At 37.2% G+C, this 128,549-nt stretch overlaps 11 protein-coding genes and 1 long non-coding RNA gene across 18 annotated transcripts; 7 read left to right on the top strand and 5 right to left on the bottom strand.

The window, feature by feature from the left end:
* The first annotated feature begins 12,750 nt into the window (after positions 1-12,750).
* LOC141351059 (E3 ubiquitin/ISG15 ligase TRIM25-like) lies at positions 12,751-13,757 on the top strand. The gene has a single exon (XM_073857226.1). It carries the CDS (start codon positions 13,044-13,046, stop codon positions 13,713-13,715), a length of 672 nt encoding a protein of 223 aa, XP_073713327.1. The 5' UTR covers positions 12,751-13,043; the 3' UTR covers positions 13,716-13,757.
* Positions 13,758-18,589: 4,832 nt separating this feature from the next.
* LOC141351056 (E3 ubiquitin/ISG15 ligase TRIM25-like) lies at positions 18,590-21,785 on the top strand. Its single transcript, XM_073857221.1, has 5 exons — positions 18,590-19,284; positions 19,487-19,582; positions 19,792-20,025; positions 20,131-20,329; positions 20,879-21,785. The coding sequence occupies exons 1-5, from the start codon at positions 18,694-18,696 to the stop codon at positions 21,403-21,405; spliced, it is 1,647 nt and encodes a 548-aa protein (XP_073713322.1). The 5' UTR covers positions 18,590-18,693; the 3' UTR covers positions 21,406-21,785.
* Positions 21,786-24,625: 2,840 nt separating this feature from the next.
* On the top strand, positions 24,626-27,833 carry LOC141351051 (E3 ubiquitin-protein ligase TRIM16-like). The gene is made up of 5 exons (XM_073857217.1): positions 24,626-25,293; positions 25,522-25,617; positions 25,827-26,060; positions 26,166-26,367; positions 26,892-27,833. The coding sequence occupies exons 1-5, from the start codon at positions 24,703-24,705 to the stop codon at positions 27,416-27,418; spliced, it is 1,650 nt and encodes a 549-aa protein (XP_073713318.1). The 5' UTR covers positions 24,626-24,702; the 3' UTR covers positions 27,419-27,833.
* Positions 27,834-28,736: 903 nt separating this feature from the next.
* On the top strand, positions 28,737-30,837 carry LOC141351052 (uncharacterized). Its single transcript, XM_073857218.1, has 2 exons — positions 28,737-29,225; positions 29,734-30,837. Exons 1-2 carry the CDS (start codon positions 28,778-28,780, stop codon positions 30,783-30,785), a joined length of 1,500 nt encoding a protein of 499 aa, XP_073713319.1. The 5' UTR covers positions 28,737-28,777; the 3' UTR covers positions 30,786-30,837.
* A 328-nt stretch (positions 30,838-31,165) lies between these two features.
* Positions 31,166-34,174, bottom strand: LOC141351054 (uncharacterized). Its single transcript, XM_073857219.1, has 4 exons — positions 33,926-34,174; positions 33,148-33,345; positions 32,968-33,064; positions 31,166-32,328 (listed from the first exon to the last, which is right to left on the bottom strand). The coding sequence occupies exons 1-4, from the start codon at positions 34,022-34,024 to the stop codon at positions 31,385-31,387; spliced, it is 1,338 nt and encodes a 445-aa protein (XP_073713320.1). The 5' UTR covers positions 34,025-34,174; the 3' UTR covers positions 31,166-31,384.
* An 11,802-nt stretch (positions 34,175-45,976) lies between these two features.
* Positions 45,977-71,468, top strand: LOC129443180 (tropomyosin alpha-4 chain). Of its 2 annotated transcripts, XM_073857177.1 has the most exons (9): positions 45,977-46,107; positions 49,144-49,266; positions 62,726-62,859; positions 64,534-64,651; positions 64,761-64,831; positions 66,758-66,833; positions 66,943-67,005; positions 69,584-69,653; positions 70,851-71,468. In XM_073857177.1, exons 1-9 carry the CDS (start codon positions 45,991-45,993, stop codon positions 70,931-70,933), a joined length of 855 nt encoding a protein of 284 aa, XP_073713278.1. In that variant the 5' UTR covers positions 45,977-45,990; the 3' UTR covers positions 70,934-71,468. The 2 variants fall into 2 exon arrangements, with proteins under 2 accessions (XP_073713278.1, XP_055059602.1); XM_055203627.2 differs by lacking the exons at positions 45,977-46,107; positions 49,144-49,266 and adding an exon at positions 54,272-54,608.
* A 2,072-nt stretch (positions 71,469-73,540) lies between these two features.
* On the top strand, positions 73,541-83,397 carry LOC141351044 (ras-related protein Rab-8A-like). Its single transcript, XM_073857162.1, has 8 exons — positions 73,541-73,728; positions 76,703-76,763; positions 77,167-77,248; positions 77,399-77,476; positions 80,632-80,721; positions 80,903-80,968; positions 81,064-81,114; positions 81,202-83,397. The coding sequence occupies exons 1-8, from the start codon at positions 73,605-73,607 to the stop codon at positions 81,292-81,294; spliced, it is 645 nt and encodes a 214-aa protein (XP_073713263.1). The 5' UTR covers positions 73,541-73,604; the 3' UTR covers positions 81,295-83,397.
* A 1,494-nt stretch (positions 83,398-84,891) lies between these two features.
* Positions 84,892-91,388, bottom strand: LOC141351046 (calcium and integrin-binding family member 3-like). The gene is made up of 4 exons (XM_073857165.1): positions 91,320-91,388; positions 90,916-91,063; positions 88,270-88,465; positions 84,892-85,466 (listed from the first exon to the last, which is right to left on the bottom strand). The coding sequence occupies exons 1-4, from the start codon at positions 91,386-91,388 to the stop codon at positions 85,445-85,447; spliced, it is 435 nt and encodes a 144-aa protein (XP_073713266.1). The 3' UTR covers positions 84,892-85,444.
* Positions 91,389-95,045: 3,657 nt separating this feature from the next.
* LOC129441411 (bone morphogenetic protein 2) lies at positions 95,046-97,616 on the bottom strand. Its single transcript, XM_055201067.2, has 5 exons — positions 96,950-97,616; positions 96,487-96,623; positions 96,272-96,394; positions 95,799-95,994; positions 95,046-95,715 (listed from the first exon to the last, which is right to left on the bottom strand). The coding sequence occupies exons 1-5, from the start codon at positions 97,245-97,247 to the stop codon at positions 95,288-95,290; spliced, it is 1,182 nt and encodes a 393-aa protein (XP_055057042.2). The 5' UTR covers positions 97,248-97,616; the 3' UTR covers positions 95,046-95,287.
* Positions 97,617-99,327: 1,711 nt separating this feature from the next.
* Positions 99,328-107,738, bottom strand: LOC129443179 (uncharacterized). Its single transcript, XM_055203625.2, has 7 exons — positions 107,651-107,738; positions 105,777-105,872; positions 105,407-105,540; positions 104,609-104,888; positions 103,950-104,131; positions 102,549-102,607; positions 99,328-99,789 (listed from the first exon to the last, which is right to left on the bottom strand). The coding sequence occupies exons 1-7, from the start codon at positions 107,703-107,705 to the stop codon at positions 99,639-99,641; spliced, it is 957 nt and encodes a 318-aa protein (XP_055059600.2). The 5' UTR covers positions 107,706-107,738; the 3' UTR covers positions 99,328-99,638.
* LOC141351043 (serine/threonine-protein kinase NIM1-like) lies at positions 105,790-124,507 on the top strand. Of its 6 annotated transcripts, none has more exons than XM_073857133.1 (6): positions 105,790-105,868; positions 118,188-118,296; positions 118,384-118,564; positions 118,711-119,007; positions 120,576-120,844; positions 123,654-124,507. In XM_073857133.1, exons 3-6 carry the CDS (start codon positions 118,519-118,521, stop codon positions 124,413-124,415), a joined length of 1,374 nt encoding a protein of 457 aa, XP_073713234.1. In that variant the 5' UTR covers positions 105,790-105,868; positions 118,188-118,296; positions 118,384-118,518; the 3' UTR covers positions 124,416-124,507. The 6 variants fall into 6 exon arrangements, with proteins under 6 accessions (XP_073713234.1, XP_073713237.1, XP_073713230.1 ...); XM_073857136.1 differs by having other exon boundaries at positions 118,367-118,564; XM_073857129.1 differs by having other exon boundaries at positions 118,126-118,296.
* Positions 114,530-117,255, bottom strand: LOC129453821 (uncharacterized). Its single transcript, XR_012359185.1, has 2 exons — positions 116,129-117,255; positions 114,530-115,986 (listed from the first exon to the last, which is right to left on the bottom strand). It is a non-coding gene; the product is annotated as an uncharacterized lncRNA (long non-coding RNA).
* Positions 124,508-128,549: the final 4,042 nt, after the last annotated feature.

The raw sequence follows: 128,549 nt of genomic DNA, 5'->3' as shown, positions 1-128,549 counted from the left end.
AAAATAAAATGTGATTTAACTGATAAATAATCAACAAGTAAATAAATTGAAAACAATATGCCTGCTGGCCTCCATTCATTTCCAACATCAAGTTCAAACTCCTTCGGCCCTGTCCCAAATGGCGCACTTCATGTGGACTTTCGGTCTCGTGGCCTTAAATTGTGCATGCTCGCATAGTCCACGAGTCTGTAGGGTGTCCCATCTGTCATTTTTACGCTTTGAAGTGTGCTCATCAGCGCCTTCTTTGCCCCCTTGATGCGGTCTTCAGCGAAGCCCGCACTGCAGCAGGCTTCGAGCACTTTACCAACCCAGAAGTCCTTGAGAAAGAGCAATCAGACCAATCAGACCAATCAGACGACGGAAGGGAGGAGCTCACACTGACGGGTAACTTCTCTACCTATTTCCGGTGTGACGCTCGAGTCTGTCCCAAAATACGACTCCGTTGCACCCACGTGGACTCGTATTAAGGGTCCCTAAAGTCTGGACTACGTGATGTCATCAAAGTGTGGACTCTGAGGAGGACCACAAGTCCGGAGTGTGCCATTTGGGACAGGACCTTAGTCTTCCTATATTCCACTAATTGGCACAGGTGTGCAATTTAACTCATTCTGTTCCAAGGCATTTCAAGGCCACAATATCACAATTCACCAGCAGGGGTCACTAAATTAACTTAAACATAAATATCATATGGCTGGCTCCTACACATCGGCCCTCTTATTGCTACCGGCTATATAGGTACAATAACAACTAAACAGAAAACATGGAGCCATACATTATAATATACACAGAAAAGATATAAACTTGTCAAATCATCAGTAATCAGGATCATTCACACGTTTACAAAATATAAATGTTTGTGTCAAATTAAATATCACATTTTTCAGTTCATTCAATAATATCAGTTCAAATTAAAGTTCATCAATAGCTCTTTTTTAGAGTCCTTCCTGCTTTTCAATATAATGTAAACAACAAAAACCAAGTCCATTATGCCACAAGAGGCATTGTGCATTCAAAGGTCAATTTCAGTGTGTATTTATGTGTATACGCGCATGTGTGCACGTTGCAAGAAATGTATTGCTCGAATAGTCCTTAGTCCATTGTGCGCTTGTAAAGATCAGTACATATAAGTTCTTACAAGGTAAAGTAATCATCACCTATACATTGGACGTTCATATCTACATGTCATTTTCCATCAATAAACAAACCTTTGTAATTGGTCTGTCTATAACACTTGTCTTTGTTTTTAAAGTCAAACTACGAACAATTCCCTTTGAATCTTTCTTTGTGTCAATAACCTTCCCCAACATCCAAGATCCCCTAGGGGCCGTAGGGTCTGCAATTAACACAATGTCACCATTTGCATAGTTTCTTTTTAAACCATTTATGTCTCTCTTGTAGGTTTGAAAGATATTCTCTAACCCATCTTTTCCAAAATATATCAGCTAAGTATTGTATTTGCTTCCATCTACGTCTACTATACGTGTCTGATTTCTGAAATAAACCAGGCGGTAATGTGGGTTGCCCTTTGAGAAGTAGAAGGTGGTTGGGCGTTAAAGGTTCAAGGTCATTTGGACTATCTGGATTTGTGGTAAGTGGGCGACTATTCATTATGGCTTCTACCTCACAGATGAAAGTGTGAAGAGATTCATCATCTAGTATTTGATCCTTTGTTAGTGATAGAAGTGTTTGTTTGACCTGTTTTATTAACCTCTCCCATACTCCTCCAAAGTGTGAAGCGGCAGGTGGGTTAAATCCATCTATGCCCTTTTGTTGCAGAGCAACTTGGCGTTTGTGGTTTTGGTTCCACTCTTTTATGGCATTCTTTAGTTCAGAGTCAGCTGATGTCAGGTTAGTTCCATTGTCAGATCTTATTTGACGCACTTGCCCTCGTCTGCATATGAATCTGCGGATTGCATTGATGCATGAATCAGTGTCAAGTGAATTGGCTATTTCCAAATGTATTGCTCGAGTTGTGAAACACGTAAACATGACACCATATCTTTTCACTTCACTGCGTCCTCTTTTTACTACAATTGGACCAAAGAAGTCTGCTCCAACAAAGGTAAATGGTGGTAAATCTGGTGTTATTCTTTCTTTTGGCAAGTCTGCCATTTTTTGTTCTCCTAAGTTTGAATGTAAGCGTTTGCAGAACACACACTCAGACCGTATTTTTCTAGCAAGGGAATTTGCTGCTGGAATCCAGTATTGCTGTCACAGCTTGGCTAACATATGATTCCTTCCACAGTGGCCTAGTTGTTCATGAATGTGTTTCAACACCAGTTTGGACACATCATGGTGTTTTGGAAGAATCATAGGATGTTTTTGGTCCTCTGGCATAGCCATTCTGCTTAATCTCCCTCCTGTACGAAGTAATCCATCTTGCAGAATAGGATCAAGCTTACGAACGTGGCTCTGACGACTGACGTGAGTGTTTTCTTTTTGCAAGTTTCGATTTCTTCTGGAAATGCCTCCATTTGTGTAAAACGTACGATTGCATTTTCTGCTCTTTTGACATCTTCTAAAGTAATCTGTGGTACATTCATACATTTGGGGTGGCAGTGGCCTAGTGGTTCATGTGGATTGTCTACAAACTGGAAGGTTGGTGGTTCAATCCCCGGCTCCACCGGACCAAGTGTCGAGGTGTCCTTGAGCAAGACACCTAACCCCAACTGCTCCCGACGAGCTGGCTGGCACCTTGCATGGCTGACACCGCCATCGGTGAGAGAATGGGTGAATGTGAGGCTAATTGTAAAGCACTTTGGATGGCCATAGGTCTGTTAAAAGCGCTATATAAATGCAGTCCATTTACCATTTTTTGACGATTTGCATTTTTCTTTCCATCAGACATTGTTTCTCTGCATTTGAGTTCTTAATACTCATGTTGGTAAGTATTTCCTTTCGTTTGTGACTTAGTTGCAAGAGAACGTCCTTTAGCTTAAGTAACCAAGCTACTGCTCTGGTTAGATTGTTCCAATTTGAGTGATAGTGTATGAATATGTGAGTAGGATTTTGTTCTTCCTTTACAATTAAGTTCATGATGAGAACATCCTTCTTCACTTCCACATCATCATCCTCATCACCTTCATGCATTTGTGTGAAAATGTCGGAATTTGTCCATTCAGATTCATGACATTTGAGGATTTCTGGACCATTTAACCAAGCCTTTTAATTCAGAAGAGCACTGGCCTTGAGACCACGAGATGCACAATCTGCTGGATTTTGTTTAGTGTTTATGTATCTCCATTGTTTTACCTTGGTAAATTTTCTGATTGTGTTCACTCTATTGGCCACGAATGTTTTAAATCTTTTGTTCTCATTCTGAATGTACTTCAATGTTGATGTACTATCTGTCCAGAAAATGGAGTTCTCAAGAGCAAGTTGTAACTCTGCTTTGATCATTCTATCCATTCTTACCGCAAGTACTGCTGCAGTGAGTTCCATTCTTGGCATTGTAGTATGTTTTAGTGGTGCAACTCGTGATTTCCCCATTATAAATGAGGCGTGCACTTCAAGTTTTGAATTTGTGAGACGAAGGTATGTGACACAGCCATAACCACTTTCAGACGCGTCACTAAAGTGGTGTAGTTGTGCAGATGTTATTGGACCTGTAAGGTACCACCCACTAGCCCAACGACGGATAGAAGTGGAGTGGTTGAAGGGGACTCGTGTTCGTTCCTTCCTCAGTGCTTCTAGAAGAATAATTCCATATCATGATTAAATTAATTTCTTTGATCTCTGTGTTTAAATTATAATCTGACTCCAATTTAAAATACTAAGAATTTAGTGCATTATTCCAATTATCTGTTGATCATAATTTAGATGTTTGATTATTTATTAATTCCCATAGTCTTAGTTATTTGTTCATTAGGGACCCGGTATCGCACAGAGCATACGCCGGCCGTTTGTGTACATCTCACGGACACAAAATTGTCAGTCTGATCTTAGTCAGAGGTTACCGGGTAAACTAATATTTTTATGTCTGGCCGCTCCATGCTTGCTCCGATCATAAAAATAGTTACTTTAGTCTAACGCTCATGCAACTTGCTAAGGCAGGTGATAGACATAAATCTGAGAGTTTTAATGAATGTGCCCCATGCTTCATTCGACCATCAAAACATCAGTGTGATAATATCCTGACAGAATAATCTTGCGGTAATACCAGACTCCTTCTAATCTACTGGTCATAACAATTTCTGAAAGAATTTAAATAAATCAATACAATTTCTGAAGAACTCAGATGAATCAAATGTAACAATTTATTATACCAGGCAGGTCTCAGCTTCAAACATAAATTAAACAATATCATACAGAATTTGATTCAATTCCAATTAATTAAAATGATCAACAGTTGCAAAAGTTACAAAGTCATACCTGGCAATAGACACTCTGGCTACAGAGTACTTCCATTATGAATATAATATACCCAAAATGGTTCAGAAAGATTCTTGTTAAAGATTTATTACATGATGTTTGAATACACACACACAAAGTGTGGGGAAGATTCTTGCTAAAGAATACTTCCCCGAGTCTCTTGCCAAGCCACCTTATATACACAGAATGAGACAAAGAATAATAACATCTTAAAACAGGATTTGGTTGGTTGGTTCTCATGACCTGTAGGGGCCCCAAATGGGACTGTTAACCATCTGTAATATCAATCTCCTCAGGATGTGACACCCCTCGCAGGAGTACAGATTATGTCTTAAGTTCTAAACTTTGATATACTTTCTCATAGAATTTTAGAAATTAGGGCATTTTAACCATCGCACCATGACCTTTAAAATGACACCAAGCATGAAGCTGAAAACTTTGTAGCATCACAACATATGATATACCCAATGTTACATGTGTTTAGTATATTTCCAGTAACCAAAACCTTAAAGGAGAAGAGAGAGGGGGTGAAATACAGATCAGTTCCTGTGTATCCGTGACCCCTGTGGAGAGAGACAACACGTCTCTCAAAAATAGACACAGAATGTGTTTTTTATTGTTTTATGGTCCAGCTCCAAAAACAAAACTTGTCCACCTGTCCTACAACTCTTACTGTCAAAATCACTTTAAACTTCATGAAGAACTTCAGTCAGGAAAGAGACACAAAGTGTTAGACGCCACTGGACGACTTCAGCAGATGATTTGCCCTCAACATGAGAAACTTTTAGAGATTTACTGTAAAACTGATCAGCTCTGTATATGTTATCTGTGTATGGTGGATGAACACAATGAACATAAAACTGTATCAGCTGCAGCAGAGAGGACTGAGAAACAGGTAAGAGATGTGATCTGTGATAAATGTTTCATTATAATGACACCAAAGCTACATTACTAAACATCTTTATATCTTAATGTAACACATACATCACATTCCTTTGATTTATAAAGTTAAGGACATTGTGAAGATGCCATTTTAGACCTACAGTATCGCCCAGGGCTGGAGTTTAACTTGTAAAAAAAATCACTGTAATGTACAGTTTATCTGTTTAATTAATATTTCCACATCCAACAGAAAGAACTGAAGGAGACGCAGAGAAAATATCATCAGAGAATCCAGGAGAGTCAGAAGAAGCTTCAGGAGCTGAGAGATGTTGTGGAGACTCATAAGGTGAGTTTTGATCAGATGAACAACTGCTGTCTGCTGTTTCAGATCTGTTTCAGACTCAGTTAAGACTCTCATCCAATCAGTCAGTGAGGAGTTCAGTGCTGGATGACTTTCACTGAAGTTGACTGTGTGTAACAGACTGTGTGATGTACCAGTAAGAGCTGAATGAATGCTGCTGATTCTAATGCTCCTCTCTCTGTGTGTCCTAACAGCGCTCTGCACAGACAGCAGTGGACGACACTGAGAGGATCTTTACTCAACTGATCACATCCATTGAGAGAAGACGATCTGAGGTGACACAGCTGATCAGAGATCAGGAAAAGACTGCAGTGAGTGAAGCTGAAGGACTCTTGAAGCGACTGGAGCAGGAGATTGATGATCTGAGGAAGAGAGACGCTGAGCTGGAGCAGCTTTCACACACAGATGATCACATCCATTTCCTCCAGTTAACAGAGATCAGTGATCTTTAGGAAGTGAAGAGCATGTTTTACTCAGATGATATTTTCTATGAAATGTTTCAGTGTCTGAGTTTATGTTTGTGTTTGTGTAGAGTTTCCAGTCTCTCTCTGTTCCTCCTGGATCTACAGACTCACTCAGCATCACTGTCAGCTCTCTCATCTCTTTTGATGATGTAGGAAAATCTGTGTCTCATCTGAAAGAGAAACTGGAGGATTTCTGTAGAAAAGAGATAGAGAAGATATATGATAAATATAAAGCACCTGTTCTCTGTTCACTTCTTACCATATTGACAGTCATCACAAACTAAAATAAATAAGACTTGAAGTTTTATTTTAATTATTGAAATATAGAATTTTACATTTAAAGGATGTTTTTGATTTGTCTTCATCAGATTATCATCACTTCACTGCAGATACAAACACAGCACATCCTTATGTCCATCTGTCTGAGGGGAACACAGTGGCTACTGACACTCATACAGACCAGCCGTATCCTGATCATCCAGACAGATTTGATGGTTATTGTTTTCAGGTGTTGTGTAGTGATAGTGTGAGTGGACGCTGTTACTGGGAGATGGAGTGGAGTGGTTGGGTGTTTATATCAGTGTCATATAAGAGCATCAGCAGGAAGGGAGGTGATGAGTGTAAGTTTGGATTTAATGATCAGTCCTGGAGTTTGTGCTGCTATGACTCCAGTTGTTCATTCAGGCACAATAAGATTGAGACTAAACTCCCTGTAGTGTCCAGATCTTCTAGAATAGGAGTTTATGTGGATCACAGTTCAGGATCTCTGTCCTTCTACAGCGTCTCTGACACAATGACCCTCATCCACAGAGTCAACACCACATTCACTAAACCTCTCTATCCTGGGTTTTATGTTTTTGGATCAGTGAAACTGTGTGATCTAACAATATAGATGATACAGAGAGTCTAGAAATAATTTTGTCATATTAGAAATCTGAACATGATGAATCAACAACAAAGAAATAATTAATAACTTTCATTTAAATTTTAAATAACTGATTGTAATGTTATATTTTAATAATTGTATTTTGTCTTGTCAAACAGAGGTAGCTGTACAGTAAACTGTAAAAAATTAGCTGTAATTATGCAGCTGGTTGCCAGTAACTTACTGCAGAAAATAAAGACTGAAAATGTTTCATGTTCATTTAACTTTGAACAAACTGTTGCCAGTAAATAACAAATGTAAAATCTAGCTAGTAAAATCAGCTAGTTGCCAGTAATACCCAGTAATACTGTAATTCCTACAGAATTTTTTGACAGTGTATTTATTCACAGTTAATATTATTCATCTACAGCCGTGTTTTCTTTTATGTCTACAAACCACTATAGATAAAATGTTATACAAGCCACTAAAATGTATGTGTCTAAATTTAAAATTAATCTCAATTCACTTATTTTTAAGACAAATGTCACGGCCGGGGCGGATCCAAGTTGACTAAAAGGCCACGCCCCTCTCTACTTTCCACCTCGAGGAGGTTCCCAAGACCACTCCAATGACCAGACAGACAAGTATACTACGTTTTAAAAATATAGCTTTATTTAAATAATTAAAAATATGGAAAGGGAAGGGGAAAAGGGGAAAGGGCACTTTAAAAACACTTCTTCTCCCCCCCCGGGGTGGCTTAGACCATGGAGGGGGGGCCCGGACTCCTGTCCACTTGGTCCTTGAACCCGTGGCGCCCTCCGCTTCCTCCTGGAGGCAAAACAGGTAAAACACTGTTAGTGACTTGTTTCCAAACACGGGATTGCAATTAATCTGACTTTTCCTCCGTATCTCCTACACCCTTAGGTTTTCCTTGTTGGGGCCCCTCACTCTCTTCGGGATGGTGTACTAGGACACAGGCAAGTAATTTACTTCCACACAGTTCGTTCCTTCCGCAGGACGTTGCTGTGGGCACAGATGGATCAACACGTAACACAGGTAAGTTACTCACGGGGCTTGGACCTCTCGTCTGCTTCGAGACGGTATACTAGGGCAAAGGCAGGTATTTCACTCTCTCTTCACAGTTCGTTTCCTCCGCAGGACTTGCTATAAGCACAGACAGATTAACACATCACACAGGTAAGTTACTCACGAGGCTTGGACTTCACGTTTGCTTCGAGGCAGTACACTAGGGCAAAGGTAGGTATTTCGCAGTTCGTTTCCTTCTCAGGCCTTTGCTATAAGCACAGACAGATTAACACATCACACAGGTAAGTTACTCACGGGGCTTGGACTTCTTGTTTGCTTCGAGGCAGTGCACTAGGGCAAAGGTAGGTATTTCACTCTCTCTTCACAGTTCGTTCCTTCCTCGGGGTGCTGCTGTAAGTATAGGTAGGTTAATACATCACACAGATAGGTTACTCACAAGGTTTAAACTTCCTGGTTACTTCGGACAGTGGGCTTTCGCAACAACGTTCATGCACCGTATACCTCCACCCGTCTGCTTACGCCTCAGGGGTGTCGTAGGGGCTGATGGGTCGAGTGCTACGGAGCCGAACGCTTCCCTAGCTCTCCCTCCTTGCTTGGACGGCCGGGGGCCGCGAGCTGGGGCGAACTCTCGATGAGGCTCCGCGCACACCAATGACTTCTGGGGGATAGATTCAAATATTGCCACGACCCAAAATCCGTACAGTACACTTAGTTGCTACTCACTTGGACGTAACGCTGGACTTCACCACTGTCTACTTTCAAAGTGATGCGGTTATTACTGACACACACAGGGGGCCGAAAGATTTGGTCTCTTCTTCGCACGGGGCACGAGCCACAACGTGTTCTTCTTCCCTCACGAGTCGTCCGAGGCTGGGGCAGTTCTAGACACTATAAGCACAGCACACACAGCAAGCTTTGTGTAGCACCAATGATAATTGCACTCACCCACAGCACTCGACACACTCTCACGTGAATTTCGGGACTGGACCACCTGGCCTCGACCGATCAGTGAGGCTGGTTGGGCGTCGCTCTTGTCGCAGGAGAGATAGTATAGTATGCAATGGAAAAATCAGCACAACCCCTGTATGTTATTTTACTACCTGTTGGCTCACCCACACTTCTTGTGTTCACAGGGCCAAACGACCTACAGCAGACGGTTTCCCCAAACGAGTGGTTCCTGTTCGTGCTTCCGGTAGTTCCACGGCTCACCCACGCTTCCCTTCACAGTGGGGCCAGGTACCTTTAACACACTCAGAATGCACAATAGCAGCCGTTTGTCAATACTGCATACACACACAACAGCGGTTACTCACTTACAGATCGTCACCTGGTGACACAAACATTTAATTTTGGCATTTAGTTTAATTAATTAATAATTAGTTTAATCCCAAATATACAATGCTGAATATACAACTATGGATTTATACTAAACATTTCTTACAATATGTTTAAAGACACAAAAATGTCCCAGTACCTTAAAACCATTAAAGGAGACAAAAATCTTACTTTTTCCATGTTTAAGTGCTATAATTGGGTCCCCAGTAAGGATGCACCGAATTTTCACCAATTAAAATTATTTTGCTGAATATAGCAAAAAGCTAATGTTCAGTGTTCGACTGAATAAGTAAAAAGGCCAAATAAATTTTACAGAAATTTTACCATTGCTCGGGGCACCAGCTAAAGAATTTCACCAAATTTCAACAAATACAAAAATCTGTAAATTAGAGGGAGTTTGTCATCTAATATATCTGAAGGATTTTGTGAGATTCAGACGAGCTTGTAGAACCTTTAACTGTATTATTAACACAAGGAAGACACAGTGGTAATAAAATGTTATTTATTAACAAAATAAAATAGAAAACTAAAAACACTACTAAATGATACTAAAATACTAAAGCATAGAAAAAGATAGAAACTAAAATGCAAAGAATAGAAAATTGAAGTTGAATTTATGGCAGAATTTTTCTGTTTCTGATAAGATGAAAAACGTATTTCTCATAACACAAATAATGAAATAATTATCTGCTAAACATTAAAGAAATAATTTATGCAATATTGAAAAACATCTTTAGTAAAAAGTTACTGACAGAATACGCTAATGCCAAGGTTTCAGGAAATGTGGTTATGTGATATTTACGTTCTGTGCGGTCAAATGAGCCAAGTATCAGTCTTTTCTGTTCTGCAATAGGGAAAGAGTTAGGTTCAGTTCAACAGCTAAACACAAAGTGCTGTGAAAATGCTGATTTTCGGGAGCACCGAGAGGATCCTCGCGATCTAGAACACCAGACCTTACTGGAGCTGGTGCAGAAGGTCCTTAACAATCTGGAACACGCAGATGAAGGTCCCTTGAAGTGAAGATTTGCTCCTCTGAGCTTCACCTTGTTGCAGACGTCTGTGATTGCCTTTCTGGACGAGAAGTTCAGAACGTGGTGTGATCCGCTCTATCTCCGGACGCACAGGTCAGAAACTCAGAACGTGTGGTCGATCTGCTTCAGTCTATGTTGTCAAACTCAGAACGAAACTCGTTGAGCGGGAGACTCAGAAGTTGGATTTTTTGTTTCAGTCTCTTAGCACATGGCCGAAGACTCAGAACGATGGGGTTTGCCTTGTTTCAGTCTCTAGCATGCAGGCGGGAGACTCAGAACTTAGGACCTCTGTTAATGTCTCTCTTTTCAGGAGGACTCAGAGTGAAGAATGTCTGGAAAAAAGGAACCTTTATAACTTTTAGATAAGGAGGAGTTTGCATCTTGGCACTTTCCTGATGCAGAACCATGATTGTTTGTTGATGTCAAAGGAAGCCCACAGAATGTGGTCCACCTCTCTTCACTATGAGGAACTCATTTGCATATAGCATAAAGTACAGAGTTTAACTTAGTCTTTAGAATTTCATCTACAGTATGCATTTCCCACTTACCAAACGCTTTCCAAAATACCGTTGGCATACCCTGAACGTAAAAAGTGTAAACACGACAGCAAAATGTCGTGTAACACACTGTTCCTACAGTGTGTTATGTGAACATTGATTTAAGTTCACATAAATTAAAAGTTGTTATTTCCCATAGCCTAATAAATGTTGAAATTGATATATAATTGATATATTTCAAGTATACTGTAATGTTGAATTTCTATCATTAATGTTTTGAAAAAGCTATTTCATAGAGACATGCGACAAATTGATTTTGGAATATTTTTAACCAAAGAAAGTGATGGACTGCGGCTTTAAAGTTATATTGTTACATTAACCAGAAACAAACATAAACAAGTATAACACACATAACACAGAATTTTTTGTTTGTTTTTGGTGACACCTCAAGATTTAGCTGTGTCCTCCTCTGGCCACCCCATTAAAATTAGATTTTGCCGCCACTTTGACAGACACACTTATATTAAACAAGAACTAAAACGTTTATTAACAATAAGATTTTTGTTAGACCGCTTTGTTGAGCACTTTTTCCTCTGTCATCTCCTGTCAATCTTGCATCTCTCTCACTATCTCCTTTGATTGTGCTTGACCGCTGCTCAACATACAGTGCTATATAAGCATTGTTGCAAGTTTCTTAAGGTATAATGAATAGGTTATTTATATTTTGTGTGAGAATTGAAGATCTGATTCATGTCCATTTAGACTCATTTATGTGGTGGAATGTAAATGAAACAGTTTTAACAAGTCTGATCAGAGAAGTGACCAGGTGTAAAAGGCCCTATAATGACTGCTGGAATGTAAAAAAAGTAATGTTAAATAATATGAAATAAATATAGTACTATAATTAACAATATAACTTCAATGGTGAAAAAATTGGCAAAATAATTCGGAAAATTACTTTTTTTAATTATTCGGTATTCGGCCATCGGTTGAGTCTTTCATTTTATTTGGTTTCGGCCAGAAATTTTCCCTTCGGTGCATCCCTAGTCCCCAGTGCTTCTATCAAGCTAAAAATGGAAAATAACAACCTGTCATAAGGGGATCTTACTATAATAATACCGCCCCTTAATCTTCACTATCCAACCACAGCACTGCCATTTAGTGCAAAGTGAGAGAGAGAAAAAAAATAATTGACAGCACAATTGAGTTTCAAATTCAACAAAGCACCATCATTGTGATCAGTGTTTGCATTTCATCAGCTCATTTGCATTTTAAAGGACACACCCACAAACGGTACTCTGAGAAGATTTATTTTACATCTTAAAAAAGTCTTGTGAAATGGCCCCTTTAAATAAGTTACCTAGTATCATGTACAGTAAATACTGTGGTGAATGTAGGGTGATAAAGGCTCTTCTGGCTAAATGTTAATTAGTGTTGTTATGTTTCCCTCTTTTGACAATCTAGAAACCTCCCACCAACGACACTTTGACCTGGATTCACAGACAAGACTTCAGCAAACTCCAGACTAAAATACATGTTTGTACTGTCTCAACTGAAAACAACTTACACTGACTGATCTTAAAATATTTCACTGTCATTGTTTTGTGTTGTACTGCACACCAGTAGACTCCTGTTTTTATCTGAGACACATTTAAACTAAAAACTACTTAAATGTCATCATTAACTGAAACGTATTCCTGACTTAATCTCTGTCTGTAAAACCAGCTCATGTCTTTTTAAACATTATAGGAGCTTAAGTTTGTTTAAATGCATTCATTTAAAAATGTCTATAATCAATTATCTGTAGTTTAAACTTTTTTTTTTAAATGTGAATTGTTTGTGGAAATAGTGTAAACTCACCACTAGAGGACAAACACTCACAATGACTTGGATGTTGAATCAGTTTAGTGACAAACATCAGAGAGATTTGATCTGTTATTCTCTTATTTCACCTCAAAATTCACTCATATTTATGCATTTATGACAGAGCATTTTCACAAAGATTTGGCTACTCGAGACTGTGACTTTCTGTATGAGACTGACATCTAGTGGACTTGTTTATTATATGACTGACACACCTGTTTGCACACGTTTCATAAACACAACCAGGAAATGATTTGAGTTCAGAGAAACTGAAACTGTTGAGCTGTTGTGTGTTTAGTTTTATTGTTTGTAAGTAAATACGGTGAAATGGCAGAAGCCAGTATTTCAGTGATTCAGGATCAGTTCATCTGTTCAATCTGTCTGGATTTACTGAAGGATCCAGTGACCATTCCCTGTGGACACAGTTACTGTATGAGCTGTATTACAAACTGCTGGAATCAAGATGATCAGAAGAGAAACTACAGCTGCCCTCAATGCAGACAGACCTTCAATACAAGACCTGATTTATATAAAAATGTGGTGTTTGCTCAGATGGTGGAGATGCTGAAGAAGACAAAACTACAAGCTGCTCGTCCTGATCACAGTTATGCTGAAGCTGGAGATGTGAAGTGTGACGTCTGTACTGAGAGAAAACACAAAGCTGTCAAGTCCTGTCTGGTGTGTCTTGAATCTTACTGTCAAACTCACTTTGAACAACATGAAGCTTTTCACAGAGGAAAGAAACACAAAGTGATTGATGTGACAGGAAGACTTCAGGAGATGATCTGCTCTCAACATGAGAAACTTTTAGAGATTTACTGTAAAACTGATCAGCTCTGTATATGTTATCTGTGTATGGTGGATGAACACAATGAACATAAAACTGTATCAGCTGCAGCAGAGAGGACTGAGAAACAGGTAAGAGATGTGATCTGTGATAAATGTTTCATTATAATGACACCAAACTACATAACTAAAGATCTTTATATCTTAATGTAACACATACATCACATTCCTTTGATTTATAAAGTATTTGTGAAGATGTCATTTTGGACCTACTGTATCGCCCAGGGCTGGATTTGCAAAGTTTAACATATAACAAATCACTGTAATGTACATTTATGTGTATGATTATTATTTCCACATCCAACAGAAACAACTAAAGGAGACACAGAGAAAATACCAAGAGAGAATCCAGGAGAGTCAGAAGAAGCTTCAGGAGCTGAGAGATGTTGTGGAGACTCATAAGGTGAGTTTTGATGAGAAGAACAACTGCTGTCTGCTGTTTCAGATCTGTTTCAGACTCAGTTAAGACTCTCATCCAATCAGTCAGTGAGGAGTTCAGTGCTGGATGACTTTCACTGAAGTTCACTGTGTGTAACAGACTGTGTGATGTACCAGTAAGAGCTGAATGAATGCTGCTGATTCTAATGCTCCTCTCTCTGTGTGTCCTAACAGCGCTCTGCACAGACAGCAGTGGACGACACTGAGAGGATCTTTACTCAACTGATCACATCCATTGAGAGAAGACGATCTGAGGTGATACAGCTGATCAGAGATCAGGAAAAGACTGCAGTGAGTGAAGCTGAAGGACTCTTGAAGCGACTGGAGCAGGAGATTGATGATCTGAGGAGGAGAGACGCTGAGCTGGAGCAGCTTTCACACACAGATGATCACATCCATTTCCTCCAGGTAACAGAGATCAGTGATCTTTAGGAAGTGAAGAGCATGTTTTACTCAGATGATATTTTCTATGAAATGTTTCAGTGTCATGAGTTTATGTTTGTGTTTGTGTAGAGTTTTCAGTCTCTCTCTGTTCCTCCTGGATCTACAGACTCACTCAGCATCACTGTCAGCTCTCTCATCTCTTTTGATGATGTAGGAAAATCTGTGTCTCATCTGAGAGAGAAACTGGAGGATTTCTGTAGAGAAGAGATAGAGAAGATATTTGATCAAAGTAAAGCACCTGAACCTGAGACCAGGGAGCAGTTCCTAAAATGTGAGTCTCAATAAACAACAAATAAACACACTGATGCTGATAAAGACATGAACAGTGATAATCTGCATTTCAGTCATTTTTAACTCCTCTATAATGATACTCATGAATCAAACTGAATGTGCAGAATAAACAGAAAATAAATAACTGTGCTCGTCCACAATGAAACTGTGAGATCAAATAGAACCACTCGAGGCAAGTGCTGTATCGTGAATAAGTAACGGCTGAAGGGGTTGCAGGCACTCCGCTTCGCGTCGTGCCTAACAACGCCCTTCAGCCGTTACTTATTCACGATACAGCACAGCCTCTCGTACCTGATTGCTTAAATAAATACTATCATTTATTATATAACTTCAATGCTGAGAAAATTGGCAAAATAGTTAGGAAAATTACATGCTATCAAGCTAGAAAAAATGAAAAAGAACAACCTGTCATAAGGGGATCTTATTATAATAATACTGCTGTCACAAGGTGACTTAGGGCGGAACCAAAAATGGAGAGGAGAGGTTCCGCCCGGGCAGATTTTTTTTATTGCACCGGTTTACTTCCTGGTTCTCCATAGCAACAAATGAAGCCAAATTCGCTACATGTGCAATGAATTAATTAAGCAACGTGTGATTGGAGGCTGTGGGACAATGAAGCACTTAAATAGCTCTGCTGGAACACAGAAAAAGCAGCGATTGACACGAGAGCGATTGACACGGGGAAAGCTCCTTTGCCAAAGGCAGAGTAAAGACACGCACCTTTTGAAGAGCCCGAAGGCTCTGTTGATCCGGGGATCGCTAGAAGCGAGCGGAAAGAGGACAGAGCCACAGGAGGCGAAAAAAAGGCAAGCTGTGGATCTTTTTAAAGGAGCACCGCGAGTTAGTTGAGTTGTTGGTGGTGTGTATTGAAGCGCTGAGTTGTGCTCGCCTACAGTAATACGCTGATCGATCGCTGTACTTGTCTCTCTCTCGTCTTGTGTATGGATGTATGTTGATGGAGATTTGGAAAACCTTGTAGGTTGAAGAACGAACGAACGCTGACACCTGGAGAAGAGAAACAAAGGAAGAAGACACGTATTGCTGTGAGTAAACACCCGTGGGAAAAGTGTGTTTTTGGCGACTGAAAACCGCCCTGCCAGTGCATCTGAAATGTTTACGACGTGGATTAACGTAGTGAAGCGTGGGACGAGGGAAGTACGGCAGCCGTGAGTAACCAAACTCATTTTTTTTTGGAACCAATTGTACATGCCTGACTTGTAAATCTTTCGAGTGCCTCCAAGAGAGGGAGGGCGGCCCTACCCCTGAGTCAGTGTGGTGGGTGAGCCGAAGGATCCTTTTATGAAGCAGCTACAGTGACGAAACAAACACTAGGCCGTGTTATCATCGCCGTATTCCGCCCAGAGCGAAGTGGAGGAAGACGGGCGTCTTATTTGTGTGCACTGAACGTGGTGGGTGAGTCTTTGGATGTAAAAATTTTCACTTTGAAGTGGTGCTGTGTATTGCAGTGAAATTTGGTGTGTCTTGTCGGACGTATCCCCGCCTCCACTCATTCATTAAGGGAAGACGAAGAGGCAAGCAGTCCTAGAGAAAACTTGTAGATAATTATGCTGTGAGTGTGCTTCAGGTTGGAATAACGGAGCGGCATCCTTGAGTGATTTCTCCGCCAAACACTCGGCGGACCTTATCGAGTGGTGGTGAAGAACTGTAGAGTTGGCGGTGTGTGAGTAAGACTTTGGACAAATAATATTACTACCTTACCTGTGTTCTTTCATTGTCGCAGAGCTAGAGGCGAAGGAGATCCGCCGCCCGAGGTCTCTACAAAAGGGCGCCCCTGTCCAGTGTTCGATCGCCCAACGGGTACCGAGGAAAGGGCAGCGCTCGACCCGGTGTGACGGTGTGACGTTCTCGCCCCTCTGCAGACCAACGAGCTCGCCGAGAGGGTTTGTCCCCGGCGCTCTATAGGAACTACTGTCCAGCCGACACACTGTGGACGCCAGCTGTCGTAAGTCCGCCACCCTGTAAAGTGTATACTAACCTGCTAAGTCTGTTGATCAACAGAGATGAAGAGTGTGCCGTGTATAGCGACCTGAGAGGAGCCACCATTGAAGATCACGTGCTTACAGTATGACGCGAAGAGGTGGGAGAGAGCCATTTGAGTTAGATCCACTGTGTCCTTGTGTCCAGCTGCTGCCTGTGGAGAGAGAGAGAACAAGCGTGAGCACTCAGAAAACGAACTGTGGAGAAACCTGCACTTACCAAGAGCTGTAGCCCGCGAAGAGGTGAGAGAGCCATTCGAGCTAGACCCACCGTGTCCCTGTGCCCCAGCTGCTGTCTGTGGAGAGAGAGAACAGGAGTGAGCATTTAGAGAACGAGCCGTGATAGAAACTGCATTTACCAAGGGCTGTAGCCAGCAAAGAGGTGAGAGCCATCCCGTCAGATTAATTGTGTCCTCTGTGTCCCAGTCACTGCCTGTGGAGAGAGACGGAAAGGAGGGTGAGTCGACGACAAAGAGTTGTGCGAGTTCAGGCGGTGGAGTACCGCGAGCGCAATACAGGTACGCAGACAGGAAAAACCAATACCAACACTCATTGTATTTTTTTTCTGCCTCCAGGAAGGAAGAGGAGGGCGCCACGGGCAGAAGGAACCAGAGGCGGGAGCCCGTTCCTCAACGTTACCCCCCCCCCCTGGTCACTCACTCGGCCGTGGCCCCCTGGAGGGCAGGGCCCGATATTAATTTTAATTCCCTTTCCCCATTTCCCCTTTGCATTTTAAATATTTAAATAAAGAAAGAATATTTTTATACTTACCTGTCCTCGTTGTTGTCTGGTCATTGGGTTGGTTTTGGGGACCTCCTCGAGGTGGAAGTTGAGAAGGGGCGTGGCTTAACAATTAGCAGCCAGCCCCTGGCTTGTGACACCGCCTCTTAATCTGCACTTTCCAACCACAGCACTGCCATTTAGTGCAGAAATAAAGAGAAAGAAAATAATTATTGACAGCACAATTGAGTTTCAATTCCAACAAACCACCATCATTGTGATCAGTGTTTGCATTTCATCAGCTCATTTGCATTTTAAAGGACACACCCACAAACGGTACTCTGAGAAGATTTATTTTACATCTTAAAAAAGTCTTGTGAAATGGCCCCTTTAAATAAGTTACCTAGTATCATGTACAGTAAATACTGTGGTGAATGTAGGGTGATAAAGGCTCTTCTGGCTAAATGTTAATTTGTGTTGTTATGTTTCCCTCTTTTGACAATCTAGAAACCTCCCACCAACGACACTTTGACCTGGATTCACAGACAAGACTTCAGCAAACTCCAGACTAAAATACATGTTTGTGCCGTCTTAGCTGAAAACAACTTAAACTGACTGATCTTAAAATATTTCACTGTCATTGTTTTGTGTTGTACTGCACACCAGTAGACTCCTGTTTTTATCTGAGACACATTTAAACTAAAAACTACTTAAATGTCATTAACTAAAACTTATTCCTGACTTAATCTCTGTCTGTAAAACCAGGTCATGTCTTTTTAAACATTATAGCAGCTTATGTTTGTTTTAATGCATTCATTTAAAAATGTGTATAATCAATTATCTGTAGTTTAAACTTCTGTTTATTTTTCTTTTCTTAATGTGAATTGTTTGTGTAAATAGTGTAAACTCAACACTAGAGGACAAACACTCACACTGACTTGGATGTTGAATCAGTTTAGTGACAAACATCAGAGAGATTTGATCTGTTATTCTCTTATTTCACCACAAAATTCACTCATATTAATGCATTTATGACAGAGCATTTTCACAAAGGTTTGACTACTCGAGACTGTGACTTTCTGTATGACACTGACATCTAGTGGACTTGTTTATTATATGACTGACACGCCTGTTTGTACACGTTTCATAAACACAACCAGGAAATTATTTGAGTTCAGAGAAACTGAAACTGTTGGGCTGTTGTGTGTTTAGTTTTATTGTTTGTAAGTAAATACGGTGAAATGGCAGAAGCGAGTATTTCAGTGATTCAGGATCAGTTCATCTGTTCAATCTGTCTGGATTTACTGAAGGATCCAGTGACCATTCCCTGTGGACACAGTTACTGTATGAGCTGTATTACAAACTGCTGGAATCAAGACGATCAGAAGAGAAACTACAGCTGCCCTCAATGCAGACAGACCTTCAATACAAGACCTGATTTATATAAAAACACCATGCTGGCTGAAGTGGTGGAGATACTGAAGAAGACAAAACTACAAGCTGCTTGTCTTGATCACTGTTATGCTGAAGCTGGAGATGTGAAGTGTGACGTCTGTACTGAGAGAAAACACAAAGCTGTCAAGTCCTGTCTGGTGTGTCTTGAATCTTACTGTCAAACTCACTTTAAACAACATGAAGCTTTTCACAGAGGAAAGAAACACAAAGTGATTGATGTGACTGGACGACTTCAGCAGATGATCTGCCCTCAACATGAGAAACTTTTAGAGATTTACTGTAAAACTGATCAGCTCTGTATATGTTATCTGTGTATGGTGGATGAACACAATGAACATAAAACTGTATCAGCTGCAGCAGAGAGGACTGAGAAACAGGTAAGAGATGTGATCTGTGATAAATGTTTCATTATAATGACACCAAACTACATTACTAAACATCTTTATATCTTAATGTAACACATACATCACATTCCTTTGATTTATAAAGTATTTGTGAAGATGTCATTTTGGACCTATTGTATCGCCCAGTGTTTAACTTACATTTTATCTGTTTAATTATCATTTCCACATCCAACAGAAAGAACTGAAGGAGACGCAGAGAAAATATCATCAGAGAATCCAGGAGAGTCAGAAGAAGCTTCAGGAGCTGAGAGATGCTGTGGAGACTCATAAGGTGAGTTTTGATGAGAAGAACAACTGCTGTCTGCTGTTTCAGATCTGTTTCAGACTCAGTTAAGACTCTCATCCAATCAGTCAGTGAGGAGTTCAGTGCTGGATGACTTTCACTGAAGTTCACTGTGTGTAACAGACTGTGTGATGTACCAGTAAGAGCTGAATGAATGCTGCTGATTCTAATGCTCCTCTCTCTGTGTGTCCTAACAGCGCTCTGCACAGACAGCAGTGGACGACACTGAGAGGATCTTTACTCAACTGATCACATCCATTGAGAGAAGACGATCTGAGGTGACACAGCTGATCAGAGATCAGGAAAAGACTGCAGTGAGTGAAGCTGAAGGACTCTTGAAGCGACTGGAGCAGGAGATTGATGATCTGAGGAGGAGAGACGCTGAGCTGGAGCAGCTTTCACACACAGATGATCACATCCATTTCCTCCAGGTAACAGAGATCAGTGATCTTTAGGAAGTGAAGAGCATGTTTTACTCAGATGATATTTTCTATGAAATGTTTCAGTGTCATGAGTTTATGTTTGTGTTTGTGTAGAGTTTCCAGTCTCTCTCTGTTCCTCCTGGATCTACAGACTCACTCAGCATCACTGTCAGCTCTCTCATCTCTTTTGATGATGTAGGAAAATCTGTGTCTCATCTGAGAGAGAAACTGGAGGATTTCTGTAGAGAAGAGATAGAGAAGATATATGATAAAGTTACTCCTGAACCTGAGACCAGGGAGCAGTTCCTAAAATGTGAGTCTAAATAAACAACAAATAAACACACGGATGCTGATAAAGACATGAACAGTCATAATCTGCATTTCAGTCATTTTAAACTCCTCTATAATGATACTCATGAATCAAACTGAATGTGCAGAATAAACAGAAAATAAATAACTGTGCTCGCCCACAATGAAACACAACTGTGAAATCATATAGCAGTTCATAAATTAAGTTTCTCATTTAATATTTACATTTCATAAGCCATTAAGTTTATCAATAAACAAAAATGATCCACACTTAAATTAAATGATAACAAAATATATTTTAAAGTGTACAACTACAGAACAGAGAGACTTTAACAATGTTCACACATTCACAAAACGTTTACACACACATTATGATGAATATAACAGTAAAAGAATTAGATTAGATTCTGTCTATACTGTAAATGATCTCTGTTCACTTCTTAACTCATTGACAGTCCTCAAAAACTAAAATAAATAAGACTTGAAGTTTTAGTTTCATTATTGAAATGTATAATTTTACATTTAAATGATGTTTTTGATTTGTCTCCATCAGATTATCATCACTTCACTGCAGATCCAAACACAGCAAATAAACGTCTCCATCTGTCTGAGGGGAACAGAGTGATAACTAACACTAAAAGAGTCCAGTATCCTGATCATCCAGACAGATTTGATGGTTATTTTTGTATTCAGGTGTTGTGTAGTGAGAGTTTGTGTGGACGCTGTTACTGGGAGGTTGAGTGGAGTGATGTGGTGTATATCTCAGTGTCATATAAGAGCATCAGCAGGAAGGGAGGTAAAGAGTCTTTGTTTGGATGTAATGAACAGTCCTGGAGTTTGTGCTGCTCTAAATCCAGTTGTTCATTCAAGCACAATAATATTGAGACTAAACTCCCTGTAGTGTCCAGATCTTCTAGAATAGGAGTTTATGTGGATCACAGTTCAGGATCTCTGTCCTTCTACAGCGTCTCTGACACAATGACCCTCATCCACAGAGTCAACACCACATTCACTAAACCTCTCTATCCTGGGTTTTATGTTTTTAATGGATCAGTGAAACTGTGTGATATAACAATATAGATGATACAGAGAGTCTACAAATAATTTTGTCATATTAGAAGTCTGAACATGATGAATCAACAACAAAGAAATAATCAATCTTTCATTTACTAATTAGTAATTTTAAATAACTGATTGTAATGTTATATTTTAATAATTGTATTTTGTCCGGTTAAACAGAGGTTGTACAGTAGTTATTCACAGTTAATATTATTCATCTACAGCCGTGTATTATTTTATGTCTACAAACCACTATAAATAAAATGTTATAAAAGCCACTAAATGGGTCTAAATTTGAAATTAATCTCAATTCACTTATTTTTAAGACAAACGTTTAATATCGACATTTAGTCCAAATTATACAATACTGAATATTCAACAGAGGATTATGCTAAACATTTCTAACAATATGTTTAAAGACCACTAAAGTTATTTAATGTCTGAATTTCAGATTACTTAAATAAATTGCCCCTATACAATAAAACCATTAAAAGGGACAAACAGAATTTTCTCGGCCGAAAAACTCATTTTCAATGTTCGACTGGAAAAGTGAAAAGCAGAATAAATGTTACAGAATAATGAGGTCCTTGATGACGTGATCAAATAGCAACCAGTACATGGTGAGAGGCGTGCAATAAAATGTCCCATTACAATAAACCCATTAAAGGGGACATAACATGAAAACTGACTTTTGCATGTTTAAAGGCGCTCTACGCGAATTCACACGTTTTAGGCCATAATTTTTTTTTTTTGTTACATACAGTAAACATCTCCTTACTATCTGTTAGCTGTCTGTCCCCTGAACACACTGTATAAAAACACTGTTTCTGTAAACAGCCCAGGCTCAGCATACAACCACGAAACATAACAAACGTGTTCCAGTCAATAAATGACAAGAAGGATTTGGGGATAGGGTTTGGGGGGTTAGTGCGCGTGAGGAAGCATGGAAGGGAGAGGGAGGGAGAGGAGTTAGATATGTTCCGTTTTGTTTGACAACACTTCGAACGTCAACAAGAAATGACATGACACAGATTTGCTTAGAGCGCCTTAAAAGGTGTGATTCAATGATATTTCAAGCATTCTGACAGTTATAGAATTGTTTCCTCATGCTAAATGGCAGTGGTGTCTAAAGTATTCATATTCATTACTCAAGAAGAAGCATAGATATAGGGTTTAAAAAGACTTTTGTAAAAGTTGAAGTATCAACTCAAGCTTTTTACTCAAGTAAAAGTGAAAAAGTACTGGTTTCAAAACTACTTAAAGTATAAAAGTAAAAGTAATGTAAGGAAAAAAAGTCATTACAGAAAAAAGCCTAGGCTGCACCACAGGGGCCTTTTGTTCACTACCCTATCTCCTCTAAAAATGTTTCTAAAGGCCATAATAACTATAGTGTTATATTAAAAATGTTAATGTTAAAAAATTTGGGATGCACTATAGGCCCAGGGGTAGGCAACGTCAGTCCTGGAGTGTCGATGTCCTGCAAATTTTAGCTCCAACCCTTATAAAACATTGGCTACCTGTAGTTTCAGGTGACTTTATAGACCTTTATTAGTTTGTTCAGGTCTGCTTGATTAGATCTAAAGCTAAACAGTGCAGGACATCGACACTCAATGTTGCCTACCCCTGCACTAGGCTATCTGTTTCAACCACATACGTTATATGCCCATTAAAATTAATGCATTTCAATACAATGCAAACAAATACATTAAAGCAGTGGTTCTCAAACTGGGGGCCGCGAGATGGTGCCAGGGGCCCCAGTTTTATAATATTCTATGAAATACATTACTTTATTATAAATTCTGTGTAATTAAACCTCAGAAAAATAAGGCTACTAAACAAAAGCAATACATTATATAATTTAATATGTTTTGTTTAATTCAAATTTTAAGTTTTAGAATGTTTATGTCATATATTTTCTTTGGGGGGGCGCAAAGGAATCCACTGTACACAAGGGAGGCCGCAAAAAAAGGTTTGATAACCACTGCATTAAAGAATCATATATGTGTACTACTGAGCATTAACATGTGTTCCATAGAGAGGAAGATATGATGACTAGTTGCCTATAAATATTGTAATGGTGCAAAAAGTCAAACTTCAGAGCAGGGCCGCTGCTGGCAAAACTTTTACAGTGGTGCCCTCTTTAGTTAAAGAACAACAAAATCACACACAACTATAGTATGTGTGAGAATAGAAATATGCTATTGTTCTCTTTTATAATTGTATTTTGACAGCAACACAAACTACAAATATGCAATTATATATTATAGCCTATATTTCTGCATCTGTACTTGTGTAGCTAATGGACTTTAGTATACTTTACTTTAATCAGTATAAATCCAAGCAATTTTGGAGAATTACTAAATGTCTTCCTTGTAAGTAAATTAAAAGTCAGGTTTAAGGAAACAGCTGATGTCTATTAACAAAAGAAAAAATGGTATGGTGACACACATCAGAGGGATTTGATCTGTTATTCACTTAAAAAATATTTTTAATTATTTAAAAAATATTTTTTATTATTGAATTTTAAGAATACATAAATTCACGGAAAGAGAAACATTGTTAAATTACAGAAAATTCTAAAAACACAAAAAGAAAATATCAAAGTTTTGGTTTCCATAAACCAATATGCACAGTTATCAATTATCTAGTCTCGCGTAGCCAGACCTTCAATACTGAAGGTCTGGTGTTTTTCGCTGCTTTTTCTGGAAAGCCCGCCCACGAGCTGTTTGACCGACATGTCAAACACCAATCACAGTTTGTTTCATCTAGCGTCACGTTTCGGACTCCCCACAATAACGAGCCGGCTGGCAACAAGTCAGTTATTGAAATAACCAGCCGCAACCGAATAGCATCTAAATAAACAACATTACTCACCATAGGACAGCCAACAGTTTGTGGGCATGACGTCTGAGGCTGAGACTATCAATTATCTGAAGTTTAAACTTCTATTTATTTTTCTTTTCTAAATGTGAATTGTGTAAATAGTGTAAACTCAACACTAGAGGACAAACACTCACACTGACTTGGATGTTGAATCAATTTAGCGACAAACATCAGAGAGATTTGATCTGTTATTCTCTTATTTCACCACAAAATTCACTCTTATGCATTTATTGCAGAGCATTTTCACAAAGGTTTGACTACTCGAGACTGTGAGTTTCTGTATGTGACATCTAGTGGACTTGTTTATTATATGACTGACACACCTGTTTGCACACGTTTCATAAAAACAACCAGGAAATGATTTGAGTTCAGAGAAACTGAAACTGTTGGGCTGTTGTGTGTTTAGTTTTATTGTTTGTAAGTAAATACAGTGAAATGGCAGAAGCCAGTATTTCAGTGATTCAGGATCAGTTCATCTGTTCAATCTGTCTGGATTTACTGAAGGATCCAGTGACCATTCCCTGTGGACACAGTTACTGTATGAGCTGTATTACAAACTGCTGGAATCAAGATGATCAGAAGAGAAACTACAGCTGCCCTCAATGCAGACAGACCTTCAATACAAGACCTGATTTAAATAAAAATGTGGTTATTACTGAGATGGTGAAGATGCTGAAAAACACTAAACTGCAAGCTGCTCGTCCTGATCACAGTTATGCTGAAGCTGGAGATGTGAAGTGTGACGTCTGTACTGAGAGAAAACACAAAGCTGTCAAGTCCTGTCTGGTGTGTCTGAACTCTTACTGTCAAACTCACTTTGAACGTCATGAAGAACTTCAGTCAGGAAAGAGACACAAAGTGATAGACGTCACTGAACGACTTCAGCAGATGATCTGCCCTCAACATGAGAAACTTTTAGAGATTTACTGTAAAACTGATCAGCTCTGTATATGTTATCTGTGTATGGTGGATGAACACAATGAACATAAAACTGTATCAGCTGCAGCAGAGAGGACTGAGAAACAGGTAAGAGATGTGATCTGTGATAAATGTTTCATTATAATGACACCAAAGCTACATAACTAAAGATCTTTATATCTTAATGTAACACATACATCACTTTCCTTTGATTTATAAAGTTAAGGACATTGTGAAGATGCCATTTTAGACCTACAGTATTGCCCAGGGTTTAACTTGTACACAATCACTGTAATGTACATTTATCTGTTTAATTATTATTTCCACATCCAACAGAAAGAACTGAAGGAGACGCAGAGAAAATATCATCAGAGAATCCAGGAGAGTCAGAAGAAGCTTCAGGAGCTGAGAGATGTTGTGGAGACTCATAAGGTGAGTTTTGATCAGAAGAACAACTGCTGTCTGCTGTTTCAGATCTGTTTCAGACTCAGTTAAGACTCTCATTCAATCAGTCAGTGAGGAGTTCAGTGCTGGATGACTTTCACTGAAGTTCACTGTGTGTAACAGACTGTGTGATGTACCAGTAAGAGCTGAATGAATGCTGCTGATTCTAATGCTCCTCTCTCTGTGTGTCCTAACAGCGCTCTGCACAGACAGCAGTGGACGACACTGAGAGGATCTTTACTCAACTGATCACATCCATTGAGAGAAGACGATCTGAGGTGACACAGCTGATCAGAGATCAGGAAAAGACTGCAGTGAGTGAAGCTGAAGGACTCTTGAAGCGACTGCAGCAGGAGATTGATGATCTGAGGAGGAGAGACGCTGAGCTGGAGCAGCTTTCACACACAGATGATCACATCCATTTCCTCCAGGTAACAGAGATCAGTGATCTTTAGGAAGTGAAGAGCATGTTTTACTCAGATGATATTTTCTATGAAATGTTTCAGTGTCATGAGTTTATGTTTGTGTTTGTGTAGAGTTTCCAGTCTCTCTCTGTTCCTCCTGGATCTACAGACTCACTCAGCATCACTGTCAGCTCTCTCATCTCTTTTGATGATGTAGGAAAATCTGTGTCTCATCTGAGAGAGAAACTGGAGGATTTCTGTAGAGAAGAGATAGAGAAGATTTTCAATATAAGTAAAGCACCTGAACCTGAGACCAGGGAGCAGTTCCTAAAATGTGAGTCTCAAAAATAAACACACTGATGCTGATAAAGACATGAACAGTGATAATCTTCATTTCAGTCATTTTAAACTCCTCTATAATGATACTCATGAATCAAACTGAATGTGCAGAATAAACAGAAAATAAATAACTGTGCTCGTCCACAATGAAACTGTGAGATCAAATAGCAGTTCATCAATCAAGTTTCTTATTTAATATTTACATTTCATAAGCCATTAAGTTTTTCTTTAACAAAAAATCTCTACAATTAAATAAAATGATAACAAAATATATTTTAAAGTGTACAACTACAGAAAAGAGGGACTTTAACAATGTTCACACATTCACAAACCTTTTACACATTATGATGAATATAACAGTAAAAGAATTAGATTAGATTCTGTCTATACTGTAAATGATCTCTGTTCACTTCTTAACACATTGACAGTCCTCAAAAACTGAAATAAATAAGACTTTATTTTATTTATTGAAATTTACAATTTTACATTTAAATGATGTTTTTGATTTGTCTTCATCAGATTATCATCACTTCACTGCAGATCCAAACACAGCAAATAAACGTCTCTGTCTGTCTGAGGGGAACAGAGTGATTACTAAAACTAAAAGAGTCCAGCAGTATCCTGATCATTCAGACAGATTTGATGATTGTTGTTATCAGGTGTTGTGTAGTGAGAGTTTGTGTGGACGCTGTTACTGGGAGATTGAGTGGAGTGGTGATGTGTTAATATCAGTGTCATATAAGAGCATCAGCAGGAAGGGAGTAGGTGATGAGTGTTTGTTTGGATTTAATGATCAGTCCTGGAGTTTGTACTGCTCTGACTTCAGTTGTTCATTCTGTCACAATAAGATTGAGACTAAACTCCCTGTAGTGTCCAGTTCTTCTAGAATAGGAGTTTATGTGGATCACAGTTCAGGATCTCTGTCCTTCTACAGCGTCTCTGACACAATGACCCTCATCCACAGAGTCAACACCACATTCACTAAACCTCTCTATCCTGGGTTTATTGTTTATGGATCAGTGAAACTGTGTGATACAACAATATAGATGATACAGAGAGTCTACAAATAATTTTGTCACATTAGAAGTCTGAACATGATGAATCAACAACAAAGAAATAATAAATCTTTCATTTACTAATTAGTCATTTTAAATAACTGATTGTAATTTTATATTTTAATAATTTGTATTTTGTCTTGTCAAACAGAGGTAGCTGTACAGTAGTTATTCACAGTTAATATTATTCATCTACAGCCGTGTATTCTTTTATGTGTCTTAATTCAAAATTAATCTCAATTTACTTATTTTTAAGACAAACATTTAATTTTGACATTACTTTAATTAAAATTATACAATACTAAATATTTAACAGTGGATTTATACTAAACATTTCTAACAATATGTTTAAAGACCACTAAAGTTATTTAATGTCTGAATTTCAGATTACTTAAATAAAATATCCCAGTACAATAAAAACATTAAAGGGGACAACTGAAATTACTCGTCCGAAGAACTCATTTTCAGTGTTCGGCCAAAAAAGTAAAAAGGCTGAATAAATTTTACCGAATGAGGTCTTTGATGACATGATCAAATAGCTACCAGCGCAGAGTGAGAAGTGCACAACAAAATGTCCCATTACAATAAAACCATTTAAGCAGACATACCATGAAAATCTGACTTTTGCATGTTCAAAGGCACTCTAAGCGAATTCACGCATTTTCGAACATAAAACATTTTTTTTGTTTCATACAGCAAACATCTCATCACTGTCTGCTTGCTGCCTGTCCCCTGAACACATTGTAAAAAACACGGTCTCTGTAAACAGCCCAGGCTCCACAAACAGCAACAAAAACAAAGTGACGCAGCCTACAACCACAAAACATAACAAACGTGTTCCAGTCAATAAATGACAAGAAGGATTTGGGGATAGAGTTTGGGGGGTTAGTGCGCGTGAGGAAGCATGGAAGGGAGAGTGAGAAAGGGGAGGATGAGGGGAGAAGTTAGTTATGCTCTGTTTTGTTTGGCAACAAGAAGTAACATCACACAGATTTGCTTAGAGTGCCTTTAAGTGTTAAAGTTGGGTCCCCATTGCTTCTATCAGCCTAGAAAATGTGAAAAAGGATCAACCCAGTAACTTAGTTTTGGTAAACCATTCTCTGCAAGCAAGTGAAAAATTAGGTCATTGAAATGTGGCTCCCCTTATGATGTTATAATAATACCAGCTCTTAATCTGCATCTAACCACGGCACTGCCATTTAGTGCAGAAAGAAAGACATAAAGAAAAAATAATTGACAGAACAACTCAGTTTCAATTTCAACAAACCACCATAGGCTTTTTTCACGGACGTTCGAAATCACATCCGGTTCAAGAATAGTTGTGACGAGCGATTTCCGGTCAAAACAAAAATGGCTGAAGCAACATCTAGATGTCACTGTAGCGTCCCCCATTGCTCAAATAATAAGCAGCGACAGCCCTATTTAAGTTTTCACGCATTCCCCAGCTTTGAATATGACAGAAATAAGTGGGTGCATGCTATTCGACGCGATCAATCTACGACTTTTACTATCCTGAGAGGTAGTACGTTTGTTTGTAGCCGGCACTTCACTGACGCCGATTACACTTCCGCTACTGGTCGAAAACGTCTAAAAAAGGGAGCAGTTCCGTCCCGATTTCTTTGGAACAACTGGGGACAAACAGCACGACAGTCTGTGTACGAAAGAGTAAGGGCTCGACACGGACTTTGTGCTTGTCCCATCCTTTCCTCTGACGATGCTCAAGAAGACGACGGCGACATGGTTCCTGAGGTAACAGCTGGTGCATCAGACCACGACTATGCAGTCGCTCCTCCTCCAGGTAGGTTTCGTTTCACTTTCAATCTTTAACGCTCAAGAAAATTAAGTGCTGCGATAAATGATGAGCATGAGTAAAATTAAGATTAACACAAGCCTGTTAAAGTTACCCATAGGAAACTAAACTATGGTTTTACTACAGTTTAAACAACAACAACAACAATGTCTACTGTAGTAAAACCATGTTTTTTGTAATAGTAATCAATCCACCAAATAAACATGGTTACTATACTTTTACCACAAAAAACATGGTTAATTTTCGTAAAGGGTAGTTTTGCATTAAAGTTTTAATGGTAATCTCAGGTTGTATTACTGCACAGCATGTTACACAACTTTGACATTTCTATGTAAACATACCAAGTTGAATGTCATATAAGCATTGCTAAGATAATGCTGTTGCTGTTATTTTATGTACACGTGGTCTGAGTTGGTGAAATTTTAAATTTTTGTTAATTTATATAAGTACTAATTATTTTTTCATTGTTTTAATCTATTACTTTTTGTGAATCTAGGTGCACAGGATGCAGCAGCTGCACGTATAAATGAACTGGAAGCTGAAGTCAGGAGACTGGAAACTGAGGTCATGCAGCTGAGAATAGAGCACTCTCTGTCCCAGTTCCAGAGATTTTGTGCTTCAGATGAAGACATACGTTTCTACACCAGGTTTCCATCTGAAGAGGTCTTCCAGGCATTCTGGAAAGCGATTGAGCCCTCTGCTTCCATGTTGGTGTTCTGGTCTAAGGCCCAGAAGAAGGGACAGACAGCTAGAATAGAAGCCTCTGAAAGTCATCACCGCAGTTTGCCGCTGATTGATGAGTTTTTCTTATACTGCTGTCGTGTTGCAGCAGGACTTAAAGAGAAAATGTTAGCTGACATTTTCAAAGTTAGTCTCTCCACTGTTAGCCGCATCATTATAACATGGGCTAATTATCTTTACCTTATCCTTGGATCTCTACCAATATGGATGAGCAGACAGGAAGTGAATTCCACAATGCCTGAGAAGTTTAGGCAGTTTTGTCCAGAGGTGAGGGTCATCATTGACTGCACAGAGATACGGTGCCAGAATCCATCTGCACTCACACTTCAGTCAGAGGTGTTTTCTTCCTACAAAAATACCACCACCTTTAAGGGGTTGATTGGTATTGCACCATGTGGAGCAGTTACATTTGTATCAAGCTTGTTCACAGGTTCCATCTCTGATCAAGAGCTGACAAAACAGTCTGGGATTCTTGACTTGTTGGAGCAAGGGGATGCTTGCATGGCTGACAAAGGATTTACCATCACGAGCATGCTGGCAGAGCGAGGGGCCAAACTCATCATACCACCTTTTAAAATGGCAGCTCAGTTCAGCAGAGAAGATGCAGAGAGAACACAAGCCATAGCACGCCTTCGAATTCTAGTTGAGAGAGCAATCAGAAGAGTGAAAGAGTATCACATCTGGGACACCGCTGTACCTTTGACCATGTCTGGAACAGTTAACCAGTTGTGGACTAACTGCTGCCTGATGAGTAATTTTCAGTGGCCACTTGATGTTAAAGGTCACAAATCAGCAAGTGCATCATAGCCAGTTCATTTTAAAGTGTGGCTTAAATGTAATATAATGCATTATATCTTTATCTGTGTTTTGTGTTATATTTTTCACTACTTTGTACAGTTTAATATGCAAATAGTACACTACTCAACATTTGAAGTGGATCAAAACCTTTCATAAAATGGTCTTTAAACCAATACCCGTTCTTGTCTTAGGACAACTTTGATTAATTCAGTTTTTTGATCCACTTCAAATGTTGACTAGTCTAGGTATAAATGTTAAAAATCAGTAACAATTGCAGTTTCAAAAAAAATTTATTGACAGTAAAAAATATGTTAAGGTAACAAACTCATAAATATGTATATAATATATGGCAGGTATATTTTTTATGTTGTACACACACACACACACACACACACACACACACACACACACACACACACACACACACACACAGTATTTTATATATAGCATATAATACAAATCTTGAAATCATTAAAACAATACATTAAATAAAAAGTACTATACAAACAATTCTTGCTTCACATTTTTTACAGTATTAAAATGTTATATAAATACTGAACTGAACTGAACTTATGTATTTACATATTGCATGAGACAAATAAAGTCAATTAGAGCCCACCCTTAAGATATTCATCCATGTATGTACAAAAATAGTAAAGGTCCAGGTTCTCTCTCATTTCAGTGATCATGACACTGTCCCTCCACACTCTTTCGACTGTTATGTCCTCTTCAGTGTAAGTTATAAAGTCACACCAACTGAGTCCAGTTATAGCCAGTTGACCTTGAACCTGCCAGTAATATTTGTGGGATTTTTTAAGGGTCGCCTGTCCATTTACAATCTTAATATGCCTAGCCTCAGAAACGGTATGAACATCAGGACATTTCACCTCTGCAAGACCGAAACAGGGATCTGCATTAGGGTCATAAACTTTGGCATCAGGACTGGCACCAAGGTATGGAGCATCCGGGTGTACCACAAAACCACAAGGTGAGACATTAAAATTGAACAAATCAGAGTAACATTCCAGTACCTCAGGTTCCTTGTCAAGGCCGGATTTCATTGCCTTAGTTTGCTTTGTACCCTTGAGCATCCGTCTTGCCAGTGCCTGGCCAGATGTCTCCCCTCGCACATGACAAGCCTCATGAAATCTGCTAGCTGTCACTCTTGGCTTACGCATTTCTTTCCATAATGGACACTCTGATTGGTCTTGAGTTTGCTTCTCTATTACAGCTGCCAACTCCGGTGTAACACTTAGGCTCTCCAAATGGAAGAACTGGTGGCAGCTTGCGACGTAGTGCAGACTCCTTGGAAATGTAGCACCATCAATAGGCAGATTTGGGAACAAAGGAGCATCTGGGTGTTTCACCTTGTTTTTGGTCACGACAGGAGGGCACTGGTAGGAGAGCACAGAACCTCGGGGCACCAGACCAAATCTGGAGCCCACTAAGGACATTTCAGAGAAGTCATTTAGAACACAGGAAATCAGAGGTTGGGGAGTGAGTCCTTTTACAGCTCTTCCAACAGCTAGTACAGCTGGGTCAGGGAGGGGACCTAAAAAAAAAAAACATGAGAAATATTAGGAAAGCATTTACAAGACAATACAGCAGTCTTAAATTCGTTATGTTACGTAACATTTGTTATGTTATGTAAGATATAACATCCAATTTGTGACACCAGTTCCTCCTTCTATTTAGAGATGAGCAAACATCAATGGCGCAAGATTTGTCTCAATAATTCACGCACAAAAAACTTTGCACACATGCATAGCCAAATTCAGATGCATGAAAAAATATCCACAAAAAACGAAAACCATGTTCACAAAATGAAATATATATTCATAAAATATGTTTCACAAACAAATTTCACAGATGTACAATTTCTGGCCAAAAAGTTTTGAATGTGTAAAATCCATGAGTTTGGCATGTACACACAAATCCTGGCGATTCACGCACTAATGGTGATTTGCACATTCAGAGTACATGATAAAGTAGTGCATTTTTAAACATTCATAACTTGTATTCTATAAACTGTTTTGTGTTTTTACATTTTATATATATATTTATTTTGAGCATGTCAATTGTTTTTTCTTATGCATGCAAATTTGGCTATGCATGTGTGCATAGTGAGTTTTGCATAAATTAGTAAAGACTCGCTCCATGAACATTACTCAATCTGTACTTATAACATTACCTGTGTATGCTCTGTAGAGAGTAGATTTGCATACTGTTCTGGAAGAGATCTTTGGTTTTTTCACAACCAACTGATCCGTAGTCTCTGCAGCAATCCCCTAAAAACAACAATAGAAACGGCATATTTCCAATTATCTACATTACTCTGCAATAGTGTGTAACTTGTTTGTCGTTATGTCACCTGTGTCCTTGGTCTATGCCATGTTTGCAGCATGCTTGTGGATGCCATCGTTGGTGGTACAGTCTTCATCTGCATCATGCTAAAGTGGGCCGTTTGGAAAAACATAGCTACAAGATGATTGCACAGTGCTTTCCCTGCAGTGCATGTGCAAGACGAACTTGTGAGCTCAACAGGCACTGTGTCAGATTTAAAACGGATCTAAAGTAAAAGACAAAAGCCATTATCAGTATATATTAATGTACTAACCTATACTACAGACAGAACCTTGATGAGAACCATCAAACAACAGTTTTAATAAAAGGGAAAGGAACGTCAATATAGAAATCTGCAACCGCAGAATGAAAAAACTATTTAAAACTATCCCTTACACTGTAAACGTTTTTATTTTCAATATGCAAACAGGGGTCGTGTTAGGGAATGTCTTCATTTCTAGTGTAAGAGATTAGTTTTCTAAACAGGTTTTTCATTTTCTAAGGTAACCTGCAGTGAGTGTGGCTCCTCACGCTTCCTCATCGACCTAAAACACCTACACCTCACGATAATCTCAGTGTTTTTCACACTCGACACTGAACATTGCATGACAAAAGTGAACATATTATTAGAAATATCACATTAAACATCATCATTTACTATGGTACGCTCTCTCAATTGACTAGCTAATCTTATCTGTTTTAAACAACTCTTCAGCCTGCAATTTAATAAAGATAATTTAAGCAAAACAATAACATTTACGCTATCGCGTTAGCTATACCATGCTAATGTATGCTTTGTCACTTACCTTCGTAATTAAAGATGTAATTTTCGTGGAAGAACTTATATCCTTTGTTAAGTTTTGAGTGCGGAGCAATGGCATGATGGTCAACAAGACGAAAAACATCCGCTGATGTAAATTTGGGTAAGTTCTGTAAAGAAGTTGTAAAAGCTAATGCGCCTGACTCCATTTTGCCGGAAATCGCTCGTCACAACTATTCTTGAACCGGATGTGATTTCGAACGTCCGTGAAAAAGGCCTATTATGGCGATCTGTGTTTGCATTTCATCAGCTCGTTTTCATTTTAAAGGACACACTGAAAAACAGCACAATTTTGCTCACACCTACAAATAAGCTAAGGTCACAGCTTGAAGCTGATAACAACCCAAACATCCTGACCAGTCATTACACAGTAAACACTTTGCACATTTGGACTTTTAGATTGTTTTAAGATTGCTTTTGTTCCTTTCTTTTAACAGTCTTAAGTTTTAGTGTGTTGTTTTAAGTTCAATGTGAACATTGTAAATACACTTATTTTATTGATTTCACTTGTTTGTCTCATCCTTTTAACATTGTTTTAATCTCACACAGTAAGATCTGACCTCTTTTAACTTTTGTGTCTCAGTGAATAAGGCTGATCACTACACATGATGGTCCTCTCTCTCTCTCTCTCTCTCTCTCTCTCTCTCTCTCTCTCTCTCTCTCTCTGTACAGTCTTCTTCTCAGTCAATATTACAGTCTGACCTTTGATCAAACTCTCAATAACTCACTGTTGCATCTCTATGGTGTCTTGTCAGAGTTAACAATGTTGCATAAATTAAGATAAAAGACATCTTCATACTCACTGTGTAAATTGACATTCAAACAACATCTTTCTCATGTCCAATTTATGTTCCCTTAAGGTGCAGACTGTGACGCAAGATGACGTCTTTTTTCTAACATCTACTGAATGTCCAGTATTGATGTTCATTGAACCTCTGTATCAAATTACAAATCACGTCAGTGTGAATAAATTAACTTTTAACTATTTTCTTTGTCACCACTGTTGAGATTCATACTCTTATTCTTGATGTTTGCTTTCTAAATGGCTCAATAATTTCTTTTTATATGGAAAATTAGCTCAGAAACACACAACTGCACACAGAAATACACACACTACAGGAATGTGTCAACAGAAAATCTTCAGGGAACCTTCAGTTTGCTAACAGAATAAAACTGTTGAAAAACCGGCCAACACACAGATTTCTATTGTTAAGCTTAGTGAGAATATTCATAATTTATGAGATGATGTTTTATTTACCGTAAGTAGGGTTTTTGTTTTCCTCCACAAATATTGTATTGTGAGGCAAAAGATTTGTGTGAAACCAGTGATATATCAATAAGCTGTTAAAAGCTTCTATTAATATATTGTGGGCAATGTTGTTATGACAGGTTGGGATCCAAGAACTTATTCAGGACCGGTTCTGTTTTTAAAAGGAACCAGATCTGCACAGAATTCAGTTTTAAAAGCGGTTCTGATGCAATACACAGGCAAAGTGTCAGGAGTGGTCACTTGTAGCAACACTATGTAGTTTTTTTTTACCTTTAAATAATGTCTCTAAAATTATTTCAGTGATAGAACAACTTTTAACTGGACAAATTGTACTGTTGCTGCAACCTGAGCAGCCTCCTAGCTGCTACAAGCACACGCTGAAAGTGGCGGTGGAGGGTAGGAAACACAGCCCCACCTCTCCCCCTGCCTGCAGAAGAGTGTCTGATACCAGGCACTGTTGCGCTTTTCAACCACTTGGGGGAGCTGTAAATAATTTTCACATGGAAGCTACATAGTGTTGCTTTAAATAACTATGTCTTACCTCATGAATATTAATTACGTTTAGCCACTGTACAGTCACCCAATCAAATTAACGCATCTTACCACAGAAAACACTTGCGCTGCTGAGGTACGCTTTGTATAGGGACCTATTTTAACGATCTAAGCGCATTGTCTGAAGCGCACGGTCTAAACGAGTTGATCCTATATTATCATAATGAGTAATGGGTCTGTTTTGGGCGTAACATGCAATAAACCAATGAGTTTGTCAGCTCTCATCCCCTTTAAAAGCCAGATGCACTGGTGCCATGCCAATTCTCTATTTCAGTGTTTCCCAATCCTGGTCCTCGAGGCCCCCCTCACAGAAAGTTTTAGATGTCTCCATATTTAACACATCTGATTTAACTCATCAGCTTCTTAGTGAGACATGTTTCCCATTTTGGAAGGAGGCTGATAAGTTTTAAATAAGGAGACATCTAAAACTTTCTGGAAGGGGGTACTCGAGGACCAGGATTGGGAAGCAATGTCTTTAGCCTTTAGCACTCGGACAGCGCCGTGAGTGTTTTGAAAAGCATCACTTAAAAAAGGTTCTCATCTTGTCATATCCAGAGGTACAAATTCATCATATACAATACATCCATGGGATAGCATTAAAAAAAACTTTTCAAAATAGATGCAATTTTTGCATTTGTTTAAAGCAAAACATTTAATTACTGGCTACAGGTGAGTACACCTTTTAACGTCTTGTAATCGGTCTTCATTTATGTCCAAGAGACAAAAATAATAATCTTATACATTTGAATCCTTTAATTTTTCATATTTTACAGCATTTCTGTGCTGCTGTGCACCATGTGTGTGACAAGCGAAAGAGCATTGTGGTCCCATTTATAGACGCATATTATTAATGTGATCTTTAAATAACAAAAACAATATTGCGACTTTAGACCAGGTTTTAGTTGGTCAATGGCTTAGTCTATTTTAGTTGCCCCAAAATCGCAATGCGCCAACAATGCGCCTGGACACACCGTGTTTTCAGATCAGAACGCCCAGGAAAGGTTTCGGCTTCTCCCAGAAATAGCAGACTTAATTTTTCTTCAAAATGTTGATTATTTTTCTAAGTTGTAATAAGTGCTAAGATTTTTTTCTCCTAGGGGGTTTTTCAACCTGGGGAGGCAGCCTTCATTGGCTTAACTTAGCACCCTCTTCTATACGTTACATTAGTAATACACTTGCTTATAATGTTGATTCATTGCTGCAGCAAATTCGGCTGCTTATGCTATCTGTATTATGTTATGCTATCTGTTGCTTTTCTATGCTTTTCACTGCTTCTATTAATGTAAAGCTGCTTTGAAACAATTACCAATTAAATTAATACTGGATGTTATATTTCATGTTGAATCTAAATGCATATGTTTAAAATATTTTGACATTGGTTAAAAAACACAAATGGTATTACGTTTTGGGCATTATTTTCCATATTTCTTTTATTATAATGGAATCGGAATCAGAAATTGTTAGCCATAACCGGAACAGGAAGATTTCCCAACCCTAGTTATGAACTCTATGGTTATGACAGTCTTGTAGATGTGGGAGTGCCCTCTGGTGGAATGCAAGAGTACTCCAGGTGATAGGTGTGACAGCAATTATCAGAAAAAGTTCATGTCAATATTTATACTGAGTATAAGGGATTTTAGACTGTATTTGTTCATTTAGACCAAAAGGGCTTTGACAACTGATGGAACTAATTTGTATAAATGCAAATTAGTCAATGTGATCTTAATGGCAGGATTTTGAAACAGGGTTGTAGAATATAACAGAATAGAGAGATCAAGGTTGATTTTATATCATACAACCGTATGTTTTCTTTAGAAGAATAATATACTGTGCGCTGTAACACACAGACATTTACTGTATGTGTTTCTTGGTTATCAAACCTATTTGCACTGCCAATGCAATGCTCTATCAAGTGAGCTATACAGGAAAGATCATAGATGTATTATTCAGTGGTGTAGTGGTGCCTGGAGAAGTGGGTATACTCTTAATTTATAACCCCATTTTTAATAATCACTATAATGTGCTGACTTAATGTCTGGAGACGTAAAACATCCCTCCTCATGTCAAAGAGCAACAACAATCATCTTACATTTGTGTGAATCACAGCTTTATCAAATACATAATGTGAATGCTTCTTCTTCAAACCCCTTAATAATATTTTACTGACACCACCTGAAGTTCATAAGCTCTTATTCATGTACAGCAGAAAGTCTGATGGACGTTATATGGATGAAGTGGGAGATTTCTTTCAAATGGCTCGTATTGTTTGGTTATGTCTCTGACTCATTTCAGCAAAGTCCTAGTAATGATCCTCATAAGACTTGAGATTTCAGTTATCACAGATTTGATAACTTTTACTGTCATTGCGGTAACAGCTTATGATTATTTTATATTAAAAGGTACTTTAACTAATAAACGCAACATACTCGCCTGTGAACTGTAAACTGTGTGCCGGCCGCTGAATTGCCTTTTGGTACTGTAGTGCAAAATCTGTTTACAAAAGTTGAATGTTCTGTCTCAAGAGGAATGTTTTTTTTTTCTCTCGGGTCATCAGCCAATAGCAGTGGTGTATGGCTTCGTTCTCAGGACCTCATGCTCTTCACTCGGGATATCAAATCAGTCTATTCCCAAGGTGCCCAAAGCTTTTATGGCTGTTTTTACCATAAAAGGAGATGAGGAGAGGAAATGTACTTCCTGTGGGAGGGGCTATTTTCCTGTCAGTGAGTGATAGGTCTCTTTCTCTCTTCCTCTTTAAATTTTTGGAAAGCAAAATGATCTGACCTATTGCTTTCCACTTAAATGTTGTGGCTCATTACTCTATAATAATTTATTTCTCTTTATACTTTATTTCTTTTAAAGCTGAGAACTTCTTTTACGTTGCCTAAGCTATTAAAGAGCAAACTTCCAGCAATAACATTATTTTCTGTGTTAATGCCTCCATGCACATTTTTCACTGATCATTTATCCCAGTCATTTAATTCAAAGTAGTGATGCAAAGTCCGATTCATTTGCGCGAACCGGCTCTTTTCGGACAGTTCGGCTCATTGAACCGGTTCAAAAAGCCGATTCACCGGTTCCTGACGTCATCAAGAAATGACATCACTACGCATTTACTGTATCAATAAAACATTCAAATAAAGTCGTTTGTGTCAACACATTAAAACTTAAAAAAAAAATTAAGTTGTTTTTGTGAAGGCATAGCTGATTTATTGCCTTTCATTCACAAGAATGTTTGTGGTCACAGTTTCAATCGCGGATAATAAAGATAAATGCCACATACAACTGACCAGTTTTGACAAGCCTACAACTTGAAAAAGATTCCTAAAAGACACTGATGCACAATTGCGGATGTGTAAGTAGGCTATAAATAATAAATACACTTGTGTGCTAAACAACTACAATATGAATTGCATGCACAATAAATCGTATCAAAACTAAAGCATTTTAATAAAACAACCATATCAAGAAATAAAACAAAAAACTTCGTGCATCAGGCTCGTTCAAATCCTCTGTGATACACACGCAGTGTCAGCAACTCCGTCAGAATCGTCGGCAATCATCGACAAACTTTGTTCGGTTCTTTTTGAGTCCGACGTGCTATTTCGGCTGTGCGTCCTGCGTCATCAACCCGGAACCTATGCCCAAAACTAAAGTTCGATTCAGTTCAATTTGTGAACCGGATCGACCGGTTACTTCCTGAGAACCGGCTCAAAAGAACGATTCGTTCAAGAACCTAACATCACTAATTCAAAGCCGAGCACTCAGAGTATCTTGTGAGACTTCAGTGAGCTCCTGTAACACTTTAGCGAATTGTAAGACTGATGGCTCATCTGGTAGAGTCATGGTTGAAGGATTACTACAGTTGTTTTGTGTAAGGACTAAGCTTTTAAAAGGTTATGATCTGATGGTATTTTTAGACTGAATGGCTGCAAAACACGCAGGGAAAGACCATCAGCTGTCTATACTGAGACTCTCTTATCTTCATCTTCATTTTGTATGTTTATCATATAAATATGACCCTGGACCACAAAACCAGTCATAAGTACGATTGGTCTATTTATAGCAATAGCCAAAAATACACTGCATGGGTGGTCCAGGGTCAACCAACGATCTTTGCTACAAATGATCACTTAAAGTTTGTTTGTAGAAATGACCATTTTCATACAATTACACCAAATGTTACGACTTACCTTATAGGTGGGGTTCATTGTAACAGACAAAAACGTTCTGTTTAAACACAAATAATCCAATAATATTCTTCTACTAAAGGTGAATATTGTTTGTACATCTGTCTATAACAGATCGATATCCACACACCCATCCATTCATGATCCTTAATCTAGCCATACTTGTATTATGCATTATAAATACAACCCCAAATCAGAAAAAGTTGGGACACTGTAGAAATTGTGAGTAAAAAAGGAATGGAATAATTTACAAATCTCATAAACATATATTTTATTCACAATAGAATATAGATAACATATCAAATATTGAAAGTGAGACATTTTAAAATGGCATGCCAAATATTGGCTCATTTTGGATTTCATGAGAGCTAGACATTCTAAAAAAGTTGGGACAGGTATACAATAAGAGGCCAGACAATTTAAATGTACATATAAGGAACAGTTGAAGGACCAATTAGCAACTTATTAGGTCAATTGGCATGCAACACGATTGGGTATAAAAAGAGCCTCTCAGAGCGGCAGTGTCTCTCAGAGGTCAAGATGGGCAGAAAATCACCAATTCCCCCAATGCTGCAGAGAAAAATCGTTTTCTGAGTTTCTTAGAGAAAAATTGCAAAGAGTTTGAAGTTATCATCATCTACGGTGCATAATATCATCCAAAGATTCAGAAAATCTGGAACAATCTCTGTGCGTAAGGGTCAAGGTCGGAAAACCATACTTGATGCCCGTGATCTTCGAGCTCTCAGACGGCACTGCATCACATACAGGAATGCTAATGTAATGGAAATCACAACATGGGCTCAGGAATACTTCTAGAAAACATTGTCAGTGAACACAATCCACCGTGTCATTCGCCGTTGCCGGCTAAAACTCTATAGGTCAAAAAAGAAGCCATATCTATACATGATCCAGAAGCACAGGCGTTTTCCCAGGGCAAGGCTCATTTAAAATGGACTGTGGCAAAGTGGAAAATTGTTCTGTGGTCAGACGAATCAAAATTTTCACCATTTCATCCGGAATAAAGAGGACAAGGACAACCCAAGTTGTTATTAGCGCTCATTTCAGAAACCTGCATCTCTGATGGTTTGGGCTTGCATGAGTGCGTCTGGCATGGGCAGCTTACACATCTGGAAAGGCACCATCAATGCTGAAAGGTTTGTTCAAGTTTTAAAACAACATATGCTCCCATTCAGACGTCGTCTCTTTCAGGGAAGACCTTGCGTTTTCCAACATGACAATGCCAGACCACATACTGCATCAATTCAACATCATGGCTGCGTAGAAGAAGGATCTGAGTACTGAAATGGCCAGCCTGCAGTCCAGGGGCCTCATTTATAAAATGCTGCGTAAAAACCATCCTACATTTGATCTTACGATCATTTAACAAAAATGCATAGGTGTGATTCATAAACCGAACGTACGTGCAGAAAATGCACTTGAACTTTTCCACGTCAAAGACAGTTTTTATAAATATGGACTTTGCCGTGAATTTTTGCCTACGCACACTTTGCAATCAAATTTGTGTGTACGCACGGTTTATAAATGAGGCCCCAGATCTTTTACCCATAAAAAACATTTGCCGCATCATAAAGATTAAGATGCGACAAAGAAGACAACTAGTTGAGCAACTAGAAGCCTGTTTTAGACAAGAATGGGACAACATTCCTATTCCTAAACTTTGGTCTTCCTCCAGCTGTTCCTTATATGTACATTGAACTTTTCCAAACTCGTATTGCTGTCTTTTTTGTAAGGTGTAGCTCTCATGAAATCCAAAAAGAGCCAATATTTGGCATGAAATTTCCAAATGTCTCACTTTCAACATTTGATATTAGTCCAGGCAAACTAACTCATTTTTGAGCAAAAAATAAAAGTAATTGTAAAATAATTTTTTTCAGCATGGATCATGTCTGGGAGGTGTCCAGAACAACATACTAAAAGTCCTAAGAAATCCTAGTTGAGGAAATATGTTAATTTCTCATCAATCCGAAATGTGTGCCAATAAGGCCAGACTACAATACACCCCACACTCTAAAAACAAACGGTGCTATATAGCACCAAAAGTGGTTCTTTGCTCGTAATCATAGAAGAACCGTTTTTAGTGCCATATAGCACCGGTGAAGCACCTGTGTAGAACCATATAGTGCTAGGTAGAACCATATGTGGTGCTATAGTGGTGCTATATGGCACCTATATGGTTCTACACAGGTGCTTCACTGGTGCTTCACCGGTGCTATATGGCACTAAAAACGGTTCTTCTATGGTTACGATTCAAATCAACAGTTTTGGTGCTATATAGCACCGTTTGTTTTTTAGAGTGCAATGGGGCTATTTTTTTCCTTTACTCCTATCAAAATGAAACTTTACACAATGAAAGTACCCATGAAAAGTATTTTTTTTTGTATTACAAGTTGCTTTGAAAATCAAATCCAATATGCAAATGAGCCACACACCAATCGAATATGCCCAAAATACACCCAAAGGTAGCTTTTTGGTATTGCAGGTTTCTTTTGAAATGAATTTGAATATCCACATGAGCTTTACACTTATTTAATATGTCCTAATTTGCATAGACAGAAACACCACTCACATGTATGACAAATACATCGGCCCAATGTTCATCCAATCATCCCGCTGCTCCCAGACTGGCCTCCAACCCGAAAACCTCCTGTCCCGGTAGTTCCCGCCAGCTGTACTACCCCCGCCGGTACTATCTTCAGGGTCACGGAGGAACACAAGCCTGAACAGAAGGGGAGGGTTGTGTTTTTTTTGTGTGTGTTTTTGTTTTTAATTTTTTTTTGTTTTTTATCCAGCCTGGATCCTCAACCCCCTCGCCGTGGCTTTTGGTTCGGGCACCCCCATATCATTTCCTGGTTTGTTCTCTACTCGGTTCCTCCCCTCTGGGTCATATTCATCCGATAAAATTGCCTCACTAAAGCAATCTGAATTGCAGCGCTAGCAAAATCTGTACAATTTAAATGCATGTTAAGTTACAAAATAGATCAACACAGTAAATGCTTTAACAAAACACAAGAAAGACTGATACCTTTTTTCTTAAGGTCACTAGTATAAAAGCATAAATGTACCTGAGGTTTCCTTGCAGCATTGATAAGGGTAAAAAAATTGCATTGCAAGATACATTCATTACAATGCAGTGCAATTGGCCATAAAGCGCTATATAAATAAAATTGAATTGAAAAAAAATTAAATACATAAATAAGATGCTCACTTACATTATAGGCTATATAACCACATTATAATTTATAGCTGCATTTTCCGGGCTTCAGTTCTGGATGGCATGATGCACACAGCAGCTCTAAACTTCAGCTCAATCATTACATACGCAGAAAGAATAATCCATACCATTTAAAATCATGTTTACTTACTGCTGCACTTTTGTAGTTGATAGTTACGTCCACTGTAGTTGCAAGAAAGACTGCAGCACAAAGAGATGCACATGCAAAAAACATGGACTCCCTTGCACTAACATTTGTGGAGAATGTTGTGGTAATAGCTGTACAAACTTACAGTTGCCTGATTTATCAGATGAATATGACCCAGAGGGGAAGAACCAAGCAAAGAACAAACCAGGAACTGACATAGGAGGTGCCAGAACCAAGAGCCACAGAGAAGGGGTCGAGGATCCAGGCTGGATTTAAAAAAAAGATGTAAAAACAAAATCACCAAAAAACAAAAACACCAAAAAAGGCCTCCCCTTCTGTTGCTACCTTGTCGTGGTGGGGAGGCTTGTGTTCCTCCGTGACCCCGAAGACTACACCGGCGGGGGCTACACAGCTGGCAGGTACCACAAAGCCAGGCAGTCTTCAGGTTAGAGGCCTGTCCAAAAGCAGCAGGATGACCGGATGAACACCGGGCCGATACATCCATCATACATATGAACGATGTTTCTGCCCATGCAAATCAGGACCTACCAAACAAGTGCAAAGCTCATGTGGATATTCAAATTCACTTCAAAAGAAACTTGCAACACCAAAAAGTTACTTTTGGGTGTATTTTGGGCATATTCGATTAGTGTATAGCTCATTTGCATATTAAATTTAATTTTTAAAGCAACTTGTAATACAAAAAAAATTACTTTTTTAATGGGTACTTCCATTGTGTAAAGTTTCATTTTGATAGGAGTAAAGGAAAATATAGCCCCATTGGGGTGTATTGCAGTCCGGCCCTATTGCACACACCTCGGATTCATGAGAAATCAACACACTTCCTCAACTAGGACCTCCCAGGACCTCCAGCATGTTGCTCTGGACACCTCCCAGACATGATCCACGCCGAAAAAAATTATTTTACAATTAGTCTGTCGTAAAACGCTATTTTGCCTGGACTATATGTCATCTATATTCTATTGTGAATAAAATATACGTTTATAAGATTTGTAAATTATTTCCTTCCTTTTTACTCACGATTTCTAGAGTTTCCCAACCCATAGGTTTGTGAACAGCTTTTTTGAAGCCAATAGTTGACGAAGCCTGCCGTTGCCATCTTGGCAGTACGTCACCATACATCACTCGCGGATAACCGAAAATGGGTAAAGAGGCGGAACGTGGGTGATGCTGAGGTGGCTGCCAATGACAGCAGTGTCAGTTTACCCGCCATTCAAGTGACCATGCCCTTAATTATACAGAACTTTAACTTATTCCCCTCCAAAAGTTGCCCACCAGCATTTTTTATGATTTTTACAAGTTTCACAAAATTCTTTCCAGGACAATTTTCTTCTAAAAATATATAAACATGCAAATATATCAAATAAAAGAGCAGACCCTCTGCTTTAAACAAAGAAACAAACAAAATGGGAAAAAAAACTTTCATCCTATCTATATTTTTTCTCTGCTTATAAACTCTTCAAACTTCTTCAAAAATACATTTTTTTAGCAAAAAGCTGAAATAATAGCATTAACAAATAAGTTGTAATTATATTAGTACAAATGCTAATGTTAATGCTTTGTTAGAGATCAGATTTAGAACGATTTTCAAAACATACATGGAGTGTTAAATTAATAAATAATTTTTTACTTTAGTTTTTTATAAATTGGGTAATCTAGTGGCCATCTAGTGAATAATCGCGGTATTACAGATAACCATAAAAACTCATTAGGAACAGGTTTTTTCATGCAAATGTTTTCTCTTAATTGACGAGATAACTCGTCTATGGCAGGGAAAGAGTGGCTAAATCATTTATACGGATGAGCAAAATTTGCTATATAGACCAAAAACACTTTTTGTACCAGGTTGTAAGCATATTTATTTCTGCTGTAAAGTTGGGCATTTTAACATGGAGTGGGAGGTCTATGGGATTGACTCTTTTTTTGGAGCCAGTCTCTAGTGGCCAGCTGGTGAATTGCAGTTTAAGTCACTTCCATGCTAACTTCATGAAATGTACTTTCATGCCTCCAAAACACTCTTTGTCCAATATCCTAATAAAAACACAACAAACCTTTTCACATATTTGCTTCTGTCAGTAAGAGAAAAATACCAAAAGCACAGATTGCTTAACCCTGTGTAATATGTAAAAGATCTGGGTTACAATTAACCCCACAATAGTTTGTGCCTTGCTCATTTAAGAGATTTTGAAAACAGTTCTTCCATAAAATAACATGCACTGATAATACATGCTAATAATAAAACCAGGCACATTCAAATAAACTTAAGTTTTATTTTGACTTCAAGCAAGTTATGTTTAGCTAGAAGATATGTCTTGATTCTAGTAGAAGACCAAATATGGGAATCAGATGCCTTTGAGACATTTCTTGGGTAAAGGTTGCAGTTGGGGAGGGGAAACCACACATTTAATGTGTTTGTAAAAGTGTGTGTGTTAAGGAAGGGGTTCAGACAGGGTAGTCTGAGGGTCTCGTCTCCATCCACAACAGCATTACATTTCATAGTACACCCCCTCCTCTCTCTGGCGTCATTGCGGGTGGACTTCATCCCCTCATCTGACAAGCAAAAGCTCTTTTATTTCTCTCTCTGCCTCAGGTTTCCCCTTAGTTCCCTGTCAGTACAGACACCCAAAGCACAAAGGGAAGAATGGAGGCCATTAAGAAGAAGATGCAGATGCTTAAGGTGGATAAGGAGAATGCCATCGACCGGGCGGAGCAGGCTGAATCTGATCAGAGAGCTGCAGAAGAAAAGTGTAAACAGCTGAGTGCTGGATGTGGGCCCAGATACAAGATTTCAGTTGAAAAGACTTAAATCTTCTTTCAATGACGAGAGAAATAACTCTTACAGTATATTTAAGTACAGTATCATCATGCTACAGTGATGTGTCAGTTGGTATTACTTTGCTACATTGATATATAGCAGGGGACACATGCTTGGGGATGAGTGTTATTTGCGATCTCCATCGATACTATTTAAAGCATCCCAAATGCCCCTTATGTGCAAAGTTGTACGATGTGCAAACTTTTAACTGCACAGTAATGTTTTTTGACATGTAGGGACCTATGGTTGTGGCTTCATTTTAGATTTCCCAGAGATTCCTTCAATCACCAAAACCCAACAGGGAATCATTGAGGGCAATAGAGACAACCAGAAATAATCCAGAACCGTTACAGCTGTCCGTTGGGCTTGTTTACAGGTCTCTGGAGAACCATCTCTTATTATTCTAAAAACTACAACATGCCTGTGTTATAAACATTTCATGCTCCTTTTGATAATTTTAGTGAACTTTATTTGTATTCCAATTAAAACTCAAAATGTTACATTTTGAGCTACATTATGATTTAATGTAACACTCATGTTATGCATTTCCAAGTAAAACAGGATATTATGAGATGGGATTTGATTTTAATTATCAAGAACCGTTCAGATGGTGAACATTATTTCTATATGACTTGGTTAAAAAATGGTTGAAAAATGAAAGGTCAGGGTGATGTCAACCGCACAAAAAAGTTGTTTAAGAGGCGGAGAAAGTGCAGACTAGGGTCACAAGAGCCAAAATTAGCGCAATATCAGAATAGTTTGCAATAACTAATTTATTTTAAAGGCGGGGTGCATGATTTTTGAAAAACACTTTGGAAAAGGGAGTCGGCCGAGTGCCAAAACACACTTGTAGCCAATCAGCAGTAAGGTGGGTGTCTACTAACCGACACCGTTGCCTGGGTTGCGTATGTGTGGGGCGGGTCTATCAAAAGAAGGTCCAGATTCTATTGGGGTAGGGGTGTGTTTGTTTAGGTGATTTCAGATATCAACATTGGCTTTCAGAGATCATGCACCCCACCTTTAATGCTTTAAAAAGTACATATATATATATGTATATTTTTTTCAGAGGCGGACACTACTTGAGTACTTTGAGTAAATTTTCCAAGCATCTGTGCTTTATCAGAGTGTTTGTCTTGGGAAAAAATTTACTTCACTTTACTAAAAAATGTTCACTACATTCTAAAGCATAGAATCATACTGTGTATTCCTTTTATATTGCATATTAAAATTGACCTAATACCTAATTACATAAAAATTGTGTACTTTTATTTTCTTGAGTAAAAGTACAAAAGTACTTTTTACTTAAGTAAAAGTAAAAAAAATACTAGATGTTTAATGTACTTAAATATTAAATATAAATCAAAAACGTAAAAATTATTAAATGTAGTGTAGTAAAAATTATGATAATATGCTTTGGAATGTATGTTTTCCACAGAAAAACACTGATAAAATACGAATACATTAAAATTGACTTTTATGTAGAAAGTAAAACTAATTAAGTAGTGTCCGCCTCTGATTGTTTTTAAAGGGATAGTTCACTTTAAAATGAAAATTCTGTCATCATTTACTCATTCTCATGTTGTTCTAAACCGGTATGATTTTTTCTTCTGATGAACACAAAAAAAAAGATATTTTGAGAAATGATGGTAAACACACAGCAGATAGTGACCATTGACTTCCATAGTAGAAAAAATATTTTGTAAGTATTGTGATAAATGACTAAGAAAATATTTTGATAAATGATGTTAAGCACACAGTTGACGGTATCCATTAAATTCCATCATGTTTTTTATTCCTACTATAGAAATCTATGGTCACATGATGGTAAACACACAGCAGTAAGTGACCATAGACTTCCATAGTAGGAATAAAAAACATGATGGAATTTAATGGGTACTGTCAACTGTGTGTTTACCATCATTTATCAAAATATCTTCTTTTGTGTTCGTCAGAAAAAAGAAATTCATACAGGTTTAGAACAACATGAGGATGAGAAAATGACAGAATTTTCATTTTAAGGTGAACTATCCCTTTAAATCCATTTTATTATTTAAACTGATTTTAAAAGATTTGTACATTATATATCGCATCATTAATCAAGTTTTTGAATGTGGCATTTTCTTCAATACCGTGAAGTCCTTATGCAGACTTTTTATTAGAATGACTCGCGTTATAAACAACCTGATGCAGCATCAGCAACAGCTGTCAAGCAATATCTTTTTGTCATGTTACACTGACGGGATCTAAGTGAAAATTCTCAAAAATTTCCAGGGCTTTAAAATTTTATTTGACAAACAGAATTCCAGTTCATATGGACAAAGACACATCCACCTTACATATGTACATAAATCCGCTTTCAACAGGCTCATAATTACATTAAACAGTGGCAGATGGCACTACTGTTTAACTTTCATCTCCATCAGCAGCTGCGCAGACAAACATATCAGAGTCTCCGCGGACAGATTCACTGATCACAGCCTAATAATGCTAAGCTGTGTGTAGATATTTAAGGCCTGCTGGAGTTATGTAGTTTGTGCAGATGGGCCTTTTAGCATTTACACAGCTATCAACATACTGGAAAATGAGTGTGCTCAAACAATGATATCATTTTAATGTTCAGAAGGATGTGCCCTAAAGAATAATGTTTATTTGTATAGCATCTTTCAAGAACCAAATGTCCCTTCACAAAATGATACAATCGTTAGACAAGCAATAATACAATCAATTGTCAAACAATAACCTAACAATGCAATAGCAACCATTCAGATCATCATAGCAACCACCTAACATCCTAGCATTACCATAGCAACCACATAGAACACAGTAACAAATGCTGAGCTACACCTTAGCATCCTCCAGCTGCCTTGCAATGACCTAAAAGACCATAGCAACCACCAAGGAACACCTTAGCAACTGTTAAGTTTACCTGGAAACAGTTTATTAACATCTGTGGATCTGTTTTTGTCACTGTATTAGCTGGAAGACGAGTTGATTGCTTTGCAGAAAAAACTAAAGGGAACAGAAGATGAGCTGGACAAATATTCTGAAACTCTCAAAGACGCTCAGGAGAAACTGGAACAATCTGAGAAAAAGGCAGCAGACGTAAGTATTTAAGCACCGCACGCTATTTGTAATTTAATGTGACATAAGGGTCAATATTTTTAAAAATGAGATTTATACATCATCGATGTATGGTTTGTTAGGATAGTACAATATTTAACTGAGATACAACTATTTCAAAATCTGGAATCTGAGGCTGCAAAAAATCTTAATATTGAGAAAATTGCTTTTAAAAGGGTTAGTTCACCCAAAAATTAGCATTTTATGATAAATCACTTACCCTTGTTTTGTTCTAAACCACCAAGTCCTTCAATTGTCTTCAGAACACATTTTTAAGATATATTTGACGAAAACCAAGAGGCTTGTGACTGTCCCATAGACGGATTGGTTTATACGATTTTTTCTGATTTATTCTTTTATATTTTCTGATTTCTAAACCATTGTCGCCTGCCGTTAGGGTTAGAGTTGGGTTTGGGTAAGGATGTCATTTTATGAAAATCTAATCCTAAACTGAAGCGACAATGGTAAGAAAATAGGACAAAACAGTTGAGTAACCAATCCGTGAAAATGACATGGAAAAGAAAGTCCGTGGTACGGCCACGGAAAAATGCGGAGATCTGTGACGATGCCACGGAAAAATTAGCAAAATATTCTGTGACTATACCACGTGATATGTTTACCTAAGACCATCGTACGTGCTCGTTCCTAGGTTTGCTTTCTGCACATGTGCACTTTTAGGTGTATATGTGTGGTGAGCTACAGTTTCAGCCATTCATTGAAGCTTGCATTCTCACCGTTTTTTTTCAAAATGTCTGAGAGTCACAAGAGAAAAAGTGTCTACAAATGGTATGACAAGAAGAGAAAGGCCTCTGAAGAAAGAAACACGTGAAACTATCGAGAAACTCGCGCGCTCACCTGAAACTTTCGCTCACGCACGTGAAATTACCGCGTTTAGTTTCGCGTGCTCACATGAAACTTTTGCATGCGCACGTGAAACTATCGTGTGACCACATGAAACTAAACTTTAGATTTTTTTACTCCAATGTCACCTTAGGGGCTCAGTATGTGTGCGCAAAGAACAATTTGTTTTTCTTCTTGGTATTTCAGTGCACGTTCACGAGCAGATGCATCGTTTTGTTTCTTTTTTATTTAAGCCATTATGCAAACTTTGTAAACAATACTTAAACAGCTTGTTTAAATGCACAAATTACTTGCCAGCGACGCGTATTCTATGTCTGTATGCTGGCAACTACATCAGCATGTGACGTCAGCAAAATGTGCCCATAGTCTGCTCGTGAACGTGCACTGAACCACCAACAAATTGTCCAATAAAATTGTTCATATTGTTATCTTTGCTCACAAAAGTGTTCTCGTCGCTTCATGATATTATTATTGAACTACTGATGGCACATGGACCTTTTTGGTGATGTCTTTCGTTCTTTTCTGGTCTTGATTGTGAAAATTAAACTGCAGTCTATGGGACTGTCACAAGCCTCCCAGTTTTTATCAAAACTAAATTTAAAAAAAAAGTGTTAAGAACGACATATGGGTAAGTGATTTATGATAAAATTTTAATTTTGTAGTTAACCCTTTAAGTTGTCCAAGTAAAGACTTAGCAACACATATTAATGATAAATATATTTTTAATATATTTACGGTAGGAAATGTACAAAATATCTTCATGGAACATGATATTCATATCCTAATGATTTTTGGCATTAAAAATGCAATAATTTTGACCCATACATTGTATTTTTGGCTATTGCTACAAATAAACCAGTTTTGTGGTACACGGTCACAAATCATTTCTCTTGAAAGACCATTGTTATATAAAAAATAACATTTCATTGGTTGTTGAAAACATTCTGCTGTTACAAAAAAAAGGATGATGACAGACTGTATGGAGGAATAATTTCCTAGTGAATTCTTAAAGGTATTGCGGAGAATTTTCTTTTTCCGGGTGGATCATCAAGACAATTGGTCCTCCTAGTTGTCAATCAGGAGTGTTGCGCAATTGCATTTTTAAAAAAAAGTGAAGAAGGCGGTTCTTTTCTTAAATTCGAGAAAATCCTCCGCTATACCTTTAAGTAGTTTTTAAGCAAATTGTCACTTGGAGTCCTTATTCAATTAAAGCCCAACATCAAAAACAGCAATCACCGTAATTGCATCCTCACAGCTTTCAAACGCATGTGGCACCAGAGTAAATCTTTGCACCTGGCTTCGATGGGAAGGTTCAGACAAATTGTTCCCATTCCAGCGCCAAAGATGCCTTAATCACAGTGAGAGCATGTCGGCAACTCTACGTGAAAAAAACTTGGAAGATAAAGTTTCCCGCATTCCTCTCCGGCTACTGCTGACAGCCCTGAATAAATGTCTTTCCCACTCATTCTGATACGAGACGCCCAGAGACGTCCAACGTTCTCAGTCTAAAATTTACTAGCGAAGGCTCACTTGAATTTATCAGGGTTTTTTCACTGTAACAACCTCAAGAGTCCTGGCTCTCGTGCAGAGGAAATGGATATTTAAAGTGAGAACCACCTCTGAAACCCACAGGGAGACAAATTAAACCACAAAGCATGCGAGCCAGACCTGCACAAACGCAAAACATTAAAAACCGTCTGGATGTGACGTCTCTCTCGCTGCAGGGCTTGCATTCTTTTAAATGGCGAGAGAGATTAAACTTCATAAAAGAACCGATTACCTTTAATGATAAAATGTATTCACTTTCATGTCATTCCAAACCCATATGAACAAATTCTTTGTTATAAGGATCGCACACAAAAAACAAATATTCATGGACCGGTTTTCTTTATAACTAAGCATACAGTGAGAAACAAATATTAAATAAATTTGTTTGATCATTTTTGGCTTCAAGCATCACAAAGTTAAATAAGTAACATGCTCAAACTCTACTGGAATCAATTGCAAATCAAGCTATGCAAAATACAGAATGTTAGAAATATTTTATAACTTTAACAAAGATGTTTTAATAATCAAAACTCAATATAAATGTTGGATATGTCGGATAATCTGATAAATGTAGTACTTGTACATTGCAGTACACTGTAATCTCTTAAACCTGTGTACTTTAGTATCTCTATACAAAGCAATAATATGCTTCTGCTCACTACCACACATACATACAGTATACATACACACACACAAGCACGCAGCCCAGGAATGTAAGGAATTCAACTAAGGCAAACAATGAACTCTGTACGCATGAGTTTAATGCCTCCAACTTTCTGAGACCCTTCCACTGGGGGGAGAACACAGACGTTCACATACCCCTGCCATCTGCAGCTCATTTAAACCTATGAAATACTCCCACATATGCTGAAATTTACTAACCACAAAAAAAGGCATTGCAGTAACTATATTTCAATACTTTTATTAGATCACACTTATTCAGGGCTGTCATGGATTGTGTTTTACTGTGATTTTACCATGGTTAGAGGACGGTTGGTGGAGTGCCTAAACCCCCTTATAATGGTCCCTTAAAATAGTTCACCCCAAAATAAAACATTTCTGTCATCATCCTCATATTGTTTCAAATCTGTAAAAAAATGTGTTTGCTAACCACAAAGGAAGATGTTTATTTTGAGCAATGTCTCTACCAAACAGTTTCAGCGCACGTTTGACTTCCAAGACATTATTTCCTAATATGGGAGTCAATGGTGCTCCAAAACTGTTTCACCATTGTGTTTTAGATAGGCCTACTATCAATGGGTCATTTATATTGTAGTACTTTGATGGGAATAGAAAAAAAGTGTATTTAATTCTATTACAATCTTATGTAAGGAATAATTGAAGGCAGACTGTTAAATTATTTATATATAATGCACACCCAATGTTGTAATGCATTATTTTCAAATAATTCAAAGGACCGGAGTCAATTATTCCACTTACCAGCAATTAGACATTGCTTTGGTGGTTTATTTAAAACATTTGACAGGTCAGGCATTTTGAAAAATAATACATACTTGTGACACATTTCTCAACCAATCAGAATAAAGCATTTGACAGCCCTGTGGCACAAACGTTAATACTTTATATAAATTGAGATTTAAAAATCTTTTATTGACTTTTTGTTATTTACTGTTAGAATTAACTTTGCTGCTATGAGTCAAAAGAGTCGCCATATTGGAGAGGGCAAGACCGAGAGCCCTGCAGTTTTTCTGGATTAAAAGCACAATAACGTTTACATTTCTCAACTGATTTTAATGGTTTACGATCTGTGTAAACTACAAAAACCATTCGTTTCCAGTTAGCCTTGAAAAATTATTAATAGTTTTTTTTTTTTTATTATTAATAGTCATGAGCGCCGCAGGGAGGGATGACGTGACGTATTTTTGTAGGCCAATCCCGGAAGTAAGCGGTTCCCTTGGCCCTTGCTAAAATGCCCATTAATTTCTCCTGTATTATCGTAATAAATAAGCTGTGTTTAACAAAAGTTTTACACGTGTTGTCCAAAAAGATAATCTTCACATATAAACACAACTTTCAAAATTCATAAAAGTTGTGTTAAAAAAATACGTCATCCCTGCGGCACTGAACTGTGATACTCGCGCTTTTGCTGAGAGCAGTACCCGATTGGTCTTCTTTGCTGGACTTATTTGCATACTGGATTGTGATTAGTCTCTTCCGATGAATGAATTTGCATACCGAGTTGTGATTGGTCTCATGTCATGCATCTATTTAACTTTTGATGGCCACCTGCAAAGTGTTAATGTTTGCTGTACGCTAACGCACCCTTTCATTAGCGTCAACAAAAGCAAAGCTTAAACTTTACGTTATCGAAAACATAACACTTAATTCATCTACGGAAAGCCAATCTTTCTGAAACTTCGCCATGAGCACTGCTTAGATCTACCAAAAATGTTATTATTCCCATACGGTGATTTACAGTGAGTTTTTAGGTTGTTACTCACCCACCAGTGGTCATTCATAAGAAATAGCCTACCAAATATGTCCAGCAGTCAGCACATAATTGTTGCAAAAGTCAAGCAGGAAGACCACCCCCTCATGATGTCATCTGAAACCAGCATCTTCTTCCTGGGATTGGACTTTCTTACGCATTCCTGTCCTTTCCCAGGATCTGCAACTCAGAAGTCAGCGACGAGCAAATGGGAACGAAGTTTGCGACGTTTTTACAGACGCAAAGACAAATCTAACCCCGATCTGCAGGCTACAAAACTCTTTGTAAGTTTTGCGAGTTTGTATATTGCGCAGCTGATCGGTCTAAAGTTTTGGAGATGTCTATAAACTCACTGGAGTCGGTGAAGAGGAAGATCCAGTCCCTGCAGCAGCAGGCGGATGATGCCGAGGACAGAGCTCAGGATCTACAGAGAGAACTGGACAATGAACGAGGTCTGCGAGAGAAAGTGAGAGATACACCTTTGTCTAATCCTCACAAAACACTTTATCTCTTTTGTTTATATCACACTTTCAAAGTTCATTGAAGTTAAAAATATGAGAGGCTGGGGCTTGTTGTCACATGGGTTGCAAAACGTGAAAACTTTTTAGATGTTTCATTTTTATTCAAAAGTCAGATTACAGGCTTTTTTGTATGTATTTTATCATGTTTGTATATATTTACACTTTTATTTACAATATATGTTGCCCTAAACAATAGTTTATGTCTATGTTTGTGCTAGTATATTATATCAAAAGGGTTTTCTTCCTCAAATCAGTGCCAACATAAAGCAGTACAACTTACCCCATGTAATGTCTCAATGTATTAAATTAACTATATATTTTCTGGGCAAAAATAGTTCAATTATTTTTATGCAGATAAAACTTTAAAATATGTACTACTACTTACTCAAAAGTAGGGCAGTCAAGCGATTAATCTTGATTCATTGAATACAAAATAAAAGTTTGTGTTTGCATAACATTTGTGTGTGTGTGTGATGTGTGTGTAATTATTATGAGTATATAAATACACACACACACACACACACACACACACACATAAACATGTATACATTTAAGAAAAAAAAAAAATATATATATATATATATATGTGTGTGTTTAATATTTAATTTTAGATTGATATAAAATATATACAAATATAAATAAATATATATTCACATGTATATGTTTCTTAAACGCATACATGAATGTGTGGGTATAATAATTGCATACAGTACGTACACATAGTATGCAAATACAAACTTTTATTTTGTATGCGATTAATCAATATTAATCGTTTAACAGCCATACACAAAAATTTATTAAAACTTTTTAAAATAAACATACCTATGTTATAGAGTAGAGTGGGTTAAATTAACCATGGTTTTACCACAGTTAAAACCAAAAAATCATGATTACTGTAGTAAAACCATGGTTTTGCTAGTAGTAATCAATTACACAAAAATACATGGTTACTACACTTTTACCTCAAAAAAAAAAAAAAAAAAACATGGTTATTTTTGTAAGGGAACAGGGGTCCCCCCAGAAAGTCCCCACAACATTTCAAGGAAAAGGACAAAGCAAAAATTGTGAACGTCTTCTGTTTATCCAATTATTTAAGTCTGTAAACAGTTTGGTGTCTTTGTTAAATCACAATTGTTTTTATCTAACAGAATTTAAACGATTCTTCATACAAAATATGGAAAATAGATATACATTTTAGTGAGGTCCCTCACTAAAGGTTCATTATATGTCGGGTCTCTCTGCCATCATAAATTATAAAAAACCCTGAGTAACGGTTAGCTCTGGTATTCCCAGTTTTCTGGTGTAAAAAGGCTTCAGGCAACCAGGTCTTAAATCATGTAAAATATAGTCTGTCAGCCTCTCATATGATGGGTTTGGAAAACCTCTATTGTAAGCTTTAAAGCGTGGTTTCTTGTAAAAATTTGGAACGTGTAAAATTCCCAACAATGTTTTTTTCTAGGGCTGCAAGATACAGTATATCTAAATTATCAAAATATCACAAATGTGAATATTGCAATCAAGGGGCAAGCTTCATATCTCTATCGTGAAGCCAACACAGAAGTGCAATTTATCGACAGGCCGCTAGAGGGCCCATTTTAAAATGCCCAACTTTACAGCAAAAAAATAATATGTTTATAATCTGGTACAAAAAGTGTTTTTGGTCTTTATAGCTAATTTTGCCCTTCATGACAACTTTGAGGGTGGCAAATTTTTTTGTAACTCATTTGTTTAAATTATATTAAGCCTTAAAGGTAGGGTAACAGATTTGATCCTGAAACATTTTTTGTTATGCTGGTTAAAAGTCTCCTTACATCCTGATAGCAATCACTGTGTTAAGTTGTTTAAATGTATTTGTAGAAATTTATGTTATCTGTGAAAGGCGTATGACCAAAAAATGTTCAACAAATCATAGATTTCGGTCCGAACGGACGTTTCCATTTTTGTCCCTCATACGTAAGCGTAATTTGAATGCCAACCACGCAGCAAGTCCACGCAGACACCATACGTCATCAGCGCGTTCACGGGCGCTCACCTCCTGCCTGTAAACAGTGAGAACAGCAAACTTTTCTGCTAAATTGACAACCTACACAGGAGGCACAAAACTAAAGGCATCTTTTATAACAACAACAGCAAAAACTGCCTGGATCAGCAAGAGCAAAAACCCAAATGAACATCAGTAACTTTACTGCTTTACCACGAGATGAAACAGCTGCAGGAGGCAAAGGGTCTGAAAGAGTCGTTGAACTTTTTATTTTGGTAAGGTAGGTACGCGATATGTTTGTATTGAGATGGATTCAGATATTCTACTTTTTTGAAACATTGTGTTGCTTATGAAATTTGTGTTCGTTTACGGATTAGCGTAACGAAGTTAGTTACTACGTCTACACAACCGAACGTGTGCTTAAACTAATTCTGATGTAAACCAGTTGTTTGGTTATTTTGGAAGTGTTATTCGACTTTGTACTGCAAAGTTTTCTCAATGCTGAATGAGAGTGAGACATGAGATTGAGATGTGACCGTCTGATCTGTGCGTGTTCATGCGTTTTGAAAGAGGCGTGACTTTGGATGGCGATTTGACTTGAGGGTGGGATCGGGATTTCATTGCTAGGCGGCTACCGTTAGCATTTTTCAAAATGTGTTACCCTACCTTTAAAGTTCTGCATAATTAAGGGCGTGGCCACTTGAGTGACAGGTGAACTGACACTGCTGTAATTACCATCGAGCTATACAGGCGTGGTTTGGTGTCAGCACTTCAGCTTCACCCACGTCCCTGTGACACGATGACAACTATTGGCTTCAAAAAAGCTCTTTACAAACCTATGTGTGATGTGACGGACACTACGTCCATAATTTTTTACAGTCCATGATTGCAATACACCCCTAGTGCAGCCCTCGTTTTTTTTTTTCTTTTTTTCTGCTTGTTCAGGTCTGTTTTATGATGGACATGTTTCTTTGTATGGCAATGTTTTGTGATTAGTGAACAAGCAAATGTCATGTTATGATTTGACAAAGCTAAAGGGAACAGGCAGAATTTGGCCATGTGGGAGGGTGTACAAAGCAGCTTTATTTAAGCATGTTTGGTTTCTTAACTGATGAAACAGACCGCTAATACACCACCACAGCAGCGCCTTTCCTGGAATCCGCTGTCCACAGGAAGCTGGGGATGTGACACCTATTGCGTACTTTACCTCTTCTCTTCCTGTGCTCTTCATTACTGTGTGCTTTCACACAGCTCTTGTATCTCTTTGAAATACTCAACTTGAATGTCTTGTCCTCCATATGGTTTTGCACCAACAGACTTACAAACGAGATGTGATGATCTGAAGTGTTTGTGCATTTGTACACCAGGGGGCCTGGAGAAAATCCTGTGATCTGGCTTATCCCCTTGATCTTATACGTTACAGACACAGCAAAACGTCCACTGAAATGTTTGCCAGTAGATTTGCTTTGAGCCGATCCACTTACCACCCCTCCCACTGTCTCTGTGTCTCATGAGTAATTCTCTGTTGAAGCTATTCTGTCTCCATATAATGTGTGTTTCCCACGGTAAATCAAAAGTTAATTTGGAGAATGTGATGGAATGTAGTGTGCATGTCAAGTGATAATATTTTAGGCCTAAACGTTTAATCCAGATGGCAAATCTTGTTGCGTTATTATAGTTTATTCAATTATTTTTTTAAGCAATATTTTTCATTTATAATGAAACATTTAATGTTAGCTCGCACCATTTCATCTAGCAGTTATAAAGGACAAATTGTTTTGCTAAAAAAGATTTTGCTTTTGCTGTGATTAGATTCATGATATTCCATACACAATGTCATGGCAATTTGTACGTTTTTATGAGATGGTTAATTCAAATGAATTCATGACGCTTTTGTATAATTCCTCTATTTTTGCCAAGTGCATAAAGTCAGCATGCCATTTAGCCAATTCTGCTAACAAATTGGTGTGGCATTTAATGGACTCTGACAACAAATCGGTATGCCGTATAGAATTCTGCCAACAAATTGATGTGGTGTTTAGCGGATTCTGCCAACAAATCTATTTACTGTTTAGCAGATTCTGACCACAAATCGGTGTGTCATTTGGCAGATTCTGCAACAAATCAATCTGGCATTTAGCAGATTCTGCCAACAAATCAATGCAGTGTTTAGCAGATTCTGCTGTTTAGCGGATTCTGCCGTTTAGCAAATTCTGCCATCAAATTGGTGTGGCATTTAGGAGATTCTGCCAACAAATCAGTGTGGCATTTAGCAGATTCTGCCAACAAATCTATTTGGTATTTAGCAGATTCTGCTGTTTAGCGGATTCTTACCACAAATCGGTGTGGCATTTAGGCGATTCTGCCAACAAATTGGTGTGGCATTTAGCAGATTCTGCCAACAAATCTATTTGCTGTTTACCATATTCTGCTGTTTAGCAGATTCTAACCACAAATCGGTGTGGCATTTAGGCGATTCTGCCAACAAATTGGTGTGGCATTTAGCAGATTCTGCCAACAAATTTGTGTGGCATTTAGCAGATTCTGCCAACAAATCGATGTGGTGTTTAGTGGATTCTGCCAACAAATCTATTTGCTGTTTAGCGTATTCTGCTGTTTAGGAGATTCTGACCACAAATCGGTGTGGCATTTTGCAGATTCTGCCAACAAATCGATTTGGCATTTAGCGGATTCTGCCAACAAATCAATGCAGTGTTTAGCAGATTCTGCTGTTTAGCGGATTCTGCCGTTTAGCAAAGTCTGCCATCAAATCGGTGTGGCATTTAGAAGATTCTGCCATCAAATCGGTGTGGCATTTAGGAGATTCTGCCAACAAATCGATGCGGCGTTTAGCGGATTCTGCCAACAAATCAATGTGCTGTTTAGCGGATTCTGCTGTTTAGCATATTCTGACAACAAATTGGTGTGGCATTTAGCAGATTCTGCCAACAAATTGGTGTGGCATTTAGCAGATTCTGCCAACAAATCGGTGTGGCATTTAGCGGATTCTGCCAACAAATTGATGTGGTGTTTAGCGGATTCTGCCAAGGATTCTGCCAACAAATCAATGCAGTGTTTAGCAGATTCTGCTATTTAGCAGATTCTGACAACAAATTGGTGTGGCATTTAGCAGATTCTGCAAAAAAATCTTGTGGCATTTAGCAGATTCCGCCAACAAGTCGGTGTGGTATTTAGCGGATTCTGCCAACAAATCAATGTGCTGTTTGGCGGATTCTGCTGTTTAGCATATTCTGACAACAAATTGGTGTGGCATTTAGCAGATTCTGCCAACAAATTGGTGTGGCATTTAGCAGATTCTGCCAACAAATCGGTGTGGCATTTAGCGGATTCTGCCAACAAATTGATGTGGTGTTTAGCGGATTCTGCCAAGGATTCTGCCAACAAATCAATGCAGTGTTTAGCAGATTCTGACAACAAATTGGTGTGGCATTTAGCAGATTCTGCAAACAAATCGTGTGGCATTTAGCAGATTCCGCCAACAAGTCGATATGGTATTTGGCGGATTCTGCCAACAAATCAATGCAGTTTTTGACGGAGGTGCCGCCTTGCGGCTTTTTGCATCTGAGCTCCTCCTATTCAGATGGCTAGAAATCTCAGTTGCTCAAGTCACACTTGAGAGATTTCAAAGAGGTATAATTTATTTTCCATGGGACATCGTAAAGACAAACATCTGGCTTTCTTATAACTTCACAGCACCATCATTTCTATGAGGTTTTGCATCTAGAGCAATCAAGACTAATAATACCTTTCTCAATAGCATCACTTCTCTATGCTTACAGTATGCCCTCAACTTACCATGCCAACTGCAATGGAAATACAGTTGTGTGAGAGACAGGAAGATTGTTGGAAAATATTTTGAACTCAACATAAATACAGTCTATTTAGTAAGTGTGCGTTGTGAACATTGTTTCATGTCGACTAGCACTCCCTGTATGTCATTACAGAATAGACAGGCAGGACAAAGTTGAATTCAACCACACAGTCCAGTATGAAGTGCAGACAGAGGCAGGCATTGTTAGACAGAACCGGCCACTGGGTTTATTCTGGCTCTATATCTAGACAAACTGTATTTCCCTATAGATGAATAGATGAATGTTAAATGTTAGTGTTGGAACTGTACACTATATTGACGTTTTAAACTATGTAATGTGGTAAGCCAAACAAAACTGAAAATATGTGTGAATTAGATTTTATCTCATGGGATAAATATTGTTATTTTTATTCTGATTTGATGTAGTCTTTAAAGAGTCATAATGATATGATAATCTCATGCGTCTTTCAGTACCTTATATGGCGTGAGGCATGCAGGCTGCATGAATTCATTGTAACAGGAAGGGGGCGTTGCCAAAGCAAACATCTCTCTTTCAAATGAGTAAAACTGAAAGAATGAACCTTCAAACCATCTCTGATTCTATTGATATGACTTGTTTTGCTCTCCACACTCAGTTTATGATTATTTTATAATGATCCTGTCCATGATTCATTTATAGGGTCAGTTGTTAGTGGCACTGCAGATGTGTAAGTATGTAAAAGAGAAAAGGAAAGAGACAGTCAGACAGCAGATGTTTGCTCTTATCTCAGGAAGTTGCTGATTCAGGAACCGCTGATGACCTTAAAATGGTCATTAGGTTTTGTCTGTTGCAATGAAACTGAATCTCACATTTGAAAGTCATACTCATGATGGCAAATACTCTCAAATGTGATTCACTTACATCTTACGCTTAAGAATAAATGAACGGCACATGTTCAGTGGGGTTAGACAAAGTAAAATTAAATGTGAAGTACAGCATGCGTCTTTGACGGCACCGATTCACTTTTACTGGGTCTCTGATTGTTTTGGATAATCTGTGGAATTGGATGTAAATATGGTAAAATCTGGTAAATGGAAAGAAATGTGTTTGCAATCTAGCCAAAATCTATTATCTGTATACCGCTGTTTCACTGTCCTAAAAACGGGCTGATGTCTTCCTTGTTCTATGAAGTCCCTCCTTAAGAAATACGTAACGAGTTCTGATTGTGTAGTTTGTTTAGTGTGTTGTGATTCAACAGCAGCTTAGCTTGTCGTTAGCTTAGCTTGTCGTTAGCTTAGCTGGCGACTGACGTATTCCTGTGGCGGAGTTTAGTCAAAAAACTGTTCTACTGACGTCATTAAAGCAGGAAGTAGAGGGCTGTAGTCCAAACCGGCAACATTACACACTCCGTGTGTCTCAATCAGCTCCCTTTTTCAGTAGTCAGGGCACTGATCAGGGAGTCGGCCATTTTAAGGGCTGTCTTAATCGCAAAATCCGTCCAGTGCACTGGAACGTTCGTTCCCTAAAAATTCCCATAATGCAACGCAAAAGCCAGTGAGCATCGATGGTCCCTATGTTCCCTTACCGGAAATCACGTGACCTTTTTGAAGCTCGCCAACCGAAAATCACGTGACCCATCTCAATAAACTTTATGAAATATGACAGAACTTTTAAAAAGACAACCGTTTGCTTTCATTTTAAATATACACACTCATCGGTACACAGTAAGGAACCACAATCTACTCAATATTTAAAATAATAGTATTTATTTAAAATTGTAAAAAAATATACATTTAAAATGTAATTATATTCCTCCAATTTTATGCATGGATATGTAAGCGAATAATGACATCGTTTTTCACAATGTACTGTTTAAAATTAAGTCAGAGAAATGTTGGTTTTACCGGTTGTTGTTGAGTAACAGCTGTGAGTGATCACAACGCGCTTAAGCAGCCACGTGAAAGAAAAATAAGTGAACATTGTCCCAATGTCAAGTGAGCTAGGGTCCTTACCAGTGCCCGAACCTGTGTACACGATATACTGATTCACGACCTCGGGAGCTAGGGAATGAATTGAGACACAGGGACTAACTAGGGTTTCAAAAATGGGATCAGGAAGAACGTGACCTTAAAAATTCAATTAATGTTGGTTGGTGCTTTGGTGCATGCTTTATTCCCTAGGATTGAACCAGCAACATTCAGGTTTCCAGTCGTGAACTTCAACCACTTTACTTAACATCCACCTGCCATTTGTTTCTCTTTTTGTACAGGCAGAAGGTGAGGTGGCATCGTTGAACCGCAGGATCCAGTTGGTGGAGGATGAACTGGACCGGGCTCAGGAGAGACTGGCCACCGCTCTCCAGAAACTAGAGGAGGCTGAGAAAGTGGCTGATGAGAGTGAGAGGTCAATATATATATATATCAGATAATCCTTGCAAACAGTGATGTTTTACAGTACCAATGATTTTGGTATAATGTACAACGGCACTTATTGATCACCATTTTCATTAAACTCTCAGAACAAAGATACAAAAGTTGTCAATAGGACTGTAAAAAGCTCCTAATATTTACCATTTATGTACAGATATGTACCTTTGAGGTGTACTTTTTTGAAAGTGTATCACCCTTTGTACCTATAAATACCCATTTGATATTTGATACCCATAAAATGTTTAGACAAACTATAGCTCATTCAAAACTATTAAAGAGAACGTAATGTCCGATTTACGTTTTTACATTTCCTTTGATGTGTAAGTGTGTATTAGTACAATAACGATATGCAAAAGGTACAACCCCCAAAGTAAACGATGACGCGAGTTATCATCTCCAACGTAAATCTAATTTCTACAACAAACACACAGATTGGTCCCTTTCACACATACAGTCTTTACAGGTAATTTACTGGTAAATTGCAGTTAACAGATCATGTGTGAACAGAACCTTTCCGGTAAATCAGTGCTCCCAATTTACCAGTAAGACAGGTTGTAAGATTACCAGTAATTTACCAGTAAGCGCTATGTGTGAACGAAAATTATAGGATTACCGGCATTTAGAACGGACGACGTCAGACCGTGCTGACAGCTTCGGGCCAATCATAGCGTTTTAATACAGATGACGCGTTTACCCCCGCAGTGTTTACTGACATTTCCACACACATGCTGCTTGAAAGTTGAGCACACCTAAAGTTTACGTCCACATTTCTTCACCAAAGTTGTTTAAAACAGCTTACCGCCGAATTGCCGACGTCCTTAGCTCGCCCTCTGTGAAGCCAACGTGCAAACAGTAGTGTTGTTAAAAATGCATTTTCGGTTTGACGTCGTCTCATTCAATGTTGTTTGGTCATGAGCAACTTCGCGATTGTTTACCACAGACGTGAAAACAGCAAAATACGGACCGTGGATATGAACGACGTGGATTGTTTACAAATACAACACTGAGCTTGCCGCGTGCTACAGGTACTTCCGCTTTCTCAATGAATTTACCGATATTTTGATACTGATGTGTGAATGATGTCTTACTGGTAAAATAACGGAACGCCACTGTGTGTGTGAACAGCACATTTTTGTATTTATTTACTGGTAAATTCATTCTGGTAAATTCATGGTAATTTACCAGAATTACTGTGTGAAAGAGGCTATTGTATGCAACAGTTTACTTCCTGGGATTGGTGATGTAGTAAAGACCGACATTTTCATACTTCCTCCCGGTTGGACTCACAGCCCTTAACTCCTGTTAGCATTGCATTGTGAGCGAATCTTTCAAACATGGTAAGGAGCGTAACATTTCCTGCTGACGTCAAAAGGTATTCATGACAATCACAACGTACAGATTAGCTGGTCAATCAGGGACACGGGGCTTTTCAAATCTATGCGTTTCAGGAAGGGAGTGAAATCTGGAGCTACAATAATGTACAGTATGTGAAAAATAATGTGTTTTTAACCGTAAACCACGTGAACACGTTACATTATACCAAATACACAAAATAACGTTGATTATTAGGAATAACACTGTAATTGTGAATTATGAGAATTACTAGTGACCAAAAGATTGTGGTCTGTCTGTGGGTGTACTTTCTTAGAGGCATAAAGGTGATTGAAAATCGTGCGATGAAAGATGAGGAAAAGATGGAGATTCAGGAAATGCAGCTCAAAGAAGCCAAACACATCGCAGAGGAGGCCGATCGGAAATACGAGGAGGTTAGACCCAGCAGTATCTATTTTTATTTTGTGTCTTTCTCTTTTGAAGTATTGCCTCCTGTATGAGTAATTTGTGTATTGAAGAGGTGTGTGTGGGTGTGTGTTGCAGGTCGCTCGAAAGCTGGTCATTTTGGAGGGCGAATTAGAAAGGGCAGAAGAGAGAGCAGAGATTGCTGAACTGTTTGTACATTCATACTGTGTCTTTAGCTAACCAGCTAGTTAATAGATTAAGTTACTGAGCCTTAATGAGCTGTTCTAAGTTCTTGTTTTAAGTCAAAAATTTTTTCAATCAAATATATGTTTTTACATTTTGTTTTTTAGAAGTTTTAACAAAAGCTTGGTGTAATTAATAAACACGATAAAGGATTACAGTACATTCACACGGGACAGAAGCGTTAACACTTGATAGAAGGCTTGTTTGAAGCATGGCCAATAGCCAATCACAGTGGCCGCCAAACATGCTTCGGTCTGCCATAAACGTAATTGGCTGGCTCGGCAGGTTTTTGGATAAGGTGATCTGATTGGCTGACGCAGACATTGCCGTTTGAAAAAATGAGAAATGTTAAATTTTTGTTGCGAGCAACGGCCGTGACGCGGCGCCAACGGATCCACAATTCAGTTCGGCAACGCATGACATCACCCATTAAAAGTGAATGGGAAGCGTCAACGCTTGTGCCTATGTGAATGTAACGTTTCTCCACTTTCATTTTTAAAAAATCCTAATAATTTACCCACCCTCATGTCATCCCAGATGTTTATGTCTTTCTTTGTTCCGTCAAGAAGAGATTAGTTTTTTGGGGAAAACATTCCAGGATTTTTCTCCATACAGTGAAGCTCAACAGTTTACAGTTTCATTGCAGCTTTAAAGGGCTCTAAAACGATGCCAACCGAAACCAATATCGTCAAAAAGTACTTTTAAAGGTGCAGTGTGTAAATTTAAGCAGTATCTAGTGGTGAGGTTGCGAATTGCAACCAACGGCTCAGTCCACTGCTCACCTCTCGCTTTTGAAACGCATAGAAAACCTACGGTAGCCGGCACCAGACAAACATGTCATCGTCGGAGACAATTAAGTAAAAAAAGGTTTGTCCATTAAGGGCTTTTGTAGAAAAGTGTTGGCAAAAAATGGCGACTTTCATGTATGGGGACCCTCGGTGTATGTAGATAAAAACTTATCATTCTAAGGTAATAAGCACATAATGGTTCATTATGAAAGGTCTTTATACACCACTGATAATATAGTTTTGTATATTATTTTGTATTTTGGTCAAGAGATCCTTCTAAAAATTACACACTGCACCTTTAAACCACAACTTCTCGTCTTGCACTAGCTGTGTGATGCGCCAGCGCTACCTTACGTATTGCGTAATCACGTCGAAAGGTCACGCATTACATATGTGAAATGCACAATTGTGGATCATTTTAACTCTTTCCTCGCCAGAGTTTAAGTATCCAGCCAGCCAGCAAGTTTAATGCCTTTCAGAAAATATTTTCCTTAAAATATATAAACATACAATATATCAAACGAAAGAACAGACCCCTAGTATTCTTTTTATCACCTCTCACTATGTGTAGGTTTCTTCAAAAACATCACATTTTGAGCAAAAGCTCCGATAATTTTTGTGAAGGACTTTTGATAGAGATCTAATTCAAAGCGATCCTCAAAACTTACACAGACATACAGCTGTTTGCCCTAGGGCGATACTTCTGGGTTTTATAAGTTGCGAAAGTTCCACCTGGTGTATAATAGCGCTATTGTGGAAAGCCGGAAATACTCGTCATTGGCAGGGAAGTGCTTCTCTCAATGTAAACTTTTGAGATCCAATACTGTCCACTGTATGGAGAAAAATCCTGAAATGTTTTCCTCGAAAAACTTAGGCTTCTTCTTGACTGAACAAAAAAGACATCTTCGATGATATGGGAGTGAGTAAATTATCAGATTTTTTATGAAAGTGGAGTAATCCTTTAAGTGCTTATCAGATGATTAACAGTAAACAAAATGTTAAAAACTTGCCATATGTCCAGCATATTTAATATTGCTTGACCATAAACCTGTCCATGGGGCACATTGTGGAAAGTGAAGAGTATTTTGTTGATATGTTGTACAGTAAAGGTGCAGAGCTGGAAGAAGAATTAAAAAATGTAACCAACAATCTCAAGTCTTTAGAAGCCCAATCAGACAAGGTGAGTTAGCTGACCTCCAATAACCCATAATTCACATTTGTACTTGCACATGCATACCTGTTAGTGTTTGCCTTTTGTTTTTGCTTGTTTACCATTTGTACATCTGCAGTACTCGGATAAGGAGGACAAATTTGAAGAAGAGATCAAAGTTCTCGGTGATAAACTGAAAGAGGTGGGTGACTTTTACCTAAAACACACACACACACACACACACATGTCTGTTTATCGTAATACTTTTCCAAGAAAGTGTTTTGTGATTCAGGTTTTTGGTCAAGGAAAACACTTCAAGCAAGTACCTAAACGCAGATCCAAAGGCTCTGGCAACACATTACAACCATGTGGTTATGTTTCCTAACATGCAAGTGTTGTGTTGTTGACAATACTTTTATCTCAAGGGGACGATAATAAAACTGACTTCATCCCGTATGCTAGCGATTCCTTTGAATGTTTATGCCGGAAGGCCAGATGTGTTATTACTCGGGTACCTATAAACATGTCAACAGGTCAACACACTAATATTCGCACTAATATTATGTCAGGGTCTATTTGTGCTTTGAGTAAACATGCTGCACAATGTTTTGTATATGTAAGAGCTTTCTCTGATATTTCAAAGCAATTGATGAAATACGCTTGGCCAACTTTCACACGCAGAATGAAACAAAAATGTTTTATCAAAGAAAGTCTAAAGACTGCGTTGAATACTGTGGGTTCATTCTGGTGTTAAAACATCTTGCTTGGTACATCACATTAGATCAATAGCCGGAGAGTACGCAGTCTTTTGTGCCATTCAACCACATGTGCGTCTACACTACAAAAGCAATCTGGTCGAATGCGTTTATAACTACATCTGGATTTGGTTGAAAGTGGACGAGCTGCACCTGTATTTAGCGTCATCCGGTTGACCAAAACGCATCTTAATACCAGGTGTAAACAGCCTCTTGGAAAGCAACAACACATTTAGGGACAGATTTACTAAACGTGGCAAATTATCGCGGGAGCGCAATTCCAAAAAAGCGCTGATGGGAGTGGTAATATCTGCGGGTTAATTACTACAAAGGCGCAAAATAAATAACACCGACGCAACAGTTCATTTCCATAACGACCAATGCAATCTACTAAAAGCAGTGCAAATTAATTGAGGGTCGCACATAAGCAGAGGTGATCAGGTGCGTGTGATCCACCAACACCTGATGCGCTTGAGTTCAGCACCATGGACATCAAGGCTGAAAATTTGGGGTGTGAAATCCCAGGTAACAAAGACATAGTACATGGGGAAAGTGGAGGACAAAATAAAAAGGTTTACAAAAAGTTTTGAAACAACTGCAGGGCTCCAGACTGCCACCAAATGGTGGCATTTTGCCACGAAAATTTGAGAGTGTGCCACTGAATTTTACATCCAGTTGCACGTTTGACCAGTAAATTTCTTTTTTGTGATGTGACACTGAATTTAAAACAGCACATTGTACTTTCTGCATCTAGCATTAAAGTATTTATTAGTAATACTGTATTTGGTACGCATGTAGATTTTTGGTGTGTGCTCCTACATTTTCTGGTTGCACCCCTAAAATTTTCAGTTGGGGGGCAATGTGCTCCTAGTTAAAAAAGTTAGTCTGGAGCCCCGATCTGGTATTTTGTGACTTCTCTTAGTTACTCCTCTTTTTCCTCCAGCACAAAAAAATAACATGGCTTGGCAAACAATATTTTTGAATAATATGTTCCTCTGGCATTCGAAATAAACGGTTACATTTTAAAAAATCCTCTGCCTTGTACCACACGCTCTCTGATTTCTGTGATGCCCCCTCCTACCAGCTACAATTTCAGCCATTTCAAGTGCAAAGTGATTAAAGACTTTTTTCGATGTTAAATAATGGCGCAAATACACGCATACACTTTAAAACCTAAAAGTTAACTCAACTCAAACCATTTAAGTAAACCGGTTGCATTAGTTTTAAAACGCATACATTTGAGTACTGTGAACTTAAACAAATTGAGTCATATGCAGTTATGCACTTATATTTAAATTCACACTACTTGAACATGGGTGCATAATTGCACATGACTCAGGTTCACGGTGCTTCAATTTATGTGTTTTGAAACTTAAAGGAACAGTATGTAAGAAATTTATATTAATTAAACATAAAATGGCCCTGATATGTCACTAGACATTAAGAAATCATTTTCATTTCAAATACTTATATCACTGACAACAGTGGTCTGGCCAGGATATTGTCATTTAAAAAGTGGAGTTGCAGCCCTCAGCTGATGTTTATGTTGTCATTTTGTGTATTGGCCACCAACTGTGTGATTGCAATACCAGTTTTAGCCACAAAGTTTGTGATTGCAATACCAGTTTTGGCCACAATCCTACATACTGTTCCTTTAAATGGCCTGACGCAGCCGGTTTGCTTAAATGGTTTGAGTTGAGTTAACTGTTAGGTTTTACAGGGTAAACATTAGTAAATCGCGTTACGCGAATCATTTAAATAATCTCCTCCCATAAATTTTGTGTCTGAAAGGGAAACTTTTAGAAATGCATATGCAATAATGTCAATCGCAAAAATAACTTGACCACACCTTTTCAGCGCTAGTTATCCACTTAAGTAAATCCAGGCAGTCGTTATTTAACAACAAAATTAAAATTTGCACAGTAAATCTGGCCCATAATCTCTCTGTTGTGTATAGTAGGTTTCAGGTCATCCTTAAACCATTGCGTCCTCCTCTTCTTTACTTCTCTCTCCCTTTCCCTGTAGGTTGAAACTCGTGCTGAGTTTGCAGAAAGGACGGTGGCCAAACTGGAAAAGACCATCGATGACCTGGAGGGTAAGCGGTTCCCTCCCTCTGTTATATGGCTCTATCTGAATGTTACTCCCTCACTATTGTAAATTTCCAGCGAATGATGTCACCAATACAGACAGCTGGAATTTAACCTTTGTTCTGTTTGTTCATGTGTGCTGTTAGACCTGTTCAACCCGTTTATAAACAGTTTTGGCACCTAGACCTGGGTAGGATGTTCTGTGCTGTCCTAGGAGATTAATAAGGACCATTACCCAGATTATTGAATTAAGAGTTTTAGGCCAAAATGCCATCATAATATGTGACCCTGGACCACAAAACAAGGGTAATTTTTTGACATTGTCAATGTTTTACATAATCTGAAAGCTGGAGAAATAAGCTTTCCATTTATGTATGGTTTGTTAGGATAGGACAGGAATATCTAAATATTGAGAAAATCCTTAGCAACTGCATCTACACACAAAAATAAAAGGAAATGTATATTGAAATATGAATACATAAATATCGTCATGGGACATGATCTTTACTTCATATTCTAAAATTGTTTTGACCCATATAATGTATTTGTTGGCTATTGCTACAAATATACTTACTGCGACTTGTTACTGCTTTTGTGGTCCAGGATCACATGTTGTTTTTGCAGTGGTATAGTGACCATATATAATTATTTTTCAGTCGCTTTGTGAAAAAACTGAAAACAATTATAACCTAAAATGTCAAGTATTTAGTGTGAACCCTCCTTACACTTGAGCAAAAGCAGGCTTTAGCTTCTGTCCCTTATGCTTTATACTCTTCATTATGGCTCTATCCCTAAACATTAGTACAGAGCCTGTGTTTCATCCTCTTAAACTTGAACTCACTGTCTCCTCTTTATTTTCTGCTATTTCCTGTTTCCTGTATGCATCATCTTTGGCTGAAACACCTCTCTTCTGTGCTCTTGACCTTTGACCTCCAGATGAGCTCTATACTCAGAAACTGAAATACAAGGCCATCAGTGAGGAGCTGGACCATGCCCTGAATGACATGAACTCATTATAGATGGTTTTATGCTTTCGGTAGTGCTAGGATACTTTAAGAGCTTGTATGTTTTAGTAATATGTAGAGTTTTGTCCAGTATGCAATGTAGGCCTACATCATCCAGCAAAGATGCATTTCTATTGCTGAAATATATATATATAATTTATAATTTATGTTTTTGTAAATCATAGTGCTTGTCTATTTCAGATGGTCTAGGTCAGGCAAAACAACAGAACCTGGAGATGCATCAGGTCCTGGATCAAACACTACAAGAGCTCAACAGCTTGTAAACTTGCGAGAGGAGAAATCCACACAAAGAACATTCCAGATTTCCACGTCACTACAGTGTTTTGTGTCATGTGTTTTTGTTTCCTAATATGTTGTGTCCTTTTCTGACTATATTTTCTACCTTTTCTAGTGAGTTAAAATGTCCTGTGATGCCATTTGCCATTTCATAGAGTTAGATTAAAAATTATTGCTCATTACTGCTTGAAATATTGTTTCCCTTTTCTATACCTTTCTGTTTACTGTTGTTTTATTTATTTCATTTGAAAGAACTTTTGAAGAGGGATATAAGTTACACTTAAAGGTGCCGTAGAATGTAAAACTGTGTTTACCTAGGAATAGATGAATAATAAGAGTTTTGTACATGTTAATGACATATCGTGAGCCTCAAACACGATCGTTTCCTCCATCTTATGGAAACCTCATGCATGGAAAACAGACCAATCTCAACATAACATCGACTGTCATGATGTATGCCCCTAACATTAAATTACACATTAAATTAATTACAATGTTATTACAATGCTAAAAACAAAGTTCTGAGTGCTATATGCTAATGCTATAGCGTTGAGGCGGACTAGTGAAATTACAGGTACATCCTGAAAAAAAATTTACTTGCCACTTAAAACTGTCTATTTCCGATTTCTGAATGCACACAAAGCTTCTGAAATTAGCTGCTCTAAAAAAAGCCAATCAGAGCAGAGCTCAAAATTATTAAACAAATGAAACGGTCTATTATTAAGTATCTTATTTGGAAAAAATAAGGTAGTATTAGACTGTTTCATTCTTTAGAGGGCGAATCCTAGGGTTGGAAATGGACATGAAAAACCATATCTGGATTTTTTTTGCACCTAATAAAGCTAAATACCTTCTATGTAGGTATCAAAGTACAATGTAACAGATTGTATCAATGCATTCTTTGGCACCTTTAAAATATTAGTATACAATAGAGTGAGTTAAAGGCGGAGTGCACAATGTTTGAAAAACGCTTTGGAAAAGGAGACGGGCCGACTATCAAAACACACTTATAGCCAATCAGCAGTAAGGACCGTGTCTACTAACCGACATCCTTGCCGGGTTGCGTATGTGTGGGGCGGGTCTATCAAAAGAAGGTCCAGATTCTATTGGGGTAGGGGCGTGTTTGTTTAGGTGATTTCAAATATCAACATTGGCTTTCAAACATTGTGCACTCCGCCTTTTAAATGCATGAAATTTGTGAAATGTATAAAACATCATAAGGGGATGTATTGGAACATGTGCTCTAAAAGTCAACCCCCTTAAAAATATAAACCACACACATTTGGTTGGTCCCTTGTGCCCTTTGTGGGTTTTTTTTTTACATTTTTACACCACTTATTTACAATTATTAAATTAAATGTAACATTTAGTATTACCATGTGGGTAAAGCTCAACGTAAAAAAATCTGTGCACAAAATACACTGAGATTCTAAATCCGATATATGGAATGGGTCATAATTTTATTCAGGGTGAATCTAACGAAACCATAACCATTTTTTGCCAAATATACAGCATACATCCTTAGTTCCCATTGTTTAAATCTGACTTTTTCCATGTTTAAGTGCTATGATTGGGTCCCCAGTGCTTCTATCAACCTAGAAAATGTGAAAAAGATCAACCCAGTAACTTAGTTTTGGTAAACCATTCTCTACAAGCACATGAAAAAATAGGTCGTTGAAATTTGGCTATCCTTATGATGTCATAAGGAGCTCTTATTATAATACCACCCCAATTAAAACTGAATTGTGCTTTTCTCTGCACTAAATGGCAGTGCTGTGGTTGAACCACCATCATTGTGATCAGTGCACTTCATCAGCTCATTTGCATTTTAAAGGACACACCCAAAACGGCACATTTTTGCACACACCTACAAAGTGGCAATTTTAACATGCTATAATAAATTATTTATATGGTATTTTGAGCTAAAACTTCACATATGTGCTCTGGGGACACCAAAGATTTATTTGACATCTTAAAAGAAAGTCTTGTGCCATGGCCCCTTTAACACATAAAAGAATATGTAATAAATAAATATTAAAATTGACGCTGTTGTTGGGGTGTGCATTGGCCGGCGGCTTGCGGACTTCGTGCGGGCGGCCTGGTGTCCATGGGCTCTTGACTTCCATGGTAGGAAAAACAAATACTATGGAAGCCAATGGGTACTCTCAACTGTGCTTACCATCAAAATATAATCTTTTGTGTTCATCAGAATAAAAAAAACTAGGAAGTCATTTTCATCTTTTAGGTCGTCATTACAACATTTTCATTTTTGCGTCAACTATCCCCTTAGGACAAATTTTTCTGCAAATAAATGCCGTTTCATTTTTGGTTCAGGATGCATATTCACGAATCCTACTAAAGTGAAGGCTTCTGTACAAGTTTCATCTAGTGACGTTACATTCGCCATGTGGCTTGAGACTTGAGACACGTGGCCTCTATTTAACGAAGCCTACTATTACTAAGGCATAGCTCATGAATATTAAATAGCACATGTTCGTGCACGCTACAGGAAGGATATGCAACTACGTCGGTTTGACCTCATTACTATTTAAAACGCAAAGTCTTTGCCATAGTATGATTGGACGAATCGTTGGAGGTTTGCGGATTCTGCGCTGTGTCTGCTAAAGAACCGGGCGGGATTTCCGCAATACATACAGTATGGCGAAGACTTACGATTATTTGTTTAAACTGCTGTTAATCGGGGATTCCGGCGTGGGGAAGACCTGTGTGTTGTTTAGGTTCTCTGAGGATGCCTTTAACTCGACGTTCATATCGACGATAGGTATCGATTTATCTGATTTAAATGGTTTGGTTGCTCCGGTAGTTTATAAAACGTCAGGCTGTGCTAACGGCTAAGCTAATGCGCTAGCTACTAACAGCATCTATCTATTAAGTTTTTATGTTTTGTGTTTAGATTTTGTCATTTTGTTAGTGATTTGTCATTTAGTTAATTGTTTTCTGTGAATGTGTGATTTGCATGATGTCTGTTTATTAGTGTTTTTGAAGTTTTCCAGCCGGTGGTGCGAATGTATACTTGGTTTCCCTGACAGGACTCGAACATTAAGTTAAATGTTAAACTTTTGTTTTATGTTAATTATCTTTAAATATAAGAGCTATAATCGTCAAATAAGTTAAACTTTTTTTACTAACAGTTAGTTCGCACCAGATAAGTATTATTCAGTGTTTTACCTAACAAGTATAGTAATCTCCGTCACTTGACATTAAAACATGACATATCGTTAGTTGTTGATGTAAGTTACCATGGTACGGTTGTGGTATCACACGGTAAAACAACGTCACTTCCATAGCAGTGAATTATTACTAAATTCATATAACAGTTACCAAGGCACTCAAACTATTTTAAAGAATCCACTGTTACTAACATAACAAAAAATGGGGTGTCATGCCCCCCCCCCCCAAAAAAAACCCCCACAGGTGGTACTCCACAATTTATTAGATAAATATCTTGCTCTGCTAAAATCAATAACATATTATCAATACTGTGTGACCCTCCCTGTGAAATCTTGGCTATAGTCGTATAATCTAATAATGATTTGGATTTATATTTTTTATATTGTACGATGATTTTATGTAGAAATCAGAAATTACTTTTGCTGGATTTGAACAGGCGGTGGTGCCACGCATATCCTCTCCTGCCATACTTCTGTGGTCTCCAACATGATGCCCGCGGGCGCCAGGTTGCCCGCGCGGAGTCTGCGAGCTGCCCGCCGGGACACATTCTATTAATAGCCTCAATTTCCTCAAAATTCTTTTATGTATTTTAGCATTTGAAACAATGATAAAACATAACAAGTAAAAAAATAAAATCAACAAGTAAAACGAAAAAGTTTTGAGTAGATTATATCCAAAAAGTAGCCCTCCAGATTGTTTTATACATTATGGTAAGTTGGGGATCCATGTAGTTTAACACGTGATGGGACAATATTTGGCCAAATATTGAAGGAATAGTCTACTCATTTTCAATATTTAAATATGTTATTACCTTAACTAAGAACTGTTGATACATCCCTCTATCATCTGTGTGCGTGCACGTAAGCCCCGGAGCGCGCTGCGACGCTTCGATAGCATTTAGCTTAGCCCCATTCATTCAATTGTACCATTTAGAGATAAAGTTAGAAGTGACCAAACACTTCAACGTTTTTCCTATTTAAGACGAGTAGTTATACGAGCAAGTTTGGTGGTACAAAATAAAACGTAGCGCTTTTCTAAGCGGATTTAAAAGAGGAACTATATTTTATGGCGTAATAGCACTTTTGGGAGTACTTCGACTCGCCTGAAAAGTCCGCTCCCCTTCTCACTCTCATAATGGGAGAGGGAGGGTGTTACTGCGCCCAGTCGAAGTACTCCCAAAAGTGCTGTTCCGCCATACAATATAGTTCCTCTTTTAAATCCGCTTAGAAAAGCGCTACGTTTTATTTTGTACCACCAAACTTGCTCGTATAACTACTCGTCTTAAATAGGAAAAACGTTGATGTGTTTGGTCACTTCTAACTTTATCTCTAAATGGTACCATTGAATGAATGGGGCCAAGCCAAACGCCATCGAAGCGTCGCAGCGCGCTCCAGCGCCCACGTGCACGCACACAGATACGTGCACGCACACAGATGATAGAGGGATGTATCAACAATTCTTAGTTAAGGTAATAACATATTTTAGTGTTGAGGATGAGTGGACTATTCCTTTAAGAAAATCACTTATAAAGTTGTCCAAATAATGTCCTTAGAATCAACGTAAAAATACGGTAAAAATAGGACATGATCTTTGCTTAAGGGACAGGTTCAGAGTTTTGCACTCGGGGCCCTGTTTTTAGATCGTTTGTGGTGAAGTGGAGCGGTTTTGACTGAAGTTTGGACGTGTGATGCTGGCCCGAGAGTTTTCGGGTGTTTGTTGTGTCGCCCACTACCTCTGCAGTGGGTGCATGGGTGGACTGGAACAATCCTTTCGTTTGCAGGGACGTGGGGCTCATCGAGTGGTCGGGGGTGTTCACTTGTATGCTCACACAAAAATGGCTGCAAAAGATACTTTCCAAGAGGTTTTATCGTAGTTTTTGTCCAACTCCATTGACTTGTATTAGATGTGCTGTGAGGTACGGTATTACTCCACGCTGGGAACGTTGTTTGTATTCTTGCAATTGGCAAAGGTGGATTATCGGCACCAACTGGGCTGGAGTGTCTATTATTCAAGCTCTCAACGGAAGAATGTACGGGTGTGAGGCGTTTGGAAAAATAGGGCTACAACGAATGCTAAAACACCTGTTGGACAGCGTCTTTTGCGGCGGTTTTTGTGTGAGCATATCAGTGAACACCCCTGACTACTCGGTGAGTTTCACGTCTTTGTAAACGAAAGTTTAATGCATTTTAAGAAGGATTGTTCCAGTGCACCTATCAACCCATTGTAGAGGTGGTCGGTGATACAACAGAAACGAAAATTCTCGGGCCAGCATCATATGTCAAAATTTCAGTCAGAACCGTTCTATTTTATCGTGAACTGTCTGAAGGCACGGCTTTGGGTGTAAAATACCGAACTTGTCCTTTAATATCTTAATGGTATCATTCTGACATAAAAACAATGTGTGGTTGGCTATTGCTTCAAATATACCTGTGTGACTTATGACTGGTTTTGTGGTCCAGGGTCACATACATGTACATTAAAAGATGTTGGAGACTTTTTTTGCAATAGATACCTTTTTGTTATGATTGTTTTAGCCCTATTTTTGACCCTTTTCTTTCCTACAGGTATCGATTTCAAGATCAGAACAATAGAACTAGATGGCAAGAAGATCAAGTTACAGATATGGTAAGAGTCTGGTTGGTTGGCTTTACTTGTAGTAGCAAAAGTTGAACATTAGCAGCTAGCTGGAAGTACATATGAGATCGTTCTGAAGGAACCGTTGTATGACTTGTGAAACCACAACCAGGTTAATTTCTTCTTTGTTAATGGTTGCCTTTTGACATTGCCCTGTTTAGGAGAATGTCGCCTTTCTAAGTTCATCTTTCACTTTATCTGAGCATGAGCATTGCCATGATGTTTTATGTTTTCGTATTGAAACTATTTATTTTGTTTAGGCAATTGTAATTGCTTTGTAAATGCATTGAGGCCACATCTAAGCAGCATAAAATGTATTATAATACAGTACACCTTTGTGGTGTACATCGAAATATGAATGGCATGTGTTTTATTGTGTATGATTTAATTGCAGGGATACAGCAGGCCAGGAGAGATTCAGAACAATCACAACAGCGTATTACAGAGGTGCAATGGGTATGTCAATAACATTTAAAGTCTATCTTGACTGCGCATTAATTCGATTTACTTTAAAAGTTGTTACAATACAATACAAATGCAGTCATCTTTTCAATTTAAACTCTGCTGGTGTCTTTAGAAGTGCAGTTTTGTACAGAATTGTAATTTTTCTTGTGCTCTGATTTTAGGGTATCATGCTGGTTTATGATATAACCAATGAGAAATCCTTTGACAACATCAAAAACTGGATCCGAAACATAGAGGAGGTGAGTGTTTAAATACTTGATCTGACAGTCATAGCTAGCCCAACAATCAACCAGCTGAATAGTGTTGTTGAACAGCTCATCTAGATATGAAGAGTTCGGTTCCAAAACACCATAAATCCATTTGGACTAATTTTGGTAAAAACGTGTTTTCTATACTAAGAAAATGACAAGATGAAAACCACTATTTTCTGTTACAAACTTTCACATAGCATCTTTAGGTTATAAAAACATAAAAATTCAAATCCATAATTTTATTTTTTAAAGATTTATTATAAAAACTGATGATTTTTTCCGGAATGCTATATATTGAATGAATATATAAATGTGCATTCATCTTTGCCATGTTATGTTCATTTAGTTGAAAAAATAAACATTAATGGCATTATCAAAACACTTACTTTGTCATATTAAGATCACTGTCATTGCTGCTGTCATCCTTGTGACGTCGTCTCTAAACTTTTTTGACAGCGATCAGCTATAAATGTTTTGGTCCTGCTCGAATTTCATTGGCTTCGAGTAAAATAATGGAAAGTTTTGCATAAGATCCCCTCGGGTCAATGTGTTAGCATGAGAGAAGCTTGATGCTGTTGGGAGAACAAGAAACAGCCAACATTTTTCCATCTCCTAAGTGCCTCTCACGTAAATTATTTGATTTTGATGGCTTACGTTTCTTCCCCACCACAGAAAACAGGTTTATCAATGCCATCAAAATATTATTTTGTTTTTGTTTGTTTGTTAATCACGAAATGCAAAGTAGATGAGGTAAACTAGGATTCTGTGTGTATTCAATGTTCCGCCATTGTTGTTTACAATGCGTGAAATGAAGCTCTGTGATTTGTTGAGCAGATTTATTGCATTCTGCAGAGAAGGAGGACTGACGTTTATCGCGTTTTGGGGAAAAAAAGGAGAAAAGATGAAAGAATAACATGGCGGAAATTGGAATTTTGCGTAAAATCAAGGATTTACTTTATAATACTGACCAGATACAACACTGAATTTGGCGGTAACTAATAAAAAAAGGTGTTTATCGCGTTTTGGAACCAAACTGGTGTCTGTTGTACTGTTTTAGATGCTGTGTTTTAAAGCGCACGTATTATGCTAGTTTTTACAAGATGTAATATAAGTCTCAGGTGTGCCAAGGACGTGTCTGTAAAGTTTCCGCTCAAAATACCCCACAGACCATTTGTTATAGGATGTTCAAAATGGATGGGAACAAAAACACTTTAAATGCAAATGAGCTACAGCTCCTCACTCCTTTACCAACAGACAGTGAGCGCTTTTGGTTAAAAATAGATCTGATTCCTGTTAATACAATCTGAGACAATAGTATCTTTCACCGCATTAGCACTGCAATGTGCAAACAAACACATTTAGAAGAGCTTTTGGTTAAAATGAATCAGTCAGTCGGTGGTCGTGTGCGGGGCTTTATTTGTGTGAGGTCACATTAAGAAAGAGACCCAAAATTGCATGTCTAATGAGAACGCTTTGGTTTAATGGGGATTATAAAAAGATGTTGGATTTTTTTATTGTAAGGTTGTTGTGTTCACACCCTGCCAACACACATTTATGTTAAAACACATTTGCATAATAATTGACCGGTAAAAGGGATGAATATACAGAGCTGCAGGGATGATGATGTATTTTTGTAGGCCATTCAGAAAGTTGTAGAGATTCCTCCACAGAAAGTGAATGGGCTTTTGGATTATAAAAAAAAAAGATCTGTGATAAACAAAAGGTTATGATACTAGGTTTTATGGCTTGGATACTTTTGTAGTCTAAATGCATTTACTAGAAATTAAAAGCTAACCTTAGGCTATAAGCAATATCACGTCTCAATATCACTGCTGTTACACATATATGCGGGGCGCGCATCGTCTATTCTGACCGTAGCTTAACCTGGTCGTAGTTTCAGATGGTGCAACAGATATTAATATTTTTCACAAAGCCGGACGTAGCTAAGCACGCACTGGCTTGTGCAACGGCCCTATTTTATTCAACCGTGTTCTTTATTTATTACTGTTTGTTAAACTTTGTTTGTTTATTTTTCATTTGTTTATTTGGTTTATTTTACCTTAACAGACCTGTATGTTTTTATCACTAGTGCAGTGTCTGTTTTTGGAGCTTGTGTGAGGTGCGCCACTTCCAGCTTGAGCTGCTCAGTAGTTTATTAAAAGTTTATTCATTTTGAACGTGTCCATATTGCATAAAAATACCACACTTAAAGCCCGATTTATAGTCGTGCGTAAGTTCTACGCCATAGCCACAATGTAGGCTATCCGTAGCCTGTGCGTAGCTCTGCGTAGCCTGACGTGCACCTCGCAAAATTTTTAACAGCGTGTCAGTTCAACGCGGACCGCAAGCGCTGTGATTGGTCCACCAGAACCCCTCCCGTCAGGTAAAAAAATGCTTTCATATGTATTTCTATTTGTGATGGTGAAAACAAAGAATGCCCAAGTTGAGGAGTGATTTAACTCAAACTGCAACAAAAGTCGCTGTTTATTTACTTCCATCATTGCTAGTCTTCTCAATACACAAAGTTGCTGTTTCTTCTTTGTTTGTAAGTTAACTTGCCAAGCTTCTTCTTCTTTGACGGTCGCACTGCTACTGTGGTTACACGCGTGGATACTGCCTACCAGTGGTCTGCGCGCGTGTTTGCACGTCAACGCGGAGGACAACGCAAAAGTATAAATGAAAACGGATGCGGATCCTACGCCGCTGCGGCTACACCGTAGGACCTACGCACAACTATAACGAGCCCTTAACTCCTTTGGGTCTGCAGCAACACACCCGCCACGCGTAATGTCAGTAGGATAAATGGTTCTTGACATAGACAGAGATTCCTCGCTTTATTAGAGAAAATATGGTCAGCACCTCCCTCCAAAAAAATGGTATTCAGATAAGCCCTAGAGAGAACCAGAAGTGCTAAAATGCTAACTTGTTTTTGGATTCTGCCTACAAAAACAAGGATGTGTCCTTTTTTTATGCGTCCCCTGAAAAACTCAGCTGGTCACGGTCTGGTGGACAATTACTCTTACCTTGCCTTTTTATCCAGGGCTTTTTGAGACCAACTAGTCGACTTGAGTAGTTGATTTTTGAAAATGTAGTTAAGCACAAACTGTGGTTATATAATGTTTTGTATCATGTCTTCTTCCCAGCATGCATCAGCAGATGTGGAGAAAATGATTTTGGGCAACAAATGTGACATCAACGAGAAGAGGCAGGTTTCTAAAGACCGAGGAGAGAAAGTGAGTGGAAAATTTGTTTTTGTTTTTCATATCAAACACTATCAAATCCCTTACCAACCAAACTATTTATTTTATGATATCTATGCGTCACCGTGTATGACTCAACCTCGTAAGAGACGACTTTGTTTCTTATAATCCCCGTATCGTGAATTCAAGTCAGTTGTACTTCTGCCCTGTTTAGCTGGCGTTAGAATACGGCATCAAGTTCATGGAGACGAGTGCAAAGGCTAATATAAACGTGGAAAATGTAAGTGGCATACCTTTGTTTTATGGCTTGTTATCATTTCATTTTCTTATCATGATGAGCGTGACTATGATGTTGTGTGTCTGTTTTCCCAACAGTCATTCTTAACTCTCGCCAGAGATATAAAAGCAAAGATGGACACAAAATTGGTAAGATTTATGCTGTTTGCTTCAAATGGATTTTGATAAATAATATAAATATACTATATACAGCCTGCTTTTCTTTCACCCACACAGGAGGGTAACAATCCTCAGGGTAGCAACCATGGAGTAAAAATTACCACTGAACAACAGAAAAAGAGCAGCTTCTTTCGCTGTGTGCTACTGTAAAGGCCTTACTGTCCACCAACCAGAGACTGGACAATGCTATCCCACAATGCACTCCTCCTCTTTCCTCTTTTTTCCTTTTCTTTCTCTCTCGCACTCGACTTCCAGCCCTCGGGCAGTTGGAGCCGGTTATACCTGGCTCCTCTGATCTTCCATTGACACGTGAGCGATGCTTTTTCTTCTGCAACCGAGATGGGACTCCATCGGTTCTTCAGTCCAGATGATGAGCCAAGTCATCAGTAAATGTGCGTCTTAAGGAAGATCCCATGTCTCCATCTCTCTTGCTAATGCTCCGTATCGAGCGCACAACTGCCAAAATCCATTCGTTCCCTTCGCGGCGACCTGGACGTGGGGGCGGCCACAGAGAAATCTGATATTTGAGCCTATCTGAGAGAGAGTTACGTGGAACATTCTCTTATCATTCCATTTTATTTTCAACCCTCATGCATTCTTTGACAATCACATGACCTTATTGTAAGATATAACCCACTTCTTATAATAATGGACTGTTTCCTTTTTTTCATGTTGCTTACTGTGTCCAATTTTACATACATCAGCAGTCTTTTTTAATCACTTTAAACATTGATCCTCTTTGTTAATAGTGTGTCTTAACTAGGCATGACAACCAGTTCCTAGCAACAAGTAATTTGAAGTGATTTTTATATCCGCCAATTTGGAAACCGTGTAACGCAGTAGCAATTCCAAAAGTGTTTACGGTAAAGTCGAGTTTCCACAGACAGTGTGACATTTTAAAACCAAACTATTATTATAAACAACTGAAGAATGCGCTTTTTTCATCAAGACATTTTTTTACTGCCTCGATATATGATTTTTTTGTATGTTTAATTTTTTTTAAAACATGCACAAAAAGCTATTTCCAAATAGTTTGCTCTTTTATGCAGTAGCACTAGCTTTAGCATCGATATTCCTGAACTCAAACCCCAAAACTCCTGAAATCTTTCCTGAATGAAAGCATTCCCGTGCATCCAACACTTGAATTGAATTCAATAGAGCATAATTGAAAATTACTGACACTTGGCCCTTTTAAGGATGTTAAGTTCCTGACTAGTAGTATTAATAAGTATAACCAAAAGACGGAGGGCACGTGTGTAACCTGGACGGCAGAGCTATACTTTCCATGCACTTTATCAGTATCCTTCATGTTGTGTGTAGTTTGTGGTTAGTGAAAGTTTTGCGTCATTTTCAAGACTTGAATATGTAAAATTAAAAAAAAAATTACCTGATTCCCCCAAATATTGTTGAGGCTTTATCTACTAAAGAGGCACTTCTATAATACAGCCTTTTATTTTGATAGTAATGCCAAAGGCGATGCTTTGGCACCTGTTATGCAGTTCAAATAAATAATTTAGTTACATTCTCTGTTGATTTATTCATTTTTCTTTAACACTTCAGTATGAGGTTTCATTCATTAACATTAGTTAAAATCAGCCAATGATAACACCATTTATCGCAATTCCAATGTTTACTAATGCGTTTCTAACAAAAGTCAATGAGCTAACTGGAATTAACATTTTTATTAACTAACATTAACCAAGATTAATAAATGCTATAAAAATATATAAGTCCATGTTAGCTAATGTTAACGAATGGGATCTTGATGTAAAATGTTACACATGTATTCTTAGTTGATTTTATTGGTAGTACCTTAAGTATAGCTCTGCAGTATGTACTATGGGCAGTTTCAGCTAAAAGCAGTAAAAGGCACAGTTGCAAACACCAAACTACATTTGGTGAACGGTCACGTGTTTCCATGGATTTGTTTCATATGATTAGACTTAACCTACCTAGTAATCCACCATTCCTGAAATCCAGACCATCTGAATAGGCGAATCATTTGTGATGTCACGTTCCGTAATCAATGCAATGCAAGCGAATAGTCGAATGCAATTTTGTAGTCTGACCTAGATCTGAATTTCTTTTGGTGCAGTTGTGTAAGCAAGCAATATTGGCCAAGAATCTAGCAATGCATGTTATTTTTGAGTGTAAGAACAAATTGTCGTTGTTGGAAATCCTGAAGGGTGTATCGCTCTCGTTGAGATCATGACCAGGTCATATTTTACCCAAAAATCTAAAAAAAAAAAACATGTTTTGCATCGTGATGAGTAATTTTTTCTTCAAAACTGATTTCTGTAATAAGCCAAAAATTATATATTTCTACTATATTTACTACACTGAAAAATGCTATTTACATTGGGTCAAAAAGGGACAAACTCAGCTGTTGGGATAAAATAAACCTAGAAAATGTTTATATTTGACCCAATAATGAGTTAAAACAACTGGACATATACACTGTAAATCTGTAATTGCTTGTTAACTTAAATTGTTAAGTTTAATCAACTTGAATTTACAATTAATTTAAACTTTCTTGAAAAATTGGATCAACTTAAAAAAATTACTTCAATTGGTAACACCTAAAAATTTAAAAAAATTCACTTCAGGTGAAAAAGTTAAGCTGAATAAAACATTCAATTGAACATTTTGTAGGTGTTTACCAATTGAAGTAAGTTGAACCACATTTTCACTTTTTTACAGAAGTTGCTATAAGTTATAAAATTGGTTTATTATTTCAACTTTATTTTTTATCATTTATAGCAACTACTTAAGAAAGTTGTAATTTCAAGTTGATTCAACTTTTTAAGTGCAACAAACAATATTAAATCAATTTAATTGCAATAAGGTTTTTTTTACACTAGGTTGAACTGAGTCCATCACTTTTTGACCCAATGTGTTCGTATCATTTATTGAGTCTTTAATATTACCATGTTTTTAATTGTCAAATGTGAGGTAACTGTGGAGATGATAAAATTACATTTTGGTAATAAAAAAAGAGAAACAATTGTACATTTCAACCCAAAGTGCAACAAAAAAAATTTAATCAATTTAAGTTTTTTTACACTTTAGGTTGAACTGGGTTCATCAATTTTTGACCCAATGCTGGGTTGAAAATAACCCAACATTTTCTAAAGTGTGTAGTGCAAAATATGTCATATAAACTGTATAACATCACAGACTAATTATGGTATTAATAGTCACCTTTAAGATGTAAAGACAAAAAATCATAATGGTCAAAAAATTGACCTGGTCATGCTTTCACAGGATTCAAACAAAAGCAGAGATGTTTTCTTCTTTCTGCAATATGGTCAATTCTAAAATGGCCACACTTTATGATTTATGTTTGCGAAACTCTTTTAAAAACTTTTATGTTAACCAGCTTGAAATGACTCCTCGTTCGCACCTTTATTTTTCATATTCTCTCAGATTTGGAGTTTGTAAACTCTGAACATCTGCTTCTCTCTTTATCTCTCATCTAATACTGTCCCCAACCTGCCGTTTGTCTTAATGACTGATACTTGAGCTTTCATTTCAGATCTGTGCATCATGAAGGTGATGATCTCCTGTACCTGTATGTTTTGTGTGTATGTATTTTCTGGACTGCTACATGTGTATTGATGTTCCATTGAAACATCTTTATTTGCAGTTGGCATCGTATTTGTTCATGCCGGGTCTCGTTCAATGCATTGGCCATATAGTGGTGGGCCTCAAACGCAATAATTAATCCGAAAGACTTAGCAGAGAGCTTGCGAAACATTTTTATTTGATTTGCAGATAAGGAAGAAAACATTAGCAAACAGGTACCACTTTCTGTTAACAGCTTTGCAGTTGTATAGTGTTTCTCTAAGCAGTGTTGTGTGCTGCTATCAGAGCTCATTGTCTTCAGTTTAGTTTGTCTCTCTTATATTTCATGATTTCAGATCGCTGTCATTCGTATCATTTACAGAGTCTTTTATATTACCATGTGTTTAATTGTGAGGTAACTGGGGAGATGGTAAAATTACATTTTGGTAATAAAAAAAGAAAAACAATTGTAAATAACTCTAAAAAGAGAGATCTACTTAAATTGTACTGTACTTTCTAAAAACATTGAAAAACTGATCTACACTTTTTGTAGATATCTGTACTTTTGATTTATTAAAATAAGAATCTTATAAAATATGCATTTGTGATTACTTTTAATGGGTGAATTCTTCATCTTGAGATATGGATTTGTGGTGAAATCATTTAAATGATTTGGCAAATGTGGGTAAAACTTCATTCTTGTTGCTCAGGCCTGGGATACCTTACACAAGACACATCATATCCTGATATGAAACGTGCTGTAAGAGATGAAAATATTTTATTTTAAAACAATCTTCCAAGACATTAAAATGCATCTCCAGTAATGCACATATACAGGCAAGAAAATGAAAAATTAATGAACTGGTTTTCTAATGTGATTTGCCATCAAATGTGATCTGATCCTTATCTAGGTCACAACAATAAACAAACACATTGTGGATAAGCTGACAATACACAAATAGATCTAGTGTCTTGTGTCTTTTTTGGGAAACACCCATTAAAAATTCACAGTGCTGTTGGAAAATGTAAGTGAACCCGTAGACTAATTACTTTAATGAAGAGTAATTACTTTAATGAAAGCTAATTTGTGTCAGAAGCTGGCAAACTGGAATCAAGTTAACAAAATGAGTTTAAAGGTTTGGTTTAGTGCTACTTTGATAAAACGCGCAAACATTTTAAGATTACTGTCCTTAAGAAGCATCAGCTCTAAAGATATCCGATCAAGAGTTTTTGAACTCTATAAGGCCGAAAAGGGATACAAAACAATCTCAAAATGGTTAGACGTCCATCAGTCGACAATTAGACAAAATGTCTATAAATGGAGACAGAGGGGGTTTAATAAGCTATTAAATCCAAGGAGATTAAGATTTTCAAAATGTGATAGACCAAGGTTAGATGAGGATAAAAAATCCTAGATTTAACCATTTTGCTCCTAGTCTGTGGTGTGCCATGATGTTTCAAAGACAGGACACCACACACAAACAGATTTTCATCCAGAGTCTCGACTGTGAACACAGGAAATCTTGCAAAATATCACAAGAGATTCGGAATAAGCATGGTGGATGATATGCAGGAAGAAATTAAAAAAAAAACTCAAGGGGAATAAAGAAAAGGGTTTGGGTAAAGTCGTGGAGACAGCGGGAACATGGTCTGTACAAGTTCACTTTGCATCAACTTCACTTTGTGCTGCGCCACAACTGCTTCCGTCTTCAATCATTTCACTTTCTAATTGGATATTGTTTAATCTCCAGAGCGTGCACACGCTTGTCCTCGGGGGTTCCCCCCACACATCAGGATTTCTGATCGTAAATTTTTAACATGTTCAGGGGGGAAATCTGATAAGATAATCTGTAGAAGCATCAAGATAATCGGGACATAGGATTGTCGGAAGGGGGGAAATCAACCCAAATTCAGCCCGATTATCTTTTGGTGTTAACCCAGCATCACATTTTCCACCAGCATTGTGAATGTTTAATGGGTGTTTTCAAGAAACTAGAATTATTTGTGTGTCGTCAGCTTATGCACATTGTGTTTGTCTATTGTTGTGACCTAGATGAGGATCAAATCACATTTCATGGCAAATCACTGAAAAACAATAATTCCTAGGGATTCATATACTTTTTCTTGCCATTGTAAAGACAGGAAGATTTGGCTTGAGGCTTTATCCTAAAGCTTATAGTGAAATCATTTGCATTTAATGTGAAATATAAAGGTTTTATCTTGGACTGTATATGCCTTATTCAGTCCGCCACTTTGTAATTCCAAACTGAGGCTGTGAGGTATGGACGTCCAGAGCGTGCACTTATTGTTTTGTATCATGATGCTGGTCAAAACACAGAAAATACATTGTTTTCCGAATTTCCACAGGACAAAGAACCTTAGAAAACGTGGATTGTTAAAATGAGAAAGGACATATGACCTAATTTAAGATGAGAATAGCGCATTGTGAACATAATATCTGTTTTGGATATTAGCCTGTTGGCTAATCGCTCATTTCTCATTTTGTAAGCATGTTTACTTTTCTTTAAGACTCCAATATAGTGCAACAATACAATATTTGTAAAAATATCCAGTTAACACAAGAGTATGTCCCATGTATTTTCTCTTTTATGTTTTTTTTCAAGACATTAACATTGACTTAATAATAGGGTGGCCATTCATGCCAGTTCCGCTGGACACGTCCCGAACATGTTTTCGGGTTCATTCTCCCGAAGTCACGTTGCTCGACCGCATACATCATCGAGGTTCTCACATTTCAGTTAAAATACATTAGAAAATTTGTACACAACTTTGGAGGGAGAAAAGTTTTTAACGTATTCATGCCTTGTGTTTTAGTAATCTACGAATTGGAGATATGTACGGTTTCAGCAGTAACAACATAAATAAGCGCTGTCGTGGTCCGCACGTAACTTCTGGTAAACTCCGCTAAGAATAAATAACAACAAAGTTGTGGTAGTCTATTTATATAACAAGCAAAAAAACACATAGATTACCTAGGAAACCAAAACATTTGTTATTTTCGACGAGACATTTGTTCAAGAGATCAGTTTAGCAACAAGTCAGACAATTAAAAAAACGAAACCGGAAGTAAAGTTCGGATCCAGACGTGTATCGCGTCAGCGCACGTGCGTCTGATGAAACCGTCTATAGGACAATATTAGTGTTTTAAAGAAAAGTAAGCATGCTTATAACATTAGAAATTAATGATTGGCCAACAGGCTAATAACAAAACAGATTTTATGTACACATCGCGTTGCTCTTATCTCAAAATTAAATTGTGTCAAAATTATGTCCCTTCTCATTTGAACAATTCATGATTTCACTGGACGTCCATCCTTCACAGCCTCGGTTTTGTATCAACATGGCAGCGGACTGAATAAGGCTTATTACTCTATAAAGAACCTTGACCATCTACAAAGCCTTTCTTTTGCACTAAAATGTCTTTGTAGTAGATAAACGTTCAACAGACTATAACAAGGTGAAAAATAAATGATTATTTTAAGAACCGTTCATTTAAAGGTTCTTTATGGAACCAAAAATGGTTCTATGCATTAGTCTTACCTGAGGAAGTCAGGAGCTCTGACGATCATATTCTGGAAATCCTCCAGTGACAACCGGCCATCATTATCCAGATCAGCCTCATCAATGACCTTCTCACACACCATTCTCACCTCGTCCTCTGTCAGTTCATTGCGAGTCAGTTTATTTAAAGTCTTCTCTAGATCTGATTTACAGATGAAGTCATCGTTGTTGAAGTCTAAGGAAAGACAGATGAGCACTGTAAAGAGTAAATTCTTTATCCAGTTTAAATAAGATGCATAATGTCAGGAGTATTATCATTTACCCTGTGTTAATACTGAATGAGAACACTATATTTCCTCATGACAGATGCAGATCATGCCGTCTTTTAATAAGACAATGGCACACGGATATGAATAGTGCTTGTTGTAAGTATGCCTGAATTATTAATGGGCATTTTGTCAATGAAGGGTTTGTAAATTCATATCATCATCTCAGCAGACTGGGGTCAGGTTCATTATTCAAGTATGTTCACATACACGGTCAATGCACGCATGAGAACAATAATGGACTTGTCCATTATTCAGTCCAAACTAATGCTATATGATTTTTAAAGGGGTCATATAATGAGATTTCATGTTTTCCTTTTTTTAAGCTGTTCATGCATAGAAAAACCCAAAGAGATATTCTTTCTAAAAGTGATCGGCGTCTGCCTAAAATGTATCATTCAAACACGCCCCCACATATCTACATAACAATGTGGGAAGACTTGCAAAACACCACCCAAATGTATACGCAGGTTTAACTTTTATTCTTGCTGTAGTATTGTTCCTGCTGTCATATGATGGATACGCTGTGCTTTTGAAGCTAATATTCCGAAATATGGTAAGGGGCATAATATTTTCATCACACGCTTGAGGTATTCGGCCAATCACAAAGCACTACATAGCTGGCCAATCAGCTTTGTAAAAATTGACGCATTTCAGAAAAGGGGGGCATAGAGAAGCAACAATAATGCACGGTATGTTGAAAATTATCTATTTTTTAACCTTAAAGAGATTGTTAGACTAAAAATTATAATAAACCCACGATTTACTCACCCTAGCACCACCATCTGCATTCAGATGAGAGTTTATGCACTTTCCAGAAGGTTCTTTGCTGTTGCTCTGTGCCTCCGTCCTCCACATTTGTCATACGTCACTTAAAAAAGTGTGTACACTATGCCAATACTCTTTCCTGAATGCAGAGGCGTCTAAGATGGTGGCATTACCGGAAGCTAGTTATTTTTGTTTGTAACGTTTTAAATATGGCTATTTCTACAAAAAAGGCTTTTGTTTATCCCTCAGGAGCCATTTGGATTACTTTTGTGAAGGATGGATGCACAATCTTTGGCCTTGAAGGAGGTGGACCCCATATTCATACATTATAAAAATGGGAAGAGCAACATTTTCTAAAAAAGCTGAAAATTTGATCGTCTGAAAATGATGGACATATGCATCTTGGATGGCTTGAGGGTGAGTAAGGATTTAATATCATTTTTGGCTATCCCCGTAAAAACATTGCATTGCATCACACCAAATGAATGTTCTTTTTAGCAATGTCGTGTGACCACTTTTAATGGAAAATAATTTTTCTATTCACAAATCATATGGAGTACTTTTCTGATTGCATTTTCTTTTTCTTCTAGACATGGTCACTATGGAATGATGTGGTGTGCAAAATTAGATAAATGGATATCAAAAATCCTAATTTATTCACATTTCTTGGATTTGGAAAAGTATTAAGGTAAGTAAATAAACATGAAAATGTTTGTGACCCCATCTGTGAAATCCAGGTTAAAGTCTTATGATCTAGAAATGAGAAGGACGTAAAAATCTTACATTTTTCATGTTTAAGTGCTATAATTGGTTCCCCAGTGCTTCTATCAATCTAGAAAATGTGAAAAAGATCAACCCAGTAACTTAGTTTTGGTAAACCTTTTTTTGCAAGCATGTGAAAAATTTGGTCATTCAGATTTCGCCTGTTTTGTGATGTACGCAGCAAGTTCAATAAAAATAATACCACCCCATTATCTGCACTATTCAACCACGGCACTGCCATTTAGTGCAGAGAGAAAGCGAAAAAACAATTAACAGCAAATTTCAATTTCAACAAACCACCATTATGGTGATCAGTGTTTGCATTTCATCAGCTCATTTGCATTTTAAAGGACACACCCACAAACAGTACATTTTTGCTTGCACCTACAAAGTGGCCATTTTAACATACTATAATAAATAACTTGTGTGGTATTTTATGCTAAAACTTCACATATGTCCTCTTTGGACACCAAAGGCTTATTTTACGTCTTTGAAAAATCTCACAATATGACCCCTTTAAAGGCAGAGTGGACAATTTCTTTGGAAAAGGTAGTCGGGACGACTACCAAAACACACTTGTAGCCAATCATCAGTAAGGGGTGTGTCTACTAACCAACATCGTTGCCTGAGTTGCGTATGTGTGGGCGGGTCTATCAAAAGAAGGTCCAGATTCCATTAGGGTAGAGGCGTGTTTGTTTAGATGATTTTAAATGTCAGCATTGGCTTTTAGAGATCATGAACCCTGCCTTTAACTTTATGTAGAATGGTTTTATGTAGAAAACTGTAAATCAAATGACTTCAGCTAGGTTCACATTTGATTAAACCTCACCGTAAATCTTAAAAGCATAGTAGGCCTTCAGGTCCCGTGGAGCCATTTCACTTAAAACAGAAAACATATCCAGGAAATCATCTAATGTCATGTTGCCCTCTCCATCCTCTGAGAAGACCTCAGCGATCCTTTTCCGAAAGGGGTTATCCTGAAAAATACATCAATGCATCAGTATAAACATATTATATTTACAGGTAGGAATTCAAGTTTGTTTATCTATCCAATGGTCTTAAGTGCACATATGTCAATTTTGACGTTTGATTAAACTACACTAAGCTTTGTCTTCTCCTCAGTTTAAGGGGGATCTTATAACGCTAACCTTACCAAGACCGCTATCAATTAGTAGAAGATGAAAAATTCATGAGAACATGGAGATGGCAGCAGGGCAGTGAGATATGCTGTACCTTCAGCTCAGGCATGCTGCCAATCAGCTCATACGGCAGCCGGACGTCTGGCTGGTCGGTGTAGTCCATCGGTACGAGTTGTGGAGCTAAATCACGATACCGATGAAACAGTCTGAGAAAAACATTTACATTTACGCATTTTATCCAAATTGACTTACAGTGCATCACAAATACTTTTGTTTATCAGTATGCATGTTTTCTGGTTTTGAACCCATGACCTTTTGCACTGCTAATGCAATGACCAATGAGCTGAACAGGAGCAAAAATGAACTGTTTAATGATATAATTGCAAAATAGTATTTATATGCTTAATAGATCATTGATTAAAATTCAAATATGAATACTAAAATAGACATTTAATTGCATTTCTGTTTTTGCATTTACATCCATACATTTTATCTGTATGTGTTTTCCTGGTAACAATTGACAATAAAGTTCATTAGTTAACTTTAGTTTTAACTACATTAGTTAACATGAACTAATAATGAACTGCACTTTTAAAGCATTTTTGTTAATGTTAATTTCAACAATTAGTAATACTTTATTTAAATCTTGTTAACGTTAGTTAATGCATTGTGAACTAACATGAACAAACAATTAAAAGCTTTATATCTATTAACTAGCATTAACAAATATTAATAAATACTGTAACAAATGTATTGATCATGGATTTTTCATGCTAGTTAATACATTAACTAATGTTAACTAATGAACCTTACTATAAAGTGTTACCGTTTTCCCTGGGAATTAAACACATTACCTTTGCATGGCTAATGCATTTGGCTACAGAAAATTTTTATATAATTTGTATAGATTAACTGAATTTTTACACTTTTTTTGAGAGATTATAAAGGGTAAGCTCTGGTTTCCTCCATGCACCCTTTCGTGTGGTGACTTTCCATGTTTTAGAGCCCAGCAAAGAGGAATAATGTGACTTTTACTCCAGGACTCATTATAAAGTAACAAGATATGAAGAAATAACATTTTAAGGTATCTTCATAATTAAAAAGTTTTAGTTATCTTACCTCAAAATTTCTTTTCTGGTGAAATAAGTGCAGTCCTACAAAAGATAAAATTCAGAAGGTGCAAAGATTTCAAAAGCCATGTTTTAAAGAAAAGTTTATTTTAAAAATACCTTATAATGGCATTTTCTGTCATTGTAAAATGGTAATTTGTGAAACATTCATGCATATTTACATCCTCAGAAAGAAAGGTACAAAGTTGTCATTAGGACTTTTGTACCAAAATAGTGCATAGAATACTTTTTGAAAGGTAACGTCCCAGTGACAACTTTTGTATCTTTTTTCTGAGAGTGTATGAATATTAAGCATATTCAATTTAAACTTCTAAATCTTACAAAAACTCTAAAAGCACGAGTGTTTTCCAAGCAAATATCTCAAAACGTTGTGCATAAGTCATTGTACATGTTGGCTAGATATCAATTAAAACTGATCTAGCATACCTGATATGCGTCCAGTTGCTGAGATGTAAAGATGGTCTGCTTGTTGCCCATCTTCTCAGTGCCATGGCAAACTCACCCTCAACTCCAGCCGTGTGCCAGTGGATAACTCAAATATGAAATACTGGCACAAAAGGCAACAGCGAGACATGCAGATCAGGTATCAGCCGCTCTGAGCCTTTAGTTCTCCGTTATAATGGCAGCATTTCATCATTTTACTGGCATGAATGGCCGTCTCTTTTGGATGTGAATGCAGCCTGTCGGTCAGGGGGAGTGCAAGTGGAGACTGGGGGGTCACATCTCACCCAAGAGTCAGATTACTGATGTCTTCATATACTAGTAGAGGAGAAAATATGCTGTTTATTGTATTATAAAGCTTTACTTTATACTCGGTATTACAACAATTTTGTGTTATTTACAGAATGTATGCATGCATCTTTGAGTAACATTACCATTTTTATTTAATTAACAGTGAAATTATTTTTGTGACACTTACCACCTAAATTGTCATTATTTCCAGATTCAAGGACCATTAGCAAAACATTTAAACAAACATTGCATGTAACAAAGTACAATAAAAGCCACGTTTTCTTATAAGTGATTGGTATCAAACCACAATGTTTATATAATTGAACTTTTGGGTTTCCCATTATTCTCACATGGCTAGAGAAAAAACAGTCCAAAAAAGTACCCTAATTATGTGTCCTAGTACAGTGGTTCTCAAATTGGGGTCCGGGGCCCCCAGGGGGGCAGCGAGATGGTGCCAGGGGTGCCCCAGTATTATGACATTTTATAAAATACATTCATTTATCATGAATTCTGTGTAATTAAACCTAAAAAAAATAAGGCTACTACTAACCAACAGCACTACTTTGTATAACTTAATGTTTTGTTTAATTAACGTAAAATTTTAGAACAGTTAGAAATTTTCTTTGGGGGGCCGCGAAGGAATGCACCGTACACAAGGGGGGCCACACACGAAAAAAGTTTGAGAACCACTGTCCTAGTATGTGTCAGGTACAGATTTGTATACATTTGGTACCAATTTAAGGTACTAATAAGCTCCCTTTGGTACCAGTATATACCTCTAAGGTACTAATATGAACTTTAGGCAAAGATGCATTGAAAGGGTACAGTCCCAGTGACAGCATGGGTTACGTACTTTAGGGGTCTCTCAAATCTTTTTGTGAGCAAGGGCTACCACGATGGATAAAACAACCTGAAGGGCTACGTTTTTGATATAGTCTACTCAAATACTTATTGATTGCTTTTTTTTACTTGTTAATATGTTTTATCATTATTTAAAATGTTAACATGCATAAAAGAAACCACATAAATATACATAATAAATAAATATTAAAATTTAGGCTTTTAATAAATGTGCACTGACAGGCAACTCACAGACTCTATGCGACTAACCTGGTGCCAGTGGGCACCACGTTGGAGACCACTGGGGTACATATTTTGACCGTTTTTTTTTTTTTCTTTACATTATGCATTCCATGTTTTATTGACATATTTCAATACATTTTTATGCTTTCATGGCTTATATTTTTATATGCCTTTTTTGTTTTTTTACAACTGGCAGTTTTCTAATCAAATTTTATTTTCATATTAATAAACGACTCAAATTTCACATGCTGGCATCTGCAGTGATCTCATTGGAATATTTCAACCATGTTTTTAATTTTAATTTTGTGTGTTTATAGTATTGGGTTCATATCAACAAATGCACCGCAATTTTGCATTAAATATGCAAGGATCATGCATTGTCTCACCATTGTGAGTTTAATTGGTTGGCACTGAGCTTATGGTATCAGTTGAAGCCCTGCACCTGTTTACCGGTTACCCTTTACAACACGTTCGCTCTCTCTCTCTCCCTGAACTTTTACTTTCTCTCTGAGCACAATAGGAGAGATATCAACAGTTCTCCACATGTCACCTGTTGCCTTTGCTGGCACATTTCCTATATAATCCGACTGATTCATTTACATGCATTTGGAAGACTTTAATCCAAGTTTATGACTAACTGTGCAATCAAGATATATACTATTAGAAAAATGGTCAAAAACTGATCCCTGCCTGTCACTGGGGGCGTTACACTTTCAAAAAGTACATCTCTGCTCCTAAAGAATATATCATAAGTACAAATTGGGACCAAAGAGGGAATATTAGTACCGTTACCAAATGTATACACATCTGTACCAAAATGGAACATATTAGGATATTTTTAAAGCTAAAAGCAAAATATTTAAGGACCAACTCTGTCAATTTTTGTAAGAATTTATTTAGACTTTATAATAGTTCACAACATGCAATATACAAATTTACATCTTTTATGAGTCACCAACTTAAGCTTCTCCATATATTAAAATTTATCTATTTACATATTTTACAATTTAGCAAGATCCATGTATTTCTTGCCAAAATAAACCAGTCCATGTTTTTTGGCATACCACTGCTGTTGACCTCTGACATCAAGGATCTGCATTTAGACCAGTAAAGTTTCTCAATGGCACCCACAGCTTCCCGCTACCATATCATCATACTGCTTCAAAACAACGTTCTCATCATCATCAAAGTACAACAGGTTAATGCTGTAGAGTTTGTCTGGTACACAGCACGGGGTCTCGATGCCTTTGGTTAACTTTAGAGCGTTGATGATAGACTGCACTGTGGCGTGGTTTGTGGGCCTCATGTTTTGTCCCAGCGGGAACGGGCAGGAACCTTTGCAATGGTAGGCGTTGTAGCCACGTGGAGAAACGATCCATCCAGACCAGCCGATCTCCTCAAAGTCCACATAGAGAGGCAACCGTTGACATGGCATCTTCTCACCGCTCTCATCGTAGTCTGTGGAGCGAGCGCTGCGACGGGCAGCTGATGGAAGAGGAGGGCTGGGGAACGGAAGACTGGATCCGGCGGTAGATACATCTGAACCTGAAAAGAGGATTTTAGTTTAAACAAGGGAAGACTACAGCAAGTCTAGAGAAAACTTCAGCAAGTTTGGATCACATCTGTACCTTTAGGAGCGCTCTCCAGAGATGCTGCCCGTCTGCCGTCATCAGTAAAGAGAACCAGCATGGGCTGCTTACTGTGGTGGTGATTCTGGCCTGATGCAAAACGTACAGTTTTCAGGTCCATCTGAAGGCCTGCGAGAGTTCTCACCGTAACCAGGAGACCAAGATTACTGCCCTCATCGGACATCCAGGACCTCACCTGTACAAAAAATATTTGCATATTCATAACATTCCTCACATAGACACAAGTATATGCACCAACATTACATTTAAACTTTTAGCAGACACTTTTGTCCATAGTGACCCTAAGACAACTGATTTTACATCTTAAGCAAGTCTACATTAACATTACCATAATTTATTTGTTGGCAAAAATGTCCCAGATTATTTCACCCTCTGCAAAAATCACATCTGCTAATTTATCACTTTGGATAAAAACATCTGCTTTGTGAATAAATTAAATGGAATGTACTTACAGCTTGCGTGATGGTAAAAACCTCCCAGCCACTGGAGTGAACAGGAATCAGTCTAGAAGACAGCAGCTTTCTCCCTTGAGAGATGTTCATCTTGCTGCTATCAAGAACCTGGTAAACATTGACCTGCAGAAGAGAAAACATCACTAAAATCATTCATCTGAACATCTAAAGGAAAGTCTTCTCTCTCTTAATGGGCCACAGATGAAATATCTTACCTGACAGAAGTGATGTCTGTTAAAGGTGAGCGATGCTTGAGGTCTGAGCTTGAACAGATGAAGTTCAGCTGTGAGGACCTTCTCACTCCTGGCAACTGTGGACAGGTTGAAGCGAAACTCGACCTGGTCGCTGTGCACTAAACAGAGATGGACAAAGATTGTGACACAAGAGGTTAGATTGTTACATGTTTTAGTTAAGGCTTAAAGTCTTTAATGTAATCAGGAACTGCGTACAGTCACACTTTTTGAATGCGTCATTTCGATATAGGCTATGCTAACCATTGCGCCTCGACTTATGCAATTACGCACAGAGTTAAGTTTTTACGCACAGCTTTAAAATCTTTAATACATGGACAACATATGTACAATAAAGCTATTATTCATATGTAAACTTTGTTTTTAATTCCTCGAACTCAAACGTGCCTTTATTTCGCCGAAATGAGAACGAAAATGCGCATCTTACGTTTATCGAAGAAACTGCGGACCGTGTTTCCTTCCAGGAGCGATGGATCTTTGGTGACCCCATTTACATCAGCTATGGTGTTGTACAGGTCCAGCATATACTGCGGAGGCTGTTTGTGTCCCCGAGCCAGAGCCGCGGGAGGATCCTCCATCCCAAATACTTCCAAAAGTCTCTTGATCGCCTCTGTGCGCACTTCTTCAGACTCGTTTTCCACCGCCGAGTGGTTTTCCAGGTAATTGAGAGACGGTCTGCTGGTGATAAATCCCACCAGTGAGATCCAGATCACTACAGGCAACATGTTCACCGGTGCTATAATGCGCAAATCCTCAGAGATGTTCTTTGGAAGCTGGAGGTGTACTGACTGAACCAGCAGCAGTTTGGCAAGGTTTTATATGATGTTGGCAAGGTCTTTGTCTAAAGTCCTCGGTCAACAGCCATAAAGACCCGCTATTAAGTCGCAAATGTAAATCAACAATCAATGAATGTAAAGCAAATCTAATTGGAGCTGTTAACGGGGTGCGAACTGGAGCGGTGCTCCTCTGGAGAGATCCTGGGGGGAAATTAGTGTTTCTCAACTTTGCCTTTGTATTGCTCTCTAAAAAAACTTAAGTTAAATATATGATTTTGTTAAACTATATTCTATTTTAGTGTGTTTTGGTCATATATGTTCCACATAACGCGAATTTGGTGACCCAAGGGTTATCTATTACGCACAGCAAGTAAGTTTGCGCACCGCAGGTGGTTAACTTCATTCAAAGTGGATCCATTAATCGAAACAAACGAGGATAATGTGATACAGGAACAACAATTATTTCGACAAACACCGAGGAAAGGTTCCAGTATGTGCCCTGTGTTTTAATGTTAATGGCAAACACACCTGCTCAAACAGGATTTTAGCCAAAGCGCATAAAAATCAGCTGATTTTAAAGAGCCATTGGATTTAGAATCTGATATGTTAATGAAAGCATTAATGGATATTAGCATAAACAGGCTCGTTCCTCGTTTAGTTTTAATCAATAGATAATGTTAATGTAAGTGTGAGGGATTCTGCTGGTTAAGATTCATTTTAATCTGATGTCTTGTAGCTAATTGTTTGTTTTCATTAGTGGCTCATTACAATGCGTTTTCATTTCTTGATCCGTCTAGCACTTTTAAGATATCCTAATACTAACTGATTGGATGAGCTTAATGGTTTGCACGGAGCTCTCCTCATATTATACAGAGTCTTAAAATAATTTAGGTTCATTTCATTTTCCATTAATAAAAACAGGTTGTTTAATTGTCGATAGAAATCAATAACATTTGTTATGTTATTTAGAGTTGTGTCCTTTTTTAATGTAACTGATTTGATCCTCCAAACTTCAAATCAGTGTATAGCTATGTGGCATTGACAAGCTGGTAAAACATTGTTACATTTTATGCCGTCTACATCTTCAAAAGACTCAAATACCATTCATGTGTTCACAAACATGTCACAAGTCACACACAACTGCAACCAAGCAAAATGTTGCATTTGGACGTACACATGCTAGGCTTATAAACATGACATAAAGGATGAATTTGTTCACACCATTCTGTTTAGATTGTAACCTGTGTATAGATATAGAGACAAATTCATCCTTTATGTCATGTTTATAAGCCTAGCATGTGTACGTCCAAATGCAACATTTTGCTTTGTTGCAGTTGTGTGTGACTTGTGACATGTTTGTGAACACATGAATGGTATTTGAGAATAGTTTATTCAAATTAATTTTTCACCTAAAGTGAAATTTTAAGTTGAATAAACTTAATTTTTTAGGTGTTACTAAGTAAAGTATTTTTTTAAGTTGATCCAACTTTTCACTTTTTTACAGTGTAATGACTTATTCAGGATTATAGTATTTTGTATAGGCTAATTTGAATATGACACCTCTTTTGTCATTTGCATTGCTTGCTAATGCCTTAATTGATTTGTCATGTGATTTAAAACTGTGACATGGTTTGCATGTATAACTTTCCTTAGTTTTTTTATGCATAGTATGGTGTGCTTTAATCCAAAGACTAGGCTGCAGTCTGCTTTTTGGTTATGACATAGATTTTATTTACAAATTTTTACATAATTTACATATATTACAGAAACGTTTGGCATCAGTGAACTGCAGCATACTTGCAGCGTGTCTTTAAATTGTCCTTTTTTCCCGTTTCCCCAAAAATCTTCTTGGCTTTTAAAAATAAAGGTGCTTGAAAAATTGAAGAAACACTTTTGGTTCCTCAAAGAACCGTTCAGTCAAATGTTCGTTCTTACATTTTTCTTTCATCTGAAGAACTTTTTTTACAACAAAGAACTTTTTGTGAAACAGAAATGCTGAAAGGTTCTTTATTGGAAACATGTAGCCAAAAATGTTTCTTTTATAGCACCAACCCTGTTCCTGTAGATCTACCCTCATACATACTTTGGTTTCAACTCTTCGTCAACACACCTGCCTTTAATTTTTTTAGGGAGCCATGAAAAGCTTGATTCGCAGGTTCAGGTGTGTTTAATTGGGGTTGTAGGTGAACTCTTCAGAAACAGGGTTGGTGACCACTGCTATGGCATTGTGAAGCACCTTGATTTTTAAAAAGTGTTTGATATGAGGGTCGTGCAACATTAAGGGAAATTTCTTCTGAATTCACTGCAGTCGATTGAGTCTTACAGTAGTGGGCGGTGTGTTTAAGACTGACACAGACAGGAAGTGATGGCCAGTACGGTGCGGATTTGGCCGTGTTGACTGAGGAAAGTGTGGCTCTCGTAGTCTTGAGGAACACAAGCGTTTCCTTGACCTTCAGCCCGAAGCAAACATTCCCCTTTGTGTGATGCACTTCTGCAAAAAAAAAAAGAAGGAGTTGAGAAGAAAATGTGTTGGTAACTTCAACATTTAAAGGTGAACGAAGTATCACTTCACTATATAAAAAACTGTATGTATAAAGTAGTAGTTATTTTATAGTAATAGCAGTAAAATGTAAATGAAGAGTACAGTTATATTAGTGGTGTAGAAAAAGTTGTCCATCATGACCGCTGTATCTCATTAATCTCATAGAAGGAATTCAATTATAGCAGAATTAATTTATTGTGAGGGATGAATACAGAAAAAGTATGAAATACAGTGCAAAAGTCTTAAGCCAGCATTACATTTGTTGTACATCAGTCTCTTTATTAGAACACAACCAGAAAATACAGAAAATATTAAAAACTGTATAAAAGTATAAGCTGTCAAGTATTTAAAGTAAACTCCCCTTCCACTTGAGCAATCTCTTAAACCTCAATGAAGTTAAATCCTGATTTCTAATTCTAATCAAATGACTTCAGGACTTCAGTCTCTTTACAAAGCTCAAGATGTGTTTTGTGCCAAGAGAGGTCACACTAAATACTGACTGCACTGCAAAAATGATTTTCAAGAAAAAAAATTCTTTGTATTTTTGTCTTGTTTTCAGCAAAAACATCCAAAAATTCCCAAACTAAGATGCCCCTTCCTAATGAGCAAAACGACCCAAGAAAATAAGTCTAGTTTTTAGACCAAAAATATAAAATTTAAGTGATGTTGTGCATAAAACAAACAAGCAAAAAATCTTAAATTTTTTTCTTAAAAACTAAATTCAAGAAAAAATCAACGAAAATTAGCTTACCCCATTGGCAGATTTTTTTGCTTGTTTTATGCACAAAATCACTTACATTTGATATTTTTGGTCTAAAAACTAAACTTATTTTCTTGGGTTGTTTTGCTCATCAAGAAAAAGCATCTTAAGTTAAGATTTTTTAGATATTTTTTACTGAAAACAAGACAAAAATACTAAGAAATTTGTTTCTTGAAAAATTTTTTTGCAGTGTACTTAGTATTTTTGTCTTAAAATATCTAAAAATTCCTATAATAAGATGTATTTTCTTGATGAGCAAAATGACCTAGGAAAATAAGTCTAGTTTTTAGACAAAACATATACAATTTCAGCAAATTTGTGCTTAAAACAAGCAAAAAAAAAAAATGGAATCATGGAAATTCCAATGGAATAATTTTTTTTTCTTGAATTAAGTGTTCAATATAAGTTTATAGGGCGGTTTCCCGGACAGGGATTAGACTAGTCCTAGACTAAAACATTTTTAAGAGCTGTCCAAACTGACAACAACTTGCACTGAAATATTTTAAAATACATCAGTGCCCTTTGTTTTGCCTCAAAATGCACACAAGTAATGTTTTTAGTAAGGCGTGTTTGTTAAAACTAGTTATATTTCCTAAATAAACTAAGGCCTAGTCCTGGATTAAGCTAATCCCTGTCCGGGAAACCGCCCCTATATGTTTTGTCTAAAAACTAGACTTATTTTCCTAGGTCATTTTGCTCATCAAGAAAATACATCTTAATTTAAGATTTTTTTATATTTTTACTGAAAACAAGAAAAAAGTACTAAGTAAGAACGCAATTTTTCCAGTGTTAGAAAGTCATTTTTTGCAGTGGCACATGTAACCGAAAGCTTTCGTGTGATGCTGCGTCAACACCAATAGGTGTCAGTATGAAGCTCAAAAACACAAAAACAATTTAAAATTTAACCAAAACATAATAAGTAAAAAAATAATAAAACACCCAAGAATTAATGAAAATACGAAAAGGTGATTTAGATAAAGTGCTTATTAGGACGAATTGATCTAAAGAGTTTTTATTTCTGTGCTATATTAATGAGACTTTTTCTTATTCACTACATCTGTTTAAGCTTTATTTGGTATGGTCAAAATGTGACAATACTTTTTTTAATTCTGAAAACAAAACGCGAAGCAGAGTACCTTTACGGGTGTGCATTTTTTTCAAATAATTCAAAGGACCGGGGTCAATTATTTCCTTTATATCACGGTTACCACAAAGTTTGCTCTGGTGCCTATTTTTAAGACATTTAAAAGGTTAGAGTGCGGTTTACAGAATAATAATCAACACCCATGGAATATTTCTCAACCAATCAGAATACAGCATTCAACAGACCCGTAGTATAACGCAGAATAATAACTGCATTTAAAAAAATAACCCGGTTACCTAATAATACTAACATAAATCGAAATTATATCATATACATCCTATAATTTAATGTAGGCCCATATTTATTACAATATGGCACTTCTACTGTTATACTTTAAAATTGTACTTCAGTTTTACATGATACTGTATAATTACAAAATATATGTACCATTCAGAGGTACCTTATATACCGTGATATTACCATGGTATTATATTTCAAACATTTTGTTTAATTGATGTGTACACAAAATTGTAAAAATGGTCTCAAGTACCACTTGAAAGGTGCTTATATTTTCCATTACAGATATGTATGGTACCAATATGTACCTATATGAGGTACTTATATGAACTTTGTGGATGCAAATGTGCAAGTGCCCAAGTGACCACTAGGGTCCTTTTTTACATTTGTTTTGGACAGTGTAAAAAGTTTTATAACTTTTTATACTGCACATATGAAGCTAATGAAATACTGCAATCTAATTTCAAATTTTGCTTTGGTTTAAAGGCATTTAAGTGTTGTCATATAGGGTTTGTGTGATAGTGTGTTTGCTTAGCTGTGTGCAGGGTTCATTGTTTTGTCGTGTACCTGAGAAGACAGCAACTCCCTGTGGTGCAGCTCCCCAAACATCTGCCAACATCTATTTCCTGTAAGAGAATTAGCAACACAAGAGAGAGACAATCAGTTCACCACCGGCTGTGAATGGCAGGACGGCCTGTTAACATGCTAAGTGCTTTGATTTGGCACCTGTAGGGGCCATTTGTGGCTTCCTCACACCTTCTGCAAGTGTGGCGAGAGACTGTGAGTATTTGCCACAGATGTCTTCAATAAGCAAAGGTTTGTTCCATTTGATCTTTATCGATGTATTTGATGTCTGGACATAATGTTTGGCTTAATCGTATCATGCATATAATAAATTGCATAAATAAAGAAAATCACTTTACATTACACTATGGGGCGGTTTCCTGGACAGGGCTTCCAGACTAAAAGGCACGTTTCTGCTGCCTTAATTTAAAAACACTGACATATATCTTAACATATATCAGTGCTGTTGTTTTGTCTCACCTGTAATGTTTTTTTTTTTTTTTTTTTTGTAAGGTATGTTTGTAAAAACGACTTTAATGTCCCAATATAACTAAGGCTTAATACTGGATTAATCTAAACCCTGTCTGGGAAACATAACCACATTTTAAGTGCCAGTCAGAATGATGTGGATTGGATGTTTGTAGAGAAGGGAAATCCTCAAGATCCTCTTTGTGTTCTGCTAATGGGGGAAAGGATCACATGGAAATGAGTGATTTCCTGTAGCTTGCAGCATTTACTCGGGTGAGATTTTTTGGCCTGAGCATTAGATGACTCGTATTCACCATATAAATAATGAAATCCCCAATATAAAATTTAAGGGGATATTAGTAGGCCCAAAAAAATGACCTGTATAAATTTCTTTGTTCTGATGAACACAAAGGAAGATATTTTGAGGAATGTTTGTAACCAAACCATTCATGCGCCCCATCCTTAAACATTTTTTTAATATGGAAGTGAATGGGGCTCATGCTTTACAAACATTCCTCAAAATATCTTCATGTTCAATAGAAAAAATAAATTTATACAGGTTTGTAACAACATGAGAGTGAGTAAATGATGAAATAAAATCATTTTTGGGTCAACTATCCCTTTAATTTCCGAAAATACCAAGCATTTTGATTTGTCCTTTAACCGGATTTTATTTGTGCTATTTGCTGTTTTCTGATCCATGCACTTTTAAAAAAAGCTCTCTCTAAAAATAACATTTAACAAGAACAATGTGCATTATGTGTATTTCCTGACATAAACCGATGTAAGTTTCTTTAAATATAATTACATTTTTAAACCATTTAAATAGTGCGTACATGCTTAAAGTTATGTATCAAACATCATGTGCAGTCCAAACTGCATCAGGTGTGGATGAAAGTGGTCATTTAATTGTCATTTGTGATATGGTTTACTTACCCTGAGAGTTTCTACTTTGACTCCGTCGTTGTCGTATGTGATCTCATAATGATACTCCACATATGGGATCCGGTAGCAGCCCTCCATCAGTTTACATTCAGCTACAGTTTGGATCAATTCCACTTTGTTGGGAGTTTCAATGAGGGTGGAATCAAACTTGGTGGGAACGCACGAAAATCCTTCTGTAAAATGAAACAGGTTATGATAGGTGATGTTATTATATTCGTTATTTTAACATTTATACCTTAAATTTGTCATACATGTTTCATGTGAATGCTCAGATTGTTCCTTAGTGTTCTGATAATTGTTTAGTAGTAGGATAGGATATCCAGTACAATGTTAACATATATTTTCTTTTTTGTATATTTTTTTCAGATTTTATTTTTCTATTTCTTAGGGACATCATAACACATATTGCCACATTACACATATTAATACTGTCTAAGAACTACAAAATGTCACATACTTTTTTCTTGCTCTGGTTTGCTTATTTTATTAAAATGTTTTGATTGAAAAGTGTGCTATACTACCTCATAATAACACTTTTTATTATTTTTGAATTTTCATTTACTTTTTGTGGCCAATATATATTTTGATTACAGTGAGTTGAAAAGGATTATTCACATGGAAATTAAATAATATTTGTATCACATTCTTACCTGGTGCACCTTTAATTCCCACACATTTGCCAACATCTACAACCGTCTCATACGGGGTCTCTGAGTAGTAGGTTTTGAGTGCCGGTGCTCGCACACACTGAGTCATTTTGGCTTCACAGTGGCAGTCCTGAATGATCTCAACCTCTCGCAGACCTTCAAAAAGCATCACTCGGTCCACACGGATCCCGGCAGGCTCACAGGTGGAGCTCAGGCCACAGGACGGAGAACCACGGATCGGGTCTGCAGTCCCTGAGAATGGTGATGGCTCCGAACTTTTCATCTATAATAGGGATGGAAAAGATTTGCTGATTAAAACGAAGACTTGTTTTCCTAATACAGTGATAAAACACTTTGTGGCGGTTTACAGGACAGGGTTCATGTTAGTCCAGGACTAGGCCTTATTTATATTAGGTCATTTAAGAAGTTTTTACAAACATACCTTACAAGTGGTGTGCATCTTGAGACAAAAAAATATCACCAATATATGGTAAAAGGTGTTTTTTTCTTTAATTAAAACAGCTCAAGCATGCATTTTAGTCTGGGACTAGGTTAAGCCTTGTCCGGCCACGTAATGTAACTTAAAGTAAAAGTTAAAGATTGCATTTGTCTTTAATTAATAAATTACTGAAAAAATATATTTTTAAAAACAGCAGACTATGGTGTATTGTTTTTAAAAGTATAATGAAACAATAAATTCTTTTAAATAGGCCTAATCTCTATGGTAATACATGTTATTTTTTTCCATTTTAACAAGTGCGATATGTCTCCACCGTGTGGTCAGCTGTGGAATCGCGTTACCTTTTTGTTCCGCAGGAAATCGAGCATAGAGGAATATTTTGAGGCCCAAGCTTCAAATGATGTTGAACGCGTTGATTGGCCACAGTGCGTTCTGCACACGCCAACATCGACATTCACAGGACTGCCAGAAATATCTGTTCATTTACAACAAAAGGTTAGAAAGTACAACATCACCGTCGGCCTACACTACAGCATAGTCAGGTTTGCTCAATTGCCCTCGTGGAAAAAATAAAATACATATAGATTTATTTTAATACGTTATTGTCGAAACAGACATGTATATTTAACAACAATACAATAATTTAAAAAAGATTGAAATAGTTAAAGCGATCACTTCCGGTCACGTCCGCTAGAGGGCGAGCTCACTCACCTTTTCCGATGTAAATCACGTGACTCTGTCGTCTGCAGCACGCGCGTTCCGTGAAGAGGTTTTTGGATTCTGTGTTTCTACCCAGGACAGCTGTAACTATAACACAAACATACACAAATTATATAAGATCAATAGGGTCCTTTTTAACAATAAGAAACAAGATACAGCTAGTGCCATGCCATGTCCGTCCCTTACAAAATTAACAATGTTTTTTTTGTGGTAAAAGTGTTGTAACGTTAGGCCCTAACCATGAACTTTTGCTTGCTATTAGCAAAACAATGATTTTACTACAGTAACCATGGTGTACTATGGTTTTTGAAAACCATGGTTGTCAAAACCATATGTGCTCATGGTTTTAATACAGCAACCATGTCTTTTAACTGTAGTAAAATCATGGTTAATCCTCTAAACCCTTACGAAAATTAACCATGGTTTTACCACAGTATTAACCAAAGATCCATGGTTGCTGTAGTAGAACCTTGGTTAAAACAAAATAACCATGGTTTTGACATTGTTAGTGTAGTAGAACCATGGTTTTGCTGATAGTAATCAATACACCAAAAAAAACATGGTTACACTTTTGCCACAATAAAACCATGGTTAATTTTCATAAGGGATTGATTACTATCGGCAAAACCATGGTTTTACTACATTAACCATGGTTTAACTGTGATTTTTGAAAACCATTACAACAATTTATTAAATATGTTTGGTTTAACACAGTGGTTTTCAAACTGGGGGCCACAGTTTTATGACATTTTATGAAATACATTAATTTATCATGAATTCTGTGTAATTAAACCTAAATAATAAGGCTACTAAGCAAAAGCACTACTTTTGTGTATAATTTAATGTTTTTTTTTTTTATTCAAATGTTGAGTTTTAAAACAGTTTTTGTCACAAATTTTCTTTGGGGGGCCGCGAAGGAATGCACCATACACAAGGGGGGCCTCACGCTGAAAAAGTTTGGGAACCACTGGTTTAACATATTAGATATGAGTACAACCCTTGTGAAAATTATCCATGTTTTTTTTGTAAAAGTGTAGTAACCATGTTTTTGTGTGTGTATTGATTATTATTTGCAAAACCATGGTTTTACTACAGTAACCATGGTTAAATTATGGTTATTAAAAACAAAACCATGCTTTAAATTTACTACAGTAGCCATGTTTTTTTTACTGTAGTAAACCACACAAGTCAATTCAACCTACTATTTTAAGTTTTGACTAGTGATAAGTTGACATAAATTGTTTCATTATTTAACTTAATTTTTTAAGTTGAAGTAACAAAAATATATGTTAATTTGACAAAAATGCTGCATTATTTTACAGTGGTTTTACATGGTTTTACATTTTACATGGTTAATTTTCATAAAGGAAGCTCTGTCAGATCAGATCTGTACAATAGACAACCATAATAGACAATAAGCAAACATTACAGACAGAAAACGTACTTTACACATCTAATAAATATACAAAATGAGCACAAATGTGATCCTGCCTGTGAAAACCCAGCTAAAGTCATGAACTGAAAAAATATGCCCCATTTTTTGTCAAATCAAATTTTATCTTAAAAAATTAAACATTAAACAATTTCAGCTTGATTTTGTTATGTTATGTCAACTTTTCCCAAGCCAAAACTTAAAATAGTAGGTTGAATTCACTTGCAAAAGTTGTTTTAACTTCATGCTTCATGCATGTGTTTATGATAACCTTGATATCTTTAATATTGGCTGAGCAAGCCCTGTCTGAAATATGCTCCTAATTTCATAATAATATTATGAGACTTTAGCCTGTATTTCAGACAGGGCAAAAAATGAACACACAGTATAATAAATAAAAAAAGTATCATTGAAACAATCAATCAATACTTACAGGTCGGGTGGACAGTGCAGAGCAGTAGAAACACAAGCAATGGCAGTAAATCCATAGTAATATTTCCAGTCTCACACAGATGCACAGCTCTCAAACCTTCTACTCAAAGGTCTGCGGTGTCTCGCTGATATTTATACAGACTTCCCCTTCGACCACTGGCTAAATGCTTGCGGTCGGTGTTAAGTGAATAGGAGAGAGCTGATCAAATTTCCATCACTCTAATGCCTGCTGTTAGGTGGGGAGAACATCAAAGGGGAACCTCTAAAAGATCTTCACCTTAACCAAACCCCCTTGTCTTTCATTGTGAGAACACATTGGATTTGTGTGTTGGTCAGGCCCATCCTTTCACTAATTAAGTACTTAAGGGACTTTGAGCCACTAAGCGGGCCTCGTTCAAAGGTATTAATCATCTTTTATCTCAGGGGGAAGGTGTTTAGCACCTCAACTTAAAACAAAACGGAGTGAAAGCAAGTAAACGTGCACGGCGTGGGACCACCGCCCCCTGGTGAGAGCAGTCGGGCCTTTGTGTTTATTCAACTTCATGACAAATGGTGTGTTAGACTTGCTTTGAATGAAAGATGGAAGTTATCTATCTGTCTGTCTGTCTGTCTGTCTGTCTGTCTGTTGTATACTCTATCTATCTATCTATCTATCTGTCTGTCTGTCTGTCTGTCTATTTGTCTGTCTATCTATCTATCTGTTGTATACTGTATCTATCATATATCATATTTATCTGTCTGTCTGTCTGTCTGTCTGTCTGTCTGTCTGTCTTTCTATCTATCTGTCTGTCTGTCTGTCTGTCTGTCTGTACGTCTGTCTGTGCGTCCGTCTGTGCGTCCGTCTGTGCGTCCGTCTGTGCGTCCGTCCATCTATCTATCTATCTATCTATCTATCTATCTATCTATCTATCTATCTATCTATCTATCTATCATTTTGATGAGTGCTATCTATGTATGGTGTATTTGATATATGAGATTTGTTTCTATGTTTTGTTGTCTTCTTCTTTCAGAGCTATTTTCACCTCACTCACTGTAATCACTAAACGGTTACACTTCACAAACACAAAAGATTATTGTGATACCATCAGGGTTCTATCCACTAATCTAGTCAACAAAACCTCTATAATCTCAGCTCATCAATCATGATTATTTCTTCACTGTTTTCCTCCAGTACAAACAATATTAGTTTCTTTTCGATGGTTTTTGATGTCGTGTTGTCTCTCTCCTCAACCAGCTTACCTATACAATAAGCAAGCCATTTTCCATGATAATAGCTTGGGGCCCTAAAGCATTTGAATTTTAGTGAAAGTTTCAAAGAGCACACAAAAAAGAAAAGATGAAAGGACATTCAAAGATTCTGAATAAAGGAATGTTAATTTTAATGTAAAAAGTATGTCAAGCACAGAGAGAGAGAAATTTAAACCCAGTCATTTTACCATAAAACAAGTTAAAGCTACAAAATGTAAGATTTTTGTAATAACATATCCAAAACCACTTTCACAGTGTGATATATTTCATGCACTGCAAAAAATGACTTTCTCACTTAGTATTTTTGTCTTGTTTTCTGTAGAAATATAAAAAAAAAATTCTTAAATTAAGATGCTTTTTCTTGATGAGCAAAATGACCTAAGAAAATAAGTCTAGTTTTAAGACAAATATTATACAATTTAAGTGAAATTGTCCTTAAAACAAGCAAAATTATCTGCCCAATGGGGTGAGAAAAAAAATGTGAAATAAGATTTCTTTTTTCTTAAACACTTAATTCAATGAAAATTTCCTCACTCCATTGGCAGTTATTTTTGCTTGTTTTAAGCACAAATTCACTTAAATTGTATATTTTTTGTCTAAAAACTAGTATTATTTTCTTAGGTCATTTTGCTCATAAAGAAAATACATCTTGATTTAAGAATTTTTAGATATTTCTACTGAAAACAAGACAAAAATACTAAGTAAGAAAGTCATTTTTTGCAGTGTGCAGCTGCATACATTATCCAATAAGTTCCCAATGATTTATAAATCCAGAGAACTTCTTATTTTAAAGGTGCAATGTGAGACTTTTCAAAGGATCTTTTAACATAAATGTAATTTACAAAACTGTGGTGTTTTTAATATGTTAGATTGAGCTATTGTTCTCTATGTGCAATGCAGGTCCCCTGACATGGAAGTTACCGTCATGTTTCGTCAATACGTTGTCTCAGATAACGACATGTTTTTCCCGTGGCAGCTATCGTAGTTTCTCTTTCCGTTTCAAAATTGATTGGTGAGCTGTGGACTGAGCTGTTGGTTGCAATTCACAATCTTACCGCTAGGTGCCACTAAAACCCACACTGGACCTTTAAATAATAGGCTTGTTTGAGATGCGGCTTGCCTCACCTGAAATTTAGACGAGAGGAAACGGCTGCAGTGAGGGGAGGAGTGAAAAAAGAGCTTATAAGTCGCCTCTCCATCGCGAGAGTTTTTTGCCACACGTAAAGCCTGATTTATAGTTGTGCCTATACTCTACGCCATTGGTTATCCGTAGCCTGTGCGTAGCTCTGCGTAGTGTGACGTGCTCGTCGCAAAATTTTTAACAGGGCGTCAGTTCTACGCGGACCGCAAGCGCGGTGATTAGTCCACCAGAACCCCTCCCGTCAGGTAACAAAACTGCGTCACAGGAATTTCTGTTTGCGACGGTGAAAACAAAGATGAGACAAGTTGAAGATTGATTTAACTCAAACTGCAACAAAAGTCACAATTTATTTACTTCCATCATTGCTGGTCTTCTCAAATCATACACAACAAGTTGCTGTTTCTTCTTCGTTTGTGGGTTAACTTGCCAACCACCTTCTTCTTTGCGGTGCGCTGCTACTGTGGTTACACGCGTGGATACTGCCTACCAGCGGTCGGTGCGTGTGTTTGCACGTTGACGCGGACGACGACGCAAAACTATAAATGAAAACCGACGCGGAACTTACGCCGCCGCGGCTACGCCATAGGACCTACACACACCTATATCGAGCCCTTTAGTGTGACATCAGAGCAAGTCGGGCGTAACTCTGACACTTCTCTAACTGGCATGCATCTGGCATCATCAGGTGATTACCGGTGATTGTGATTCTTCGCAGGGATTTACTCATCTCAAACAAGCCTACTCTGGCAACACGAGTGGACAAATACAGAAGTGGCGGTTATCACGTTAAAAAAAAATTAGCACTTCAATTTTTAAGTATAATCAACTTGGATTTACAAGTAATTTCAACTTAAATTTTTTTATATTTTTAATATTGATTTTAAATATAATTTATTCAAAATATACAAACTATACAAAAAATATATGTGTTTGTATATGTATGTATATTTTTTGCCTATTTTTTGTATATTTTGAAATATATTTTAAAGCATTTATATTCACATAGCATTGGAAGAAAAACTTTGTATGTTACAAACCTGTAAATATAATAGGTTTGAAAAGATTAAAGGTGCAGTGTGTAATTTTTAAAAGGATCTCTTGACAGAAATGCAAAATAATATTCAAAACTATATTATCAGGGGTGTATAAAGACCTTTCATAATGAACCATTATGTGTTTATTAGCTTAGAATGAGACGTTTTTATCTACATGCACAGAGGGTCCCCTTACATGGAAGTCGCCATTTTGGGCCACAATGTTTCTACAGAAGTCCTTGACGGACAAATTTTTTTTACTGAGTTGTCTCCGACAATGACATGTTTGTCCGGTGGCGGCTACCGAAACCTCTCTATGTGTTTCAAAAGTGAGGGGTGAGCAGTGGACTGAGCCGTTGGTTGCACTTCACAACCTCACCACTAGATGCCGCTAAAATGTACACATTGCACCTTTAAAGGGCCAAAGTATCTTCCATTTTCCAGCTCTCCTAAAAATCTTGAAACTCTTTGTTTTATTTTGAGCGTAATGCTAATGGTCCAATCAGATTCAATGGATTATGCTAAGCTATGCTAAAAGTGGTACCGCTAGACTCGGCGATCAGCTGAATTGATTAAAAAAAACGGTAAAAATAAAATGTTCAACTTTACACTGTAAAAAAAATTCCGTAGAAATTGCAGCTGGGTTGCCGGTAACTTACCGTAGATTTAAATTTATGTTTTTTACTAGCAACATTTTGTTCAAAGTTAAATTAACATTAAACATTTACAAGTCTTTGTCTTTACAGAGTAGAACTAAAAAAAAACAGCATCAAGCAAAACATTCTGGGAAACAAAATCTGAAGCAATAAACGGAAAAAGTTTGATGATGATTTTTGGTGCCATGAATGCTTTGCATGAGGCTGTTATTGTATAGTTTCATTCTGTAAAGACAAACTCTTGCCAGTAAATAACATAAATTTAAATCTACGGTAAATTACCGGCAACCCAGCTGCAATAACATTGTAATTTCTATGGATTTTTTTTACAGTGTAGGTGAGCTGGAAAATGAGTATATTTTTTAAAAAGTATCCCTTTAAGAAAGTACATTTTCAACTGCAAAAATATACTTATAATTTTATACATATACATTTTATAAAAACTTTTATATTTTGGCCAGGAAAAATATATTTTTTACCCCTTAAATATATTTTGAAATATATATTTAAGCAATATCGCTCGAGTAGGAGTGTGATATAGCTCTATATCATCACGGCTGTGATGAGGCCAGAGGCACGAGGCCGAGTGCCGGAGGCAATCACAGCTGTGATGATATAGAGCTATATCACACGACTCCGAGAGCGATATTGCTTTTATACAACAGTTCGACGGCACACGTTTGAAAAAGGAAAACTAGAAAACAACAACAGAGTTATTTTAAAAGGCTCTTTGTTTGAGAACTACTTCTTCCGCCACGGATTTGAGGGCGGCCAGAATGACAGGTAAAACTTTCGGCTGCTTTGAAGCTCATAACAACTCAATGGACGGAAAAGCCGTTTCTTTATATTACCGTTTCTTGGTCACAAAGTGTAGTTTTAAGATTAGTTCAGTCGAGAATGTATATGTATTATATTTAAATCTGCAGTCAATTAGTAAAAATAGCGCCTGTTTGAACGTTTGCTTAGTGAGATTCGGTACGAATGAGAACCAAAGCATGAACGGACGTCAGTGTTCACTCGCCCCGCTGACCACCGCCCTCTCTGGGCTACATCTCTGACAAAGATACCCTGGCTCTCATGTTGGCCTTGTTTGTTTATGATCGTCAAAATGAGATCAAATCAGCAGTATTTGGTGTCATGATCAAACTAGTACTTGTTTTTTTATTCATATTTAGTGTCTTTTGTGTTGTTATTGTTTTGGCGCGAGGTAAAAGTTAATAAAACTATACTTGTATAACGTTACTATTGCTTTCTCATTTATTCTTAACGCAATACAAGCACTCGATTATTATTATTAAACTTTGTTCTTGTACTTCTTGTAAACGTTTTTTTATAAGTGTCAGAGAGATGTTTTTGCATGCTGCTTATAAATATACCAGTGGCGATATCTCATAACATGTTTTAATAGTCACGTCACGATAAAGTCAATGATCAATGTCCACATTTAAAAGCTGCGGTGCTTACCTGCAGTTCCACTGTGTTTTCGCGTTCTGAGAAGAGATATTGCTCCAGAAAAAAACGAGTGTTTATATTCCTCTTTCCAAGTGTTAATCGTCCACACGATGTGACACGACATTTCTCCCATTAACTTTAAAGGCGGAGTCCACGATGTTTGAAAAACGCGTTGGAAAAGGAGACGGGCCAACTACCAAAACACACTTATAGCCAATAAAATCAAATCAAATGCCGGGTTGCGTATGTGTGGGGCGGGTCTATCAACAGAAGGTCCAGATTCTATTGGGGTAGGGGCGTGTTTGTTTAGGTGATTTCAAATATCAACATTGGCTTTCAAACATCATGGACTCCGCCTTTAACGTAACATCCAGGGGCTGATCTTTGACGGAATAATAACTTCCGATTGGGGATTCACAGACTGATTTATGAGCTAGTAAAATAATGAGACACACGGAGAGTGATTCAAAACAGCGCGTCTGTGTTTTTCCATTCAGAGATGAGCCTCTTTAGGACCTCCATTCACTAGGTGGCGGAATGATACGAAAGGTGAAGCGGTTACAGTGCCGTTATCAGCACAATATCGCATAGCTCTTAGCCAATCAGATTCGAGAACCAGAAAGAACTGTTGTATAATAATATATAAAGGTTAAAACTATAAATAATATCACATTTAAAAATACATTTAATAAAGCTTTACTTTCTAGAAATTTTTTAAGTATATATATTTTTGGACAGAGAAATTTATTTTTTGCTGTATGGGGTAAGTTTTAAAATAAAGTTGAAATAACTTATTTTAACTCTATTTTATAAGACCCTTATGCCTTGGTTGGGGTCCAACCTTTGAGGTCCAATAAAAATCCATTCCTGGAATGTTTTCCTCAAAAAACTTAAATGAAAGACACATCTTGGATAACATGGAGGTGAATAAATTATCTGGATTTTTTTTATGAAAGTGGACTAATCCTTTAAATATTCAATGACAGCCTAAATATTCCCTTGTTTTAACCTAGACGTCTGTGTTTGGAATGGATGTCTACACTGTTAGACATTTTCAAGGATTTTTACAGTAACCTACTGGCAACACTGTTGCCAGTAGGCTACTGTAAATAAGATTTACAGTTCTAAACTGTATTTCCATTTTACAGTATTTAAATGCTACTGTAAATATGTAATACAGTGTGCTACCGTAAAAAACCCAGGTTTACAGTATACTACTGTATACTATACTGCTATTCTTTTTTTATACATTCATTTTTATTATATTTAAATTAGCTATTATTTTTAGATAAAATAAATTTTTACATTTAAACCTACAGATACTGCTAACATTTAATTCAAAGAGACCATTTTAAATATTGAAGCCTTTATTTAAAACAATACAAATACTTTAAGAAGTTGTGTGAAATTACATTTAAAACATACACATTTCAAATCATTTGCAGTAATACATTTAAAATAACACAAATTATAAACATACATACGTATAACACTGATTACAGGTTTAGTTAATCCAAAATTATCATTTTATAATTTAAACAGTGATTTTCTTTGGTTTTCCAGTTACAATGGGAGTAGTCTGTGACCGCATTATAAAATGGCTCCACATTATACGTGCTATATATTTCAAGTGTCCCAAAGACATACAAAAAGGGGTGATGAAAATATAATCCATATAATCAATTTTGACCCGTCATTTCTCTAAATAAGTAATGCAAGTAAACAGCTATACCTAATGGATAGGATGCTCACAGTCAAGTTTACTGTCAGGTCTGCAACAACCAGGATATACCAACAAAATACACACATCAGGAAGAATGTGTAGATGCAGTATTTGGAGTCTTTGGCATATGACTTCACAGGCAATCATGTCTGCCTTTAGACGACTTTAAATTATGTCAAGTTACATGGAGTTATGCTATAATGATTTGGTGTTATACATTTTGCATCCTACTTTTGAAGCTAGAGAGGTGATCATGATCCACTACCACTGTAACCAGAAAACCCATAACACCACAAAATCAGCATCATAATAGCAAAATTAAAATTTTTGTGACCCTTTTATTTAGTCTAGTTAAGTTCTCTTAAAATAGAACTGTTTTAAAATGAAACAATGACTGTCTGTCTTTACATTTATCTTCACATTTACAGAAAAAGGCAAATAACATACAGTGCAATGCAAAGTATACATTTTTTATCAGCATGTGCATTCCCTTGTTCGAACCCATGGAGTTTTATGATGCTAACAAAATGCTCAACCACAGAGAAAGGTTCTAAGAACGTTCCTTGAAAGTTCCCAAAGTTCCCAATAACGTTATGAATGTTTTTGCTTGTAATGATAAAAAAACATTACATTCTATTATTTACAAACTGTTGTTAAACATTATTTCTTAATGGTATGTTAAAATATTGCATATAAACATTCATAAAATATACTAAACATGTGTTTTAAACATTGTGAGTACATTTAAACATGAGATTGTCTGAAAAAAAAAGTAACATTCCTCTAACATTCGCACAATCAAGAAACATTCCTAAACAATTTAAAAACTGGACACTTTTATGTTGGCTTAACATTATTGGGACCTTTGGGAACGTTATTAGAACTTAGAATTAGAAATTAGAACTAGAGGAGATATACTCTTTAGCCTTTACTTACAGTAAATACAGTAAATGTACTTACCAACTTACAGCTCTGAATGCACATCAAAATGAATTGTCATAAGAAATAATACAGTAGCTTCAAAAAAATACCAAACTTCTGGTATAAGATAATCAGTCTTGTTATAAAATAATCCTGTGAGTCCTGTAAGCAAAAGAAAGATGGTCATAATTATTTTGAACCACAGTTTTTTACAGTACTGTTTGTTACAGCTGTTAGTTAATTAGGGAGGCCTAACTAACCCATATATGCAGCACATACTGTATCTTATTGAGAAGTGTCTCACTTAATACAAGTTGTTTCACTCAAACTCTGTGAGGTGGTGAAGAAAGGATGGGTATTCTGTTGTCCTCTTCATCCTCACTTGTCTCTCATTCCAGTTCTTGCAGTGTATTTTGTTACATCCTCCTTAATTTATCCTCCCAAAGAAATTAGACAGCAGAATAAATGCAAGGAAAAAAGGACATATTTAACACATTTAATACATGATGCTAAACACTCATATTTTTCAGTAAATACTGTTTTGAAATGATAACCATGGCACCATGGCCACAGGTCTGTGTGTTAGGACACTGGGACATGGTTTTCTGATCGAGGCTGAATATTTACTGTACAGCTACCTTGGCCTCAAAAGCAATTTAATACAAAACAAAAACACATTTTTAAACTATATTTTATGCAAATTAGGTTTCAGCCTTTATGTTTAAACATATTCACATTTAAAATATAATGTTTTTCCGATTGGCCACCACACACACATAACATACGCTCATACGTTGAAGTCGTTTGTAAAACTCTTAAACAAACTCTTATTATGTTCACATGGGACTTTCTAAAATGCTTAACGTAGTTTAACGAATTTGAAAGATAAAATTTAGTTATACACTTTATTAATAACGTATAATTTATGTAACAGGTAAAGCCAAGCGGATGAGAATATAAACACAACGTAACTTACACATTAAGAGTTTTCCTCCCAGCTTCATGTAATTTAGGGTACTTTGTTAAATATGCTTTTTATTAATAAATTATTCCCTCAGGTAACGTTTTATACTAAATCTGATCTTTTCATATCATTGACGTATACATTAGGCTACGTTAAGCATTTCTTCATAATAGTTTTATAAGGAAAACACTAGCGTGTAATTTAACGCACCGCGCGTGCTCGTAGGCTTGCATACACATAGGATGATTTATTAAGTAGGTTTATACTGACTTTGGTAAACTAATATCACCGTTATACGTTAAGCAACGCGTCCGGTTAACGGTTTTAAAATGTCCCGTTCGGGTAAACAACAACCGCGGGTGTGATAATAAATAACTTATATAGATTATTTTACCTTGCTGGTATTTTTTTCATTCTCTCCTCTCGTGTATCTTCAACTGAAAAGCGCCGCTGTGCTGTCCCAGAGAAAGGCTGCGTCCGAAACCGCATACTGTATAGTAGGTACTGAATTAGATGAAGTACCTACTTACTTGGCGTTAAAACAGTAGGCACTGTATAGTATGAATCCTGGTAGTATGAATGAGATTCGGACATACTACATCCGCCATGTTGTTACATCACGTGACATACGTCGTCATCACGTCGTGTCATTTCAGCGCGAAAACAGCCGCGTGCCTCTTCTTCGTTGGATAACTCCTCGTCCGGGGCATCATGGGATAGTGAAGCGTCCATCGTATGCACACTGCAAAATCTAACCGGAAGTAGTAGGTCATCCGGGTACTTTTCGCATACTGTTTTTCGAATACTATGTATTCGGACATACTACTCGCCTCGCCTACTGCTTTTCGCGTACTATATAGTATGTAGTAGGCGGTTTCGGACGCAGCAACAGTCTTGTTTGAAAACTCTTCAGTTTATGTGCACACCTGAAATCGGTCCTCTGAACACCTGTGCTGTTACATGGTTCCCTAGCTAAAATAAGTCAACGCCTGTGTGTATACAATTGTCAAAAATGATGATTTTGAGAAAAATAAAATAAGGATTTGTGTGAATAAGGAAAATGCCGCCAAAAGACTGTTAGAAAATATACAGTAGCATACAGCAATTTTCAAAAATACAGTAAATTACTGTATATGATGTATGATGTCACAGAAAAATCCCAAAATGCAACGCGAATTACAGTTATGTACTGTATAAATAGTTTACAGTATTATACTGGGTGATATACAGTAAATAACTGTAAAAATTACAGAAATGTCTAACAGTGTATTTGATGTCTTTTAAATGCTGGGTCAGCACTAAATTCACACAGCTTCACTGTGCACTTGCTCTTGTAGCAGACAGTGAGAGTAATAGACAGGTGACAGTAATCTCACATCTGTGTCATCTGTGGCAGTAGAGGTCAGTCACCTGTCTGTAGGTGAATCTGTGAGTCGGTAATCTGTGTGCTGGATTACACGGACCAGCAGACCGTTATTCGACCGGCCAGCTCACGTGTGGCTGAACAGGTGTGTGCCAGACAAACTCTTTGTTGCAAAGTTTAAATATAATAGGATGAACTTTACTAATAGTTATTAGTTTAAACGCATTTACAGATGGAGCAGCAACAAACTCAGGACTCTCCCTGGGAATTTGAAGAGCCCTAAAGACTCCTGAAGACGCAGTCCGACTCTACTAGACGTATCTGACACATATTAGGAAAATTGACAGAAAACACTCATGTTTTAAATATGAATGCTCTAAAACCTAACACGGATGGAAGAGGTCGAGTTTTTTGTGAGTATGCCAGTTAGATTTTTCTTAAAATTGCTCTTTTCATTATGTGTATTCCCAGCACATATTGATTTAGCAGAAACCCAAATGTACAATATCAGACTTGCTAAGGTCTCCTGGTTTTATTGACCGTATCGATCTCTGTACAGGGCAGGTGGTCCAGCAGACGATGCCCTCTCCTCATAAAGATCTTGTTCCTCAGCTGGCCTGGCAAGAAGGGAAAAAGAGAAACACTCGTACACCGGACAGAAAACCTGCAATCATGAGTCCAGAGGTCAGCGTGAAGCAGACGCCCTTTGAAAAGGCTACGTATGATCTCACACACAACCAAAAGGTTGTTGATGACATCACCTTCGGCCGACGGATCGGTTTATACGAACTTCGTGGGGAAATTGGCAGCGGAAACTTTTCCCAGGTCAAACTCGGCATTCATGACCTGACCAAAGGTGAGCAACGTGAATGCATCAATAACTGAACACAATAGATGATAACCATAAAGTGTATACAGTTTATTACCCATACCAGTTATATTTGCACTTATTCAGAGAGTCATTGTGTAATATTATCATTTGGTCACTTAATTAAACTATACAGTCACATACTCTGTTACTTCTGTTTTGTACTGTACTTATCTGTACTTAAGCAAAATAAACAACATGTAGATTACATAGAAACCCAAAACATTTGTTATTTTCGACGAGGTATTTGTTTAAAGGTTCAGTTTCAGCAACTAGTCAGACCATTAAACAAACAAAAAACAGAAGTAAAGTTCGGACCAAAAGCTTATCGCGTCACCGCACGTGCGCCCGATGAAACGGTTTATATTTGACCAATGGGTTATCTCATTTTGACCCACCGCTGGGTTTAAAATAACCCAGCATGTAGAGAACATCACGTCTGGTTCAGTATGTCTGGGGGTAATCAAATGTAGGTTAATCCAGGTGTTGCAAGATTATTGTTAATCTCTGTCACGAGACCCCTTCCCCAAATACCTTCATATTCCATAAGGTGCTTTCATCACACTGTAAACATATACATTTTACATACAACTTTCTTTTATGATACAACATTTCCAATTTAAACAAATGTCATGTGAAAATTAAACCATAAAACAGGAAGTGACATCACAGTACTGAATGATTGTGTGTCAAGTTCTATATATTTGTTGTTGAGTATCTATAAATACCGCATGCACTTAAAAAATGCTGGGTTGTTTTGAATTTGGACAAACCCTACAAACTTAGCTAAATTTACCTAAGATTAATTTCTTTCTTCGTTTTTTATTTAAATAAAAAATAATTATATTTTTATTTCTTAAATTAAGATGCATTTTCTTGATGAGCACAAAGACCTAAGAAAATAAGTCTAGTTTTTAGACTAACATTTTAAATGTAATTCCAGTTGTGCTTAACACAAGCAAAATAAATAAATAAATAAAAATATATGAAATAGGAAAAATATCTTGCACTACAAAAATCACTTTCCTACTTAGTATTTCTGTCTTGTTCCCAGTAGAAACATTCAAAAATTCTTTAATCAAGATGAAGTTTCTTGATGAGCAAAATGACCCAAGAAAATAAATCTAGTTTTCAGACAAAAAATATACAATTTTAGTTAATGTGTGCTTAAGACAAGCAAAAATATCTGACAATAGGGTGAGAAAATTGTGCTAGAATTAAGCGTTTAAGAAAAAGTTATTTCAAGATTTTTTTCTTACCCCACTGGTAGATTTTTATTTTTTTTGCTTGTTTTATTTTTTTGTCTAAAAACTAAACTTATTTTCTTAGGTTTTCTTAGGAAATAAAGTAATTTTCTTAGGTAATTTTGCTTATCAAGAAAATACATCTTAATTTAAGAATTTTTAGATATTTTTACTGATAACAAGACACAAACACTAAGCAAGAAAGTCACTTCTTGCAGTGAGTGCATATCATAATTTGATAGTTGTTGGACATTCCAATTTTCTCCTGCCACATTATAACGCTATCATTTCTCTTTCTATATTGTTACCAAGACAAAGTTGCAGTCAAAATCCTGGACAAGGTGCGTTTAGACAAGCGTTCACAGAAGTTGTTCCTCTCTGAGATCTATTGCATGGAGAAACTGTCCCATCCAAACATTGTGCAGCTGTATGAAGTGGTGGAGACGTTTCGACGTCTTTATCTGGTGATGGAGTACGCACCTGGAGGAGAGTTGTTCTCTAGAGTTGCCAGTAGGGGGCGACTGTCTGATGTTGAGAGTAAACTTGTCTTCTCACAGATCCTGTCTGCTGTTAAACACATGGTGAGTGGTGCCTTTCATACACTGTAAAAAATTACTTTTTTTAGTATTTTTGTTTTTCAGTAGAAAAAAAAACTTAATTTAAAATGTATTTTCCTGATGAGCAAATTGACATATGAACATGAAAACCTCATTAAGTTATGTTTTCTATTTCTATTTACCCCTTATGTGGTGCAAATCCCTTTTGCATGGGGGGTGAAAATGTGATGTGCACCTTCAAATTATTATAACTCTGGCAATTTTTTGGTCTAGAAGCCAAATCTTGGCCTTGTTTTAAAGAAGACACTTTAGGGTTTTTCACAGAAATGTCTGGAGGTGAAATTCTTAAAAAAAAAGTTTTATAGCAGTTTAAATTTATTTTAAGAAATAAAAATAATTCAATAACATATTCATTTTATAAATAAAATCGTAAAAATTTAAATATTTCACAAAAGTATTAATGCAAACATGAAGTCATACGTTTCAACACTGCAAAAAATTACTTTACTTACTTAATATTTTTGTTTTATTAATTATTTTGAACTAAGAAAATAAGTCTACTTTTTAGACAAAAAATATACAATTTAATTGAATTTGTGCTTATAGAAGCAAAAATATCTGCCAATGGGGTGAGAAAAAATTTCTTGAATTAAGTGTTTAAGAAAAAAGTAAACTTATTTCAAGATATTTTTTCTCACCCCACTGGCAGATATTTTTGCTTGTTTTAAGAACAAATTCACTTAAATTGTATATTTTTGTCTAAAAACTAGACTTATTTTCTTAGGTCATTTTGCCCATAAAGAAAAAGGAACTTTTTTTAAGATTATTTTGGTATTTCTACTAGTAAGAAAGTAATTTTAGCAGTGTTGAAACTTATGGCTTTTTTGCAGTGAAGTATACAGCAAAAAAAAATTTCAAGAAAAAAAATTCTTAGTATTTTTGTCTTGTTTTCAGAATAAATATCAAAAAATTCTTAAATTAATATGCTTTTTCGTGATGAGAAAACGACCCAAGAAAATAAGTCTGTTTATATCACATTTAAGTGATTTTGTGCATAAAACAAGCAAAAAATCTGCCAATGGGGTAAGCCAAAAAATCTTGAACATTTTTCTTAAACACTAAATTCAAGAAAAATTCAAGAAATATTTGCTTACCCCATTGGCAGATATTTTTGCTTGTTTTATGCAAATTCTGACTTCTGTCATAGCCATTTTGTGAAGCACATGCCACTGTAAAAAATCCAACTTCAAAATATTCTTTCAACAAAGATAATTAAGTAACTTTTTTGTTGAAGTGTGTCGATTCATTATTTTGTGTTCACTAAATGAAAAAAGCATAATCATCTTGCTAACAATTATTTTTTTGTTGACTGGACGTAGATATATAAGTTTTTGTCCAATTTGTTTACCCAACTTGCCAAACTGAGTAATTATTTGTTATATGAACTTAAATATTTGAGTTTATGTAACATTCTTTACTTTAAGTACATAAAACACAGGGTTCCTTGTTAATTTTAAGTAAAATTATCCAAGTTGGGATTACTTAAAAAGTGTGATGCAAAAATGGTGCATATATATTTTAAGTAAATCCAACACATAATTTTTTACACAAATGTGGACAAATACACTGCTTCATGTTCAATGAAAAATATTTGGTTATTATGTTTATTGGTTCTTCCTAACCCCAAAATAGCTGGTAGAAATTAAAACCTTAGGAGGTTAAGCCGTCACATAATTAATAACATAAAAAAGTTGAAAATTAAGTTAAACTTACAAAATACAAACAAGAAAAAAAATGTATACAAAAGCCGGTTAAATAATAAATATGCACTGGGTGCATCCCAATTCAGGGGTTGCATCCTTTGAAAACTGTATTTGAAGGCCAATGACGTTACATACTGTTGGGTAGTTAAATCTGCATCAATGTCTTTTAAAATAAAATAAATATATCTGGCTACATATATATTTTTAAAAGTCTGATAGGTCTCAGTTGTTATGTCCCGCTGACAAGCGTATGGGGGGCAGCAATTGACGCAGCTCCCCCTATAGGCTAGACCATCTCATTTCAGTTCGCTTCGTAAAGATTGTGCCGTCCGCAAATACCGAGTCACACACATGATGGGCTAAATCAGTGCTTCTCAAATAGTGGGGCGGGACCCCCAGGGGCGGCTCGAAGCGCCACCAGGGGGGGCGCGCGAGACCCCAGGGAAAATACTTTTTCAGGAAGTGATTTTTTTTGCACTGTCACTTAAAGACATTACACCCCAATTACGCTGATAAGCCGCTTGAGTTTTTATTATTATTTATTGATTATATTTAATTTAATTTTTCAGAATCAAATGGTCAAAAAATATTATACTTTAAATAAGGATAGTTTTTTTTCAGGCAAATTGATGCATTTTAAGTCTTTTTTGTTACAGACTAAAAAACAATGTTAATAAAGTTATTCTTTGTTGTAAGTTGATCGATATTTCTATTTTTGTGTTTTCTTTAATGTTAGAATACAATGTTTTGCAGATGTGTCATTTTATAGACAAATTATACTATTTACAGTCGCGGCGGAGAGTTGGGGGGCGCGAAATGTTTACTTCTTCCTAGGGGGGGCGTGACAGAAAATAATTGAGAAGCACTGGGCTAAATACATATTGTGATGAGTTTTGCATCGTGCGCCCTCGAAAAAAGTCACCGGCCACTACTGGTTTCGTTAAAATTTACTATTATGGATAAAATATAAAAAATAAAGAAAAACATAAAGAATAAGTGTTTTTTTCCCAAACATTTAAACATTTCTGTTTGTAAATATATTAATTTAATTTTTCCTTCATGACCTTTAGCACGACAACAACATCGTCCACCGGGACCTAAAAGCTGAAAATATCTTCTACACCACCACCTACTGCATCAAAGTGGGCGACTTTGGTTTCAGTACCGAATGCACACACGGTGATAATCTCACCACATTCTGTGGTTCTCCACCGTATGCCGCCCCTGAACTCTTTAGAGATAGGAGTTACATTGGGCCGCTGGTTGACATCTGGGCTCTGGGTGTCCTGCTGTACTTCATGATGACAGCCATGTTCCCCTTTAACGGCTCTAGTCTTAAAAGGCTGAGGTTTTGTATTCTCAGGGGTTCTTACACCATTCCAGCTTACATCCCAGATGCCTGCCAGCACATTATTAAGGGGGCACTGAGGCTCGTGCCCGTTGATCGCATATCCCTTGCACAGATCATGTCAAGCCCGTGGCTGAGTGGTATTAAGTGTCCGCAGCCGTACCCACCTGCCCCGCAAACTCCCGCACACCTGGCCGATTCCTCTCGGACGCTCACTGCAGATGATCAGTCGGTAAAGATGGCAATGAAGATGCTGGGCATTACTGAGACTCACCTGAGGAACAATGCGGTGTTGGACTGTCGCAGTCCCCTGACCGGGGTTTACCGGATTCTTCTGCATCGCATTCAGAGGAAGAGATCCATAGAGGGAACAGGATACACAGCACTCTGTCCCACAAACACCCGACCCAACAGACGGTGCTGGTCATATCCTATCAACATCCATAAGAAACATGATGAGTCTGCAGTGTGTATCATTCTGTAGAGATGATAAATAAGATAAATATTAAAATTGGCAATAGCTTGATACCTTTAAATGTTCTGCAGTACATGTGACATGCTAAATATTTGTAAGCATTGTGTCACGATTACTGGTCACGCAATTTTCATTGAATCGCATGTATAGAAAAACTCCATGAAATGTTTTTGTTTATATTTTCTTCAAATTAAAAAGTTGATTAAAGAGGTGAAACTCAATACTCGTGCATGGAATGTCATTGGACCTTGCGTGTCACATGATGAAATATGCATATACAGCTAGACAGGAAACATGCGAGAACCAATGAGGTTCAACGTTATTGACGTGCAGTTGAAACAATTAACGTGAAGTTTTATGTGGGCTTCGTCCGAAAACCAAGGCAGATGACTTGTTGCTTCTCTGCCTCATGAGGCAATGACTTTGGCGGCACGAAGGCAGCTCCAGGATGCGCATTCGGACAGCCTTCATAGGAAGCGTAATTGTATTCAGTTTGAAATTTAAACAGAGAGCGCCTTTGTGGTAACTAATCCCGTATTTGAAAACTGCAATACTAATTTTTGCGGTAGATATGCAATCAAACGGTGTAAAATATAACTTTTATTTGCAGTAAATTTGTGTTCAAGCTGCTTTCTTGGCCGCCATTTTCTTTTTTCAAGCTACACCAATTACATTCCCCACACATAGAATTATGGGACAAGATGATGCTACCCAATCTCCTGAGGATGCGTATAAATAGCACGAAGTGTAAAACTCGTGCAATACATACGCCAAATTCCACTTTGGCGTGCATATGATACGCAAGTCCTTCCCATTCACTTAAACGGGGCATCTTTTTTTGTCGTTTTATTTATTGGTTTCTCAATTTTTTTCTGTTTTTTAAACCATTTTCGCTTGGGTTTAGGGTTAGATTTTAGATTTGCTTAATGAGGTTATTTAATATATAGGTTTCTCTATGTTTTGTCCATATTTAAGCCATGGTCGCTTGGAGTTGGGGTTAGAGTTGGGGTTTGGGTTAGGATGTCATTTTTATATAACAAAAAGTTGTTCTAACCCTAAACCCAAGCGAAAATGGTAAAAAAATAGCAAAAAAATTGAGAAACCAATAAATAAAACGACAAAAAAAGATGCACCGTTTAAGTGAATGGGAAGGACTTGCGTATCATATGCACGCCAAAGTGGAATTTGGCGTATGTATTGCACGAGTTTTACACTTCGTGCTATTTATACGCATCTTCAGGAGACTGGGCTCGATGATGAAGGTATCTTAGCACAGTGCTAAATAACACCCTGAACAATTTAAAGTCAGTGTAAAGTGATATTTATTTGTGTTCTGAATTTGTCACTGAAAAATGTGCTATTGACCACCCAGCCAAATTTATATGATTAAAAACCTACCCAGTCTCACGAAATTATGTGCCTATAGTCACACTTTTATTCTTTTTCGACTGTCACGAATTTTCAAGTTTTTTTGTCATCGTATCACAAATTTCTGTTTATGTGTCATTGTCACGTATTGGTTACTCAATTGCTTTTTCCTATTTTCTTACCATTGACGCTTCGGTTTAGGGTTAGATTTGATGTTTGCATTAGGATGTCACTTTAAGTATTGGTTTATACTGTTTTTTCAGATTTATTTTTTATATTTTCTAAATTTTAAAACATTGTCGCTTGCCTTTGGGGTTAGAGTTGGGTTTGGGTAAGGATGTCATTTTACGTAAATCTAACTCTAAACCGAAGCGACACTGGTAAGAAAATGGGACAAAAGAGTTGAGTAACCAATACGTGACAATGACACATAAACAGAAATTCGTGATACGATCACGGAAAAACGCAGAAGTTCGTGACAGTATCCCGAAAAAGAATCATAAAATTACGTGACTATAGGTACATAATTTTGTGTGACTGGGTAAAAAACCCGCCACGTAAATAAAATACGTTTTTAAAATTTTGAAAAAATAAGCACCATTCTCTGCTCTCAAACGCTGGGGGCGTGACCGCTGCAATGAAACCACACCCACTAGAAGAAAAGCTGCCTTCAAATACAGATAAAACCTGAGATTGTGTCAGGGACGGGGCCATGCCAAATAATCCTGAACACAGAAATGTGGAAAAAAAACTGTTTAAGGGTGTAACTCCACAATTTAGTACTAAATAGTTCACAGGGCACTCATGTGTTTTGAAACAATTTCAAGGTCCGCTTGATCAATACCCGAGCATTGTGGCAACACTCACTTTCCCTTTGAAAATCTTGTTGGATTCTCATTTCAAAGGGGTCATATCATGAAAATCTGACTTTTTTCCATGTTTAAGTGCTATAATTGGGTGCCTAGTGCTTCTATAAACTTAGAAAATGTGATAAAAATCAACCCAGTGACTTAATTTTGGTAAACCATTCTCTGCAAGCATGTAAAAAAATTGGATCGTTGAAATTTGGCTCCCCTTGTGATGTCAGAAGGGTACAATACCGCCCCTTAAGGGGGTCGCACACCGGACGCGCAGCTCAGCGCCGTGTCGAGTCGCATCTAGGACAACTCAGAGGTATCGTAAACCGGAAGTGCACATTAAATAGCGCAAGCTTAGTCAGAAAGCGTCTACTTCAAAATGCAAAATATACGTTAGCAGCCAATGTTAATCGTTAATGATTTGGGACAAATATGATGTTATTTAATGTTAAACTATATGAGTGGCACTCTGTGGTGTGACGGGGATTTGAGCAACTTCCTGAGTCAAAGCTGGGCGCTGCGAATTTTTTTTTTTTTTTATTTGAGCTTGCGCGTCCATTGTGCTATCCAACCATGGAAGTGCAGCTCATTTGCATTTTAAAGGACACACCCAAGACAGCACATTTTTGCTCACACCTACAAAGTGGCATTTTAAACATGTTATAATAAATTATCTATATGATATTTTGAGCTAAAACTTCAAATACGTACTCTAGGGACACCAACGATTTATTTTGCATCTTTAAAAAAGTATTTTCCCTTTAAGACTTTACGACTGAAGACACTGATGACCAGAAGAGGGCGCCAGATTGTAATCAAAGTCAAGCATGTAGCACTTGTGAAATGCGCAGTGTACTTAGACACAAATTTTCAAGATTGTTCATCTGAAGTTGCATTTGCATTGTTGCAAAAATGAAACAATGCACTGTTTTGTTTTCTGATATCCATAAATGCTCATATTCATTACATACAAACTTTTTTATTAATGTATTCACACAAAGTAAAAAGGGTCACATTTGCATTTTAATTAATTATTGTAACTGGGACATTAAGTGATGAGAAAAAGAATGAAAAATCTTAATGCTTAAATTTTTATTTAAAAGTGTGACCTATCTTTGCACAGCCATTTTCATAGGCAATGTAAATTGTAAAACTGATTTTTTTACTTTAAAATCATCATTGTTTTTTCGCTATAAATGATCTTGGTAGCAGGGTGGGGGTTATAAGATCATCCACTGACAAACAGAGACTCAACTCCAAAAAGGACGATGTTATCATTATGACAAATTGTTTTTGATTAACAGAATGGTTAATTACTTCACAAGGGGAAATATATGATGTAATAGGGTTGGTGCATAACCTGGGGACATAACTTTTTGTTTTAGCTTCTTACTAATATGTCAATTAAAAATGACAAGTATATACCACTGACTGTGAACAGGACATGCAAGATTTTATTTACATCAAAATTTGATTATTTGCTAATACAGCCATGTAGGAAACACACCCGTTATATTCAGTTTAAGTCATTTTTTACAATAATACAGCATCAATTTTTGTTAAAAGACCCAGCTGGCAAAATGTAAGGGTTTTAATAGCTGCTTTATTCAGTTTGAGATCATTAATAATAAAACGCTGCGGTGAAGCAATGAAGTATCAAGATTTTTACACCCATGATTGATTAACCACAATACAGCGAAAATATTCACAGGCAGTGCCAAATTCTTTCAGTTTGATTTGCTGCTATTTGATGAAATATAGGAGGCACAGACAACCATGAAAATATATGAGTCACCCATCCTTTTTGTTGAGGGTTATCTGTCAAGCGCTGGAGGGATCGAACTAAAACACATCCAGATCAGATTGGCATTTTGACATTTACTTTCATTGACAATTTATTATCGCATTAGGTCTGAAG

This window comes from Misgurnus anguillicaudatus, chromosome 2, assembly GCF_027580225.2.
Source record: "Misgurnus anguillicaudatus chromosome 2, ASM2758022v2, whole genome shotgun sequence".
Classification (NCBI taxonomy): domain Eukaryota; kingdom Metazoa; phylum Chordata; class Actinopteri; order Cypriniformes; family Cobitidae; genus Misgurnus; species Misgurnus anguillicaudatus.
This window is presented reverse-complemented; position numbering and strand designations above follow the sequence as displayed.

Bases quoted from the DNA above. Each gene is read 5' to 3' on its own strand.
- LOC141351059 (XM_073857226.1), top strand. From the start codon at position 13,044: ATGGCAGAAGCCAGTATTTCAGTGATTCAGGATCAGTTCATCTGTTCA.
- LOC141351056 (XM_073857221.1), top strand. From the start codon at position 18,694: ATGGCAGAAGCGAGTATTTCAGTGATTCAGGATCAGTTCATCTGTTCA. The intron at 20,026-20,130 runs GTAACAGAGATC...GTGTTTGTGTAG, and splicing joins ATCACATCCATTTCCTCCAG to AGTTTCCAGTCTCTCTCTGT. The intron at 20,330-20,878 runs GTGAGTCTAAAT...TGTCTCCATCAG, and splicing joins CAGGGAGCAGTTCCTAAAAT to ATTATCATCACTTCACTGCA.
- LOC141351051 (XM_073857217.1), top strand. From the start codon at position 24,703: ATGGCAGAAGCCAGTATTTCAGTGATTCAGGATCAGTTCATCTGTTCA. The intron at 25,618-25,826 runs GTGAGTTTTGAT...GTGTCCTAACAG, and splicing joins ATGTTGTGGAGACTCATAAG to CGCTCTGCACAGACAGCAGT. The intron at 26,061-26,165 runs GTAACAGAGATC...GTGTTTGTGTAG, and splicing joins ATCACATCCATTTCCTCCAG to AGTTTCCAGTCTCTCTCTGT.
- LOC141351052 (XM_073857218.1), top strand. From the start codon at position 28,778: ATGGCTGAAGCAACATCTAGATGTCACTGTAGCGTCCCCCATTGCTCA. The intron at 29,226-29,733 runs GTAGGTTTCGTT...TTGTGAATCTAG, and splicing joins TGCAGTCGCTCCTCCTCCAG to GTGCACAGGATGCAGCAGCT.
- LOC141351054 (XM_073857219.1), bottom strand. From the start codon at position 34,024: ATGTTTTTCGTCTTGTTGACCATCATGCCATTGCTCCGCACTCAAAAC. The intron at 33,346-33,925 runs GTAAGTGACAAA...CTTTTACTTTAG, and splicing joins TTACATCTTTAATTACGAAG to ATCCGTTTTAAATCTGACAC. The intron at 32,329-32,967 runs GTAATGTTATAA...TTTTTTTTTTAG, and splicing joins TCTCTACAGAGCATACACAG to GTCCCCTCCCTGACCCAGCT.
- LOC129443180 (XM_073857177.1), top strand. From the start codon at position 45,991: ATGGAGGCCATTAAGAAGAAGATGCAGATGCTTAAGGTGGATAAGGAG. The intron at 62,860-64,533 runs GTCAATATATAT...GTACTTTCTTAG, and splicing joins GTGGCTGATGAGAGTGAGAG to AGGCATAAAGGTGATTGAAA. The intron at 69,654-70,850 runs GTAAGCGGTTCC...TGTCTATTTCAG, and splicing joins GACCATCGATGACCTGGAGG to ATGGTCTAGGTCAGGCAAAA.
- LOC141351044 (XM_073857162.1), top strand. From the start codon at position 73,605: ATGGCGAAGACTTACGATTATTTGTTTAAACTGCTGTTAATCGGGGAT. The intron at 73,729-76,702 runs GTATCGATTTAT...TCTTTCCTACAG, and splicing joins GACGTTCATATCGACGATAG to GTATCGATTTCAAGATCAGA. The intron at 77,249-77,398 runs GTCTATCTTGAC...CTCTGATTTTAG, and splicing joins GTATGTCAATAACATTTAAA to GGTATCATGCTGGTTTATGA.
- LOC141351046 (XM_073857165.1), bottom strand. From the start codon at position 91,388: ATGGACTACACCGACCAGCCAGACGTCCGGCTGCCGTATGAGCTGATT. The intron at 91,064-91,319 runs GTACAGCATATC...TGTATTTTTCAG, and splicing joins GCAGCATGCCTGAGCTGAAG to GATAACCCCTTTCGGAAAAG. The intron at 85,467-88,269 runs GTAAGACTAATG...CATCTCTTACAG, and splicing joins AGAGCTCCTGACTTCCTCAG to CACGTTTCATATCAGGATAT.
- LOC129441411 (XM_055201067.2), bottom strand. From the start codon at position 97,247: ATGTTGCCTGTAGTGATCTGGATCTCACTGGTGGGATTTATCACCAGC. The intron at 96,624-96,949 runs GTAAGATGCGCA...ATCTCTGTTTAG, and splicing joins CCGCAGTTTCTTCGATAAAC to TGCACAGCGACCAGGTCGAG. The intron at 95,716-95,798 runs GTACAGATGTGA...TCCTCTTTTCAG, and splicing joins TCTGGAGAGCGCTCCTAAAG to GTTCAGATGTATCTACCGCC.
- LOC129443179 (XM_055203625.2), bottom strand. From the start codon at position 107,705: ATGGATTTACTGCCATTGCTTGTGTTTCTACTGCTCTGCACTGTCCAC. The intron at 105,541-105,776 runs GTGAGTGAGCTC...GTAAATGAACAG, and splicing joins CGTGATTTACATCGGAAAAG to ATATTTCTGGCAGTCCTGTG. The intron at 102,608-103,949 runs GTAAGTAAACCA...ATTCTCTTACAG, and splicing joins TCAAAGTAGAAACTCTCAGG to GAAATAGATGTTGGCAGATG.
- LOC141351043 (XM_073857133.1), top strand. From the start codon at position 118,519: ATGAATGCTCTAAAACCTAACACGGATGGAAGAGGTCGAGTTTTTT. The intron at 119,008-120,575 runs GTGAGCAACGTG...ATTGTTACCAAG, and splicing joins CATTCATGACCTGACCAAAG to ACAAAGTTGCAGTCAAAATC. The intron at 120,845-123,653 runs GTGAGTGGTGCC...CATGACCTTTAG, and splicing joins TGTCTGCTGTTAAACACATG to CACGACAACAACATCGTCCA.